This window comes from Molossus molossus, unplaced genomic scaffold, assembly GCF_014108415.1.
Source record: "Molossus molossus isolate mMolMol1 unplaced genomic scaffold, mMolMol1.p scaffold_m16_p_26, whole genome shotgun sequence".
Taxonomy (NCBI): domain Eukaryota; kingdom Metazoa; phylum Chordata; class Mammalia; order Chiroptera; family Molossidae; genus Molossus; species Molossus molossus.
Genome location: NW_023425362.1, coordinates 210,491 through 343,939, shown reverse-complemented (window position 1 = coordinate 343,939; position 133,449 = coordinate 210,491). Strand labels below are relative to the sequence as shown.

The following is a 133,449-nucleotide window of genomic DNA, read 5'->3' as shown; positions in this document are numbered from 1 at the left end:
CCCAGTGCGGAGGTTATCTGGCCCAGTTTGAGCATCCCAAAGATGTGAGGCATAAGTTCCAGCTCCATTTTAAAATCTTTTTTTTTTCTTTATTGATTTTTTAGAGAGAGAGGAAGGAAGAGGGAGAGAGAGAGAAACATCGATGAGAGAGAACATTGACTGGCCGCCTCCTGCATGCCCCCCACTGGGGATTGGGCCTACAACCTAGGCATGTGCCCTGAACGGGAATCGAACAGGCGACCTCTTGGTGCAGGGTTGACACTCAACCACTGAGCCACACTAGCTGGGCTCCAGCTCCATTTTATTTGCTTTTTATCCTCACCCGAGGACATTTTTGCATTTATCAGATAGAGCAGGAGGGAGAGAGGGGGGAAGAGAGAGAAACATTGATGTGAGAGAGGCACATCAACTGGTTGCCACCCACACAACCCAACTGGGGCCAGGGACACACTGCAACCAAGGTATATGCCCTTAGCAGGAACCGAACCTGGGACTCTCTGGTCCGTGGGCCAACGCTCTAACTGCTGAGCCACACGACCAGGACTCCAGCTCCATTTTATTTATTTATTTATTTTTTATCCTCACCCGAGGTCATTTTTCCATTTTTTGTTCAGATAGAGCGGGAGGGAGAGAGAGAGAGAAACATCGACGTGAAGGGACACATCGAGTGGCTGCCACCCGCACGACCAACCAGGGCCGGGGACAAACTGCAACCGAGGTACATGCCCTTAGCGGGAACCGAACCCGGGTCTCTCTGTACCGCAGGCCGACGCTCCAACCGCTGAGCCAAACCGGCCAGGGCTCCAGCTCCATTTTAAAGTGGCTTTGTCTGGCCTGGCCGGTGTGGCTCAGTGGATTGAGTGCCCTCCCATGGACTGAGAGGTCCCCTTTCAATTCCTGGTCAGGGCACATGCCTGGGCTGCAGGTTCGATCCCCCACAGGGGCCATGCAGGAGGCAGCGATCGATGTTTCTCCCTCACATCGATGTTTCTATTGCTCCCTCCCTTTCTCTCTGAAAAATCAATAAAGCCCTGGTCAGTTTGGCTCAGTGGTTAGAGCGTCAGCCTGCGGTCCAGAGAGACCCGGGTTCAGTTCCCACTAAGGGCATGTACCTCAGCTGCAGTTTGTCCCTGGCCCTAGTTGGGTTGTACAGGTGGCAACCACTTGATGTGCCCCTTTCACGTCGATGTTTCTCTCTCTCTCTCTCTCCCCCTCTCTCTCCCTCCCATTCTATCTGAACAACAACAAAAAAATCAATAAAAACATATTTAAAAAAATAAAGTGTTGCCCTGGCTGGTTTGGCTCAGCAGTAGAACGCCAGCCCGCAGACCAATGTGTCGCAGGTTCAATTCCGGCCAAGGGCACGTACCTTGGTTGCAGTTTGTCCCCGGCCCTAATCGGGTCATGCAGGAGGCAACCAGTCGATGTGTCTCTCTCCCATCAATGTTTCTCTCTCTCTCTCTTTCTCTTTTTTTTTTTTTTTTTATCCTCACCCGAGGATATTTTTCCATTTTTTGTACAGATAGAGTGGGAGGGAGAGAGAGGAAGGGAGAGAGAGAGAGAGAAACATCGACGTGAAGGGACACATCGAGTGGCTGCCACCCGCACGACCAACCAGGGCCGGGGACAAATTGCAGCCGAGGTACATGCCCTTAGCGGGAACCGAACCCGGGCCTCTCCCGACCGCAGGCCGACGCTCTAACCGCTGAGCCAAACTGGCCAGGGCCCTTTCTCTTTCTTTCTCTCCTTCTCTCTCCCTCTCACTCTGTCTGAAGATAAATGCAAAAATGTCCTTGGGTGAGGATAAAAATAAATAAATAAAGTGGCTTCGTCCGTATTATTGTTTTCACTCCTCACTCTCTCTTCTTTTTTTTTTTTTTATCCTCACCTGAGGAAATTTTTCCATTTTTTTTTTGTTCAGATAGAGTGAGAGGGAGAGAGAGAGAGACATTGACGTGAAAGGGACACATCGAGTGGTTGTCATCCCCACAACCCAACCAGGGCCGGGGACAAACTGCAACCGAGGTACACGCCCTTAGCGGGAACCGAACCTGGGTCTCTCTGGACCACAAGCCGACGCTCTAACCGCTGAGCCAAACCGGCCAGGGCCTCACTCCCTCTTCTTATCACATTTCTGTCATCCAACTCCCAGCCATGCCCGCCCAGTGTGGCTCAGTGGTTGAGCGCTGACCGTGCACCAAGAGGTCGTTGGTTTGATTCCCAATCAGGGCACATGGCCGGCTTGTGGGCCTGATCCCCGGTAGGGGGCATGCAGGAGGCGGCCAATCGATGTTCTCTCTTATCCATATTTCTGTCTCTCTCCCCTCTTCCTTCCTCTCTCTCTCAAGTTAAAAACAAAAACAAAAACAAAAAAACAAATCTCACCCATTTGCTGCTTCTCCTCGTCTAGGCCACCACCTGGAAACATTACGGAATAAATCATGCCCTCCTACCCTTTGCGGGGCTGACGTGCTAGTGGGAAGGAACAGAAGGAAACAAACCTCAAAGGTAAAAGAAGCCAGTAACACCACAGGTGGGAAGTTCGAGGTGCTATGGGACATGACAGTGCCCCCAGATAGCTTCAGCTTGGACAGGAGGAGCCCCGGGTAGTCAGAGTAGCCTCCCACAGGCCTCTTGCCTTGTGAAGCCCGATGTGGGCGCTCCGACCCACACACCCACCAGCCCGTGAGGTGTGGCCTCTGTCCAGCATGAGACAAGGACGCGTTTGGCTCTGTGTCTGCCTCTTCGTTGGAGAACGTCAGTGCAGGTATGTTTGTGAGCTCAGACCCTGCTGTGTCTGCAGCACCCAGACCCGGCCCCTACATGACCAGGGCTGTTTGAATTCATCTCTGTCCAGACTCCCAAAGGAGCCTCACCCTGAGAGCCAGGCAACGACCCACCTTGAGCAAAGCCCAGCCGGGCTCCCCTCAGCCCTCTGCTCCCTGTGGCCGCACCCAGTACTAGTACAGTCCCCACCTCTGAGGCCTCATCACCCTGCCCGGCTGGGAGCAGGAATCCTGTCGAGTCAGTTTAGCAAGAACCACCCCACCGGTGACTCGTGATGTCTCCTCTCGGCAGCCTCCCTCCCTGACCGCCCCCGCCGAGGAGAGACGGTTCCATGACGGGACTGCCGCCCAACCGTGAACGGGACCCAGGCCAGAGCGGGGGTTTGCTACGGCAACCCTGCAGACACCAATCCCAGCTGGAGTTTGTTCTGACCTAAGTTGGCACCCTTCCCCGACCCCCTGCTGTGTGCGGTCCCTGGAACAGGCCCTGTCCTGACCTGGTCAAGCGTGCAAAGTGATTTCTGTACCTGGGAGCATTCCTGCACTAGTACCTGTGACCACCCCGCCCCTACCCTGCCAAGCTGTGCAGGGACCCGTTGGGTCTTGCAGCCGCCCACGGCATGCCTCCTATGTGCGTTTCCCTTCATAAACTCTATTAATTACCAGACTTGAGCGGCAGCCTCTTCATTGGGTAGATTTCCAGTGCAGGGGCTTTCCCCATATCTGCTGTAAGAACACCCTGCCCCCCACTATGCTCCTGCCCCTCACTATGCTCCTGGCTGTATTCTGGTGGAGCCCAACCTTGCCCCTGCTACAACCATGTTTGGTCAAGTCTTTCTTCCCATTGTAACACGTGTCAGAGTATGTTTTCCTGAAACAGGGCCCTGCCCAGAATCCCAGGTGCCTGAGGTGATGGGGGTAGCGTCCGGGTTCCGCCCCCTGGCCGGAGGGCCCTGTGGTGGGCATGGCTGTGTTTGAAGCCTGTGGGACACAGTGGCAGGACCTCCCAAGCAGGCCAGCTGTCCGGGAGGGAGTCTCAGCTCAGGGGGAAGGGGCTGGGCTGCTCCTGTGCTGACACATCACTTCTTGGAGGCCGGGAGCAGGGTGGATGGTCACTCATTACCAGGGGCCCAGGTCAAGGGGCTGGGTGGTGTCTGGTCACTTATTTAACCTGTGGGCACATATAAGGGCACACGGCCTGGTGGGCTCCTGCCCACCTGCCCGCTCTGCTCCCTCTTAGGATGAAGGTGGCTGTGGTGAGTCCCCCAGGCCCTGTGCAGACCGGCCCCACTGACCACTCACCAGTGGCCCCTTCCCAGCCTGCTCTTCCTCTTGGGACCACCGGGCTCCCAGTGCACCCAGGTCCTGGGACGGCGATGGGAGTAGGGTCTGTGCCCCACACAGCATCCTCCTGGGAGCAGGCCCCCGGATGACGTCCTCTGCAGACTAGGCCTGGCCAGGGCTGCTGGCCGGTGCGGGACCGGAGACGCGTGTGCTGTGGAGGGCTGTGCTCTGGGGCAGCCACGGGCCTCGGCCACTGTCTCCAGGTTTAGCCAGGCTCATGTCCTTGGTGGGGTCCCTGCTTCCTGACAGAGCTGGCATCATGGTGAAATGTTTCCCTCCTCACCCAACCAGGGCCCAGACCCTTCCCTGGTCTATAGGCCTGAGGTGGACCCAGAGGCAGCCAAGGACAAGGGCAGCTTCCGGAACTACACCGTGAGGACCCTGCCCCACCCTGGAGGAACGGGGTCCTGGACCCCTAACCTCCCTCCTTCCGAAGCCCCACCCCAGCCCTACCTCCCAAGCCTGACCCCCTTGGCCCCCCCAAACCCCTTCTGGCCCCGTTCCAACCCAGGATTGTGCCCTCCTGCCCACCCCACCCAGCCCAGCCCTTCCCTGGGGAGGGCAACATTATCCTGGGCACAGGTGCAGGTCAGGCCCCTGGGGAAGCCCCGTTCCTCCTGTGGGGCCAGCCCTGGGAGAGGGGAGGCAGTGGACCCCGGGTGTGAAGCCCAGGGGTTGGCAGCTGCCTGGCTGACCCTCTGCAGTCCGGCCCGCTCCTGGACCGTGTCTTCACCACCTACAAGCTCATGCACACGCACCAGACGGTGGGCTTCGTCAGGAGGAAGGTACCTGGCTGCCTCTTGTGCCACACTCAGGGTGGGGCTGCCCCCCCGAGTGCGGAGTGGACGGAAGTGGACTGGCCCTGGTCCACCCCGTGGCCCTGCTGACTCCGCCCTCCTGGCACAGCACGCCCAGTTCCAGAGCTTCTCCTACAAGAAAATGACTGTCTTGGAGGCTGTGGACATGCTGGACGAGCTGGTAGACGAGTCGGACCCCGATGTGGACTTCCCCAACTCCTTCCATGCCTTCCAGACGGCTGAGGGCATTCGGAAGGCCCATCCTGACAAGGGTGCGCCCCTCCTGGGCTCTGGGGGGGGAGGCCTCGCTGCCTCCAGGGCTGGTGGGGGGCAGACGGGCTGCCCTTTCCCAGTAGACCCTGCCCTGCCTGCTGCTCCCCTACGCTGGCCCCAGCACCCTGCCAGCCGGTCCTGTTCTTCTCCCTCCAGACTGGTTCCACCTCGTAGGGCTCCTGCACGACCTGGGGAAGGTCTTGGCTCTAGCGGGGGAGCCCCAGGTGAGGGCAGGGACGGAGGGGGCATGGCGGGGGTGGGGCCGGGACAGCCTCCGCTCTGGGCTTGGGGCACCCACTTGGTGGGCAAGCCGGTCATGCCCACTCATGGCTGCCTGTCCGTCCCCAGTGGGCGGTTGTTGGAGACACCTTCCCGGTGGGCTGCCGCCCCCAGGCCTCTGTGGTGTTCTGTGACTCCACCTTCCAGGACAACCCTGACCTCCAGGATCCTCGATACAGGTGCCCCTCCACCGCTGCCGGTCCTCCCCATCCCCAAGGTGCTTCTGAGCCCCTCACCCTCCATCTCTCTCTGCAGCACAGAGTTCGGCATGTACCAGCCACACTGTGGGCTTGAGAATGTCCTCATGTCCTGGGGCCATGATGGTGAGGCTGGTTAGAGGTGGCAGGGATGCTCGGCCCACGGTGGGGACCAACCCCTGGGTGCCTGGTGGTGACCCCCTCTCTCCCACAGAGTACATGTACCAGATGATGAAGTTCAACAACTTCTCCCTGCCCCCAGAGGTAGGTGTGTGTGTGGGGGGGTGCACGCTGAGAGCCCCCCCCCAACCCGCCCACTCTGGGTGTGGCCTCTTCCTGTCCTCAGGCCTTTTACATGATCCGGTTTCACTCCTTCTACCCTTGGCACACCGGCGGCGACTACCGGCAGCTGTGCAGTGAGCAGGACCTGGCCATGCTGCCCTGGGTGCGGGAATTCAAGTACAGCCCTCCCCATGGGGTTGGGAGGGTGGGGAGAGGGGCTGGGGCTTCCCATGAGTCACTGTCCCCCCCTTGCTGCAGCAAGTTTGACCTGTACACCAAGTGTCCCGACCTGCCGGACGTGGACAAGCTGCGACCCTACTACCAGGGGCTCATTGACAAGTATTGTCCTGGGGTCCTGAGCTGGTGACTGGCCTGCCCACCCTGCTCGGCCTGGCTGGGTGCCCCAGGGGGACAGCCACTGTCAGGCACAGTGACAACCCACCCCAGCCTCTCTGGGGACTCCCAACACCCACCTGCCATCTGTGCTCCCCACCCTCATGTCCTGTTGCTTGTTGGCAATAAACCTTGAAGCAGCCGGAGTCTGAGCCTCACTGAGCCGTGTGAGTTATGGCTGCAGGGCCGTCTGTGTGCAGGGAGGCAAGCCCATGTCCCCTTGGACATGTGCCTGTTGCCATAAACATCTTGCTTGTCCTCCCCGCTCCCACGTCGGAACCTGGGGTCACCCTAGTCACCCCCCCTTTCTCAAAACAGTCGCCAAGTCCTCTGGGCTCAGTCTCCTTCAGAACAAAACAAAACACCTCAGAGATAAACAACACACTACAGAAGCACAGAAGGAGTGCACAGGGTAACTGCTATGACGATGCCCACGAATACGCCCCAGGGCCCTCCCTGCCCCCCAGGTGCAGCCCCACCTTGACCCGGTCACTTCTCCTTTCATGTGGTTTCATCCCCTGTGTGCCCCTGAGACCACAGCTTAGCTGGCTTCCCCTCTGCCTCTGGCCGTTTGTTTCTCTGAAGAAAGTGGCTCATTTGTTCAGGGAATTTTCTTCTGTCAGGACTTGCTGACTGCAGACCCGTGGTAACTATTGCTACTTCGTTGATATTTCCTGCTAATTGGTAAATAGATCTGGAGGCCTGATCAGATTCCGTTGTGGCTTGTTGGGGGGCAAGAGCACTTTAGAGGTGGTGGCGTGTTCCTCAGTTTCACTAAGAACGCCCTTAACCCCTAAGAGGGCTGGACCCACCGGTTTGGCTGCATCTCGCCCACACTCTTCAGAGGACCCTGCGGAAGCTCCTCCTCCTGCTAATTGGTTACTGTTTCTGTAGGAAAAGCAAGTACACGCCGGTCTCTTAACTTACCAGTTTGCAACATCCTCCAAGAGACAAAGTTGTCTGTTTTTGTGTTAAGAACGTTTAGATTTCGGTAGGTTTATGCTTCAGTTCATTGAATCGTTGTCCCTACTGGAGCTCAGCCCCGTCCTCACCAGTCCTGTGACAGGACCTCAGCAGCCTCTGGGGATGTCTTGCTGTCCGTCTGCTGTGACGTGACACCTAGACCGTTCGTCTCCTGTGCCTGACATGACACGTTATCCCAAACTCGTTGGCTTGAAACAACACGTTTATTCTCCGAGATCAGGGTGTCGGCAGGGCCTGCTCTCCCAGAGGCCCTTGCTTTTTCCAGCTTCAGGTGGGTGACGCATCACCTGGCCCTCTGCCTCTCCCGCTCTTTTTTCCATTTAATTTTTAAAACACGTGTTTTTATTGATTTTTTTTTTTTTTTAGAGAAAGAGGAAGGGAGAGATATAAACATCGACGTGAGAGAGAAACATCCATCACCTGCCTCCTGCACGCCCCCTAATGGGGATTGAGCCTGCAACCGGGCATGTGCCCTGACTGGGAATCGAACTGGGACCTCTCAACCTGTGGGACCAGCTTAATCCACTGAGCCACACTGGACAGTTATTCTTTTTATTCTTTATTGATTTTAGACAGGAAGGGAGAGAGAGACAGAAACATCAATGAGGGAGAACATTGACTGGCTGCCTCCTGCATGCCCCCCACTGGGGATTTGGCCCACAACCGGGCCATGTGCCCTGACCGGAAATCGAACGGCGACCTCTTGGTGCATGGGTTGACGCTCAATCACTGAGCCACAGCAACTGGGCCAGGCAGTTCTTCTTGTTCTTTTTTTTGTATCCTCACCTGAGGACACTTTTGCATTTATTTTCAGATAGAGCAGGAGGGAGGGGGGAGAGAGAGAGAGAAACATCGATGTGAGAGAGACACATCAACTGGTTGCCACCCACATGACCCCTACCAGGGCCGGGGACAAATTGCAACTGAGGTACATGCCCTTAGCGAGAACCAAACCCCGGTCTCTCTGGTCTGCAGGCCAATGCTCCAACCGCTGAGCCGAACCGGCCAGAGCAGTTATTATTATTCTTACGTCTCCATCCTTAAGTATGGGTCTTTTTAATCTTTTGGGTGACAAAATGAGAAGACTGCTTCTGCCGAATACTGAACACAACAGTTGCCTCAAGGAAAAGCTCAGCTGGTGTTTCCAGCTCAACCAGTGAGTTTTACTTGGAAGGACCATAGACAAACTACAGTCATTCAGTCTTAGATATTTCACAGGCATTGTTTTGTGTGTGTGTGTTTTTAATTTTATTTATTTTATTGTTTTTCGAGGGAGAAAGGAAGAGCGAGAGAAATACTGATGTGTTGTTTCACTTATTCATGCATTCATTGGTTGATTCTTTTATTTATTTATTTATTTATTTATCCTCACCCGAGGATATTTTTCCATTTTTTGTACAGATAGAGTGGGAGGGAGAGAGAGGAAGGGAGAGAAAGAGAGAAACATCGACGTGAAAGGGACACATGGAGTGGCTGCCACCCGCACGACCAACCAGGGCCGGGGACAAACTGCAACCGAAGTACGTGCCCTTAGCGGGAACCGAACCCGGGTCTCTCCGGACCGCAGGCCGACGCTCTAACCGCTGAGCCAAACTGGCCAGGGCTATTGGTTGATTCTTATATGTGCCCTGACCGGGGATCAAAACAGCAACCTTGCCATATCGGGACTATGCTTTAACCAACTGAGCTACGCAGCCAGGGCCAGCGGGCATTTTCTTAAACATGAATGAAGGGACACTCACTCCCAGGGAAACAGTGACAGCATTTGTTGCCAATGATAAAATTGAGCTTTTCAGCACATACTGGGATTTGGGGAAAACTGTGTGTAGTGTAAGCCCTGATCGTTGGCTTTGGTAAGGCAAAGGCCTGACTTAAACTGATTGCAGAGGCCTCTGCTTCAAAGAGGCACGGCTTCAGATGTGAGGGTGATCTGACGGCGACACTGGTCACCCCATTGATGGCCAGGTTGACTCGGCCGATCTGGCTGGCTAGGCCAGTGTCCCCTCCTCCCTCACTGATCCATGTGCGTCCCTCCCGAAGCTGCACTCTCGGTCGAAGAGAATGGCCGTCCCCCGGAGGAGAGAACCGGTCTTCAGCCAACGGTGTACGAGTAGCTGCCCTCCCCTGCTAGAACCTCCAGACAAGCTCTCAGGAGGCATGACCTCAAAGGAGCCACTTGGAATACACAGGGTGCCAACCACAGGGCCAGATAAAAGGCAAGGCCAACTCCCCCCAACCCAGGCTGCTTTGTTTTAAGAGATATTGGTTGAGCCCTGGCCGGTTTGGCTCAGCGGTTAGAGCGTCAGCCCGCAGACCAATGAGTCTTGGGTTCGATTCTGGTCAAGGTCATGTACCTCAGCTGTGGTTCGTCCCCAGTCCTAGTCGGAGGCCCTGGTCGGAGTCGTGCGGGAGGCAATCAGTCAGTGATGTGTCTCTCTCACGTCGCTGTTTCTCTGTCTCTCTCCCTTCCGGTCTGTCTGAAGATAAATGAAAAAAATGTCCTCAGGCGAGGATTAAAAAAAATAAAATAAAGAGATATTGATTGATTTCGATAACTGACCATTTTAGCTACTTGTCTTTTTTAGTTCTTCTTTCACTCCAAATACTCCTCTTACGCTTTACGTTCAACTAAGAGTGAGCCCACGAAATCCTAGGACCCACCTCGACACCAATAAAAGCAGCACCCGGCCCCATGTGCTCTCTCTCTCCTTTCTATGAGCCTCCTGACACACCTTGCACACTGCAGGGCCTGTAAGTAATACACTTAAAAAAATTTTTTTTTCTTTATTGATTTTAAGATAGAGGAAGGGAGAAGGAGAGAGAGATAGAAACATCGATGTGAGAGAACATCGATTGGCTGCCTCCTGCATGCCCCCCACAGGAGATCGGGCCCACAACCTGGGCATGTGCCCTGACCAGGAATCAAACCGGTGACCTCTTAGTGCAGGGTCGATGCTCAACCACAGAGCCACACCGGCCAGGCTGTAATAAACCTTTTTTTTTTTTTTTCAAAGTTTCCTGATGGTTATTGATGAAGGGCACCTTGCTCTCATGACAAACACAAGGATCTGTCCAGTGGTAACTTGGGTTTAATTTTTTTTTTTTTATCCTCACCCGAGGACATTTTTTGATATTTTGTTCAGATAGAGTAGGAGGGAGAGAGAGAGAGAGAAACATCGACGTGAAAGGGACACATCGAATGGTTGCCACCCACACGACCCAACCAGGGCCGGGGACAAACTGCAACCGAGGTACATGCCCTTAGCGGGAACCGAACTCGGTCTCTCCGGACCGAAAGCCGACACTCTAACCGCTGAGCCAAACTGGCCAGGGCGGTAACTTGGGTTTAAGAAGAGGAGATAGCCCTGGTGGGTTTGGCTCAGCGGTTAGAGCATCAGCCTGCGGTCCAGAGAGACCCGGGTTCGGTTCCCACTAAGGGCGCGTACCTTGGTTGCAGTTTGTCCCCGGCCCTAGATGGGTTGTGCGGGTGGCAACCACTTGATGTGTCTTCACGCCGATGTTTCTCTCTCTCTCTCTTCCTCTCTCTCCCTCCCACTCTATCTGAACAAAAAATGGAAAAATGTCCTCAGGTGAGGATAAAAAAAATAAAAAGAGTGGATTCTTTAAAAAAAAAAAAGAGGAGATATCTGTGGGAAATTCACCTGGGCCCAGGTGAGTGGGCCCAGCTGAGTGCCCCCAGCTATTTCTAGCTGATAGAGTTACTATGGATGGACTGAGATCAGTAGGTGTGTCCACTACTGTGAACTTGACAGCTTACTCATAGTTAAAGGTTTTTCTGATGGGATCGATAGTGATATTAATGAATGTGATTGTTTTGAGATTTTGCAATGCGATGTGTCAACATTTGGATGATCTGCATAATCCCATGAACTAATATTTTCCAAAGAATGCTCCAAAATCATGCAAGCCGCACCAACGGATTTTCATGGGACAGAGAACAAAAATTTCATTGGTATAGTTTCAAATCCCAAATTGCAATGAACCCCTATGAAACTACTCCTTAGAGCAGCGGTTCTCAACCGGAGGGTTGAACGACCCCTTTCACAGGGGTCGCCTAAGACCATCAGAAAACACATACTTCCGATGGTCTTAGGAACCAAGACATGGCTCCTCTATCCGTCCCAGGCGGGTCCACCCACATGCAGAGACTCCCACATACAACAGGAGGAACTGGATTAAAGGGTCGCAGCATTAGGAAGGTTGAGAACCACTACCTTAGAGTCTTTTTTTTTTTGTCCACACCTGAGGACAGTTTTGCATTTATCTTCAGATAGAGCAGGAAGGAGAGAGTGGGGAAGAGAGAGAAACATCGATGTGAGAGAGACACATCGACTGGTTGCCACCCACATGACCCCTACCAAGGCTGGGGACAAACTGCAACCGAGGTACATGCCCCTAGCGGGAACCGAACCCGGGTCTCTTGGGCCGACGCTCTAACCGTTGTGCCAAACTGGCCAGGGCCACTGCCTTAGAGTCTTGATGTGGTATGAGAATATGTGCAATGATCTGAAAAGGCTTCTAAAATACTCCTCCTGCCCTGGCAGGTGCATCGGCCCCAGGACCAAAGGGTCTTGGGTTTGATTCCTAGTCAAGGGCACGTATCTGGGTTGCAGGTTCAATCCCTGGCCCCAGTTGGGGTCATGCAGAAGGCAACCAATTGATATGTCTCTCTTACATCGATGTTTATTTCTCTCCCTCCCTCCCTCCCTTCTACTCTATCTAAAAGTCAATGGAGCCTGTCATGGGTGGCTCAGTGGTTGAGTGTTGATGCATGCACCAAGAGGTCGCCGGTTCTATTCCTGGTCAGGGCATATGCCCAGATTGTGGGCCTGATCCCCAGTGGGGGGCATGCAGAAGGTGGTCAACTGATGTTCTCTCATCAATGTTTTTTTCTCTCTCTCTCTCCTTCTCCCTTCCTCTCTCTCTCAAATCAATAAAGAAAAAAAAATTTAAAATTTATTAAAAATTAGTGGAAAAATATCCTCAAGTGAAGATTAACTAAAAACAAACAAACAAAAACAAACAAACAAAAAAAAACTCTTCCCTTTTCCAACTACAAATTGATGTGAAGTCAGATATTCTTCCTATATTTCAAACAAGAAGATACTGGAACAGATTGGCCAGAAGCAAATCTTAGAAGTCAGGTGTTAAGATGATTTTGCAAAAACATAAAACTGTGCCACTCTTCTCTCTTAATATTTTTGGGAATATAGTTAATTTTCATTTTAGAAATTGTTATGATTAGGGAGGGGGTGTCAATGGGGGAAAAGGAGAAACATCTGTAACAAATAAATAAATAATAAATAATTTATTAATAAATTAATAAAATTATTTGTATTAAAAAAAATATCCGGGGGAACACTATGTAAAATGTATGATTGTAACCACTAAGGTCTACATCTGAAACCGATACAAAGTGAAACTGAAAGAAAATTAATAAAAATAAATACAAAAAAATATAAAATTTGTTATTATTGGAACATGTTATGGATTTATTTTTACATTTAAATCCATAAGTAGCCCTCGCCAGTTTGGCTCAGCAGTTAGAGCATTGGCCTGCGGTCCAGAGAGACCCGGGTTCGGTTCCTGCTAAGGGCATGTACCTCGGTTGCAGTTTGTTCCCGGCCCTGGTTGGTCGTGCGGGTGGCAGCCACTCGATGTGTCCCTTTCACATCGATGTTTCTCTCTCTCTCTCTCGTTCTCGCTCTTCCTCTCTCTCACCCACTATGTCTGAACAAAAAAATGGAAAAATGTCCTTGGGTGAGGATAAAAAAATAATAATAATAATAAATAAATCAATAAGTAAATAGTTAAAGAATTTCTCAGTTTAATTTCCAGGGCAATAAATATTGATAGATATAACCCTCATAAGCAAAAGCTCTTTGGAGTCCTTTCAAAATTGAAAAACAAATGTTTTTATTGATTTTAGAGAGAAAGGAAGGAAGAGGGAGAGAGAGAAACATCCATCAGCTGCCTCCTGCACGCCCCCTACTGGGGATCAAGCTTGCAACCCGGGCGTATGCCCTGATGGGGAATCGAACCAGGGTCTTCTCTGTGCACCGGCCGACTCCCAGCCAACTGAGCCACACCAGCCAGGGTGAGTCCTCCATAATTCTGAAGACTGTAAAGGTGTCCTAGACCAGAGGACTGGGTCCATGGGTGCCAGTCAACTGCTTTCTGCAGGACCCTGACCCTTGGTCCATGGGCTCCATGAGGGCAGAGGAGGAGAGCATGTATGAGTTGTCATCCAGCTCAAGGGCCACCAGCGTGGCCACTTCAGAGCCCACGGTGTGCAAGGGGAGCAGTCAGCCACCACGGGTGATGGGGCTTTGTCATTCGCATTCCCCTTGTGTATACCTGGGCTGGCTATCCTGTCCTGTGCTTCCTCCAGCATGTCATTCATTGACTTTATAACTGTCCACTGCCCAGGTAGCCCGCACAACCCTGCCTCTGCCCAACGTCCTCCTGCACAGTGACTCCCAAATCAACGCCCCGATCGATGAATGATGGCGTGGCCAGGTGAAGACTCAATCGTGGTGCAGCTTGTAGACACAGGGTGCAGACGATGCCTGTGTTGAGCCCGCCGCACAGTATCAGGGGCTGCTGGGTGAGTGGGTCTCACTCCTGCCCCCAGCAGCCCCTGATGAAACCGTTGCCGCCCGTTCCTGCGCCGCTGGGGACGCTGCTTTGTGGAATGTTAAGTCCCAGGAGGCAATGCTTTCTCCCAGACACACAGCAGCACTTTGCTTGAACTGGACGTGGCCAGCCACGTGGCTGTTCGGAGCGCCTCTGCCGCTGGCTGAGCAGGCAAAGGAGGGGTGTGACCAGCACTGGCCGGCATGCACCAGGAAGGGGCTGCTGGTACGTGACCGAGAGAGGCTGATGGGATGTGCAGAACAGGCTCTGGGAGGCCGCCGGACGCCCCGGCAACTGCCAAGTCCAGTGGCCAGAGTCAGTGGAAGAGGAAAGCACCCTATACCGACAGGCCCACCGGCTCGGACACCTCCCGAAAGTGTGTGTGGAGGGTTTCCAACCTGTGGTGGTTGCAGAAACAAGCACGGCCTCTCTTTTCTCCTTGCTGTCCTTCAAACACCAATCAACTTTTGGTTTCTTTCCTAGTGGCTAATTCCACTGTTCAACGTGTGAAATACAGAACTTTGAGATGGACTGTGCTGAGCGCAAAGGGGTGGGTGTGGAGCTGGACCTGGAGGTGATGTGGTGCAGACACAGACCAGGCTGGGGTGCTTCCTAACTTTGGTGTGAGAGCTTTTGTGTGGGGTGTGGAATGACCACCCTGCATCAGTGGATTTTCTAGAGGAGCGGGGAGGGCGAAGGAGGGTAAGTCAGAAAGATGGGGTCGTTGGCCAAGTTCTGTGGTTTCTGCGGCTGCCGAAGAAGTGGTGGGGGAAGAGGTGGTGGGTACCTACTGCTGGGCTGGCGATGTTGCCTCTGTCTGCTCCGTGGCGGGAAGCGCCTTCCCCACAGGACATCAATGCAAGACTGAATAAGAAAAACAATTGCTTCCTCCTAAGCCATGGCATATCAGTTATATAGAAATACCACTTTGGGAAAGTCTTCAGGAAAGCCTCGATGAGCTCATACAGTCTCAACAGATCACTCCCCAACTTGCCCTTCCAATTCTACTTCAATTTGACAAGGCTATAAATACAGCATTGGCTCAGAGGGTCAGGAACAGAGTCAATTTCAGGCCTATGTAAGTTTGGCTACCTTCCCTGAAGAATTACTGAGATTTCAAATGCCTGAAATATTATCTGCAGGTTTGAAGGGCTCTCTAAATACGCACAGATTCTGCAATAATGTGTGGACTTTTGTATTGAATGATGTTGAATTCAGAGAGTTGACAGAACTTATTAAAGTGGATAAAGTGAAAATTGTAGCCTGTGATGGTAAAAATACTGGCTCCGATACTACAGAATGAATAGAAAAATGGCTTTTTTATGCCATCCCCTGTTATTATTCATCACTTTTTAAAGAGAAGCATAGAAGAGACTTTATTCTAGCATTGCAGAAGCGACCACACCATGCTATACTATCAGAGAATCCAGTATAAGAAGCTTGTAACTACATTACCTTTATTCTAAAGCATGAAGAAACAGAACTTTTTATTAAAGACAAATCAAATGTTGCCTTCCTCTTAACATTCTTTTATAAACTCATTTTAAAACTATTTAAAAAAAATCAGAAAGATGGGCCCAGGCAGTGTGGCTCAGTGGTTGAGCATCTGATCCCGTTTGGGGCATGCAGGAGGCGGCCATACGATGTTCTCGCTCTTTATGTATGTTTCTTTATTATCATTATCATCATTATTTCTAATCTTCACCAGAGAATTCTATTTATCTTCAGAGAGTGGGAAGGAGAGAGAGGGAGAGAAAGGGAGAGAGAGAAACATCGATGTGAGAGGACACATCGACTGGTTGCCTCCGCATGACCCAGACCCGGGCCAGGGACAAACCGGTCCCGTGCCCTTGGCCAGAATCAAACCAGTGACTCATTGGTCCTCGGGCCAACACTCTACCGCTGAGCCAAACCGGCCGGGGCTCATTGATGTCTCTATCTCTCTCCCCCTCTTCCTTCCTCTCTCTCTAAAATCAATAAAGAAAAAAAATTTTAATTAAAAAAATCGGAAGATGGATTCATCGGGGTCCTGGGCACCCCAAGGGGTGTGCACACTTTCGATGCACAGGGTGATGCCCAACTGAGCCACACCGGCCAGGGCTCAGGGCACTTTGGAAGCCACCGGAAAGCTCAGGTCGCAGGTCCACTTGAGTCACGGAGCTCCATCCCTCTGGGTTGGTCAGGGGGTCAGTGACACGGTGAGGATCTGGGCACATCTGTGAGAGCTGCACTGGGTTCTGTGGGTGAGCACGAGGGGTAGATGCCGAGGAATAGCGACCTGATTGACAACCCAACTCAACATGGAAACCTGGATGGTGCCCTCTCCTGCCCTGACCCAGGGCCCTGGCTCCTCTTCCTCTCCCCGCTCACACCCGTCCTGCTCCTCCAGCGGCCTCTCAGGTCTTCCCTCTGCTCAGTACTTCCCTGACCTGCCCCTGTGGTGCCCGTCCACTGCCCCATCTCCTTCACTCCTGGCCCAAGCAACGTCCAGCGCTCGATCCTCCGGTTCTTCCTGAGATGAGGAGGCTGGAGCAGCAGAGAAGGGGCCGTGAGTTCTCTGGCCCCCAGAAGGTTCCAGGCCCTACATTCTGTGACTGGCCTCGAAGCCTTGATGTGTGGACCTGACAGGTCGGCCAGGCTATGCTGGACTGAGGCTCAGGACCCCAGGAGGTGCTAGGCCAGGTCCTTGTGTACATTTTATAGAGGGGAATGTTGAGGATGGGAGAGCAAAGACACCCAAGAAACCAGGTCAGCGACAGCCAGACAGCACCTAGGCTGTGTCCACCACCAGAGGCACTGACCTCAGGCCTCCCCAGTGGGAAGGAAACATCAGCGCATGTCAAGCACAAAGAAACCTTTATTGGCTTGTGAACCGGAATGATGGCATGGGCTGGCACGGAGAGGCCGTGTCAGGGCTGTCTCCTCTTGTGCCGCAGCTGGGGTCGGGCATCAGACTAGGGCCCCTACAGACTTGGACCCCGCCCCCCCAGTCCTGATTACAATGTCCTGGGAAGGGCTCTGAGTTCGTCACAACCCACCTCCTAGGCCATTGCCCAGGCCAGAGGGTGCTCTGGGGAGGGACATGGTTGGCACGGGGCACAAGTGGGCCCTCAGGGGAGGGCAGCAGTCCAACCTACACCTGCCCAGACAGTGGCTAAGGCACTGTGGCTGGTCCACGTCCTGCTCCAGAAGGCCAGCGATGTGGCGGGGACCCTGACCCTCTGGACATGTGGCGGACAGAATGTGGCTACTTTTTCCGCCGAGGGGTCTGGGAGCCGCTGTTGCAGTTGTTGGGGGCTGGAGCAGCCTGGTCAGCGGCAGCTCCCGGGTCTTTCTTGAGTGCTGGCTTGTGCTTCTCCTCCCTGGGGGGAGAGTAGGACCGGGAGGGGCGAGGCCCCAGCAGGGACTGCATGACCCTAATGGCCCCTACCGCGAGGATGAGTCCCCAGAGCAGGGTAGGGGCCTCCAGCGGAGACAGCTGTTCCCGTAGCCAGTGGAGGGCCTGGGTGAGGGTGTTGCTGGAGCTGCGGGCCCGGGGAGGGCTCTTGTTCTGCAAGGGCAGGATTGAGGGGGGTCAACAGGGGCCATCCTTCTGGGTGGGGGTCACCCCCTACCTCCCCCAGCCTGGCTAACGCCTTCCTACCTGGAGGTCAAACTGCTTGAGCAGCCTATCCAACACTGGGTCCCCCAGGGACACTGGTGGGAAAAACTCCTCTACCCATTGGCGTCGCCACCACTGACTGCAACAGGACAGGGTGCTCAGGAGGCATGGCGCCCCCAGCCCCCAACCCCCGGAGTGCCCAGCCTTGCCCCCAGCCCCCAGAGTGCCCAGCCTTACCCCTGCTCCCCAGGCTGTGAGAACCAGTACTTATAGCGCTGGGCCCGCACGTAGGTGGGTGGCTGCTTGTGGAAGGGATACCTGGCCACGTCGTTCTGGATGAGGCGGATCACTGTAGGGGAGGGGGCTCAGCTGGCTGCTCCCTCAGCTCCACCCATAAGCCTCCTCAGCAAACCGGACCCCCTGCCCCCCGCCTCACCCGGCTCCTTGCCCTGCAGCAGGCAGAGCACCAGGCTCGTGAACCATGGGCTGTGCGTGTGTGGGCCCAGAGCTGCGAACCACATCTGCCAATCAAGGCGCGGCTGGTGCGGTGCCACGAGGGGGGGCGGTCGGCTCACGTTCCCAGGCTTGTACATGAACTCGATCTCCTGTGTGCCAAGCCCGGTGGGTTGTGAGGGCAGCTGGACCCGGACTGCCCCCAACCCCATCCCTGTGGGTTCCCCACCCGTGAAGCACTCACTGTCCAGTGGTGCCCGTCGTAGCTGCCCTCCAGCACCACCTCAGGCCTCCCACCCAGACCGGTCATCCTCCGGAAGAGGCCATAGGAGTTGGCCAGGTGTAGGTGCTCCACGGCTCCAAACAGGTGGTGGGCCCCAGTCCAGAGGCGCCCATGGGTGGAGGGCTCCATGTAGGAGTACGGCACCTAGAGGCAGGTGGGCAGAGGTCAGCCCTGCTCCTCCAGCCCCCTCCCAACCCCCTCTTCTGGTCTCCGGTGAAGCGCTACCCACCAGGCTGACCAGGAACATGGCCACGGTGGCAGTGCCAAAGACAGACAGCTGAACTGCAGTATACAGCTTCCGGAGCCAGCCTCGCACCTGGGTCCACCTGGGGGTCAGGGCCACCTGCAGTCAGCCCTGCTCTGCAGAGCTCCGCAGCCCACCACCCACCCCTGCACACACCTCCAGAAGGCGGCCAGCACTTCCCAGGCGAGGGAGGCACCCCCTAGCCACATGGTGGGCAGAGTCACCATCTTCAGCCACTGGGAGAACTGGTGGAAGGTGAAGGCTGTGGAAGGAAGGGGTGTGAGAAGGGGTGGTCCAGTCCAGTCGCTGCTCTCTGGCACCCAGATGGCACTCACTGGTTCTGGAGTGGACAGCATACTGCTCCCAGTCGACCTCCAGGCCAAAGTAGTGCACGGTGCCGTAGGCCAGCAGCCCATAGACGGTCAGTTCTAGCAACAGGGCCAGTAGGGCCAGCAGGGCCTTGGGCCAGGCTGCAGGGCAAGACAGTCACGGTCAGCTGGCAACAGGGCTGGAGAGTAGGCAGCCAGGGGTTGGGGAGCTAGAGCAGAGGCCAGTGGGGGATCCTGGGGGAAGGCAGCGCCTGGCAGCAGCCCTGGTGAGGACAGCTGGCTGTTGGGACTGGTGACACTCACAGGCAGGTGTCTTTTTGCGGCGGCTGTTGCTAGACTCAGCAGCCAGGTGCTTGTCATCCAGAAGGGCAGTGGTGAGCACCAGGGTGAGCAGGTTGAAGAAGTTATAGTTACCAGTGATGATAATCAGGACTTGCAGCAAGACCTGGGGGACGGTCTGAGCTCAGAGCTCTGGACAGCGGCCCCCTGCCTGGGCCCTTCAGAGCCTGCACCCCATGCCTATGTCTCCTGCAAGCATCCTGCCTTCTCTCCTGTTCCCTTTACTCACACTGACCATGGCTCCCCAACGACACCTGGAGAAAACCCAAGCTCTGCACACCTCACGCCTCTGCTAACCTGAGCATGACATCCTCCATGGAGGCCTTGCCTCACAGACACACTTCAGTGGAGCTAACCAGGCCTTCAGCCCAGGAGACCTCCTGACTGCTGACAGCAGCTACCCTGTCCCTAACAGGACCCACCGAGTAGTGCTGCCTGGGTGGTGAAGGCCACGTCCCCCCCATTTCCTGATGGCTGATGCCCCACTCACCTGGGCGTAGAAGGCAGCCAGGCGTAGGCGGCGAACAGGGGCGAAGAACAGAGGGGGCACCGCGATCTCGATGAGGAAGGTGGCCACCACACTGAGCTTGTGCAGCCAGACGGGCAGGTGGTGGGCAAACCAGGAGGCAGGTGTGGGCAGGCACTGCGTCTCATAGTGGTAGGTGAGGGCTGCAGGTGATGGTGGGTGGTCAGGGCTGGGCGGAGCCCCCAAGACTGCCCCATGTGCAGGCTGGGACCCTCACCAGTGAGCCCCCACCACACGGGGCAACGGCTGGTCAGCTTGACCACACCCGAGGCGAACATGAGGCGAAACAGCAGCCAGCGCACGAGCCAGAAGGGGAGGCCTTCATGGGGTGAGGCCCCTGCCAGCCCGCCCTGGGGTTGCTGCTTATGGTGGGGGGGCTGCCTCAGGGGGGCCACCAGCACAGCCAGGAAGCCAGTCTCCAGCAGCAGGGAATCCCTATGGGGAGAAGGAAGAGCACAAAGGGCCCCCTCCCCATCAAGGCTGCTCCCTTCAGAGAGCCCTTCCTGGAGAGGCAAACATCCTCCGCCCCACCCCCCAGCCTCCTGAAGCCTTACCCCCCAAAGTCACTCACCACTGGAAATAAAGAAACACCTGGCCCACCTGCAGGGAGAAGGGCTGTCAGGGAGCAGGGGGTGTATGTGTGGGGAGGCAGGCAAGGCAGAGACAGGATGGGGTGGAGGGGGGCTGGGGCTGAAGTGAGTTGGTGACAAAGTTCCTAGTGGTGGCCAGGGGCAGCAGGCAGCCCCCACTTGCCTGGCAGACCGACAGGTAGGCGGCCCAGAGCAGCAGGTAGACGAGGGGGTGGCGCAGCTGGCGCAGCAACAGGGCGCCCAGGGACAGCAGGGTGCCCAGCAGGCTCAGCAGCTCCAGGCCCTGTGCTGTGTCCAGTCCCAGTCGTGGCGCCTCCCACAGCAGCGTCGGGGTCTCCCACAGCTGCTGCCAGGGCCCCTTGCCTTGGGGCCGCAGGGTCCTTCGTGCAGGGAGGATGCCCTCGGTGCCATATAAGCCTGTGGGAGGGGACGTCGGGGCCAGGTCCTGGACACTGTCCTGAGGGGCCACACTCCCCCCACGGTCAGGGCCTGCACCTCTGCCTCCCAACCTAGGTCGGCACGTGCAGGCTCTAACCCAACACGTCAGAAGCTGTGGCCCCCCCTGCCCCAGGCCAGGCCCCACAGGCCCACTCCCCAGGCCGAGCCCAGTGCCCCCCTCCAGGGGGCAGCCCTCTGTCCTACCTGCCCCGGGTCTGCGCCCACCTACCTCTGGGCTGTCCCCCGCCCCGGGTCAGAACCTGAACCCTACGGGAAACGGACCACTGCAAGCCCTCCTATCCCCAAACCCTGCAGCCCGCAGGGCACGAACCGCAGCCCCTGCCCCACACATCAAGGCCTGGACCTCACGTCCGCCCCCAGACAGCGGCGTGTCGGGTGGGGAGACGAGAGGGCGCGGGGCGCGGGTTGGGGGTGTCCCTCACCCGGGATCTGTGTGTAGAGGGAAGCGAAGGCGAACAAGAAGACGGCGGCCACACCCTGGAGGAAGAGCTGCCGCGGGAGCCGGGAACCCGCCATGTCCGCTACGCGGTCGGCTGGACCAGAGCCCGCGGGTCCGCCCGGCCCGCCCCCGGCCCCGCCCCCGGCCCCGCCCCACCGCGCCGGCGGCAACTGCGAGCCCCGCCCTCTCTGGCCCCGCCCCCAGGCAGCACGCGCCCCGCCCCCACGCCGCACCGCCTCCAGCGCGTCCTGCGGCCCTTCCGGCGCGCGTCGGCCGCGCAGCGCCCGAGTCCGCCTTGGCCGCGTACGTCATAGGTGTGCGCGCGGCACCGCGTGCTACGTACTTTCCTGGGCGGGAACAGCAAAATGGCGCCACAGCTAGTGGCGGGCTGAGGACACTGGCCCCCCTCGAAGCCGGCCCCGCGGTGCCCGGGCCGCCCCGGCCACTCCCGGACATGGAGGACGTGGAGGCGCGCTTCGCCCACCTCCTGCAGCCCATCCGCGACCTCACCAAGAACTGGGAGGTGGACGTGGCGGCCCAGCTGGGCGAATATCTGGAGGAGGTGAGGGCGGCCCGGGGCAGTGGCGCTGGGCGGGCGGGCGGGCGGGGCGCGGGCCGGGGGCTGGTGGGCGGCCCCGCCACCTCGGGGTCGGGACGTCGGCGCTCTGTCCGCGCTCGTTCCTTTTCCCAGCTCCGTCACTGCCTCCCGGGGTCGTCCTGGGTTAAATGAGCCTGGAGCTGTCATTACAGGTCGCTCGCTACCCATCAGCGAGCTCTGACACCGAGTTAGCAGGTGGTGACCAGCATTTTATCTAATGCAACAGAAAAGAATGTGTGTGCATATTTGGTGTTTGAGATACCTGGATGGAGGGGTTGCTCTCTTTTTTTAAAGTGTGTTTTTAAGTCTAGTGGGCACACAGCCTTGTACTGGCTTAAGGTGTACCACGGTGCATTTTGGCGTTGCACTTTCCCTCTTCAGTCTTGGGCTGCTCTTGTCTCTATCATTGACCTCCGGCCTGTCAAACCCAGGGGACACTGGAAGTGTCATCTCGTTTAGCTCAGCAGCACTTACTGGGTTGAACATGCCCTCCTTTTTGAAACAGGTTTTGGTGTTCTGATTTTCATCTGATTTCACTGCCTGCTTTTTTTTTTTTATAGTATGTTTTATGGAGTTTTTTAGAGAGGAAGTGAGAGGGAGAGAGAGAGAAACATTGATGAGACACATCCATCGCCTGCCTCCTGTACGCCGCCCCCCCCCCACTGGGGATTGAGCCTGTAGCCTGGGCATGTGCCCGGACCTGGAACCCAGCGAGGACCTCTCAGTCCACTGAGCCACCGACTGGGCCCCTTTTTTTTGTTGCTAATCCTCATCCGAGGATATTTTTCCATTGATTATTAGAGAGAGTGGAAGGGAGAGAGAATTAGAGAAACGTCAATGTGAGAGGTGCATCGATTGTTTGCCTCCCAGGTATGTTCCCTTGACCGGGATTGAGCCTGAGACTCTGGTTCATGGGCTGGTGCTCTAACCACTTAGCATACCCACCGGGCCATCATTGCCTACTTTTTCTTTGCTATCCAACCTCTCAGTGTCTAGCTGCTCAGGTGGGTCCTGGGCCATCTCCTTGCATGTTTCCCCTTAACATTCTTATTTATTTTTGTGATTTCAAATGTCACCTTTATGGGAACAGCTCCCAGGTTTATATCTCCATCTGAGATATTTCCTCGGGATCTAGTCTGTGTACCCAGGTGCTCACTTGACATTCCACTTAAGTGTCACAAGACATCTCAGATGTAGTGTATTTAAAGCAGAGCTCTTTATTTTCCTGCGGAAATCCCAGTCTTCTTGACCTTGGTAAATGGTACCACTGTTCAACCTAAGGTGAAAGCTAAGAGCTGTTCTAGTAAACCCCACACTCCACATCCAGTCCACCCATGAATTCTGTCAGTTATACCACCAGTATTTCATTTGAATTTATCTCTTCTACTTTTTCTGTGGTCCGGGCCACCATCTGGCTCAGATTCATGTAAAACCGTCTTCCTTCTTGGGCTCCCTACCACTATGTTTGGCTGCATCCAGTTCATGTTCCATCCAGCAGCAAGTGTGACTCTTACAAATTTAAATCAGGCTGAACCACTGCCTTGCTTAACACCTCTCAGTGGCTTTCCATTGCTCTCAGATAAAATTCCAGCGTCGTCCTCTGAATCTGGTCCTGCTTATTCTGTTAGCCTTCACGTGGGCTCTTTACCTGTTCTTTTGAGCCAGTCATCCTATAAGACCCAAGTTTGTTTTTGGCTGAGGGTATTTATATTTTCTGTTTCTACTGGAACATATTCACCCAGTTGTTGTTTTGACTAATTCTTACCCTTTATGTCTCGGTTTAAATGTGAGATGATTGTCCCATCTAAAATAGTTCTCTTTGTCATAGTGTGTTTGGTACTGTAGAATGTTTATCACAGGGTATTAAGTTCTTTTTTAAAAAATTTTATTTCTTCATTGATTTTAGAGAGAGATGAATGGAGAGGGAGAAAGAAACATTGATGAGAGAGAACATCGATTGGCCGCCTCCTACATGCCTTCCACTGGGGATCAGGCCCACTACCTGGGCATGTGCCCTGACCCAGGAATTGAACTGGTGACCTCTTGGTGCATGGGTTGATGCTCAGCCACTGAGCCACACCAGCCAGGCAAGCTTTTAACTTCTTTATGATCTATTTCCACCCTTGAATATAAATTCAAGGGCAGGGACCATGTTTATGCTGTCTTCCTTTTGCTTAATAGAATGTCCAGCACTCAGTAGGTGTAGAGCAGATGTTAAATGAACACTTGATGATATGACGGACCTCTGCTTGGATACATACTCTGCTGAGAAAATGCAGAGAACTGTGGTGGATGGGTCTACTGTGGACTGAGGTTTCAAGCAGGTACTTGGGGATGCCTGATGAATCTACGTCCTGCTTCACATCTCTGCCCTTTCAAACCTTCTCTGCCCCCTCCTCAAGTCCTGACTCTGCTTTTGTCCTTCTTCTCTTCATTTTCCACACAGCTACCAGAATATTCTTTTTTTTTCAAGAACAGATTGTCCCTGGCCCATTTGGCTCAGCAGTTAGAGCAGCAGCCCATGGACCCAAGAGTTTGATTCCGGTCAAGAGCATGTACATTGGTTGCGATTCCATCCCCGGCCCTGGTTGGGCTTGTGTGGGAAGCAACCAATGGATGTGTCTCTTTCACATCGATGTTTTTCTCTCTCTCCCCCTCCTTCCCTCCCACTTTATCTGAAAATCAATGGAAACATATCCTTGGGTGAGGATTAAAAAAAAAGAATATCTTATGTTGCTGTTTATTTATTCATTGTTGTTGAGTGTTTACTGTGTGCTAAGGACCTATGGAACCTCGAGAAAGTAGTGGTAAACAAACAGTAGTCCCTGCTGTACTCTTTAAAAGAAATTTTTTTTTCTTTATTGATTTTTAGAGAGAGAGAGGAAGGGAGAGGGAGACAGAGATAGAAACATCAATTGGCTGCCCCTGCATGTCCCCCACTGGGGATCGGGGCCACAACCTGGGCATGTGCCCTGACCAGGAATCGAACTGGCGACCTCTTGGTGCATGGGTGGACGCTCCAGCCGGGCCCTGCTTCACTCTAATGGGAGATGATCCTGTGAACACAGGAGTCGTAATAAAGATCACACATTCAGTACTTGCTTATGCCAAGCCCAGTTTTGTGCGCTTTATACATATAAACTCGTTTAATTCTCACCAGAGCCCTACTAGGGGAGGTGTTAGTTCCCCAGAGAGGATAAGTGACATGCACAAAGTCCTAGCTAGTAGGTGGCCCAGTAGAGCCCACCCTCCTCACCACTGAGTGTGTCTTTGTGCAGTCACAGACTGAGGAGAGGTTTGAAGGCAAGATCGAGGGTTCCATGAGGGGTGTGACTGGGGGACCTCACTTTGTTTGAGATGAGGAGTTGCTTAGTCACCGTGAGCTGAAGAATGACCCAGGTACAGAGAACAGGGTTCACGGTTCTGAGGCGGGAAAGTGCTCGGTTCAGTGGAGGACTGGGAGGTGGGCCATGTGACCACTGCAGTGAGCAGGGGAGGGTGGGCTGCTGCAGAGGGAAGCTGGTCAGCGTGGAGGGCTCTGTTCAGCATTTTCCTAAGAGTGGCAGAAAGCCAGTGGGATTGAGTACAGTGATGTAGACAAGTGCTGGCTGATAGGAGACAGTAGACTGGAGGGAAGTGAAGGGCTGGAAGAACGGCAGTTACCTCGAACAGTAACAGATAGGTCAGTGTAGAGCAGGGAGCTGGGTGTGGGGTGATTGGGGGAGGTGAGAGAAGGGGGAAGGAGCTGAGACCCTGGGTTTCTGGGCAGGTGGTTTAGGAGGGGATCTCTAGAGGTTAGTGTGGACCTGTTTCAAGGTGAATTTTGGGTAAGCTATCCAAACGGTATTTGAAGAAGGCAGGTGGACATACAGGTCTGGGCATAGATGGGAGGTCTAACCTGGGAGCATGCATTTGGGAGTCCTTAGAAGGAGAATGGGGTGTGAGGTCCTGGGAGTGGGTGACCAGCCGAGGCTAGAGTGTAATGAAGAGAAGGGCCACCTCTGCAGCTCAGGGTCCGGGTGGCCCTGCTGCCCTCTCTTCATGTTCCTGTTTCCTCTCCCTCTCCCACTGACCTGACCAACTAACTCCTTCTGTCCTTCAGGAATTAATAGAAGTCGCCCCTTGGTGGAGTCCTCTCAGACTCCCCCTTCTTGGTGCCACTGCAGGGCCTAATGTCTTGCCTCACTCCCTACATTCCATATGCGTGGCCATGTTTGCGTGAAACCCATTTTCCTAAATAGCTGAACCCTGCCAGCAAGCTGCCCTTGTGTGGTGGTCGCTTTTCCTGAAAAGTCCCCCCTTCATCAGGGAAGGTGGACCGCAGAAGACATCCATCCGTCTTTCAGGCTTAGCTCTGAGGTCACCACTTTGTTCATCAGACATTCATGGGGCCCCAGCATCAGGCACTGAGCTAAAGGCTGGAATTACCGTGATGCTGCTCACGGGAGGAGACTCACATGTGACCAGAGCACCCTAACTGAGTGGCGAGAAGCCTGCAGGAGCCAGTCGATGTGCTTTCTCATCGATGTTTCTCTGTCTTCCTCTCCCTTCCTCCCTTCCTCAAAATCAATAAAGAAAAAAAAGAAGCCTGAGGGAGACTGCAGAAAAATTCACACTGTCCAGGCAGTGGTGGGTGTTCCCAGCAAAGAGCTTGACAAATGTGTAAGGGCTTCGAAGTGCTGCTGGCTGAGGACTGCAGGAGGGGCCAGGCTGCAGGGAAGGTCCTGGGCGCAGTATGGAGATGAAAGTCTGGGGACGATGGAGATACCTAGTGGGCAGCTACAAATGCATCTGGCCTCTTAGGAGAGGGCATTGCTCTGCATGGGTTTGGGCTTGTCGGCACCCACTAACACTTATGGGGTGACAAGCTGGGGTTCAGGGATCACAGAGGAAGGAGGTGTCCTCACTTGAAAGTGTTTCCTGCTCAAAGGATCGAGACCCCAGCATTTCCTGTCTGTCTTCCCCACCCCTGAGGTCCTGCTTCCTCTCATGGTGTGGGTCTTCCTGCAGTCTGCCCGTCAGCCCTGACTCGGATGGGTGCAGCCTGGAGTGCCTTCACGGGGGCTGGTGTGCAGTGCTGGCTGTTGTGGTTGGCACACTCTTGGGGTCTCCCTCTTCCAAATACCAGGTTCAGAGGTTACAGGAAGTGGGGGAAAGCACAAAGACCCTCCCAAAACAACGGACAACAAGTGAACCCCAAGCAGAGCCAGAGCTGTCAATCTGAGGGGCTGCTCATGGTGATGGGCATCCCCGGCTAGAGGTGGGGTGGTGGCGGGTGGCCCCGGGAGAAGTGTGCACACACTTGGCTTCCCACTGACCCGTTTCGTGTGTTGCAGCTGGACCAGATCTGCATTTCTTTTGACGAAGGCAAAACTACAATGAACTTCGTGGAGGCAGCGCTGCTGATCCAGGGCTCCGCCTGTGTCTACAGTAAGAAGGTGGGCGCCCCAGCTGCTGGGCTTGCTGTTTCAGTGTCTAGCAGGACCAAGGTCCTCTTTGCTGCTGGGGCAGGAGGCAGGTCTTGCCAGCCCCTCCTGTCTCCTTCCCAATCCCTTGCCACCTTTTTTTTTTTTTGAGAGAGAGGAAGGGAGAGGGAGAGATAGAAACATCAATTGGCTGCCTCCTGCATGCCCCCACTGGGGATTTGGCCCACAACTTGGGCATGTGCCCTGACCGGGAATTGAACTGGTGACCTCTTGGTGCAGGGTCGATGCTCAACCACTGAGCCACACCGGCCAGGCTTCCTTCCCACCTTTTAACACTGAACAGAAAGCTTGGATTTAACATTGCAGGACCTGCCCTGGCCAGTTTGGCTCAGCGGTTAGAGCGTCAGCCTGCGGTCCAAAGACACTGGGGTTCGGTTCCCGCTAAGGGCATGTACCTTGGCTACAGTTTGTCCCTGGCCCTGGTTGGGTCGTGTGGGTGGTGGCCACTCGATGTGTCCCTTTCACGTCGATGTTTGTCTCTGTTCCTCCCACTCTATCTGAATAAAAAATGGACATGTCCTCGAGTGAGGATAAAAAAAAAATTTAAAAAAACAAACTGGCCCTGGCTGGTTTGGCTCAGCGGTTAGAGCGTCGGCCTGCGGTCCTGAGAGACCCGGGTTCGGTTCCCACTAAGGGCATGTACCTCGGTTGCGGTTTGTCCCCGGCCCTGGTCGGTTGTGCGGGTGGCAGCCACTAGATGTGTTCCTTTCACATCGATGTTTCTCTCTCTCTCTGTTCCTCTCTCTCCCACTCTACCTGAACAAAAAATGGAAAAATGTCCTCGGGTGAGGATAAAAACAAACAAACTGCAGGACCTGCTTCTAAACATCTGACAATGTACAGGAGAGCCCCATGCGACAAAGAACTGTCCAGCCCATGACAGTGTCTGGTCTCCAAGTTGAGAGCCTGTTGCATAATGACAGGAAAAGCAAAAGGGAGGGAGCACCTTGGGGAAACCAGTGTTCAGGGAGTGCTGACAGAAGGAGAAGTCAGAGACCGGTGATCGAGAAAGTGTCCTTGCAGAGAAGTCAGAGCAGTGGAGAATTGCCAGGGGAAGAGAAATGACCAAACACGTTGCGTCCGGTGAGTTACAACTATACACGAAAGTTTTCGAGTGTCTACTGGGTCTGCAGTTAGGAGGTGCCAGGGATTTAGTGAGAGGAGGCCTGACTACTGGCCGACGAGAAGTATGGAGGCATGGGACAGTGCTCAAGGGCAGCGTGGGCTCCTCTTTAAGACTTTACAGAAAAGGCCCTGGCCAGTTTGGCTCAGCGATTAGAGCGTCGGCCTGCGGTCTGGAGAGACCCGGGTTCGGTTCCCGCTAAGGGCACGTACTTCGGTTGCAGTTTGTCCCCGGCCCTGGTTGGTCGTGCGGGTGGCAGCCACTCGATGTGTCCCTTCATGTGGATGTTTCTGTCTGTCTCTCCCTTCCTCTCTCTCCCTCCCACTCTATCTGTACAAAAAATGGAAAAATATCCTCAGGTGAGGATAAAAAAAAAAAAAAAAAGACTTTACAGAAAAGCCCTGGCCGGTTTGGCTCAGCGGTTGGAGCGTTGGCCTGCGGACCAGAGAGTCCCGGGTTCAGTTCCCACTAGGGGATGTATCCACCCCCCAAAAAAAAAGACTTTTACAGAAAAGAAGAGGAAAAAGACAGCAGTAATAAAAGCTGCGGTTCTCAACTCAGGCTACAGTCCAAACATTTACCAGTGGCTGGACTTAACGCAGACTGATTACATTGGAACTGGGGGTTGGGGGTGGAACGGGCATCAGGATTTCTTTTTTTTATCCTCACCCAAGGACATTTTCCCATTTTTTGTTCAGATAGAGTGGGAGGGAGAGAGGAAGAGAGAGAGAGAAACATCGACGTGAAAGGGACACATCGAGTGGCTGCCTCCCACACGACCAACGAGGGCCGGGGACAAACCGCAACCGAGATACGCACCCTTAGCGGGAACTGAACCCGGGTCTCTCTGGACCGCAGGTCGACGCTCTGACCGCTGCGCCAAACCGGCCAGGGTGCATCAGGATTTCTTAACACATCTTTAGTGACAGTGGAGATTGGAAACCATGGAGCTCAACTATAAATAGGCAGCTGGGGAAGGGGTGGGAGGAAAGGGGACGGAGCAGAGAGGAAAACGGTGAGCAGACTCCCGGCAGAAAGGAGGGCTGGGTCAGGGGTGGGTCAGGGCTGGGCTGTATCTCATCCTGGAGACTGGAGGGAGACGTAAAGACTGAGGGAGACTTGGGCACCGGGATTTGGGGAGTTGATGCCCAAGACCTCAATTTCTGTAACAATATAAGTTGGCTACTGAGAGTCAGTTACTGGATAGAAAATTTCACAAAATTTGGCAAAAGTTGAATATTTGCTGAGGAGAATGCAAAATAAAACATGAATGGAAAGCACTGAGGGTCTAATGGAGATTCAATGCACCTGCTGTCTCAGGGACACCAGCGGCCCCTGGCTGTCCCTCCTGCAGCAGGCTGAGCAACCCCTTGAGGGGGAGGAAAGGGGACCACGGCACTGATCCAAGTTGGCCATTTCGGGGGTGGGAGGTGGGAGTTGGAAGAGCTGTGAGGAGCTCAGTGCCAGGGTCCAAAGCAGACAGAAGGGACAGGAGCCTGCTCGCCCTTCAGCTGGCCCAGGATGCTGTGGCCGAGCCTCTGGGCACCGCAGGGTGTTGAGGCCGTCTAAGGCTCCACCGATTCTTCTCTCAGACACTCCAGTCAAACCGAGTTCTTATATCCTGTGTTTATCCTAAGAAGGAACGTCTGCCCCCGACTTTGAAAGCACAAGTACAGGTGAACTGGTAGGTAGATGGGTAGATCTGTGATGGGCAGGAACGGCAGGATGTTGACTGGAGTCCAGTCTGGGGTGTGGGCTGCAGGCTCTAGGTCCTTGCCCAGGGGGCCTCCTGAGGGCTGCGAGGTCTGAGTCTGTGGTCAGGTGGGGGCTGCTGAGCCCCGATTAAAGCTGGGGACAGTGAAACAAGGAAGGGCTCAGGGCAGAAGCAGCAGCGGGAGAGCCCGAGCCAGGGCTGCTTTGGCTCCTAGGAAATAAGTCGCTGATGGAAGGGAGCAGGCAGGGCTGCTGGCAGCGCACGGGAGAGCCGGGGAAGGGGCGGCCCTGGAGACAGGGTCGGGGTGAGCCCAGGTCGAGCTGCTGCTGCCCACTGCACCCCTGGGTGCAAGTCTCGTGGGGTTCCTCAGTTTAGGAGCCGAAAGCCGGCTTGCCCAGGGGGAAGGAGAGGGGAAGGGAAAGGCTGCTGCATGCTCCCGGGAGGGCGAGCGCCCGAGTTCAGTTCTCCTGTGGAACGAGAGTAGCAGTGGCATCTGATCTGGACACTGAGACGAAGCGTGAAGCACGGCTGCGTGTGTGCAGCGAACACTTAGAAAAGTGAACGTTTGTTATCCCTTGTAAATGGGGTCCACACGGAGGTCGCCGTGTCTCTTGCTCACCACTGTGCAGTGCATGAAAGAAAAGGCAGGCGGCAGAGAGGGCTGTGTGTGCCCTCAGGTGCTTCGCCCAGAGGAAGTGGCCCAGAGGTAGCAGGTGCACATACCCTGCTGGTGGGTGTTTTGTGGTGAGCGTCTCCAAATCCCACCCTCACCCTAAGGGCAGGGCCCCGTGGGCTGTGGCTGGAGTGGTGCCAGGTGCTAGAGACTCGGCTCCTGGAGGTGGCACAGTGGCAGTGGATGAGGCCAGCAGAGGGGAAGGAGCCAGCGTGCAGGCACCTGTGCCGGGGCCACGGGCCACGGACAGCACAGCCTTGAGGGCCACGCCGCTGCCATGTCAGGGTAGGCAGAGGGCTCAGCTGTTAGAGTGATTCTCTTCAACCGGAGACGTGCTTTCGGTGGCCACGTTGGCAGGACTTGTGCTGTGGGTTTTGGAGGAGACCGTGGGGTTCTCTGTGCATGGATGTCTGGGTTGGAAGGCTCTGGGGAGGGCCCTGGACATGCAGGTGGGCTCTTTTCTGCGTCCTCATCTCCTGCTTCCGGCCTCCAGGTTGAATACCTGTACTCGCTGGTCTACCAGGCCCTCGACTTCATCTCTGGCAAGAGGTGAGTCCGGGAGGTGCGAGCTGGGAGGTGGAGGCCTGCGTGTGCCCAGCCGTCAGCTCAGGAAGCCCCTGCAGCCTCCGGACGCCCGTGCATTGATTCTCTCAGGCAGGCCAGGCAGCTCTCGGCGCAGGAAGATGGGGCCATCAGGGACGCCAGCTCCAGGGCCTCCCGGCAGGTGGAGGATGAGGTGAGGTCTCCTGGGCACATGGCTGCTGCCTGCTGTGTGCTCTCTGGGCCCTGCTACTGAGCCATTGTCTCCTCACAGTTCCTGTCGCTGGATGACCTGCCCGACACCCGTGCTAATGTGGACCTGAGGAGTGAGCAGTGCCCCAGTGTGAGTGCCCCTCCTCCACGGTGGGGCTGAGTGCCGCTGATAGGGGTGTTGGACAGTGTGGTCATCCCAGAGGGTTCCCCACCCACAGCCCACAGCTCACCCACTCTCGGCCCCTGTGCAGGAGGTTGTCATCGTGCCCCTTCTGCCAATGGCCCTGGTAGCCCTGGATGAGATGGAGAAGAACAACAACCCCCTGTACAGGTTCGGGCCCGGGCCTGGTGCGGGGATGGGGGGCTGTCAGGGAGGGTCTCTGCAGCAGCTGTGTTTTTGCCCGCACAGCTGTCAGGGGGAGGTCCTGGCCAGTCGGAAGGATTTTAGGATGAATACGTGCACCCCTCACCCCAGAGGAGCCTTCATGTTGGAGCCGGTGGGCTTGTCCCCCATGGAGACACTGCTGCCAAGGAGGGGTGAGGGCTCGGGAGTGGGGCCTGGTGGTAAGGAAGGGTCACAGGGCTGGGCTCCTCGTTGGGTACCCTGCGGCCACCAGCTCTGGTCTCTGGAGCTCCTCCCTCCCTCGTCTCCTGCTCCACAGAGCTGCCTACCGGAGCTGGTCCCACTGCCCGTCTCCTGTCGTTGCCCACAGCTAGCTCAGTCCAGGGTGCCTGAGTCCTGTTCCAGGGCTCTGCTCTCCCTCCCAGACCTGGCTCCTCTGGTCCCTTGGGAGGGGGGTCTGGGGAAGGGGTGGGGCTGACCCATCTCACCCCATCTCTCCTAGAGGCTGAGAGGGCTGAGGAGCAGCCAATGGAAGTGTCTGTGATCAGGAGTCCGGTCCCTGTGCCCAGCATCTCCCAGGAGCCAGGTGAGAAGAGAGGGCATCCTGGTGGACCTGCAGGTGGGGTGGGGACGGGACAGGGCTCTGCGCTCAGCTGACCCAGCCTGCCGTCCCTCTGTGCCTGTGCTGGGAGGCAGGGGAGTAGTGCGACCTTGGAGCTGGCCCCGTGCGCCAGGCCTGCCTCGCCCCACCCGCCCACTGCCGTCTGCTCATTCGCGCCCAGGCCTCCCCTCTGCAGACACAGAGGGCAGCATTTTTTTTTTTTTAATCCTCACCCGAGGACATTTTTGCATTTTTTGTTCAGACAGAGCGGGAGGGAGAGAGAGGAAGAGAGAGAGAGAGAAACATCGATGTGAAGGGACACATCAAGTGGTTGCCACCCACATGACCAACAAGGGCCGGGGACAAACTGCAACCGAGGTACGTGCCCTTAGCGGGAACCGAACCCGGGCCTCTCTGTACCGCAGGTCGACGCTCCAACCGCTGAGCAAATCCGGCCAGGGCCAGAGGGCAGCATTTAAAGAGGAAAGTAGCCCTGGCCAGTTTGGCTCGGCTGTTAGAGCGTCGACCCGCAGACCAGAGTTGTGGGCTCTGTTCCGGTCCAGGATGTGCCCCTCAGTTGTCATTCTGGCCTGGGCCTGGTCGGGTTGTGTGGGCGGCAACCAGTGCATGTGTCTCTCTTGCTGGATGTTTCTCTCCCCCACCCCTCCCCACTCTGACTGAAGATAAATGGAAAAATACCCTAGGGTGAGGATTTTTTTTAAAAAAGGAAAGTAGCTAAGACGCGAGGTGAACTGAACAGCAGCGTGAGGAGGGTGTGGAGCCAGCGCTGCGCTCTCTGGTCTAATGACAGGCCAGATGGGATGGCTCAGGTCCACGGGTAGCCCCCTGCCGTGTGATCTCTGGTCTCCTCAGGGCTGACAGGTCTCTTGCTCCTCGGCCCAGGCACCTCTCCAGAAGGCCCGAGGCCCGGACACGGGGGTGAAGATGAGGATGATGCAGAGGGAGCAGCAGAGCTCCCTGAGGCCGAAGCCCCCGAGGTCCCACTGGAGCCCCAGGAGCCCAGGAGCCCGCAGCAGGTGGGACCCACACTGAGGCCTGCAAAGCTTGAGCAGACCACCAGGCAAGCCCTGGGTTTGCGGCAGTCACACGGACACGGGAGGCGGTCCCGTGCTCGGCGCTGTCCCACCCTGGTCCTGCACAGGGCAGTGGGTGCCCCACACATAGTCCTCCTGGGCAGCCAGGTCCATGTCCTCTCCCAGCACAGCAGCTGCTGCTCCTCCGAGGGGTGGGCTGGTGTCAGGTGCCCGTGTGGCACCCAGGGTGGCATCTGGTCTCTGGGGCTCTCTTCTGAAGCCAGGCTGGCAGGAGGGTGCACCTTGGAGACCTTCACTGCCTCCCTCCACCCCAGGGTGGGCTCTGTGCTCCAGCCCTAGAGCTAAGGAATCTCTTTTTCTATCACAAGGCAAGCCACACACAGGAAAGGGTTAGTATTTATTAATTTTGGCAGGTAGCTACATGGATATTGATCATATTATTCTGTTCTTTTTTTTCCTTTTTCCCCATGCCCACTAGTTTACTGGTTTGTGTGTTCTCCCAAGTTTTTCCTGGTGGCTTTACTTTTTAGTCCTTGAACTATTTGAAATTCCTGCCCCCAAAGAGGGTCCCTACAGAGTATTTGCTCCCAGAGCGGAGGAAGGGCATCCCTGAGGCCGTTTCTTTGCAGAGCACTGCCCAGCCCAGGAGGTTTGACCTGCGGGAGAGGCCAGAGGCCCTGGAGCCTGTGTCCCAGCTGAAGGTGAGGTAGTGGGCTCAGACCCCTGACCCCACTGGCAGGGAGGGTCTGGCTGAGGCTCCACCCCCCACTTCTTTGCTCCTGCCTGCCTGAGGTCTTTCCACCCTTGGGTCCTGGATCGAGTGTGACCAGCCCTTTCCTGGCTGTCACTGCAGTGCTGGCTTCAGGGGGAGTGTATGTCCCCCCTCGGCCTGAGTTTGCTTGTACTCTGCTCAGGAGACCCCAGACCCCTGGCAGAGCCTGGACCCCTTCAACTCCCTGGACTCTAAGCCCTTCAAGAAAGGTAATTGGGTGGAAGGACCACCACACCTGGTGCCTGGCGGGGTTTGCAGGGGTACAGGTGGTGGGTTGTGGCCTGTACCGAGGGAGCTGGGCAGGGCTGTGCTCCCTCGTGTGATGGCTCCTCGGGGTGTGGGCGCTGCGGTCTGCCCAGGGCCTGCAGATGTGCTCCGAGACAGTCCATTCCCCAGGTAGGCCCTACTCCGTTCCTGCCTGCGTGGAGGAGGCTCCAGGACAGAAGCGCAAGAGGAAGGGTGCCACCAAGCTGCAGGACTTCCACCAGTGGTGCCTGGCCACCTGTGAGTGGGGTGTGGGGCTGGGCCAGGCCAGGCCAGGAGGGGACTTGGCCTGGCTCCTGACCACCCAGTTGTCTTGCAGACGCTGACCACGCTGACGGCAGGAGGCCCCGGAGAAAGGGCCCATCATTTGCAGGTGAAGGCCGTGCGCCCTTCTGAGGGATAATGGCGCCGTGCTCTGCCTGCCTCCCCTCTGCTTGGGGATGCCAAAGCCCTGGGTGGACTGGGGTGGGCTAGGCAGCACGCAAGCGCCCTCATGAGGCTCTTGTACGTAGACATGGAGGTCCTGTACTGGACACATGTGAAGGAGCAACTGGAGACCCTGCGGAAACTGCAGAGGAGGGAGGCAAGTACCGGCCACTGTGGACCCCATGCAGCCCTGGTGGTGGGAGACAGCATGGCCTCACAGCCTGTCTGCACAGGTAGCTAAGCGCTGGCTGCCGAGGGCCGAGGAGGGGCTGTGGCCCGTGGAGGAGGACCGCCTGGAGGACTCCCTGCAGGAACTGGGGGCGGCAGGTGGGTGCCTGCCAGGGCAGGGAGGGGACAGGGGACAGCCGGGACAGGCTGCCCACCGACTTGCCTCCTGCTGGGGCCACCCCGTCTCCCAGCAGATGACTTTCTCGAGCCTGAAGAGTATGCAGAGCCTGACGGGGCCAAGCTTGGGGAAGCTGCAGACCTGGGTAGGTGTAGGAGTGAACTGCTGGCCAGGGTTGTCCTGAGGGTCCCCTTGGGGACAGGGGAGGGAGGAGAGGGTGTGGCCCACACCTCACAGCTGCTCCCCTTTTCCAGAAGCAGAGGCCATGCCCGCATCCTTGAGCTATGAGGAGCTGGTCCGAAGGAATGTGGTAGGCCCTGGTTGGAGTGGGTGGGGAGCTGGGTGCATGGGCACCTGATGGAAGGCGGTAGCCCCTGGTTCTCCCCTAGGAGCTCTTCATCACCACCTCTCAGAAGTTTGTCCAGGAGACAGAGCTGAGCCAGCGTGTCAGGGACTGGGAGGACAGCATCCAGCCTCTGCTCCAGGAGCAGGTGAGGGGCTGGGCAGGCTTCTGCTTGGGGACTGGAGCCTCCCTGCTGCCTGCAGGGTTCGCCTCAGGACCTTGCCCTTCCCCCTCGCAGGAGCAGCACATGCCCTTTGACATCCACATTTATGGGGACCAGATGGTCTCAAGGTTCAGCCAGCTCAACCAGTGGTGTCCCTTCGCGACGCTGGTGGCTGGCCAGCCTGCCTTTGAGGTGTGCCGTGCCATGCTGGCCTCCCTGCAACTGGTGAGTGGCTCTGGGAGCCTGGGAGGGAAGCAGTCCCTGGGCTCTGCTGACACTCTGTCCTTACAGGCCAATGACCACACTGTGGAGATCACCCAGCAGCCGGGGCTGGAGGCGGCCGTGGACACCATGTCCCTAAGACTGCTCACGCACCAGCGGGCGCACAAGCGCTTCCAGACCTATGCTGCCCCCTCCATGGCTCAGCCCTGAGTGGGGAGCCCTGTCCCCTGTGGCTATTGGGCACACAGCTGCTCACTCCCACCTACTTCCTGGCTGGCCCAGCCTAATAAAGTGGTTTCCATCCAACCTATTCCTTGAGAAGGTTCCTGCTCTGTGTAGAGATCGCTGCCCACCTCCAGCACCCCAGCTGCACTCAGGCGCTAGGCCCTTTCCTGCTGTGGCCTCCAAGGCAGCTGGTACAGCTCATGCACACACAGCTCCACCACGCCCTTTAATGGCCCGACTCAGTGCAGGACACTGCGGAAGGCGGCCATGTGGTGCCGCACGCTGTCTGCAATCTGCTCGGCTGACCTGGCCCGGCCGTAATAGTCTGTGAAGAGGCCGTCAGGGTTGAGCAGGTAGATGGCAATGGAGTGGTCCACAATGTAATCCTGATCCTCGTCCTTGGGGCCAGCGCTGTAGTACACCCGGTAGCTGTGGCTAACCTGGGCAACCTGCTCCGCGGAGCCAGTCAGGCCCAGCAGCCGTGGGTGGAAGTCCCGCACATAGCGGGCCATGGCTGCAACATCGTCCCGCTCCGGGTCCACAGTGATGAAGATGGGCTGCACGGGGGGCAGGCCAGGCTCAGCCTCCAGTTGCTGTACCACCTGCACCAGCTTCTCCAGCTCATCAGGGCAGATGTCCGGACAGTGAGTGAAGCCAAAGTACATCAGCACCCACTGGCCCCGGAAGTCAGCTTTGCAGCGAGCTCGGCCGCAGTGGTCCAGCAGGCTAAAGTCACCCTGGCCCACGGAGGCCTGGCGCAGGGCCTCTGTCCGCCTTTGCTGCTGCTGCTGCTCCTTCTCAGCCCTCATGGCCAGCCAGACCCCACCCAACCCAGCCCCAAACAAGGCTGTGACCAGCAGCCTAGTTCGCAGCCCAGGGCCCTGGGGCTGGCCCTGCCTGCCCGTCGCTTCGGGGCCCTGCTTTGACGAGAGCCAGGACTTCACGTGGAGGGCCGGGGGCTTGAGCTGAGAGGGCCCATGCCGAGCCTGAGGCATCTGAGCCAGCAGCAGCATGGGCCTGATGCTCCTGGAAAGAGAGCAGAGGTTTCAGGAGCCAGAAGGTCCTTGGCCTCCTGGATCCTCTTTCATCACTAGAGACTGGCCACCAACTGAAGGACCAACCCCACACTTAGGCTCACAGCTGTCCCCAGCTGGTCACCCAGTGCCCCGCTGAGCTCAGAACCACTTCACCTCTGAAACCTTAAACTCCAGCTTAGGTGTCATCGAAAAGTCCACACCTCTCACTCCTGTCCTTTAGCCGCGTGTCATCCCACCTGCTCTCACCCCGCCCCGGCCCGCAGCTCCAGGCAGCCCAGCACTCACCTGTGTGTTAGCATCTGAGCCGACTGGATTCCTGCGCACGTGGATCTGCAAGAAGCGCCCACTTGAGAACGGAGGCTGGGGAGCCTGGCTTCGACCCTCCAAGACGGGCTCCTCCCCTTTTGCAGCCCAGCAGCCTTCGCTTCAGAGCCCTCCTTCCGCACCCAGAGCAGAAACCGTGTCACCCACACCAGACTCCCCCAGAGTGCGGCTGTGATTACCCACCAGTACTTGCCGCGCCGTCCCTGGGCGCTCCCATTGCGAGCCTCCCTTCCCGCGCGCACCCGCCGGCGACACCGGCTTCCGCCGGCAACAAATCCCCCTTCACACTCGGGTCTCCGACCACTCGGGGCTCACGGCGCACGCCCCGCCGTTTCCTCGGTGACCGCGCCTTTCTGCAGGGGCTTCTGGAGCCTCGCTAGGTGGTCTGAGGACCCCTCACCTCTTCGGCTGCGGCTGAGGGCCCCCCGAGGACGCCCGAGCGCCCGGCCGCCACCCCTCGTCACGATCTCTGGGCTGGGGGACCTTGGCCACGTCCCTAGCCTCTCTGTACCGCTTCCCCCTTTACAAAGTGGCTCGAAGCGGGCACGAGATGTGCCCGGCAAGCGCAGGCACCTGCGGGTGCTTCCTGGGCCCGTCCGGGAGCGCACCCCCTCCAGGGCGCTCCCCGCAACGCGCCGCCGTCTGCCCAGCGGCGACCACGAAGCTGGACTCCGCCGCAGGCCACGTCCCGAGCACAACCCAGGAGCCCGCCCGTCCCTCCGTCCCCTGCACCCGCGGTCTTCTCAGGCTCCCCGGGGGCTGCACTTCGGGCGGCCCGGCATCGGGGACCACGGCCCCGAGCTCGCAGACGGCCGGTAGCCGGGTTCTGCCGTGTGGCGGCGCTCGGGGCCACTGCGCACGCGTCAACGGCGCCGCGCACGCGCAGCCGGGTCGCTGTCGATAGTGCGCGCGGAAGGAGGTGGGGGGGGCCACCAAAGAGGGTCACGTGCCGGACGGGCCGGGAAGAGCCCCGCCCCTTGTCGCGAGGGCCACGCCTCCCGCGGAGTTGTCCGCTCGCCGGCCCTTCCTGCCCGCCCCCCTCTCCCCTCCCCACGGCGCGGCAGGCACGGACACGGCTTTACGGCTCTCGGGCTTTATTGCTGCGCAGTGGTTGGCGGCAAGATGAGCTCCGCAAAGGGCGAGGGGGCGGTGAAAGGTTCACGGTCCGAGAGCACGAGCGCCTCCTGCAGGGCACTGCGCTGCGGGTCGCTGAGCGCAGGCGCATCCAGGTGCACGCGGAGCCACGGCGTCCCTGCGGGTCGCGGGACAGGAGGTTAGCGGGCGGGGCGGGAGGTTGGCGGGCGGGGCGGGCGATCAGCGGGCGGGGCGGGAGGTTGGCGGGCGGGGCGGGAGGTTGGCGGGCGGGGCGGGCGATCAGGGGGCGGGGCGGGAGGTTGGCGGGCGGGGCGGGAGGTTGGAGGGCGAGGCGGGCGGGGCGGGCGGCCAGCGGGCGGGGCGGGCGGCCAGCGGGCGGGGCGGCCAGCGGGCGGGGCGATCACTGGGGACGTGGCGGCCCGCGGGGGCGTGGAGGGACGGGAATCCGCGCTCACCGCGGCACAGCCTTTGGCCCACGCTGACCAGCAGCTCGGCGCCCACACCCAGTTGGAGTGGCTCCCCGGCGCGGCTGCGCCCGGCCCCGAGCTCGTGCAGTACGCGCGCCAGCGGCAGCGCCCGGACGAGTTCCACGGTGCCTGCGGGGAGACGTGCCAGGTGGGGCGGTGGCTGGTGGGCAGGGCCAGGGCCTTAGGAAGGGGAGGGCCCTAAGCGGGGGTGGAGCGCGGGTCTGGGAAGCTCACCGTCGGTGGGCGCGAGCAGTTCCTCTTGTTTCTGGGCGCGGGGCAGCAGCTGCCGGCGCTGCGCGGGAGTCCCGGAGCACAGGGCTCGGGCCAGGCCCGCGTCCACACCCTGCATCGCGAGCATGCGCTCGAAGCGGTCCCGGGCCGAGCCGTCGTCCAGCGCTGCAGCCACCCGGGCTGCTCCCTCTGCCTGGGCTTCCGCCAGTCCGTTGAGCCAGAGCAGGACGCCCCCTGCGGGCGGGGGACCCGGGCTTAGGTGTAGTGGAGGTGGTTCTTGAGCTTCAACCCCCGCACCTCTTACCCGTCTGCTCACCAAGCCTAGTGACCAGGTCCCGCAGGTCCGGTGGCCCCGCGCCGTCCAAGCAAAGCAGGGCCTCCTCCACTTCCAGGGAGTTGCCCACGTTGCGGCCCAAGGGGTTGTCCATAGCAGTCAGAGCCGCGGCAACCCGAAGCCCCAGGCCTGCCCCTACAGCAACCTGCGGAGACACGTTCAGTGTGGCTTCTGCCCTGCGCCCGCGGGGCCTCATCCTTGTGATAATACTCCAGCTGGTGCTGCACCTTGGGTTGCCAGTTGCCCGGGAGTGAGGGGGTCACAGAAGGCTTTGGGTAGTGATAGTCGGGGAGACCTGAAGCAGGCAAGGTCGGGGTCTGGGAGACCTTGTACCTGGCCTGGGGCAGAGAGCCATGGAGGGTTCTCGAGACCTGAAGCCAGGCCAGCCTTGTCTGGGTAAGGTCACTGAGTAGGGCAGCGAAGGAGGAACTGGCATAGGGGAAGCCAGGTCCTGGCTGAGGCCATGTGACACAGGGCTGCTGAGTGGATGTGGACGGAGAGGCACACAGGGAGCAGACTGCTGAGTTCTGAAGGGGAGATGGGTCCACAGGAGGAGACCTCCCCAGCAGAGAGGCCAGAACCACCTAGGGCACCCCTGTGGAGAGGCCACACGGCTTCATGGGCACAGCTGCTCACCAGCGTTCTTGCCAGCTCCCGGGCCTCTGTCTGCCTAGGGAAGACGGCGGCCCCTCCGAATTTCACATCGATCACCAGAGCAGACAGGCTCTCCACCACCTTCTTACTGAGGATGGAGGCTGTGAGGGAGGCAGAGGGGCTGGAGGTAAAGGAGAGCCTGGAGCTTCCTGAGAGGCGCAGGGCGTTCTGACTCGGGTCAGTCATGAGGAGTCGGGGACCCTAAACATTGAGGGCCAAGTCCCTTATGATGGGAGTCACAGGGCCTGGGCAAGTCCCTCTCTTGAGTGAGTGGTCAGGCATCCTGTGAGGCTAACCCTGAGGTTGGGAGAGGTCCCACAGTCTCCTTATGAGAGGACCCCTTACTGTTCCATTAGGGGTCAGGGATTTTTTTTTATCCTCACCCAAGGACATTTTTCCATTTTTTGTTCAGATAGAGTGGGAGGGAGAGAGAGGAAGAAAGGGAGAGAGAGAGAAAAACATCAATGTGAAAGGGACACATCGAGTGGTTGCCACCCGCCCGACCCAACCAGAGCCGGGGCCAAACTGCAGCCAAGGTACGTGCCCTTAGTGGGAACTGAACCCGGGTCTCTCTGGACCGCAGGCCAACGCTCTAACTGCTGAGCCAAACCGGCCAGGGCGGGATCAGGGGTTTTTAGCATGCAGAAGGTGAACCTCGGAGTGTGGGGTCAGGTCACCTGTGATGAGTGGCAGGCTGTCCACAGTAGCTGTCACATCTCTGGCTGCATACAGGATTCCATCTGCAGGAACCAGCTTCTTACTCTGACCCACGATGCAGCAGCCCACTTTCTCCAGCAGACCTTGCATCTGGGGAAATCGCTTACATAGGACTCCCAGGCACTGTGAGTGACCTCTGATTTATGGTCCCATTACTAATCCTGATCAAAATCTCACGGCAACTTTGACGAATGTTCAAACCATGACCAGTGACTTATAAACATTCTGATGAGTCCTCCTAAATGACTGGCCCAACTCATCAGTGATATTAATCAATGTCCTGTGGACCATTAATGATTTTAACCAACTCCCTCTTCATGACTCCAAAGTTCCATTGGTAACCTTGACCAAAGTCCAATGATCATCAATGATACATCAATAACTTTGATTAATATTTTCATTAGCGACCCTAATTAACAACCCATCAGTGATTCTTCAGTGATTCTGGTTAATGTGTCCATCAATAACCCGATCAGTGACCAATCAGTGGCTCACACGTACCTGTTCTGGGCTCTGAATGACGGTGTATCCAGGAATAGACTCTAGTTTATCCAGGGTGCCCCCTGTGTGGCCCAAACCACGTCCACTGATCATGGGTACCTGCAAGGCAGGGATGGTGAGTGCACCTGCAGTCATCCACTCCACTTCTTCCCTCACCTTCTCTGGTTAGAACTTCAGCTGGAGTTAAGTATTTACTAAGAAGCTGTAGTGGGTGTCCCGCTGGTGGAGAGGGAATGGATAAGAAATTGTCCTGGTTTGGAATGGAGGGGCTCTGGGGGAGGAGGCTGGTATCTATCCTTGACACACATCTAGGAGGAGTGCCCAGCGTTTCCCTTGAGAGTCCTTCCTGGGATGCTGAAGGGGAGGGGGGCGCTTGGTAACTTGGTCCTGTTATGGGGCTGATAGGGAAGGGACCCAAGTCCTGTTCTAGGGGGACAAGAAGCTTGGGTCCTGACTTTGGGGGCTGTGTGTGGACCAAGTTTGAGGTTGGGAGCTGCCAGCCTGTGAGGTCAGAGTTTCTGGCCTGGAGGGAGGGCATCTTCTCACCTTGCAGCCACAGGCAGCCAGGGCAGGTGCCAGGGCCAGGCTGACCTTGTCACCCACTCCCCCTGTGGAATGTTTGTCCACCAGCTGCTGATGCCAGGCCTCTGGCCACTCCAGCTGCTGTCCAGAGTTGGCTAGGGCTTGGGTCAGTGCCACAGTCTCCTCCAGATCCATGCCACGCAGTCGGATGGCCATGAGCATGGCCCCTAAGCATGGGGTAAAGTGGTGTAGGCAGCATGAGGGGGCATTCCTACAGTGATGGGTTATCCTGGGGCCAGTGACAGTGGTTGGGTGCTATGGTGTGCTCAGGGCAGGAAGTCTGTGGGTTGGAATTGGGAGCACCCAACCTTCCCTTCACACCTATTTGTGCACCCTGTGCGCTCCCGTCCACCACAGCGCGAACAAAACTCTTAATGTCCCCTTCACTCAGGCGGCCTCCGTCTCTCTTCACGCGGATCAACTCCGGGAGCTGCTTGGGCTCTGGCGATGGGTCAGAAGGGCTTTGGGGCCCTCTGCTGGAGATGTCGGTCCCTGGGGTGGGTGCTGGGGATCCTGAGATCGCTGGGGTTGCCATTGCTCCAGGCCTGTGGGGTTCAAGACACACCTGGAACCTGCCAACACCCTGTGTCCCTCTGTGTGGCCAGCGGCACTTGTCCCCACCTTTCCCGTTTCTCCTGTCCACCCCCATCCCGTGCCTGTGTTGCCCATGTGCGTGTCTCTGTGTCTAGCTCCCACTTCTCGGGTTCATAATCGGACCCCAACCCTTACCTTTCTTTGCCTTTCCTGCTTCGGATTTCAGCCTGCTTCCGCCTTGCTTGCCACAAGTTCAGAAGTGCCCGATCTGAGAGGGCAGATCACTTGGGGACAGGGAGGGGCAGACCTGGGCTGGTCGCCAAGGACAGTGGGTGGGTGGGGCTTCAGTCGGGACTAGGGGAGGCGGGAAAAGGGTTTCTTATAAAAAAATATTTATTTTTTACTTATTTAATCATCACCAGAGAATGTTTGTTTATTTATTTTGTTAATCTTCATTCGAGGATACTTTTTCCATTGATGTTTAGAGAGTGTGGAAGTGAGGGAGGGGGAGAGAGAGAGAGAAAAGTTTTTGTGGAAAACATTGAATCAGTTGCCTAGATGTCCCAACCCAAAAGTGAATCTGAAACCAATTATTTTGTTTTCTGGTGTACAGGAAGGGAGGAAGCTCTAACCAACTGAGTCACCCCGCCAGTGCTAAAATTTTTTTTTAATTTATTGATTTTTAGAGAAAGGGAGAGAGAGAAACATAGATTTGTTTTCATCGTTTGATTCTTGTATGTGCCCTGACCAGGGATTGGGAGGACTCTAACCACTCAGCTACCCCTCCCCACCCCGGAGAGGTGTTTTTTTTCTTTGTTCACTTTTTGTTCTGGTCGATGACGAAGGCCCCTGGGGCGACATTTCCCGGACTTGTGGGGCGCTCCCAGTTAGGCTCCGCCTTCATGGGCGCTCCCCTCCCCGCCCCCAAGTCCACACCAAGCACAGAGAGGCGGACACGCAGCTACTTCCTGAAACTTTAAGCAAACGTTTGTGGGGCCGGGCCCGCCGGCCCATCAGTCATCCATGTAGGTCGCGGTCGGGGCCAGATAGTCTGAGTGCCGGATGCCGAAGCTCCAGCCTTTTGGCTTCTGGTGCTGTGGACCCAGGAGACGTCGCTGACCTCGCAGAACCAGCGGAGCTACTCCGCGCGGAGACCCTGGCCCCCGGCACCCGACCCTCATTCCCCTGCCTCGAACCCTTGTCCCTGGATCCCAGATCACCTGGTCCACACTGTAGGCAGCGGGCCCGGGATTCAAGCTGCGGTCTTGGTGGAGCAAAGTCCGTGGCAGCATTGTGAACTGGGGAGCCCGCGACTTGTATATGCCAGGGTTCACCACGTGGTAGGCGCAGGGACCCGGGGTCTGCGGGAGGGCAGAGGGGGCTCTGGGTTTGGCCTCCATTCCCTGTTGTCCACTGACCCTCGTCCTTGGCTTCTTGACCCTCTCTGGTCCGCCCAGTTGACCCCTCGATACCCTGTGCTCGCAGCCCCTCCCCCACCTTGCTGAGGTCCTCTAAGAAGCTGCCCACTGTGCTGCGGCCGGTGATGGAGTAAGTTGGGGCCGAGACTTTACCAATGACGCGCGGGCCCAGGAGCGAGGGCACGGTGTAGGCCCCGGGGCCTGGAAAGCAGGCAGCAAGGAGCGGGATCTGAGGGTGAGTCTTTGTAGACCGGCCCGGGTCTCCCCGCCTCTGCGAGTGCCAGGTGGTCCCAGCGCCCCAAGAGCGGCTCCGGGCCAGGGTGCGGAGCTGGAACGGAACTTCGTGGTCTCACCTGGTATGTGCTGCTCGGTGTGCATGCCCCAATTTCGAGGGGCGATGGTGTGCCGAGGCGCACTGGGGTATGCTGCGTTCCCCGCTCGTTCTGGGGAGTACCTTCCTGTAGGGCGGACCGGGGGTGTGGGTGGAACCCCGCTGGAATTCTGGGATTATGGGGAAACTGAACTATGGTTTGTCAAAACCCGGTGGGGCTTAGAGTTCTTTGGAGGTCTGATATGGGGACATCGAATTTGTAGTGTTAGGGTACCCAAGGTTGGGCTCGGGCCTCGGGAGGTTTTCGGGTGGGCCTCCCTGGAGGCGGCTGGGCACTGGGGAGGCCAGGGTCCCGGGGGTCCTGACCAGGTCCGGGAGTGAGGCTGGGCGCCATAAGGCGCGGGCGGCCGTAGATGGAGTAGGCGGGGGTGCTGTCAGAGCCGCGCGCGGTCATGCGAGCTGGCACCAGGTAACCAGGTCCGGGGCTGCAGTCAGTCTGCTGCTTAGGGAGGCGCAGGCCGAAGGTGAAGGCAGGCGCGCGGGGCCGCGACGGGTCGTGCAGGATATAGCCTGCGGGCATCCCAGCATCATCCCAGGCCGGCAGTTTTCTCCCCAGGCACGGACCCCCTGTCCCCCAGGACAGACCTCCCGCTCTCTAGCCCGGGATAGTAGCTCCCCCCTCCCGGCATAGACTTCTCTAGCCCCTTCCTCCCCACTCGCACAGTAATGCGCCCTGCTGGTACCCGTGTTGGAGGGCAGCTTGTACTTGGGCCCCGGGCCTCTGTAGAACGCAGCGATGGGGCCGCGGGGCCGGTGCGGCCGCCAAGGACCCACCCAGATGTCGGAGCCCATGGCGTGGTGGTGCGCTTCCAGCCTGCTGAACCTGTGGATGGAAAGTGGCGGCCCCGGCCCCTCCTCCCCAGGCTTGCAGGGGATGCACTTCTCCACCCCTCCAGCCCAGCCCAGCCCACCGACTCCGGGGGCGGGTCCTGCCCGTATCCCAGGAGCCAGGAAAACAAATGAGTTTTCCCAGCTCTGCAAGGGGCTGCGCAGGGCAGGGGTCGATCTTTGAGGCCACTTCCCATCCCCTACTCCCAAACTGAGGGAGTTAAATAAGGGGGTGTGTGCCGGCTCCAAGTCTGGACTCAACACTGTGGGAAGGGAATCCCCCGGGTTCTGGGATATTTGGGGGGCATGGGGGTGAAGATACCGCCTCAGGGGAGCAGCGTTAGGGACCCGGTGCCCAGAGTGGGGGTCCGAAGTTGATGCACTAACCTGCTCCTGTGACTCCCAGCTGGGAAGGCAAGCGTTTTCCTTCCCGCCCGGCCCAGCTCCCAGACCCCATTGTGTCCGGGTCCTGCCTCCTGGCAACCGGACTGCCCGCCCCTGGCCCCGCCCCCTGCCCCTGGTACCGCCTCCCGGCTCCCACCCCGCTCCGCTCTGGCTCTCTGGAGCGCGGCGATGGCAGGCGCCCTGCAGACAGACTGGGCCGCAGACCAGAATGCCGGCCTCTCGCTTCCCCAGGCTTCCATACACTCATCCTAGAAATGGACAGATCTGTGGGCGAGAACAGGTACGAGAACAAAAACTTGAATAATACATATGGTACAGGCTCAGTCTATTGCTATGTGTAGAGAGAGAACTTTGCATCTATTTAAGTCCATGGAATATTTGCCGAAATTAATCATGTACTAGGCCACTCATTCACACACACACGCACACCCATACACGTTGAATAAAGAGATATTAGGACACATGATTTGATCGTAATCCAAAACAATTCTAAGCAAACAATAAAGTGTTTAAAAAAAAAACTTAAATAGTTAGAAATTAGCAAATTCTCTTATAAAAGAAACTCTGGATCAAAGAGCAACTCAAATATGGTTTTCAAATTATATATAAAACGGCAAAGGCAGATACTTTCATGTCCTGCTCTACAGGACATAGCTAAAGCTGTGTTTAGAAGAACACACAAAGCCTTAAGTGATTTCATTATTAATGAAGAAAAATTTTTTTAGTTTTATTTTTTTTATCCTCACCCGAGGATATTTTTCCATTTTTTTGTACAGATAGAGTGGGAGGGAGAGAGAGGAAGGGAGAGAGAGAGACAGAAACATCGACGTGAAGGGACACATCGAGTGGCTGCCACCCGCACGACCAACCAGGGCCGGGGACAAACTGCAACCGAAGTACGTGCCCTTGGCGGGAACCGGCATCTGAGATGAGCCATGGGACCAGAGTGCCTGTAACAAGGGAGAAACAGCACGAGTTCTCTCAATTCTGCGATGACCATCTAGAGTTTTTATTTGGGTTTCAATTTAAAATGGTGAAACACAGGACTTCTGGTCAAGATGGCAGGTAGGTAAATGCAGTATCGCATCCTCCCACAACCACATCAAAGTTACAACTAAACTACAGAAAAACCATCACTCAAAACCGCCTGAAATCTAGCTGAATGGAAGTCCTACAACTACGGAATTAAAGAAGCAGTAGCCACATCGAGCCCTGGCCGGTTTGGCTCAGCGGTTAGAGCGTTGGCCTGCAGTCCAGAGAGTCCCAGGTTCGGTTCCCGCTAAGGGCATGTAACTCGGTTGCAGTTTGTCCCTGGCCCTGGTTGGGTCGTGTGGGTGACAGCCACTTGATGTGTCCCTTTCACGTCGATGTTTCTCTTTCTCTCTCCCTCCCACTCTATCTGAACAAAAAACGAACAAATGTCCTCGGGTGAGGATAAAAAAAAAAAAGAAGCAACCACATCACGATTGGTAGGAGGGGTGGAGGCCGACGGGCTGGTCCCATACCCACGAGTGGCGGATAAATCAGGAGGACAGCCCTGGCCGGTTTGGCTCAGCGGTTAGAGCGTTGGCCTGCGGTCCTGAGAGACCCGGGTTCGGTTCCCGCTAGGGGCACGTACCTCGGTTGCAGTTTGTCCCCGGCCCTGGTCGGTTGTGCGGGTGGCAGCCACTCGATGTGTCCCTTTCACATCGATGTTTCTCTCTCTCTCTCTCTGTTCCTCTCTCTCCCTCCCACTCTACCTGAACAAAAAATGGAAAAATGTCCTCCGGTGAGGATAAAAAAAAAAAAAAAAAAAAAATTAAATCAGGAGGACACCTCGGCTGGGAAGGTCCTCCCTGAGGACTGAGGGGGGGGTCCCCGTTTCACACCAGGCGCCCCGCTCAGGGTTCCAGTGCCAGGAAGAGAATCCCCATCACTTCTGGCTGGAAAAACCAGCAGGAACTGAGGCTCAGGGAGGCTGAGGCAGCTGGAGCCCCAGGCAGCTCCTTAAAGGGCCCGCGCACGGACTTATCGGACTCAGTCCCTCTAAGCTCAGAGGGGAAGCAGCTCGAGGGGTGCCACAGACATACAGGGAAGAACTGAGCTGTTTGGCACTGGAGCGAGGGCTGGAGAGGGGGCTTTCTCCGGGACAAACATGCTGTCGGAGGCCTTTGTTCCTTTGGTGAGCCCTTCCCCGGGGCAGCAGACAGCCCCCATATCTGGGACCCCAGCAACCTGGCTCACACTGGTAGCCCCGCCCTGGTGATTCCCTGAGGCCCTGCCCCACCCAACTTTCAGGCCCACCCAAGCTGTTGCCAGTTGTTTAACTATAGGATTGGCCTGTCTTGGATCCTGCTTCAGGTTTTCCTAAATTCTTTCAAACAAGCAGCATCTGGCCACAGAGAGGCAGCCAAAATGAGGAGGCAAAGAAACAGGTCCCAAATGAAAGAACAGAACAAAAACCCAGGGAAAGAACTAAGTGAAATGGAGATAAGCAACCTAACAAATGCTGAGTTCAAAATGCTGCTTATTAAGGATATCCAAAAATATGAGTATAGTGTAAGGAGCCTCTGGGACAACTTCAAGCATGCCAACATTTGCATCTTGGGGGTGCCAGAAGGAGAAGAGAGAGAACAAGAAATCAAAAACCTATTTGAAACAATAATGGCAGAAAAACTTCCCTAACTTGGTGAAGGAAAGAGACATACAAGTCCAGGAAGCACAGAGCGTCCCAAACAAGATGAACCCCAAGAGGCCCACACCAAGACACATCATCAAAATGCAAAAGGTTCAAGACAAAGAGAGAATCTTAAAAGCAGTTAGTTACCTACAAGGGAGTTCCCATTAGACTGTCAGCTGATTTCTCAAAAGAAACTTTGCAGCCCGAAAGGGAGTGGCAAGAAATACTCAGAGTGATGAAAAGCAAGAACCTACAACTAACATTACTGTATCCTACAAAGCTGTCATTTAGAATCGATGGCCATATAAAGAGTTCCCCAGACAAGAAAAAGGAGTTCATCACCACCAAACCGTTATTATATGAAATGATGAAGGGTCTTTTTGATGAAAAAGATAAAATATATGAACAAACAAAATGGCAGTGAATACATATCTATTGACAACTGAATCTACAAACAAAGTGAACAGGCAAAACAGAAACATTCTCATAGATACAGAGAACATTTTGTCGGTTGCCAGATGGGAGGGAGTTGGGGGAATGGGTGAAAACGGTGAAGGGATTAAAAAGTACAGATTGGTTGCTAGAATGACAAACCTCAAAGGGAAGGGGGTTGGGGGGTGGGAAGAAATAAACCAAAGAACTTATATGCATAACCAATGGACACAGTCAACAGTGTGGGAAAAGGCGGGAGGGGGGCGGGAGTGGGGAGGAGGGGGTCAATGGGGGAAAAATGAGGAACATCTGTAATACATTCAACAATAAAGGTAAGAAAAACAAAACAAAAAATAAAACAGTGAAACAGCAAGGCGTAAAATTTTTGTTTGGTGCAACTTTATTTCATGTATGAAATATTTTACTGAATTTGATTATTTTTTATTTTTTTAAATCCTCACCTGAGGATATTTTTTTATTTATCATCAGAGTGGGAGAGAGGGAGAGAAACATCGGTGTGGGAGAGACCCCGGGACTCTGGTCTGCGGGCCGATGCTCCGACTGCTGAGTCAAACTGGCCAGGGCTGAATTTGATTGTTTTAGAATCACTTGTGCAGGTGGGGTGGCCTCCCCGTCTGAGCAGAGTGGTGTTGGAGTGTGCAGGGATTCAGAGAGCACGCAGGTGCCCAGTATGAGGAAAAGATGAAAACCAGCAGCTACACCAGAACCAGACCCCATGATGGGACAAAAGAGGAAACATTTGGAGCAATGAGTCTCTTTTACTCACACACTCTAGTGAAGATTAAACTTTCCATAGAACCTGGATGCTGAGGGCGAGGAAAAACTGTGAACTTCTCGTGAGGATGGGAGGAAGGGTGAGGGAAGGAGGGAGTGGAGTGTTCCAGAGGTTTGTCTTGGGAGAGACGTCACACATCTCGGTTATGACCAGTGGTAGAGCCGTAAGTGTCAACTCGCAGCGGTTCTCAACCGTGGGTCACAACTCCTTTGGGGGTTGAATGACCCTTTCACAGGGGTTGCCTAAGACATAACAGTAGCAAAATTACAGTCATGAAGTAGCAACAAAAATAATGTCGTGGTTGGGGGTCCCCACAACACGAGGAGCTGTATGGAAGGGTCGCGGCGTCAGGGAGGTTGAGAAGCACGAGACCTGGGAAAGGAAAGCCAGCAGCAGAACAGAAGAGGTCGGGAGAGTTTTTCCAAATTAAAAATCCAGAAAACAGAATGGCAACAATAAACAAAACCCCCAGACCCACCCCCTAAATGGAGGTTGGGGAAGAGGAAAATTAGAAACAAAGTACAATTTAAAGGTGTGTCTTAGGACAGTGCAGGAAGGGAAGGAAGAAAGGGTTGCTCACGGGTCACATACGATCGCCTTTCTGTGACCTGTCTGTGGAGATCTGTGTTTTTCAAGTTATTTGAAATAGGTGTAAAGAAGACGATTTTGTCCCTGTGTGGTATGCTTCTCAACTGATACATTTGAAAGGTCACATGTTAATCATATGAATGCTGGAAAAGGGGCGATTTGCCCTAATTTCTCATGCTCAGTGATTCATATGTAGGTTTTGAAATATACACGCATTTATTTATTTATTTTTTTAAACTTCTGTTGGGAAATGAATTATTACTTTTTGTTCTCTCTCTCTCTCTCTCTTTTTTTATCCTCTCCTGAGGGCATTTTTCCATTTTGTTCAGGTAGAGTAGGAGGGAGAGAGAGGAAGAGAGAGAGACAGACATCGATTTGTTCCTCCACTTATTGATGCATTCATTGGTTGCTTCTTGTATGTGCCTGACTGGTGATTGAACCTACAACCTTGGCGTATAGGATGATGCTCTAACCATCTGAGCTGCTGGGCCAGGGCCATGGGGAAGGCCTTTGATTGCATTAATTATTCCTCCTTCTTCCCCTGGATGACAGTATTGAGAAATGATTAATTTATTTGGCCCCTAGGAGGCTGATCCCATGAGAAGTCAGCATGCTTAGCACCGGGCTTCCCACCCCTGCTCACTGGGGTCACACCCCAAGCAGCAGTGCACAGGGGTTTCAGTCTCAGCTTTGCTCTCCTGGGAACCAGACTTAGTCAACTTATTTTTCCATCTTTATTTAATTATAAGGGCATTTAAAGCTATGGTCATGAGTTTTCCCTAAATAAAGTTTTATTTATATCTGTAGTTAAAAAAAAAAGATATAGCACCAACCGGGCTGTATCTGTTTTTTTTTTCCTCACCCGAGGACATTTTTCCATTTTTTTGTTCAGGTAGAGTGGGAGGGAGAGAGAGGAAGAGAGAAACAGAGAGAAACATCGACATGAAAGGTACTCATCGAGCCTTGGCCGGTTTGACTCAGCGGTTGGAGCATTGGCCTGTGGACCAGAGAGTCCCGGGTTCGGTTCCCGCTAGGGGCATGTACCAAAAAAAAAAAAAAAAAGGACACATCGAGTGGCTGCCTCCCGCACGACCCAGCTGGGGCCGGGGACGAACTGCAACCGAGGTACGTGCCCCTAGTGGGAACCGAACCCGGGTCTTTGGACCGCAAGCCAGTGCTCTAACCGCTGAGCCAAACTGACCAGGGCTATCTGTAGTTTTTGATACGTGACATTCTTATTGTTATTAATTTAAAAATAGCTTGGCTATTAATAATGAAACTGCTATGGCCCTGACCGGTTTGGCTCAGTGGTTGGAGTGTCGGCCTCATGGACCAATGAGTCTCAGCTTCGATTCAGGTCAAGGGCTCATACCTCGGTTTTGGTTCATCCCTGGCCCTGGTCGGGTCGTGCAGGAGGCAACCAGTCGATGTGTCTCTCTCACATTGATGTTTCTCTCTCCTTCCCTCCCTCCTGCTCTATCTGATGATAAATAGAAAAATATCCTCAGGTGAGGATTGAAAAAAGAAAAGAGAGAAGAAAGAAATTGCTGTGCACACCTGTGCAGACATTTCACCTCTCTGGGACCAATGCCTAGGGCTCTGCTGCTGGGTGGATGGTACTGTTTGTTTTTAAGAAACTGTCCAACTTTTTAGAGTGGTTGAAGCATTTTACATTCCTACCGCGTGAGACTTACTTTTTAAAATCACATGATGCTGCTGAGAGTCATCCTCCCTGTTGATGTAGCTTTAATTAATTTATTGTTACTGTTTACGGCAGAAAAGATCAGCCAGTGTGATGGAATGCCGTGGGATGTCACAAATGAATTACAGATGTACCCTGAGCTATTACAGGATATATGTTTTTCACAGGGATAAATTATAATCCAGTTTTTAAATAGCTACTTAAAATTTCACATTGGCTCAGATTACATACATTTATTTGAATACGGTCTCTGTGACCCCTCTGTACCCTTGAGACGTTATTTTGAAGGACGGTATGCATAGCACCTATCACCAGAGGGCGCTGTATATGCTGCACCCCCAAACCCCCACCTTGATGACACAGTTTGTCTAGTTTTAAGGTTTATTATTGGTGAAAATTTTTGTTAATATATGGCAAGGAAGACATATGGTTTTTCTTTCAATTTACCTTGTTTTTATTTTTCACAAAATTTAAAACAAACACATATTGTGCGTATGACTTCTACCTTCCACATTGTCATCGGTGTCACCGGAGGCACCCTCCTCCTCTCACTCTGGTCCCAAATACTTCTAAGTAAAACACTTGATTTTGTCTGTCTTCTCAACTGTTACTCATTTTTTTAATTAAATTTTTTTTTTTTTTTTTTTGCCCTGGCCAGTTTGGCTCAGCGGTTAGAGCATCGGTCCACGGACCAGAGAGTCCTGGGTTTGGTTCCCACTAAGGGCATGTACCTAGGTTGCAGTTTGTTCCCGGTCCCAGTTGGGGTCATGTGGGTGGCAACCAGTCGATGTGTCTCTCTCACATTGATGTTTCTCTCTCTTTTCCTCCCTCCTGCTCTATCTGAAGATAAATGCAAAAATGTCCTCAGTTGAGCATTAAAAAAAAAAGTCTTTTTGTTGATTTTAGAGAGAGAGGAAGGGAGAGGGAGATAGAAATATCGATGCGAGAGAACATTGGCTGGCTGCCTCCTGCATGCCCCCCACTGGGGATCGGGCCCACAACCTGGGCATGTGCCCTGACCCAGAATGGAACCGGCGACCTCCTGGTGCGTGGGTTGATGCTCAACCACTGAGCCACACCAGCTGGGCTCAACTGTTATTTCTTGATTTGCTTATTTATTAGGTATTGGTTGTTGATACTAACGACTAGGCTAGTGATTTTTAATTTCTAAATTGTTGACATGTGAGTCTAGATGTTCCTTCCTGCTTTAGGTGACTTAGCTAAGAACCCACTCTGTGGAGAGACAGCGAGGCCTTCACTGAGGTCGATATCCTGTTGCCAGGACCCTCCTATGCACACCTTAGCTCTCAGCGCACCCATTCCTGAGGGCTGTTCCCGGGCCTGGAAATTCTTTGACACATTTCTTGTTACTTGGAAAAACTAGGTATGCCCAGTCCCTTCTGGGAAAACCTATAAATGTATATGTGATGAGTGCTCCTGGTCACCGGCACGACCAACCAGGGCTGGGGACAAACTGCAACCGACGTACGCGCCCTTAGCGGGAACCGAACCTGGGTCTCTCTGGCCCACAGGCCCACGCTCTAACTGCTGAGCCAAACTGGCAAGGGCCATTTTTATTGATTTTTTAAGAGAGGAGGGGAGATAGAAACATTGATATGAGAAAGAAACATTGATCGGCTGCCTCCTGCACGCCCCCTACTGGGGATCGAGCTGATTGGTTGCCTGGATCCAACCTGCAACCCAGGTACCTGCCCTTGACCTAAAATTGAACCCATGACCTTTCAGTACACAGGCTGACACTCTAACCATTGAGCCACACTGGCCAGGGCTACTTCCTGTTTCTATGAATTTGACTATTCTAGGTACCTCATTTAAGTGAAATCACACAGTGTTGGTCCTTCTGTGACTGTCTTATTGCACTTGGTATAATGTGTTCAAGGTGAATAGATGTGTCATGTGTCAGAATTTCCTTTCTTTTTATGACTGATCCAATGTATGTATATAAACACACTTTGTTTATCCATCTGTTGATGGACATTTCGGCTTCTTCCTGTTGGCTATTGTGAACAGAGCTATGAGCATGTGTGTACATATACATGTTCGAGTACCTGTTTTTAATTCTTTTAGATATACGCTTTCAATTGCATATATAGTTCTATATTTAGCTTTATGAAGACCTGCCAAATTATTTTCCACAGTAGCTGAACCATTTTATATTCCCACCAGCAATATGTGAGAGTTCAAGTTTCTCCACAGTCTCACCCACACTTTTACTCACTCTTCTTAATTTACAGCTGTCTTTGTGGATGTGAAGTGGTACCTTGTTGTGGTTTAGATTTGCATTTCCCTAACGACTAATGATGTTAAGTGTCTTTTCATACGCTTACCAATTATTTATATATTTTCTTTTGAGAAATGCCTATTCAAGTCCTTTGCCCTTTAAAAAATATGAGTTATGTGTTTTTGTTGTTGAGTTGTAAAAGTTCTTTATAGTCTGGCTGGTGTGGATCAGTGGTTGAGCATCGACCCATGCACCAAGAGGTTGCCGGTTCAATTCCTGGTCAGGGGACATGCCTAGGTTGTGGGCCTGATCTCCAGTGGGGGGCATGCAGGAGGCAGCCAATCAATGGTCTCTCTCATCGATGTTTCTTTCTCTCTCTCCCTCTCACTTTCTGGGGTTCGGTTCCCACTAAGGGCATGTACCTTGGCTACAGTTTGTCCCTGGCCCCGGTTGGGTCATGTGGGTGGTGGCCACTCGAAGTGTCCCTTTCACGTCGATGTTTGTCTCTCTTCCTCCCACTCTATCTGAATAAAAAATGGAAACATGTCCTCGAGTTAGGATAAAAAAAAAATTAAAAAAAAACAAACTGCAGGGCCTGCTTCTAAACATCTGACAATGTACAGGAGAGCCCCATGCGACAAAGAACTGTCCAGCCCATGACAGTGTCTGGTCTCCAAGTTGAGAGCCTGTTGCATAATCAGAGGAAAAGCAGAAGGGAGGGAGCACCTTGGGGAAACCAGTGTTCAGGGAGTGCTGACAGAAGGAGAAGTCAGAGACCGGTGATCGAGAAAGTGTCCTTGCAGAGAAGTCACAGCAGTGGAGAATTGCCAGGGGAAGAGAAATGACCAAACACGTTGCGTCCGGTGAGTTAGACCTATACACGAAAGTTTTTCGAGTGTCTACTGGGTCTGCAGTTAGGAGGTGCCAGGGATTTAGTGAGAGGAGGCCTGATTACTGGCCGACGAGAAGTATGGAGGCATGAGACAGTGCTCAAGGGCAGCGTGGGCTCCTCTTTAAGACTTTACAGAAAAGCCCTGGCCGGTTTGGCTCAGCGGTTGGAGCGTTGGCCTGCGGACCAGAGAGTCCCGGGTTCAGTTCCCACTAGGGGATGTACCCCCCCCCCCCAAAAAAAGACTTTTACAGAAAAGAAGAGGAAAAAGATGGCAGTAATAAAAGCTGTGGTTTCAACTCAGGCTACAGTCCAAACATTTACCAGTGGCTGGACTTAACGCAGACTGATTACATTGGAACTGGGGGGTGGGGGTGGAATAGGCATCAGGATTTCTTTTTTTTATCCTCACCCAAGGACATTTTCCCATTTTTTGTTCAGATAGAGTGGGAGGGAGAGAGGAAGAGAGACAGAGAAACATCGACGTGAAAGGGACACATCAAGTGGCTGCCTCCCACACGACCAACCAGGGCTGGGGACAAACCGCAACCGAGATACGCACCCTTAGCGGGAACTGAACCCGGGTCTCTGGACCGCAGGTCGACGCTCTGACCCCTGCGCCAAACCGGCCAGGGCTGTGGCTGGAGTGGTGCCAGGTGCTAGAGACTCGGGCTCCTGGAGGTGGCACAGTGGCAGTGGATGAGGCCAGCAGAGGGGAAGGAGCCAGCGTGCAGGCAACTGTGCCGGGGCCACGGGCCACGGGCAGCACAGCCTTGAGGGCCACGCCGCTGCCACGTCAGTGTAGGCAGAGGGCTCAGCTGTTAGAGTGATTCTCTTCAACGGAGACGTGCTTTCGGTGGCCACGTTGGCAGGACTTGTGCTGTGGGTTTTGGAGGAGACCGTGGGGTTCTCTGTGCATGGATGTCTGGGTTGGAAGGCTCTGGGGAGGGCCCTGGACATGCAGGTGGGCTCTTTTCTGCGTCCTCATCTCCTGCTTCCGGCCTCCAGGTTGAATACCTGTACTCGCTGGTCTACCAGGCCCTCGACTTCATCTCTGGCAAGAGGTGAGTCCGGGAGGTGCGAGCTGGGAGGTGGAGGCCTGCGTGTGCCCAGCGGTCAGCTCAGGAAGCCCCTGCAGCCTCCGGACGCCCGTGCATTGATTCTCTCAGGCAGGCCAGGCAGCTCTCGGCACAGGAAGATGGGGCCATCAGGGACGCCAGCTCCAGGGCCTCCCGGCAGGTGGAGGATGAGGTGAGGTCTCCTGGGCACATGGCTGCTGCCTGCTGTGTGCTCTCTGGGCCCTGCTGCTGAGCCACTGTCTCCTCACAGTTCCTGTCGCTGGATGACCTGCCCGACACCCGTGCTAATGTGGACCTGAGGAGTGAGCAGTGCCCCAGTGTGAGTGCCCCTCCTCCACGGTGGGGCTGAGTGCCGCTGATAGGGGTGTTGGACAGTGTGGTCATCCCAGAGGGTTCCCCACCCACAGCCCACAGCTCACCCACTCTCGGCCCCTGTGCAGGAGGTTGTCATCGTACCCCTTCTGCCAATGGCCCTGGTAGCCCTGGATGAGATGGAGAAGAACAACAACCCCCTGTACAGGTTCGGGCCCGGGCCTGGTGCGGGGATGGGGGGCTGTCAGGGAGGGTCTCTGCAGCAGCTGTGTTTTTGCCCGCACAGCTGTCAGGGGGAGGTCCTGGCCAGTTGGAAGGATTTTAGGATGAATACGTGCACCCCTCACCCCAGAGGAGCCTTCATGTTGGAGCCGGTGGGCTTGTCCCCCATGGAGACACTGCTGCCAAGGAGGGGTGAGGGCTCGGGAGTGGGGCCTGGTGGTAAGGAAGGGTCACAGGGCTGGGCTCCTCGTTGGGTACCCTGCGGCCACCAGCTCTGGTCTCTGGAGCTCCTCCCTCCCTCGTCTCCTGCTCCACAGAGCTGCCTACCGCAGCTGGTCCCACTGCCTGTCTCCTGTCGTTGCCCACAGCTAGCTCAGTCCAGGGTGCCTGAGTCCTGTTCCAGGGCTCTGCTCTCCCTCCCAGACCTGGCTCCTCTGGGCCCTTGGGAGGGGGGTCTGGGGAAGGGGTGGGGCTGACCCATCTCACCCCATCTCTCCTAGAGGCTGAGAGGGCTGAGGAGCAGCCAATGGAAGTCTCTGTGATCAGGAGTCCGGTCCCTGTGCCCAGCATCTCCCAGGAGCCAGGTGAGAAGAGAGGGCATCCTGGTGGACCTGCAGGTGGGGTGGGGACGGGACAGGGCTCTGCGCTCAGCTGACCCAGCCTGCCGTCCCTCTGTGCCTGTGCTGGGAGGCAGGGGAGCAGTGCGACCTTGGAGCTGCCCCGTGCGCCAGGCCTGCCTCGGCCCACCCGCCCACTGCCCTTTGCTCATTCGCGCCCAGGCCTCCCCTCTGCAGACACAGAGGGCAGCATTTAAAGAGGAAAGTAGCCCTGGCCAGTTTGGCTCGGCTGTTAGAGCGTTGACCCGCAGACCAGAGTTGTGGGCTCTGTTCCGGTCAAGGACGTGCCCCTCAGTTGTCATTCTGGCCTGGGCCTCGTCGGGTTGTGTGGGAGGCAACCAGTGCATGTGTCTCTCTTGCTGGATGTTTCTCTCCCCCACCCCTCCCCACTGTGACTGAAGATAAATGAGAAAATGTCCTCAAGTGAGGATAAAAAATAAAATAAAATAAAAATAAAAAAGGAAAGTAGCTAAGACGCGAAGTGAACTGAACAGCAGCGTGAGGAGGGTGTAGAGCTGCGCTCTCTGGTCTAATGACAGGCCAGATGGGATGGCTCAGGTCCACGGGCAGCCCCCTGCCGTGTGATCTCTGGTCTCCTCAGGGCTGACAGGTCTCTTGCTCCTCGGCCCAGGCACCTCTCCAGAAGGCCCGAGACCCGGACACGGGGGTGAGGATGAGGATGATGCAGAGGGAGCAGCAGAGCTCCCTGAGGCCGAGGCCCCCGAGGTCCCACTGGAGCCCCAGGAGCCCAGGAGCCCAGGAGCCCGCAGCAGGTTGTACCCACACTGAGGCCTGCAAAGCTTGAGCCGACCACCAGGCAAGCCCTGGGTTTGCGGCAGTCACTCGGACACGGGACCGTGCTCGGCGCTGTCCCACCCTGGTCCTGCACAGGGCAGTGGGTGCCCCACACCTAGTCCTCCTGGGCAGCCATGTCCACGTCCTCTCCCAGCACAGCAGCTGCTGCTCCTCCGAGGGGTGGGCTGCTGTCAGGTGCCCGTGTGGCACCCAGGGTGGCAGCTGGTCTCTGGGGCTCTCTTCTGAGGCCAGGCTGGCAGGAGGGTGCACCTTGGAGACCTTCGCTGCCTCCCTCCACCCCAGGGTGGGCTCTGTGCTCCAGCCCTAGAGCTAAGGAATCTCTTTTTCTATCACAAGGCAAGCCACACACAGGAAAGGGTTAGTATTTATTAATTTTGGCAGGTAGCTACATGGATATTGATCATATTATTCTGTTCTTTTTTTTCCTTTTTCCCCATGACCACTAGTTTACTGGTTTGTGTGTTCTCTCAAGTTTTTCCTGGTGGTTTTACTGTTTAGTCCTTGAACTATTTGAAATTCCTGCCCCCAAAGAGGGTCCCTACAGAGTATTTGCTCCCAGAGCAGAGGAAGGGCATCCCTGAGGCCGTTTCTTTGCAGAGCACTGCCCAGCCCAGGAGGTTTGACCTGCGGGAGAGGCCAGAGGCCCTGGAGCCTGTGACCCAGCTGAAGGTGAGGTAGTGGGCTCAGACCCCTGACTCCACTGGCAGGGAGGGTCTGGCTGAGGCTCCACCCCCCACTTCTTTGCTCCTGCCTGCCTGAGGTCTTTCCACCCTTGGGTCCTGGATCGAGTGTGACCAGCCCTTTCCTGGCTGTCACTGCAGTGCTGGCTTCAGGGGGAGTGTATGTCCCCCCTCGGCCTGAGTTTGCTTGTACTCTGCTTAGGAGACCCCAGACCCCTGGCAGAGCTTGGACCCCTTCAACTCCCTGGACTCTAAGCCCTTCAAGAAAGGTAACTGGGTGGAAGGACCACCACACCTGGTGCCTGGCTGGGTCTGCAGGGGTACAGGTGGTGGGTTGTGGCCTGTACCCAGAGGGAGCTGGGCAGGGCTGTGCTCCCTCGTGTGATGGCTCCTCGGGGTGTGGGCGCTGCGGTCTGCCCAGGGCCTGCAGATGTGCTCCGAGACAGTCCATTCCCCAGGTAGGCCCTACTCCGTTCCTGCCTGCGTGGAGGAGGCTCCAGGACAGAAGCGCAAGAGGAAGGGCGCCACCAAGCTGCAGGACTTCCACCAGTGGTGCCTGGCCACCTGTGAGTGGGGTGTGGGGCTGGGCCAGGCCAGGCCAGGAGGAGACTTGGCCTGGCTCCTGACCACCCAGCTCTCTTGCAGATGCTGACCATGCTGACGGCAGGAGGCCCCGGAGAAAGGGCCCATCATTTGCAGGTGAGGCTGGGGCCGTGGGCCCTTCTGAGGGATAATGGCGCCGTGCTCTGCCTGCCTCCCCTCTGCTTGGGGATGCCCAAAGCCCTGGGTGGGCTAGGCAGCACACAAGCGCCCTCACGAGGCTTTTGTACGTAGACATGGAGGTCCTGTACTGGACACATGTGAAGGAGCAACTGGAGACCCTGGGGAAACTGCAGAGGAGGGAGGCAAGTACCGGCCACTGTGGACCCCATGCAGCCCTGGTGGTGGGAGACAGCATGGCCTCACAGCCTGTCTGCACAGGTAGCTAAGCGCTGGCTGCCGAGGGCCGAGGAGGGGCTGTGGCCCGTGGAGGAGGACCGCCTGGAGGACTCCCTGCAGGAACTGGGGGCGGCAGGTGGGTGCCTGCCAGGGCAGGGAGGGGACAGGGGACAGCCGGGACAGGCTGCCCACCGACTTGCCTCCTGGTGGGGCCACCCCGTCTCCCAGCAGATGACTTCCTCGAGCCTGAAGAGTATGCAGAGCCTGATGGGGCCAAGCTTGGGGAAGCTGCAGACCTGGGTAGGTGTAGGAGTGAACTGCTGGCCAGGGTTGTCCTGAGGGTCCCCTTGGGGACAGGGGAGGGAGGAGAGGGTGTGGCCCACACCTCACAGCTGCTCCCCTTTTCCAGAAGCAGAGGCCATACCAGCGTCCTTGAGCTATGAGGAGCTGGTCCGAAGGAATGTGGTAGGCCCTGGTTGGAGTGGGTGGGGAGCTGGGTATATGGGCACCTGATGGAAGGCGGTAGCCCCTGGTTCTCCCCTAGGAGCTCTTCATCACCACCTCTCAGAAGTTTGTCCAGGAGACAGAGCTGAGCCAGCGGGTCAGGGACTGGGAGGACAGCATCCAGCCTCTGCTCCAGGAGCAGGTGAGGGGCTGGGCAGGCTTCTGCTTGGGGACTGGAGCCTCCCTGCTGCCTGCAGGGTTCGCCTCAGGACCTTGCCCTTCCCCCTCGCAGGAGCAGCACATGCCCTTTGACATCCACATTTATGGGGACCAGATGGTCTCAAGGTTCAGCCAGCTCAACCAGTGGTGTCCCTTCGCGACGCTGGTGGCTGGCCAGCCTGCCTTTGAGGTGTGCCGTGCCATGCTGGCCTCCCTGCAACTGGTGAGTGGCTCTGGGAGCCTGGGAGGGAAGCAGTCCCTGGGCTCTGCTGACACTCTGTCCTTACAGGCCAATGACCACACTGTGGAGATCACCCAGCAGCCGGGGCTGGAGGCGGCCGTGGACACCATGTCCCTAAGACTGCTCACGCACCAGCAGGCGCACAAGCGCTTCCAGACCTATGCTGCCCCCTCCATGGCTCAGCCCTGAGTGGGGAGCCCTGTCCCCTGTGGCTACTGGGCACACAGCTGCTCACTCCCACCTACTTCCTGGCTGGCCCAGCCTAATAAAGTGGTTTCCATCCAACCTATTCCTTGAGAAGGTTCCTGCTCTGTGCAGAGATCGCTGCCCACCTCCAGCACCCCAGCTGCACTCAGGCGCTAGGCCCTTTCCTGCTGTGGCTTCCAAGGCAGCCGGTACAGTTCACGCACACACAGCTCCACCACGCCCTTTAATGGCCCGACCCATGCAGGACACTGCGGAAGGCGGCCATGTGGTGCCGCACGCTGTCTGCAATCTGCTCGGCTGACCTGGCCCGGCCGTAATAGTCTGTGAAGAGGCCGTCAGGGTTGAGCAGGTAGATGGCAATGGAGTGGTCCACAATGTAATCCTGATCCTCGTCCTTAGGGCCAGCGCTGTAGTACACCCGGTAGCTGTGGCTAACCTGGGCAACCTGCTCCGCGGAGCCAGTCAGGCCCAGCAGCCGTGGGTGGAAGTCCCGCACATAGCGGGCCATGGCTGCAACATCGTCCCGCTCCGGGTCCACAGTGATGAAGATGGGCTGCACGGGGGGCAGGCCAGGCTCAGCCTCCAGTTGCTGTACCACCTGCACCAGCTTCTCCAGCTCATCAGGGCAGATGTCCGGACAGTGAGTGAAGCCAAAGTACATCAGCACCCACTGGCCCCGGAAGTCAGCTTTGCAGCGAGCTCGGCCGCAGTGGTCCAGCAGGCTAAAGTCACCCTGGCCCACGGAGGCCTGGCGCAGGGCCTCTGTCCGCCTTTGCTGCTGCTGCTGCTCCTTCTCAGCCCTCATGGCCAGCCAGACCCCACCCAACCCAGCCCCAAACAAGGCTGTGACCAGCAGCCTAGTTCGCAGCCCAGGGCCCTGGGGCTGGCCCTGCCTGCCCGTCTCTTCGGGGCCCTGCTTTGACGAGAGCCAGGACTTCACGTGGAGGGCCGGGGGCTTGAGCTGAGAGGGCCCATGCCGAGCCTGAGGCATCTGAGCCAGCAGCAGCATGGGCCTGATGCTCCTGGAAAGAGAGCAGAGGTTTCAGGAGCCAGAAGGTCCTTGGCCTCCTGGATCCTCTTTCATCACTAGAGACTGGCCACCAACTGAAGGACCAACCCCACACTTAGGCTCACAGCTGTCCCCAGCTGGTCACCCAGTGCCCCGCTGAGCTCAGAACCACTTCACCTCTGAAACCTTAAACTCCAGCTTAGTGTCATCGAAAAGTCCACACCTCTCACTCCTGTCCTTTAGCCGCGCCTCATCCCACCTGCTCTCACCCCGCCCCGGCCCGCAGCTCCAGGCAGCCCAGCACTCACCTGTGTGTTAGCATCTGAGCCGACTGGATTCCTGCGCACGGGGATGTGCAAGAAGCGCCCACTTGAGAACGGAGGCTGGGGAGCCTGGCTTCGACCCTCCAAGACGGGCTCCTCCCGTTTTGCAGCCCAGCAGCCTTCGCTTCAGAGCCCTCCTTCCGCACCCAGAGCAGAAACCGTGTCACCCACACCAGACTCCCCCAGAGTGCGGCTGTGATTACCCACCAGTACTTGCCGCGCCGTCCCTCGGCGCTCCCATTGCGAGCCTCCCTTCCCGCGCGCACCCGCCGGCGACACCGGCTTCCGCCGGCAACAAATCCCCCTTCACACTCGGGTCTCCGACCACTCGGGGCTCACGGCGCACGCCCCGCCGTTTCCTCGGTGACCGCGCCTTTCTGCAGGGGCTTCTGGAGCCTCGCTAGGTGGTCTGAGGACCCCTCACCTGTTCGGCTGCGGCTGAGGGCCCCCCGAGGGCGCCCGAGCGCCCGGCCGCCACCCCTGTCACGATCTCTGGGCTGGGTGACCTTGGCCACGTCCCTAGACTCTCTGCACCGCTTCCCCCTTTACAAAGTGGCTCGAAGCGGGCACGAGATGTGCCCGGCAAGCGCAGGCACCTGCGGGTGCTTCCTGGGCCCGTCCGGGAGCGCACCCCCTCCAGGGCGCTCCCCGCAACGAGCCGCCGTCGGCCCAGCGGCGACCACGAAGCTGGACTCCGCCGCAGGCCACGTCCCGAGCACAACCCAGGAGCCCGCCCGCCCCTCCGTCCCCTGCACCCGCGGTCTTCTCAGGCTCCCCGGGGGCTGCACTTCGGGCGGCCCGGCGTCGGGGACCACGGCCCCGAGCTCGCAGACGGCCGGTAGCCGGGTTCTGCCGTGTGGCGGCGCTCGGGGCCACTGCGCACGCGTGAACGGCGCCGCGCACGCGCAGCCGGGTCGCTGTCGATAGTGCGCGCGGAAGGAGGTGGGGGGGCCACCAAAGAGGGTCACGTGCCGGACGGGCCGGGAAGAGCCCCGCCCCTTGTCGCGAGGGCCACGCCTCCCGCGGAGTTGTCCGCTCGCCGGCCCTTCCTGCCCGCCCCCCTCCCCACGGCGCGGCAGGCACGGACACGGCTTTACGGCTCTCGGGCTTTATTGCTGCGCAGTGGTTGGCGGCAAGATGAGCTCCGCAAAGGGCGAGGGGGCGGTGAAAGGTTCACGGTCCGAGAGCACGAGCGCCTCCTGCAGGGCACTGCGCTGCGGGTCGCTGAGCGCAGGCGCATCCAGGTGCACGCGGAGCCACGGCGTCCCTGCGGGTCGCGGGACAGGAGGTTAGCGGGCGGGGCGGGAGGTTGGCGGGCGGGGCGGCCGGCGGGCGGGGCGGGCGGGACGGGCGATCAGCGGGCGGGGCGGCCAGCGGGCGGGGCGGTCACTGGGGACGTGGCGGCCCGCGGGGGCGTGGAGGGACGGGAATCCGCGCTCACCGCGGCACAGCCTTTGGCCCACGCTGACCAGCAGCTCGGCGCCCACACCCAGTTGGAGTGGCTCCCCGGCGCGGCTGCGCCCGGCCCCGAGCTCGTGCAGTACGCGCGCCAGCGGCAGCGCCCGGACGAGTTCCACGGTGCCTGCGGGGAGACGTGCCAGGTGGGGCGGTGGCTGGTGGGCAGGGCCAGGGCCTTAGGAAGGGGAGGGCCCTAAGCGGGGGGTGGAGCGCGGGTCTGCGGAAGCTCACCGTCGGTGGGCGCGAGCAGTTCCTCTTGTTTCTGGGCGCGGGGCAGCAGCTGCCGGCGCTGCGCGGGAGTCCCGGAGCACAGGGCTCGGGCCAGGCCCGCGTCCACACCCTGCATCGCGAGCATGCGCTCGAAGCGGTCCCGGGCCGAGCCGTCGTCCAGCGCTGCAGCCACCCGGGCTGCTCCCTCTGCCTGGGCTTCCGCCAGTCCGTTGAGCCAGAGCAGGACGCCCCCTGCGGGCGGGGGACCCGGGCTTAGGTGTAGTGGAGGTGGTTCTTGAGCTTCAACCCCCGCACCTCTTACCCGTCTGCTCACCAAGCCTAGTGACCAGGTCCCGCAGGTCCGGTGGCCCCGCGCCGTCCAAGCAAAGCAGGGCCTCCTCCACTTCCAGGGAGTTGCCCACGTTGCGGCCCAAGGGGTTGTCCATAGCAGTCAGAGCCGCTGCAACCCGAAGCCCCAGGCCTGCCCCTACAGCAACCTGCGGAGACACGTTCAGTGTGGCTTCTGCCCTGCGCCCGCGGGGCCTCATCCTTGTGATAATACTCCAGCTGGTGCTGCACCTTGGGTTGCCAGTTGCCCAGGAGTGAGGGGGTCACAGAAGGCTTTGGGTAGTGATAGTCGGGGAGACCTGAAGCAGGCAAGGTCGGGGTCTGGGAGACCTTGTACCTGGCCTGGGGCAGAGAGCCATGGAGGGTTCTCGAGACCTGAAGCCAGGCCGGCCTTGTTTGGGTAAGGTCACTGAGTAGGGCAGCGAAGGAGGAACTGGCATAGGGGAAGCCAGGTCCTGGCTGAGGCCATGTGACACAGGGCTGCTGAGTGGATGTGGACGGAGAGGCACACAGGGAGCAGACTGCTGAGTTCTGAAGGGGAGATGGGTCCACAGGAGGAGACCTCCCCAGCAGAGAGGCCAGAACCACCTAGGGCACCCCTGTGGAGAGGCCACACGGCTTCATGGGCACAGCTGCTCACCAGCGTTCTTGCCAGCTCCCGGGCCTCTGTCTGCCTAGGGAAGACGGCGGCCCCTCCGAATTTCACATCGATCACCAGAGCAGACAGGCTCTCCACCACCTTCTTACTGAGGATGGAGGCTGTGAGGGAGGCAGAGGGGCTGGAGGTAAAGGAGAGCCTGGAGCTTCCTGAGAGGCGCAGGGCGTTCTGACTCGGGTCAGTCATGAGGAGTCGGGGACCCTAAACATTGAGGGCCAAGTCCCTTATGATGGGAGTCACAGGGCCTGGGCAAGTCCCTCTCTTGAGTGAGTGGTCAGGCATCCTGTGATGCTAACCCTGAGGTTGGGAGAGGTCCCACAGTCTCCTTATGAGAGGACCCCTTACTGTTCCATTAGGGGTCAGGGATTTTTTTTTATCCTCACCCAAGGACATTTTTCCATTTTTTGTTCAGATAGAGTGGGAGGGAGAGAGAGGAAGAAAGGGAGAGAGAGAGAAAAACATCAATGTGAAAGGGACACATCGAGTGGTTGCCACCCGCCCGACCCAACCAGAGCCGGGGCCAAACTGCAGCCAAGGTACGTGCCCTTAGTGGGAACTGAACCCGGGTCTCTCTGGACCGCAGGCCAACGCTCTAACTGCTGAGCCAAACCGGCCAGGGCGGGATCAGGGGTTTTTAGCATGCAGAAGGTGAACCTCGGAGTGTGGGGTCAGGTCACCTGTGATGAGTGGCAGGCTGTCCACAGTAGCTGTCACATCTCTGGCTGCATACAGGATTCCATCTGCAGGAACCAGCTTCTTACTCTGACCCACGATGCAGCAGCCCACTTTCTCCAGCAGACCTTGCATCTGGGGAAATCGCTCACATAGGACTCCCAGGCACTGTGAGTGACCTCTGATTTATGGTCCCATTACTAATCCTGATCAAAATCTCACGGCAACTTTGACGAATGTTCAAAACCATGACCAGTGACTTATAAACATTCTGATGAGTCCTCCTAAATGACTGGCCCAACTCATCAGTGATATTAATCAATGTCCTGTGGACCATTAATGATTTTAACCAACTCCCTCTTCATGACTCCAAAGTTCCATTGGTAACCTTGACCAAAGTCCAATGATCATCAATGATACATCAATAACTTTGATTAATATTTTCATTAGTGACCCTAATTAACAACCCATCAGTGATTCTTCAGTGATTCTGGTTAATGTGTCCATCAATAACCCGATCAGTGACCAATCAGTGGCTCACACGTACCTGTTCTGGGCTCTGAATGACGGTGTATCCAGGAATAGACTCTAGTTTATCCAGGGTGCCCCCTGTGTGGCCCAAACCACGTCCACTGATCATGGGTACCTGCAAGGCAGGGATGGTGAGTGCACCTGCAGTCATCCACTCCACTTCTTCCCTCACCTTCTCTGGTTAGAACTTCAGCTGGAGTTAAGTATTTACTAAGAAGCTGTAGTGGGTGTCCCGCTGGTGGAGAGGGAATGGATAAGAAATTGTCCTGGTTTGGAATGGAGGGGCTCTGGGGGAGGAGGCTGGTATCTATCCTTGACACACATCTAGGAGGAGTGCCCAGCGTTTCCCTTGAGAGTCCTTCCTGGGATGCTGAAGGGGAAGGGGGCGCTTGGTAACTTGGTCCTGTTATGGGGCTGATAGGGAAGGGACCCAAGTCCTGTTCTAGGGGGACAAGAAGCTTGGGTCCTGACTTTGGGGGCTGTGTGTGGACCAAGTTTGAGGTTGGGAGCTGCCAGCCTGTGAGGTCAGAGTTTCTGGCCTGGAGGGAGGGCATCTTCTCACCTTGCAGCCACAGGCAGCCAGGGCAGGTGCCAGGGCCAGGCTGACCTTGTCACCCACTCCCCCTGTGGAATGTTTGTCCACCAGCTGCTGATGCCAGGCCTCTGGCCACTCCAGCTGCTGTCCAGAGTTGGCTAGGGCTTGGGTCAGTGCCACAGTCTCCTCCAGATCCATGCCACGCAGTCGGATGGCCATGAGCATGGCCCCTAAGCATGGGGTAAAGTGGTGTAGGCAGCATGAGGGGGCATTCCTACAGTGATGGGTTATCCTGGGGCCAGTGACAGTGGTCGGGTGCTATGGTGTGCTCAGGGCAGGAAGTCTGTGGGTTGGAATTGGGAGCACCCAACCTTCCCTTCACACCTATTTGTGCACCCTGTGCGCTCCCGTCCACCACAGCGCGAACAAAACTCTTAATGTCCCCTTCACTCAGGCGGCCTCCGTCTCTCTTCACGCGGATCAACTCCGGGAGCTGCTTGGGCTCTGGCGATGGGTCAGAAGGGCTTTGGGGCCCTCTGCTGGAGATGTCGGTCCCTGGGGTGGGTGCTGGGGATCCTGAGATCGCTGGGGTCGCCATTGCTCCAGGCCTGTGAGGTTCAAGACACACCTGGAACCTGCCAACACCCTGTGTCCCTCTGTGTGGCCAGCGGCACTTGTCCCCACCTTTCCCGTTTCTCCTGTCCACCCTCCATCCCGTGTCTGTGTTGCCCATGTGCGTGTGTCTGTGTCTAGCTCCCACTTCTCGGGTTCATAATCGGACCCCAACCCTTACCTTTCTTTGCCTTTCCTGCTTCGGATTTCAGCCTGCTTCTGCCTTGCTTGCCACAAGTTCAGAAGTGCCTGATCTGAGAGGGCAGATCACTTGGGGACAGGGAGGGGCAGACTTGGGCTGGTCACCAAGGACAGTGGGTGGGCGGGGCTTCAGTCGGGACTAGGGGAGGCGGGAAAAGGGTTTCTTATAAAAAATATATATTTTTTACTTATTTAATCCTCACCAGAGAATGTTTATTTATTTTGTTAATCTTCATTCGAGGATACTTTTTCCATTGATGTTTAGAGAGTGTGGAAGTGAGGGAGGGGGAGAGAGAGAGAGAGAGAGAGAGAGAAGTTTTTGTGAAAAACATTGAATCAGTTGCCTAGATGCCCCAACCCAAAAGTGAATCTGAAACCAATTATTTTGTTTTCTGGTGTACAGGAAGGGAGGAAGCTCCAACCAAGTGAGTCACCCCGCCATTGCTAAAATTTTTTTTTAATTTATTGATTTTTAGAGAAAGGGAGAGAGAGAAACATAGATTTGTTTTCATCGTTTGATTCTTGTATGTGCCCTGACCAGGGATTGGGAGGATTCTAACCACTCAGCTACCCCTCCCCACCCCGGAGAGGTGTTTTTTTTCTTTGTTCTCTTTTTTTGTTCTGGTCGATGACGAAGGCCCCTGGGGCGACATTTCCCGGACTTGTGGGGCGCTCCCAGTTAGGCTCCGCCTTCATGGGCCCACCCCTCCTGGCCCCCAAGTCCAGGCCAAGCACAGAGAGGCGGACATGCAGCTAGTCCCCGAAACTTTTTTATTTTTATTTTTATTTTTATCCTCACCCGAGGACATTTTTCCATTTTTTGTTCAGGTAGAGTGGGAGGGAGAGAGAGGGAGAGAGAAACAGAGAGAAACTTCGACATGAAAGGTACTCATTGAGCCTTGGCCGGTTTCACTCAGCGGTTGGAGCATTGGCCTGCGGACCAGAGAGTCCCGGGTTCGGTTCCCGCTAGGGCCATGTACCCCCCCAAAAAAAGGACACATCGAGTGGCTGCCTCCTGAACGACCCAGCTGGGGCCGGGGACGAACTGCAACCGAGGTACGTGCCCCTAGTGGGAACCGAACCCGGGTCTCTGGACCGCAAGCCAGTGCTCTAACCGCTGAGCCAAACTGACCAGGGCTATCTGTAGTTTTTGATACATGACATTCTTATTGTTATTAATTTAAAAATAGCTTGGCTATTAATAATGAAACTGCTATGGCCCTGACTGGTTTGGGTCAGTGGTTGGAGTGTCGGCCTCATGGACCAATGAGTCTCAGCTTCGATTCAGGTCAAGGGCTCATACCTCGGTTTTGGTTCATCCCTGGCCCTGGTCGGGTCGTGCAGGAGGCAACCAGTCGATGTGTCTCTCTCACATTGATGTTTCTCTCTCCTTCCCTCCCTCCTGCTCTATCTGATGATAAATAGAAAAATATCCTCAGGTGAGGATTGAAAAAAGAAGAGAGAAGAAAGAAATTGCTGTGCACACCTGTGCAGACATTTCACCTCTCTGGGACCAATGCCCAGGGCTCTGCTGCTGGGTGGATGGTACTGTTTGTTTTTAAGAAACTGTCCAACTTTTTAGAGTGGTTGAAGCATTTTACATTCCTACCGAGTGAGACTTACTTTTTAAAATCACATGATGCTGCTGAGAGTCATCTTCCCTGTTGATGTAGCTTTAATTAATTTATTGTTACTGTTTACGGCAGAAAAGATCAGCCAGTGTGATGGAATGCCGTGGGATGTCACAAATGAATTACAGATGTACCCTGAGCTATTACAGGATATACGTTTTTCACAGGGATAAATAATAATCCAGTTTTTAAATAGCCACTTAAAATTTCACATTGGCTCAGATTACATACATTTATTTGAATACGGTCTCTGTGACCCCTCTGTACCCTTGAGACGTTATTTTGAAGGACGGTATGCATAGCACCTATCACCAGAGGGCGCTGTATATGCTGCACCCCCCAAACCCTCACCTTGATGACACAGTTTGTCTAGTTTTAAGGTTTATTATTGGTGAAAATTTTTGTTAATATATGGCAAGGAAGAGATGTGGTTTTTCTTTCAATTTACCTTGTTTTTATTTTTCACAAAATTTAAAACAAATACATATTGTGCGTATGACTTCTACCTTCCACATTGTCATCGGTGTCACCGGAGGCACCCTCCTCCTCTCACTCTGGTCCCAAATACTTCTAAGTAAAACACTTGATTTTGTCTGTCTTCTTAACTGTTATTCATTTTTTTTATTAATTATTTTTTTTTTTTTGCCCTGGCCCGTTTGGCTCAGCGGTTAGAGCATCGGTCCACGGACCAGAGAGTCCTGGGTTTGGTTCCCACTAAGGGCATGTACCTAGGTTGCAGTTTGTCCCCGGTCCCAGTTGGGGTCATGTGGGTGGCAACCAGTCAATGTGTCTCTCTCACATTGATGTTTCTTTCTCTTTTCCTCCCTCCTGCTCTATCTGAAGATAAATGCAAAAATGTCCTCAGTTGAGCATTAAAAAAAAAAGTCTTCTTGTTGATTTTAGAGAGAGAGGAAGGGAGAGGGAGATAGAAATATCGATGAGAGAGAACATTGGCTGGCTGCCTCCTGCACGCCCCCTACTGGGGATCGAGCTGATTGGTTGCCTGGATCCAACCTGCAACCCAGGTACCTGCCCTTGACCTAGAGTTGAACCCATGACCTTTCAGTACACAGGCTGACATTCTAACCATTGAGCCACACTGGCCAGGGCTACTTCCTGTTTCTATGAATTTGACTATTCTAGGTACCTCATTTAAGTGAAATCACACAGTGTTGGTCCTTCTGTGACTGTCTTATTGCACTTGGTATAATGTGTTCAAGGTGAATAGATGTGTCATGTGTCAGAATTTCCTTTCTTTTTATGACTGATCCAATGTATGAATATAAACACACTTTGTTTATCCATCTGTTGATGGACATTTAGGCTGTTTCTTCCTGTTGGCTATTGTGAACAGAGCTATGAGCATGTGTGTACATATACATGTTCGAGTACCTGTTTCTAATTCTTTTAGATATACGCTTTAAATTGCATATATAGTTCTATATTTAGCTTTATGAAGACCTGCCAAATTATTTTCCACAGTAGCTGAACCATTTTATATTCCCACCAGCAATATGTGAGAGTTCAAGTTTCTCCACAGTCTCACCAACACTTTTACTCACTCTTCTTAATTTACAGCTGTCTTTGTGGATGTGAAGTGGTACCTTGTTGTGGTTTAGATTTGCATTTCCCTAATGACTAATGATGTTAAGTGTCTTTTCATATACTTACCAATTATTTATATATTTTCTTTTGAGAAATGCCTATTCAAGTCCTTTGCCCATGAAAAAATATGAGTTATGTGTTTTTGTTGTTGAGTTGTAAAAGTTCTTTATAGTCTGGCTGGTGTGGATCAGTGGTTGAGCATCGACCCATGCACCAAGAGGTTGCCGGTTCAATTCCTGGTCAGGGGACATGCCTAGGTTGTGGGCCTGATCTCCAGTGGGGGGCATGCAGGAGGCAGCCAATCGATGGTCTCTCTCATCAATGTTTCTTTCTCTCTCTCCCTCTCACTTTCTCTCTCTCTGAAATCAATAAAGGAAAAAAAAAGTTTTTTATACATTCTGGATACTAGACCCTTATCAGATATATAATTTGAATACATTTTCTCCCATTCTGCAAGTTGTCACTTTTTATTTTTTTATCCTCACCCGAGGACATTTTTCCATTTTTTGCTCAGAAAGAGTGGAAGAGAGGGAGAGAGAAACATCGACGTGAAAGGGACACATCGAGTGGTTGCCACCCACGCAACCCAACCAGGGCCAGGGACAAACTGCAACCGAGATACGTGCCCTTAGTGGAACTGAACCCGGGTCTCTGGACTGCAGGCCGACGCTCCAACTGCTGAGCCAAACCGGCCAGGGCAAGTTGTCACTTTAAAAAATAATATCCTGCCCTGGCCGGTTTGGCTCAGTGGTTAGAGTGTCGTCCTGCGGTCCAGAGAGACCCGGGTTCGGTTCCCGCTAAGGGCATGTACCTCGGTTGCAGTTTGTCCCCGGCCCTGGTTGGTTGTGCGGGTGGCAGCCACTCGATGTGTCCCTTTCACATCGATGTTTCTCTCTCTCTTCCTCTCTCCCCCTCCCACTCTACCTGAACAAAAAATAGAAAATGTCCTCAGGTGAGGATAAAAATAATAATAATAATAATAAAAAATTAATAATAATATCCTTTGATGCACAACATTTTGTTGAAACTGAATTCATCTATATATTTTTTTGTTTCTCATTTTTATGGGTGTCATATCTAAGAATCCATTGCCAAATCCACGATCATGAAGATTTATTTTTTCCTGTGTTTTCTTCTAAGAGTTTTATGGTTTAAGCTCTTATATTTAGAATGTTGATCCATTGGAGTTAATTTTTATATATAGTGTGAGGTAAGGATCCAGCTTCATTCTTTTGCATTTATATTCAGGTATCCCATCACCTTTACTGAAAAGACTATTATTCTCCACTGGGAAAGTATTCTCCATCTGTCACCCTTGTCAAAGAAGACACATGGGTTTTATTTTATTGTATTCATCTATATGTCTACCTTATGCCAGTACCACACTGCTTTGAATACTGTAGCTTTGTAGTAAGTTCTGAAATTAGGAAGTGTGTCTTCCAACTTTGTCCCTTTTCAGGATTGTTTTGGTTATTCAGGGACTCTTTCAATTCCATATAAATTTGAGGATGGCTTTGCCATTTCTGCAAAAATGGCCATTGGAATTTTGATAGAGGTTGCATTGAGTCTGTAGATCACGGTGGGCAGTACTGACATCTTAATAATATTGTCTTCCAATCTGTGAACACAGGAAGTCTTTCTATTTATTTAGGTCTTTAATTTCTTTCAGCAATGTTTTGTAGTTTTCATAAAAGTATTTTGCTTCTTTGGTTATATTTATTCCCAAGTATTAAATTCTTTTAAATAGTATTGTAAATGGAATTGCTTTCTTTCTTTCCTTTTAAATATGTTTTTATTGACTTTAGAGAAAGTAAGGGAGAGGGAGAGAGATAGAAACATCAATGAGAGAGAAGCATCAACACCAATCGGCTGCCTCCTGCATGCCCCCTAGGGGAGATCAAGCCTGCAACCCTGGCATGTGCCTTGACTGGGAATTGAACCGGAACCTCTCAGTCCATGGGATGGTGCTCAATCCACTGAGTCACACCAGCTGGGCTGGAATTGCTTTCTTAATTTTTTTTTTCAGATTTTTTGTTGCTGGTGTATAGTAATGCAACTGATTTTTGTGTGTTGATCTTTTATTTTGCAATTTTGCTGAATTTGTTTATTAGCCCAAGTTGCTTTCTTATTGATTTTTTTGGGGGGGGATTTTCTAGGTATAAGATCATGTCATTTGTGAATTGAGATAGTTTTACCTCTTCCTTTCAAGTCTGGATGCCTTTTTTATTCCCTTTTCTTCACTGCTAGCTCTGACTAGAATGTCTGCACTGTGTTGAATAGCAGCCTTATACTTTAGTACATTAGTGTAGTCTAAAAGTTAATTTATTCTAATCAATGTACTACATTCTTACATTGAACCCTCCTTGCATTCCTGCTATAAATTCCATTTAGTCATGATGTCTAACACTTTTAATATGCTATTAGATTCAATTTGCTACTGTTTTGTTGAGGATTTTTGCATCTACAAGGGATACTGGTCTGTAACTTTTTTTTCTTGTGATGTATTTATCTGGCTTTGATATCAGGATAATGCTGGCCTTAGAGGATAAATTAGGAAGTGTTCTTGCCTCTTCAGTTTTGGAGAAGAGTTTCAGAGGATTGATGTTAATTCTTTATTTTATTTTATTTTATTTTATTTATTTTTTTATTATTTTTTTTAATCCTCACCCGAGGACATTTTTCCATCCTTTGTACAGACAGAGTGGGAGGGAGAGAGAGGAAGGGAGAGAGAGAGAAACATCGACGTGAAGGGACACATCGAGTGGCTGTCACCCGCACGACCAACCAGGGCCGGGGACAAACCGCAACCGAAGTACATGCCCTTAGCGGGAACTGAACCCGGGTCTCTCAGGACCTCAGGACCTCAGGCCGACGCTCCAACCGCTGAGCCAAACTGGCCAGGGTGATGTTAATTCTTTAAATGTTTGGTAGAATTCACCAGAGAAACTATCTGGTCCTGGGCTTTTCTTTGTTGGAAAGTTTTTGATTACTGATTCAATCTCTTTACTTGTTATAGGTCTGTTGAGATTTTCTATTTCTTGAGTCTATTTTGGTAGTTTGTGTATGTCTAGGAACTTTTCCATTTCATCTAGGTTATCTAATTCACTGGGATATAATTGTTCATAGTATTCTCTTATAATACTTTTCTTTCTGTAATGTTGGTAGTAATGTTCCCACTTTCATATCTGATTTTAGTAATTTGTGTCTTTTTCCTTTTTTCTTGGTCAGTCTTGCTAAAAGTTTGTCAGTTTTGTTGGTTTCATTGATTCTATTGTTTTTCTTTTAATTCTACATAATAAGACACTCACAAGATCCTATTATTGAGATATAAAGTCAATGTTCATTTAAATTTTTTAGCTTACCACTTTATGTTGTTGTTGCTTTTCTTTCCTTCTGGCATTCTTACTTCTTTGATCTGGTCTGATTTTCTTTATGCCTGAAATACAGAGATAGTTTAGAATTTTCTTTAGTGTAGATGTTCAGTGTTTGCCTGAAAATGTTTTTATTTTGCCTTCATTCTCCCCCCCACCCCCCTTTATTGATTTTAGCCGTAGAGGAAGTGAGAGGGAGAGAGAGAGATAGAAACATCAGTGAGAGAGAACATCAATTGGCTGCCTCCTGCATGCCCCCCACTGGGGATCAGGCCCACAACCTGGGCGTGTACCCTGACTGGGAATCGAACCGGTGACCTCTTGGTGCATGGGTTGATGCTCAACCACTGAGCCACACCAGCTGGGCTTTAAGATTTAAAAAAAATTTTTTTCCCTTTATTGATTTGAGAGAGAGAAGAAATGAGAGGGAGAGAAAGAAGCCTTCATTCTTTTTTAAAATATGCTTTTTTAGAGAGAGAAAGGGAGAAAGAGAGAGAAACATGTATGTGAGAGAGAAACATTGATCAGCTGCCTCCTGCATGCCCCCTACTGGGGATTGAGCCCGCAACCCGGGCATGTGCCCTGACTGGGAATTGAACCAGGAACTCTCAGTCCATGGGACAATGTTCAGTCCACTGAGCCACAAAGGCCAGGCATAAGCCTTAATTGTTATTCTAGATTTATTTTACATATACAAAAATACATATATACTTTTAACACAAATAGGATTATATAATAATGTCATATTCTTTGTTGTATATCATTTCTGATTATATAAAACTTGTTGCTTTTTAAAAATTCCAGTAACATTGAAGCCCTACATTTGATGGGGTTTGCTGCTCTCCACCATCATATGTATACTAGCTGTCCATTGTATTTATCTTGGTATTATGTCTTCATTTCACTATGCTTTTCCTCCACTGAATGTTTTGGAAAGGGCACAGTCGTGGCTGGGGCACTGTCTCACTTTGGTTAGGCTCTAGGACCAGGTCGTGGTGGGTCTTGTGGGCGCTACAGGGGCCAGCTCATGTGGCTGTGCCTCCCCTCCTGGCCCTGGCATCGGGCTGGTGGTCGTCGCTGGCAGGCAGGAGACTGTCTCCACTCTTGCTCTGCTTGTGTTGTCTCTGAGGAAACAGGATCTTCGAGGACATGAGCACAACTCCCTCTTCATTCCTTGTACAGACCGAGACAGCAGGCAGTGAGAACAGGAGCTCTTAGGAAACCGCTATAGGTCAGACCTTCCAGGCACCTATTTTCTTTTCTTTCTTTTTTTTGTTTTGTTTTGTTAATCCTCACCTGAGAACATTTTATCATTGAGTTTTAGACAGAGTGTAAGAGAGGGAGGGAGAGAGAAACATCGATGTGGACACATCGACTGGTTGCCTCCTGCGCGGCAACCCAGGCACGTGCCCTTGACCGGGAATCAGACCCTTGACCCTTTGGTTCATGGGCTGGCGCTCTAACCACTGAGCAAACTGGCCAGGGCCAGGCCCCCATTTTCTTGACTTTTATTTTTACCTCAGTGGTGATTTATGATGCTCATGCTGCCACAGCACAGCTGGAACGACTGGCTCGCCGTCTGTCGGTGACCTTGTTTCTGAAGTTCTGTCAGCTGGCCGAGTGCTCTCTGGGAAGTCAGGGAGGTGCCAGGTCCTCACCTTCCCGATGGCTTCTCCACGCAGGGCAAAGTTTTGCCCTCGACCTGGCTTTGACAAGAGAGGTGTTTTCTTTCCACAGAGGTGGGGACTAGATCCTTCCTTGGCCACCTCTGTGTCTCTAGGACCCATCATTGTTCTCGTCACCTTGTGAGGTTGGTTGGGACGATTTCTGGTGCTCAGTTCCTCCTCGCCACGGTGTCCGAAGGTATCATTTTGTGGATACTTCTCCTGTTCTCTGAAGCAACCTGCAGCTCAGACTGAAGACAGGGGCCTTCAGAAGCTGGGTAGAGATGCCTGATGGGGTACAGTGTGGCCTACAGGGGGTGCATGTGGGTATGTCATCTTCAACCTCTCAAGGTCTTCTGATCCCAAACTGAACCAAGAGGCAGAGTCTGGGAACAGGACAGAGAATGAAGGCAGTGTCCAGAAAGCCTGCCCCCAACTTGAGGTCCACCTTAAGGCGTGGGCCCACCTTCCACCTTCCTGCTGTCATCTAATATGCTCGGGGGAGCTACAAGGCTACCTGATGGTGAGATACCTGAGGCCGGCAGAGGCCAGGCTGGGTGCCAGGGACGCTCCTTGGCCATGTCCTTGCTGCCTGCGTCAGGGAGAAGTCTTGTGTCCCAGAAGAAGGAACAAATACATGTTGTGGGGGGCTCTGCTTTGTACCAGGGATTTGTCTCTTTTTCATGTTTGGGCCCCCCCTGGCACTGGCCCAAGACTTACGCCTGAGATCAGCTGAAGTGAGATGCAGCTGGAGGAAGCAAAGCTCTTCCCCTGAGGAACCAGGCCCAGCGGAAGCCTCTACGTGCTGGCCTGTGAGGGGCCGGAGCCCCAGTGTGGACGGTGGGAGTGGAGTGATGAGTCTGGGCTGAGGGGAAGCTGAGGATTGAGATGGGACACCCAGGAGTCAGGCTGACCGAGCACCCAGGGCCCGACGGAGTTTTCTGAAGGATCCAGGGGCTGGACTCAGGGCTCCCCAGGGGTATGGCGAGGGCAGCATCTGGGCATGAAGACACTCCAGGGGTTGTCCAGGAGGTCCTGGAAGGGCCAGGTGGGCTGTAATAAGCCAGGCTAATAAAGAGGGAAATACAACTTTTGGATTTTATGTCATTCATTTTTTTCTTTTGAAAACATAGATAATTTTTGAAAACTCAATTCCATCTCTGCTGACCTCACAGTCCAGAGGCTGGTGGGGGAGAGGGTGCGGGACCTCCTCCTGAGCACCCTGATGTCTCCTGGAGAGAGCAGTGCAAGCCCCTCTGCACACCTGTGAAGTGTGGTGCTTGGAGGTCACACCTCTCAGCAGCCCTTCTCTGTGCTGAACAGCACTTGGTGTCCAGGACCCATACCTCCCTGGACTCCCTCCTTAGTCTGAGACCAGCCTGCGGGCTTGGCACCAGGGCTGTGGCCCTCCCCCCCCTCCCCCCCTCTCCCCGCTGGACCACAGTGGAACCATCTTCTCGAGTTTCTGGTAATTTTATCAGGGCTGCATCGTGTTGCTAAAGCTACAGATAACATCTCCCTATGGGTAACTTTTTCCTGCCAGAGCCCCTGAGGCTGGGCCCAGGCTCAGAGGAGGGACACGGGGGTGTGGGATGAGTTTGGGGGTGTGAGGGTCTGTTAGGTTGACTGGGGTGCCGGAACAGTGTTGAGACGCACTGCCATTTGCACTGCAGCCTATGGAACAGGGGCTGGAGCTGGGTGGAGGGCCTTTCCAGGCCCCCCAGCTCCTGGAGCTCTGCGGGCTGTCTCCTGAGCTCTCCAGCTAGGCCTGACTGACACCCCCTAAGCCTGGTTGCAGGCACAGAGAGCCACCGCCTCCCAGGCCAGGCAGAGCGACGGGCCCCGGCACAGGTCCACCTTAACTGGGCAGCCCTCTGGGCGGGGCGCTCTGCTGATGCCATCTTCCATCTTCGAAGAAGGCAGCCCGGCCTGAGTGCAGGACAGGCTTGCTGGAGACGCACACAGCTTCAGCCTGCGGCCCTGGCTCCTCGCGCTGGGCGCTGGGTCTGCCCAGCACCATGGTCCAGGGTGCCTCAGGGCCTGATGGCTCCAGCTGGGGCTGGGACTGGGACGGGGACGATGACTGGGACAGCGCTGCGCTCACCCTGCTGGCACTGGCCGTGGTGGCCGCCACAGCACTGGCCTTACACTGGTTTGGCTCGGGGCAGGACCAGGAAGCAACAGGACCAGCATCCACAGGCCCCCAAGCCCAGCCTTCTAAGGCAGGAGGAGCTGGGCCAGCCCTGCCCCCAAAGTCCAAGGTCAGTGGTGGCGACGAAGGACATAGCTCAGGGCGGGGGAAGCCAGACCCCCCAGGACTTGGCCAGGGGGGTCCAGCTGCAGCAGGCGCCCAGGATCACCAGCCCCTGGGAAGTGGAGATCTGACTGCCACAGCCGCACCTCCACTCAAGACACCTGGCGAGGTGGCCAGTGGAAGAGCCCTGGGACAGCAGCATGGCAATCCTACCCCAGAAATCTCCCGGGGTAAAGGGAAGGAGCATCTCAGGCCAGGGGCGGCCCTCCCGGGTACGAGCACAGCAGGAGGAATACCTGCCCCTCTCCTGATACACTTTACTCCTCGGAGCTTGGACAGAGAAGCAGAGGTGCAGATGGAAGCAGGAGGCATCCGAGCCAAGGCACCAGCTCACCAGGCCCTGGGCCACACAGTGGAACAGGACACCGGCTCCTGGAAACAAGGGGTGAGGTCACCTGGCTCATTGGGGAGAGGTCTGGGCAGCCAGCGGTGGCAGATGGATGACAGCTCAGGAGCTAGAACCTGCCGCCCCACACAGTTGGACCCCCTACACCTGGGCACTGTGGTGAGTGTGTGGGACGCTGTGGATGCAGCCAGCAGCTTCTCTGCAGGTGTCCAGAGGTCCTTTGACCCCCAGGAGTTGCCCCCACCAGACTCCGTGCAGACTGGGCACCTGACAGATGGCTCAGAGAGGGTGTACAGGAAAAGCAGCCCTCAGCCAGATCCAGTTTTAGCTCTTAACTCAGGGGCCAAAGCTGGTGAGAGTAGGGAGGTTGGGCCCTGTGCTCCCAAGAAGCCTCAGGGGTCTCCAGCCTCTGTGGAAGGCTGGCCCTGGGCAAGAAGGGAGGCCCTCATCACCAGGAGCTTCAACCAGACCCCAGGCTCCATGGGCCCATGGCCAGAGGGGCAGCAGTGGGGACGCCCACTCTTGTCCCAAGGGCAGGGGATCACAGTGTCCTGCATTGTGGGGAAGACTGGGGCTACTGGCTCTGGAGACCATGCTTTCTTCAGCACAGAGCCAGGCAAGACAGAAAAGCAAGGGGCCCACGGTGTCAGAAAAGGGAGAAGATCTCGGCGAGGCAAGGGGGAGCCAAGCAGTGGGCAGGCAGCTGGCGATCTGGACACAGGGAGACCAGCTTCAGACAGCCTCAGTTGTGCACCCTCCCCCACAACCCCCCAACACATGCCTAAGCTTCTCTCATCTTCAGATTCCCCGACCACCAAAGCACAGCCCCATGAAGGCCTCTTACCCGCAGCTCCAACTCTTCCCACCTCCTCTCCTTCACACTCTTTGCCACTCAGAGTTGACCAGGGTCCTGCTAAAGATGAAAATCTCACTGCAGTGCCAGCCCCAGCCCCAGCCCCAGCCCCAGCCCCAGCCCCAGCCCCAGCCCCAGCTGCAGCCCCAGCCCCAGCTGCAGCCCCAGCCCCAGCCCCAGTCCCAGCTGCAGCCCCAGCCCCAGCCCCAGTCCCAGCTGCAGCCACAGCCACAGCCATGCTTGCTCCAGCCCCAGCCCCTGCTCCAGCCCCAGCTGCATCCCCAACCCCTGCTCCAGCCCCAGCTGCATCCCCAACCCCTGCTCCAGCCCCAGCTGCATCCCCAGCCCCTGCTCCAGCCCCAGCCGCAGCCCCAGCTCCTGCTCCAGCCCCAGCCCCTGCTCCAGCCCCAGCTGCAGCCCCAGCCCCTGCTCCAGCCCCAGCTGCAGCCCCAGCCCCTACAACACCCCCAGCCCCAGCTGCATCCCCAGCCCCTGCTCCAGCCCCAGCTGCAGCCCCAGATCCTGCTCCAGCCCCAGCCCCTGCTCCAGCCCCAGCTGCAGCCCCAGCCCTTGCTCCAGCCCCAGCTGCAGCCCCAGCCTCTGCTCCAGCCCCAGCCGCAGCCCCAGCCCCTGCTCCAGCCCCAGCCCCAGCCCCTGCTCCAGCCCCAGCTGCAGTCCCAGCCCCTGCTCCAGCCCCAGCTGCAGCCCCAGCCCCTGCTCCAGCCCCAGCTGCAGCCCCAGCCCCTGCTCCAGCCCCAGCTGCAGTCCCAGCCCCTGCTCCAGCCCCAGCTGCATCCTCAGCCCAAGCTGCAGCCCCAGCTGCATCCCCAGGCTCAGCCTCTGCTCCAGCTGCAGCCCAACCAGAAGCCCCAACTCCAGCTGCAGCCCCAGCCCCAACTCCAGCTGCAGCCCCAGCCCCAGCTGCAGCCCCAACCCCAGCTGCAGCCCCAGCCCCAGCTGCAGCCCCAACCCCAGCCCCAGCCCCAGCCGCAGTTTCAGCCCCAGCCGTATCCCCAACCTCAGCAGCAGCTTCAGCCCCACCACCAGCAGCAACTTCAGCCCCAACACTTGCCCCAGCCCTTGCCTCTGCCCCAGCCCCAGCCCCAGCCCCAGCCCCAGCCCCAGCCCCAGCCCCAGCTGCAGCCCCTACCCCTGCCCCCACTGGTAAGTTGAAGCCTGCATATCAGGAGCCTAGAGTGGCTCTCTGCAAGGGCAACCAGGAGGGACGAATCTCAACCAGCTGGGGAAATCTTATTTCCATGGTTCTTAGGAGTCACCCCTTCCCCAGGCAAGAGAGGCCCCAAGGGACAGCCCTCAGGGCAGCTATGGAGAGCCCTAAAGAGCCCCACACTTCCCCAGCCTCAGAGAACAGGGAGTCTGGTTCTTTCCCTGAAGGAGCCATCCCTAGTCTCAAAGATAGGCATGGCTCCCCAGCTGGAATGGTCACAGGGGGCCTGGTTGAGGCTGAATGTCAGCCACAGCAGAGAAGCTCTGAGACTAACGAGGCTGCAGTTCCCAGGGCCCCCTCTCAGCTGTCTGAGCAGAGGAATCCTGGCCCTGCACCTTCCCCTGCGGCCAGGCGGGACCCACAACCTGTCCCCAGGCCACGGAAACGCAGCATGTGTGAAATAGCAGAGAGCTCTGAGCAGAAAGTCAGCCAGGCAGCTCCTGGAGAGGCTCTAGGGGAGAGGCCCAGCCCTGTAGGCAGCAAGGAGGTTGTCACAGAGAAGCAGAAAGAGGCCCGCAAACTCATGGTGTTTCTGCAGAAACCTGGGAGCTGGGGGGTGGTGGAGGGGCCCCGGAAGCCCAGCTTCCCTGCTAGGGAGCCGGCCTTGGCAGCTACTCTGCAGCGGCGGCTGGACCTGGGCAGCTGCCTGGATGTACTGGCCTTTGCCCAGCAGCACGGGCATCAGAGCCTGGCCCAGCAGACCTATGCCTTAATGAGCGACAATCTGCTGCACGTGCTGGGGGACCCAACTCTCTACCGGCAGCTGAGTGGGGCTGACCGAGAGCGCATCCTGAGTCTTCGGACTGGCAGGGGCCAGGCTGTGCTGGGGGTCCTCGTGCTGCCCAACCTCTACCAGGTGAGCCGCTCAGGGCTCACAAGGGGCCCTCCAGTGGAGGAGGCTCCTGCCACTGGCCCTGCACCCCTGCCTCCTCCATCACACCTGCATGTGTTCAACCCACAAGAGAACACATGGCGGCTCCTGACCCAGGTGCCAGAGGAGGCCCCGCTTCGGGGCTGTGGTCTCTGCACCATGCACAACTACCTGTTCCTGGCCGGGGGTATCCGTGGCTCTGGCGCCAAGGCCGTCTGTTCCAACGAGGTCTTCTGCTACAACCCTCTGACCAACATCTGGAGCCAGGTGCGGCCTATGCAGCAGGCCCGTGCCCAGCTCAAACTGGTGGCCCTGGATGGACTGCTCTACGCTATCGGGGGCGAGTGCCTATACAGCATGGAGCGCTATGACCCACGCACAGACACCTGGACCTCACGCGCGCCCCTCCCCGCAGGCACCTTCCCTGTGGCTCATGAGGCTGTGGCCTGCCGTGGGGACATCTATGTCACTGGGGGCCACCTCTTCTACCGCTTGCTCAGGTACAGCCCGGTGAAGGATGCATGGGACGAGTGCCCCTACAGTGCCAGCCACCGGCGCTCCAGCGACATGGTGGCGCTAGGGGGCTTCCTGTACCGCTTTGACCTGCTGCGTGGTGTGGGTGCCGCCGTGATGCGCTACAACACCATAACGGGCTCCTGGAGTCGAGCTGCCCCCCTGCCCCTGCCGGACCCCGTCCCGCTGCGCTGCACCGTGCTAGGCAACACCATCTACTGCCTCAATCATCAGGTCACTGCTACCTTCACGGTCTCTGAGGGGACTGCCCAGTTCCAGGCCAAGGAGCTGCCGCCTTTTCCCCTGGGGAGTAAAGGGGTCCTCTGTCCGTTCATCCTGACTCTGCCCCCGGCCGACCCACTACAGACATCCCTCTGAGCTGCCGCACTGGCACTGCAGCTGCTATTCTCTGGGCAGACTCTGGGCCAGGCTGTGAGCGGGTGGGGCACCGGGAGGTGGCTGCTCGTCTCTCTGGGACAACTTTCCTTGTCTGTTATAATAAGCCTCATGTTTCCCCCTGCCCTCCTTCTCCTCCAGTGAGAGAGCCCAGGCTCCCTGCACTTGTTACCCAGAGTCCCTACACCCAACTTAAGCCTCCTGCCTACATGATTGGGTTCTTGAACCCTCCTCCACGCAGAGGCCAGGTTCCCGTCATAGCACCAACCACACTGCCTGAAAATAATCTGCAGGGACATGGGTCCCCAAGAACCTGGACTTGGCTGGCTGAGGAGTCTGCAACTGTTGAGCCCAGGAAGGAGATAGCTTCCCTGGGGCTCGAAGTAGGTGAGGGGCCCACAGAGGCTGGGGAGAGGAAACCAGGAAAACAGCCTCTCTGGGATTTTCTGCCTGTCCTGAGGCCTTGGGGAGCCTATCCTCAGAAAGACTCTTACCTCTCACCTCTCTGTTGTCTGGTTGGTCCTCAAGGGCCCAGAACCCTTATCTGTGACACTGCTCTGCTGTCTGTAGCCCACAACCCAGCCTAGACCTGGTCAGGACCACTGGGGCTCATGCCCCTCAGCAGCCTTGTGGGGTCTCTCCCACCTGCTCAGCCCCTCCACTTTCCGCCCCTCTTCCCACCAACCTTCTTCTTAAATGAGACCTGGGCTACGCCCAACTCTGCCCCTTATTAGCTGTGTGGACCTGGGCGAGACATATGACTTTGTTTTCTCACCTGTGAAGTGGGGATAATGGACATGTCACTCAGAATTGTGAGAACATAGGTCATATATATGAGCACCTGGCACAGTCCACTTGGGAACCCTCCACAGGAAGGTAAATAAATCTGAATACTGCTGCCTACCCACTCTCTGTCCTGGTTTGTCCTTGGCTGGCCCTTTTTGCTTTTTAGTCTATGCTTGGCGCTACATATGCTTAATTCACTGGCAGCATCTGCATCTTACACTTCCCATGTCTTGTTCACAAGTTTCCTATGCAGCTAGGGGCACAGAAAAGAGTCCTCAGGATGTGCTTGAAAATAAGTTTATTGAGAAGCAGGTGCTCTGCACGCAGCTGTATGTCTGGGGCGCTGGCTGTTTTGCTGCCAGTCAGAGAAGGCTCCCCGCTGTGGCTCTGCACACTGGCAGACCCAGTGTGGAGGCATGGGGTGGGGGTGGGAGGCCTACTGCGTGCGCTTGGTCTCACTGAGTAGCTCTTGCCAGTTCTTTTCCATCTCTTCCTTGCAGTTGAGGAAGGCGTCCTCCAGCCGGCGCATGGACTCTGCCAGTGTGGGGTTGGTGCGTATCACCACCATGTCGTAGGCCATCCATGTGGCCTGCACTGCAACAACCAGACAGGCCCTGGTCAGGCCACATGGTGGGGCTCTGGCTCTGGGACACCCTGGGGACCACACCTAGCTGAGTCACCCAACTATTCTAAAGAGAGAAAGCTGGTCAGCTACTTGTTACAGGGCTCACAAAACTCCCTATTAAAACTACTCCCACCCAGCTGGTGTGGCTCAGTGGTTGAGCGTCAATCCATGCACCAAGAGGTCGCTGGTCTGATTTCTAGTCAGGACACGGGCACAGGTTGTGGCCCGATACCCAGTAGGGGGCATGCACGAGGCGACCAATCAGTGTCCTCTCTCATTGATGTTTCTCTCTCTCTCTCTCCCTGAAATCAATACAGAAAAAACAGCCCTTGCCGGTTTTGCTCAGTGGTTGGAGTGTCGGCCTGCAGACCAGAGAGTCCCGGCTTCAGTTCCCCCTGGGGGCACGTACAAAAACAAAAACAAAACAAACAAAAACAAAAAATGACTCCCTACACAGAGCAGTAATGAAACTCCCCTAATCTCACACAAGTTTTAACTTCTGGATGTATCAGCCCATGACACTAAAAGGCTGGAGGCCAGTCTGATATAAAATGCTAGAAAAAATTAGAGCAATCACAGGTCCTTACTTACTGCACAGTTCACAACTAGTGGTTGCACGGTGGCCCTCAAGGAGTCATAACACCCTCCAAGCTCATAGGCTCTAGTAGCTGATCATGCCCACTCCTCCACTGCCCTACACCTCATGTTTCCTCAGCTCAGTGACCTGGGATGCCTGTCCACCTCCACCTGGGCACCTCTGTGCTTTCACTGAAGGCCAGTCCAGAGGTCCTCCTTTGGGAGGCTTTGCTGCACTGCATGTTAGGTGTCCTCTGGCGCTCACCACTGCACTGACTGACTTCTTTGCTCTTTCCCTTTGAGGGCAACTTGAGGGCAGCATCCCCTGGGCCTATGGGTGGACACATACTGCTTGTCAGAAACCCCACCTCCACAGCTTCTCTCTGCAGCACCCACCCCACTGGTGTGGCACTACCCTCTAGAACTACAAAGCACAAGGGTCCTAGCCCTTCTGCATGACAGGGAGTTGTTAGAAGAGGTATGTGCAGTATTTCAACAGATAGAGGGCATATGACTGTACAGCAAATGCAGGAATTCTTGAATTTTTGGAAGCATGGGAGTCACTTGGGACACCTGTTAAGATGTAGACTGCTAGCCCCTCCTACAACTCAAAGATTCCTGTCCAGTGGGTGGGGAATGGTGCCCAAGAACCTGCATCTGTGTAATTTTGGTGTGGGGGGTTGGGATACAGCTGCTGGCCACACCTTTAGACCAGCTGGACAGCGGTGGAGAAAAGACTGAGAGTCAGATTTTTCTTCCAGCTCCCCACTTGCTGGCTGTGTGATGTGCAACAAGTACTTGAACTTGCTCACCTTAGCCATCTCATCCGTAAGCACAGAGTCCCAATCTCATGGCTCCCCATGAAGATGAAATGAATGATAGCAAGCTACCTAGCACATATTAGATGTTTAAGAAAGAGAAAACTCTTATTATAAAATAAATGATTGAGGTATTTAGGGCAGGTAAGAAATTAAAATTCAGGGGAAAAACAGCTCACAGAAATGAATCTCATATAATCGTATATAGCAGCTGGAATTCCAGCTCTGAGTTTCATATAAGGCCAAAGCAGAAGAGAAAACATACTCAATTACAAGACCCAGTGACCATAAACTAAAACAAACCCATTGTTTAAGACACTTTTATCCTGAGGAAAAAACTGTCCTGTAGGTGTATATTTTGAGAAGTGTAATGTAGTTGAAAATGCCCTTGATGACTTCCTACCTTACACACAAGAAGATTCACCTGTGTCTATAGTTGTACTCACAGATAAAAGGAAGCTGGTGGCAGCACTAAAGCACAGTTCAGAAATGGCAATTCAACAAGACATGACAGTGAGTGCACAGCCCTCTTCTGATTTGATCCAAGGAAAAATATTTAAAATACATAGAACAAGAAGGACTCAATCACATCCTCCAGCAATATATGTCTCTTGAGTTTTTCATTCACTCAGTATGTATTGAGCACCTCCTTTGTGCTAGCATTTTACTAAGGCAGCCCTGTGATACAGTGGTCAACAGGATAGACACACCCTGCTCTCAGGCAGTGTCTGTTCTCATTGCAGTGGGAGGAGACAGATGAACATATGAGACAGTTCCAAATTGTGAAAGGTGCTGTGGAGGAAATAAGCAGTATGTGTTGTGACAGAGAAATAGGGTAGGCGGAGTCATATTATAGACCAGGTGGTAAAGGCAGGCCTCTTCCATGGATTTTTGCAGCAGCAAGGCCAAGGTCATAATCTGGAGGGGCCTGGATAGCAGGTATTCTGAGAGGCTAATCAGACTCCCTATACACTTTGATAACCCACTGGATAAAGCCAAAGTCCTCAAATGAAAATTAAGAAAAAAATGGTCAAGATGTATGCTGTGGACCCTGAGGACTAAGAAGGGCTCCTGGTGGCCACCTGGGCTCAAAAAAATGCAGAGCCTAGAAGCCATTTCTGCACAGAGGCCTCTCACACCCAGGAGAAGCCTCTGCACTGAACTACCTGCCTCTGCGCTGAACTGTCTGCCTGCACTGTGTTCCTGCCATCTGAGCCAGCCCTTCTAAAGGATTCCCTGGAGCCTGGTTGGTGTGGCTCAGTTGGTTGAGCATTGTCCCATGCAGCAAGAAGTTACTAGCTCCATTCCCGCTCAGGGCACCTGTTGGTCTTGTGGGCTAGATCCCTAGTAGGGGGCGTGCAGGAGGTAGCCAATCAATGTTTCTTTCTTTTTTTTGTTTTATCCTCACCCGAGGACATTTTTCCATTTTTTGCTCAGGTAGAGTGGGAGGGAGAGAGAGGAACATCGATGTGAAAGGGACACATCGAGTGGCTGCCACCCGCACAACCGACCAGGGCCGGGGACAAACTGCAACCGAGGTATGCGCCCTTAGCGGGAACCGAACCCGGGTCTCTCCGCAGGCCGACGCTCTAACCGCTGAGCCAAACCGGCCAGGGCCAATCCATGTTTCTATCTCTCCCTCTCCCTTTCTCTAAAATATCAGTAAAAACATATTTAAATACATAAATAAATAAGTTCCTGGAGTCCCATTTCAAGCAATAGGACTGCGGCTTTCCCCATCTAATCAGAGCTGTGAAGCTCTGACCAATTGGAGCAGCTCTATTCTGACCAATCAGGGACCAGGGACAGGGACTTCTGTCTAGGTAAGTCATCTCCCTCTGGCTTGGAGAGCCACTTTCCACTGTAGCCTGCCCCTGAAAAACAACCTCACACAGTGAAGCTGCCTACCTCGAGAGGGACCTGGCCCAGGGGCAGCCTCATAGCCCTGCTGTTTTTATAGCCATGCTGTATTACCATGGAGCTGTTTGCACCAAAATGAAGTTTCCTTCTTCACCACACCTCAAATTGGGGATTCCTGTTGGCATTTGAATTGGCGCCAATGACCATCAGTGGACAGAACCTAGATGCAGAATTTAGTAAAGGATAAGGATAGTGTCCCAGAAATTTGTTTAGGAGGGAGGAGAACTAACTAGTGATGTAGTAAGTGGATTTGCTTTGAGAGCCTGGAAAGTAGAAGTGGAAGACAGGGATCACAGAATGAGACAAGAAGGCGAGCTGACCAGGGGACAGGATGATGATGAACCTGGAGGCCACAGGTTGACTCGCATCGTTGGCAAGACAGCCAAGCAACATTTAAGAAGGTAAATGGTGAAATTCTACCTCCCCAAATCTCAGGTCCCAGGTGGTCTTACAGATGAGTTCTACCAAACTTTGATAGAACAATTAGTGCTTATCTAATACAAGTGATTCCAGAAATTAGGAAAAGAGGGAAGATCGATAATCTCACCATATGGGCTGGTGTAACATTTTTAGAAAAGCATTTTATAGAAGCATTCCTTTCATATAATAGACAATTTGAAAATAGAGATAAGCAAAAATAAAAACATAATTTTTTCTAAGCTGGTTTATTCTAAAACCAAAGACAATATGAGAAAAATTATAGGTGTACCTCACCTGAATATAGATGTGAAATCCTAAATATAACACAAGCTAACCAAATCTAACAGTGTGTTAAGATAATAATATGCTATGATTAAGCAGTCTGTGAAAGAGCTTCAAGGATGCTTGAATATCAGAAAATCAATCACTATAATTAACCACATTAAAAAAAGAGGGGTCTCATAGGAATATTTCACTTAATGCATAAAAATGTAGTTAATAAAGTTTAAAACCTATTTGTGATTTTAAACAATCAAAACTCTAACAAATTAGGAAAAGAAGGACACGTCTTTAACTTACTAAAGGTAATATACCAAAAACTTACAGGAAACATTATATATAATGGAGAAACTGAGAATACATTCCCTATAACACTGGGTGTCAAACAAGGATGCCTCTAATAATGTTACTGGTATTGAAGATTCTGGTAAATGGAATAGATAAAAAGAAAAAAGTGGTGTAAGGATTAGGAGGTAAGAGATACGACTACCAGTATTTATAAATTATAACAATGTAGCCCTGGCCACTTTGGCTCAGTGGTTGGAGCGTCGGCCTGTGGTCCAGAAAGACGTGGGTTTGGTTCCCGCTAAGGGTGTGCACCTCGGTTGCAGTTTGTCCCCGGCCCTGGTTGGGTCGTGCGGGTGGCAACTACTCGATGTGTCCCTTTCACATCGATGTTTCTCTCTCTCTCTCTCTCTCTCTCTCTCTCTCTCTCTCTCTCTCTCCCTCCCTCCCTCCCTCCCTCCCTCCCTCCCTCTATCTGAACATAAAATGGAACATAAAATGTCCTCGGGTGAGGATAAAAAAAAAATGTATATGAAAGAATAAGGACCTAATAACTAAGTCAATCTTACAAAATAAAAGTTAAAAGGGGGAATATGCCCTATTAGGTATCAAGATAAATCCCAATTTTAAAAATAGTGTGCTACAGACAAATAGACCAATGGAAGAAAACAGTAAGCTCAGAGATAGACCGAAGTATACTGTATGGAAATTTAGTACATGATGAATGAAATAACTCCAAAAATCAAAGAAAAAAAAGACAGTGTACTCAAGATATAAATATGAAAGGTAAAATAACGTTTATAGATAAAAATTTAGTAGTGGTAGGGACTTCTTAAAAACCACAAACCATAAAGCAAAATTGGATGAATTTATTTTTATAAAAATTTTTTAAAATCCTCACCCAAGGATATTTTTCTACTTATTTCAGACAGAGTGGGAAGGGGAGAGAGAGAGAGGGAGGGGGGGAGGGAGAGGAGAGAGAGAGAGAGATAGAGAGATAGAGAGATAGAGATAGATAGATAGAGAGAGAGAGAGAGAGAGAAACATTGATGTGAGAGAGACACATGGATTGGTTGCCTCCTGCATGACCCTGACCAGGGCCAGGGACTGAACCGCAACTGAGGCACATGCCCCTGACCGGAACTGAACCCTCGACTCTTCAGTCCATGGACCAAACTAACTGCTGAGCTAAACCCGTCAGGGCATCACCATTCTACTTTTGCATAGGCAGACTTGGAATAATGTTCACCAATGTAAACAACAGTTAATTTTGGGTGACTGGATTTTTTCCCTCCTTTTTTATTGAATTTATTGGGGCGACACTGGTTAACAAAATTATACAGGTTTCAGGTGCACAATTCCACAACACATAATCTGTACACTGTATTGTGTGTTCACCACCCAAGTCAAATCTCTGTCCATCACCATTTATTCCCCCCTATACCCTCTCCCACTGGGTAATTGGATTTTGTTGTTTTTAAACTTTTTTGGTAATTTTCTATTTTGATTGAATTTTAATTTGATTGAATTTTATTTTTTTTTATTTTTTATTTTATTTATTTTTTTCCCATTTTTTTGTTCAGGTAGAGTGGGAGGGAGAGAGAGGAACAGAGAGAGAGAGAGAAACACCGATGTGAAAGGAACACATCGAGCGGCCGCCACCTGCACAACTGACCAGGGCCCGGGACAAACTGCAACCGAGGTACATGCCCTTAGCGGGAACCGAACCCGGGTCTCTCAGGACCGCAGGTCGACGCTCTAACTGCTGAGCCAAACCGGCCAGGGCTAATTTGATTGAATTTTAAAAACAATGAACATGCAGCATTTCTTGAAAAAAAAATTTAATGATTATCAACTTAAAACTTATTTATTAAATTTATTAAATATAAATATAAAATGCTAATAATCACACTTGAAAATTCCAATTTATATAGTATGCTAATAAATTATAAAATGGATGATTTGAGAGGAAATATGAAATACCCAAATTGACATTATCTTAAAGCAATAAGCAAAGAAGAAATTGAAAGTTATCAGAAACAATTTCCAATAGTTTAGCCATTAACATCTTTGAAATATTCAATAACAGATGTTTCCAAATATTATACATATGATTTCAGAATATAGAAAAAGATAAAAAACTAGAGGTTGAGTAGATCTGGAATTGCCACAGTTTAATCAAATACCTCTGAACAAATATGTAAACTCTAGTTTCCTCATCTATAAAATAGAGATAATACTAGTGCCTATCCCCCATAAGTTTGTAATAAAGATTAAATGAGAAAATGTGTGTAACGCATATAATAGAGGCCAACACATGGGTAAACAATAAATATAACAAACTATTATTATTTTTATGATTAGGTAACTAGAATGCTAATAAAAACTCAAGAATCTATAGCATTCCTGTATACTAGTATTGATTATTTAGCAAATAAAATTAAAAAAACAACAGAAGTGAGTTTGCTTCCCCACAGAAATAAATGTGTTGAAAGATCTGGAGAATGCTTGTGTTGGCAGCATATATACTAAAACTGGAACAGTGCAGAAAAGATGAACATGAACTATGCTCCAGTATGACATGCAAATTCACAAAGCATTCTATATATATATATATTTTTTTTAATCCTCACCCGAGGACATTTCTGCATTTATCTTCAGATAGACTGGGAGGGAGAGAGGGAGGAAGAAAGAAACATCAATGTGAGAGAGACATATTGAATGGTCACCACACACATGACCCCAATGGGGACCGGGGACAAACTTCAACCGAGGTACATGCCCTTAGTGGGAACCGAGCCCAAGACTCTCTGGTCTGCGAGACAATGCTCCAACCACTGAGCCAAACTGGCTAGGGTAAGCATTCCATATTTTTATGTAATGAGTAGCATGATGGCTATAGTTAACAATACTGCACTGTGTATTTAAAAGTTACTAAGAGAGTAAATCTTAAAAGTTCTCATCACATCTGGGCTGTTGTGGCTCAGTGGTAGAGCGTTGACCCATGCACCAAGAGGTTGCTGGTTCGATTCCTGGTCGGTCGTGGTATGAGGGGCATGCAGGAGGTGGCCAATGATGTTTCTCTCTCTCTCCCTTCTTCTCTCTAAAATCAATAAAGAAAAATAAAATTTTTTTTTTAAGTTCTCATCACAAAGGAAAAAAAAAACTTGTAGCTATGTGCGGTAATGGCTATTAATGAAACTTATTGTGGTAATCATTTTGTAACATATACATATATCAAGTCATTACCCTGTACAACCTAAACTTATACAGTATTATATATTAATTATATCTCAATAAAACTAGAAAAAATAAAATTGAAAGCAAAAAATGTCTAGAGAAAAGTATTGTAAAACCCTTTTGAGACATATTAAAGAACATATGAATAACTGAAGAGACATATTTCTGCATGAGAACACTTAATGTTAAAAAGTCATTCTTTTTATATTAATGTACAGGTTTAACACAATTACAAATAAAATAGTAAATTAATCTATCATTCATCTGGAAGAATAAATATATGAGAACAGGTAAAATAGAATAATGGAGAATTTACTGATTGATGATAATGAATAAGCCATAAAACCTGACATATTATGATACAGGTTAGCTATTTCTGCTCTGCTATATATAAGAACTTCATGAATAATAAAGAAATAATTTCTGAACTAATAGAATAGGATGAAATAAACTTAAAAAAAAAACCAAATTAGAATATCTTTTTTTGTTGTTAATCCTCACTCAAGAATATTTTTCCATTGATTTTTAGATAGAATGCAAGGAAGGAAGGAAGGGGGGAGAGAAAGAGAGAGAGAGAGAGAGAGAGAGAGAGAGGTGTGAGAGATGTGTGTGTGAGAGAGAGATTGATGTGAGAGAGAAGTTAGAATCTCTTTGTACCTGAGAAATTTTATATTCTTAAGGCTAACTCCCGTAAGGCATACTACAGCTAAACATGTACTAGGAAAATTGTCCTAGGCCTTACTTTGACTTAAGTTCAAGAGAATGGAAAGAAAATTTTAAGCCTTGGAGTTAAGAGGATTTTGCCTTTTAATATTGCTTGAAATGTATATCTTATATTTATTTGCCGGTTGGTAGTTTTCATACTTGTTGATAGTTACTTTCTTGGTTATTTTCCTGGCCCTGTGTGGTTACTGGAATAACTGGACAAAAACTTTCCCAGGGACAACATAGGCCAAGTGGGCCTCACTTAAAATTTAACCTAAAGAATCAGGGTCAGAGATTATATCATTTGGGTACAAAATGATGCTACTTTTGCTAACAACATTTGTCCTAACTTGTCCTAAGGACACTGTGAGGAAATAGATGTGCTGTTACCCTTCAGGTAGAAAAATATATTAATGTTCCCACTTATTGGATTAGAGCCCAGGAACATAGAGTTTGCTTAGGAAATTACAAAAGGCAAACAATACAAAAAAAAATAAAAAATACAAGACATTTTTTTTTTTGTACAGATAGAGTGGGAGGGAGAGAGAGGGAGAGAGAGAGAGAGAAACATCGACGTGAAAGGGACACATCGAGTGGCTGCCACCCGCACAACCAACCAGGACCGGGGACAAACTGCAACCGAAGTACGTGCCCTTAGCGGGAACCGAACCCGGGTCTCTCCGGACCACAGGCCGACGCTCTAACCGCTGAGCCAAACCGGCCAGGGCAAAATACAAGACATTTTAATATTATTTAATTTGTTGTTGCTTATATGTTAAAATATACTTTTACCAGCTGATAAAGTATTAAAGAAGTTTTGTTTTTTTAAAAAATTTTTTCCTTTATTGATTTTAGAGAGAGAGGAAGTGAAAGGGAGAGAGAAATAAAAACATCAATGAGCGAGAACATCCATTGGCCGCTTCCTGTATGCCCCTCAAGGGGATCTGGCCCACAACCTGGGCATGTGTCCTGACTGGGAATCAAACTGGTGACCTCTTAGTGCATGGACTGACGCTCAACTACTGAGCCACACTTGCCGGACTAAAGAAGTTTTTAAAAAGACTTATATTACCCTGCAAATTAGACAACTATGCAGAACATTTATATAAAAATAGAATTATAAAGAGGAAATATGAAAACTAAGGAAGAAACAGCTAAAGGGGAAATAATGGACCTTACACCAATCCATGGGATGTAATGTGAAAAGAACCAAGGGGAAGGATGTGGAATCGTGCACAAGAAAACCTCATTCGTGCCAAGTAGATGCAGGCTAAACTTGCTTTATTCCTGTGAAAAAGGAAGTGCACTAGCTTCTGAGAAGTGCAGCTGCTTAAAGACAATAGTTGTATGTATCAGACAACTTTAAGTTTACTTAGAAAGCTTAAAAAAACAAATTTTAAAAATTGGCAAAGCTGAGCCTTTTATGTAACTTGTTTCACTAAACACCTGTCAGCTTTGTCTCTAAGATAAGAGAACATTTTTAGTAACACTATTACTTAGTAATCTTACTTTCACATTATTAATTTACTTAACTATTACCTTAATTATTATTGGAATATTTTCCAAAAAGGGAGTCTCTAGTGGAGCTAAATAAAAATACAGTACATGTGCTTGGCTAAGGTGGCTCAGTTGGTTGAGCATTGTCCCATGCATCAAGAGGTCATCAGTTAGATTCTTGGTCAGGGCACATACCCAGGTTGCAGGCTTGATCCTGCAGGGTGTGCAGGGGGAAGCCAATTTATGTATCTCTCTCATTGATGTTTCTATCTCTCTCTCCCTCTCCCTTCCCCTCTTTCTAAAAAAAAAATCAATAAAAATATTTTTTGAGCCCTGGCCAGTTTGGCTCAGCGGTTAGAGCATCGGCCTGCGGACCAGAGAGTCCTGGGTTCCATTCCCACTAAGGGCACGTACTTCCGTTGCAGTTTATCCCTGCCCCCCAGTTGGGGTCATGTGGGTGGCAACCAGTCGATGTGTCTCTCTCTCTTCCCCCCTTCTCCCGCCTGGTCTATCTGAAGATAAATGCAAAAATGTCCTCGGGTGAGGATAAAAAAAAATATGTGTGTATGTGTGTGTGTGTGTATAGAAATAGCCCTGGTCGTTTGCTCAATGGTTAGAGCGTCAGACCTTGGAAAGAAGGACCATAGTTTGATTCCTGGTCAAGGGCACATGCTTGGGTTTCAGGTTCGATCACTGGCCCCTTGCGGGAGGCAGCCGATCTATGTATCTCCTTCACATTGATGTTTCTCTCTTTCTCTCCTTTCCTGCCTCCCTCCTTTCCTTCTTTCCACTCTCTCTAAAAATCAGTGGAAAGATATCCTCGGGTGAGGATTAACAACAACAAAAAGAAAAAAAAAGAAAAAGAAATGCAGTACATGTCCTGGTTCTTTTGGCATACCAGATGATTTAGAATTAGATTTAATAAAGTAGAGAAAACTAGGAGAATATATGAATAAATATTTTTCTGATCTCTGATTAGGGAAAATTTTTCTAGGCATCAAAGCAATGGGAGTAAATCCGAAAGAAAAATATTGATAGATTTTTCTCTATACCGCAGGCTGACGCTCCAACCGCTGAGCCAAACCGGCCAGGGCAATATTGAGAGATTTTTAACATTAGACTTCTATTTACCAAAGCTTCATATATAAAATTAAAAGAAAAATAGCAAATTGGGGAAAATATTTACTACTATATTGAACAAAGACTTTATAGTCTTAATACATAAAGAGTTCTTACAAATCAATAAGAGATTCTATCACAGATATCTCTGTTCCTTTCTTCTCAGTGCTAAGCCTGCATTAAGTCTAGCTCCTTTGTAGCCTTTAGTTTAGCAAAAGCTTCCTAATGGATCTCCCTGCCTCCAGACTTCCCTCTCCAAACCAACCTTCACACTGTTACCAGAGGTATCTTTCTAAAATACAAGTGTTTTCCTTGAAATCCCAAATGGCTCCCTCTCTCCTAGACAAGAAAGGTAAACTCCTTAGCTTGGTACTGAAGATGCTTCCAACCTTTCAGCCTCTTCTTTGTTTGGCCTACTGCCTTGTAAACTCCATGCGCTACTCTGGCTCCTTAACTACCCCGGGCTTTCGCTCATGGCCATGTGGCCTTGACTACCTATTCTGCTGGACTGCCCTTCTTCTCTACTGCCGCACTCCTACTCGCCTGCCCAATCTCTACTCCTGCCATAATGCTCTGTTTAAAGCCTCTCTTGCCTCTCCAGGCCATCAGCCTTGACTTTTTCTCTTGGTGTCCTTGGTGTATGCCATTAGCATTTGCCAGATTATGATTTTAATATAAAATTTAAATGTTTTAATTTTAATTTATATATTTAAATTATAATTAGTCATCTTGATGTCTGTTTCTGGCTTCCACCCACTTCTCTAATGAAGGAGCATCTCTTCAACTTTATATTCCTGGACTAGCACATGGTAAATGCTCAGCAAATGCTGTTAAATAAGAGAATATTTAATTAGACTGAAGGAATTACATAGCTTACAGTAGAAAATGAATTCTAGAACTTTTTTAAAAGGTAGTTTTAAAAACTGTAAGAGCCCTGGCCATTTTTGCTCAGTGGTTAGAGCATTGACCCTCGGACCAGAGACGTGGATTCGATTCCGGTCAATGACACATACCTCATTGCGGTTTGGTTCCCAGCCCTGGTCGGGGTTGTGCGGAAGGAAACCAATCAATGTGTCTCTGTCACATCAATGTTTCTCTCTCTCTTTCTCTTCCTCCCACTTTGTCTGAAGATAAATGGAAAAATATCCTTGGGTGAGGATTAAAAAAAAATTGTAAGAAATTTTCAAGTACACAGGCCAAAATATTGTAGACATTTCTCAGTAGTAATTTTCTGTAGTCTGTTGTAATAAATGGAAGTTATTTTCAAACTAATGTCTTTTTTATTATTATTTTTTTCTTTTTTTTTTAAATTTTTTTTATCATCCTCACCTGAGGACATTTTTCCATTTTTTGTTCAGAGTGGGAGGGAGAGAGAGGGGGAGAGAGAGGGGGAGAGAGAGAGAGAGAGAGAGAGAGAGAGAGAGAGAGAGAGAGAGAAACATCGACATGAAAGGAACACATCGAGTGGCTGCCACCCGCATGACCAACCAGGGCTGGGGACAAACTGCAACCGAGGTATGTGCCCTTAGCGGGAACCGAACCCGGGTCTCTCTGGACCATAGGCCGATGCTCTAACCGCTGAACCAAACCAGCCAGGGCCTAATGTCTTTTTTAAAAAATATTTTTTCTTTATCAATTTTAGAGAGAGGGGGAGGGAGAGGGAGAGAGAGATAGAAACATCGATGAGAAAAAGCATCAATTGACCACCTCCTGCATGCTCCCCACTGGGGATTGGATCCACAACCTGGGCATGTGCCCTGATCGGGAATCAAGCCGGCAACCTCTTGGTGCATGGGTCGACACTCAACTAGTAAGCCACACCGGCCGGCCAGGCAAACTAATAATGTCTTTAAAAATAGTTTGTTTTCATTTGAGTAGAGTATATATGCTTTCTAAAATTTGTTTTACATTATGATTTTCTCTAGCAAAACTTAGGCTCAAAATGGTAAGAATTACATATATTCTGAATTGGTAAAGAACAAGTTAAAGAAATTATAATGGTATTACTACCACTTCTGGCTACCACTTAGTGGAAACATGTTGAATAAAATAATAGACTAATATTCTTTTATAAGAGTGGAGACATTTAGCATAATTGCCAATGATACATCAGATAAGGGGTTTATTTCCAAAATACATAGAGTGCTCATACAACTCAACAAAAGGAAGACAACCCAATTAAAATATGGGCAGAGGAGCTAAATAGACACCTCTCCAAACAGGACATACAAATGGCCAAGAGACATATGAGGAAATGTTCAACAGCACTTATCATCAGAGAGATGCAAATTAAAACAACAATGAAGTGTCACCTCACACCTGTCAGAATGGCCGCCATCAACAAATCATCAAACAACAAGCGTTGGTGAGGGTGTGGAGAAAAGGGGACTCTAGCACACTGCTGGTGGGAATGCAGACTGGTGTAGCCACTATGGAAAACAATATGGTGTTACCTCAGAAAATTAAAAATTGAATTGCCATTTGACCCAGTGATCCCACTTCTAGGAATATACCTTAAGAAGCCTGGAACACCAATCAGAAAAAAATATATGTACCCCCATGTTCATAGCAGCACTATTTACAATAGCTAAGATCTGGAAACAGCCCAAGTGTCCATCAGTAGACGAATGGATAAAAAAGCAGTGGTACATATACACAATGGAGTACTATGCAGCTGTATGAAAGAAAGATCTCTTATCCTTTGAGACAACATGGAGGTACCTGTAGAGTATTATCCTAAGCAAAACAAGCCAAGCAGAGAAAGACAATATCACATGATCTCACTTATTTGTGGAATATAATGAACATAACAGTCTGAGGAACAGGGTAGACCCAAAGACGTGGAAGTAGGATACAGACTGACAACCCTTAGAAGAAGGGTGTGGGGAGAGGGAAAAGATAAACCACAGAACTTATATGCATATATGCATAACCAATGTGTCCCTATCGCGTCAATGTTTCTCTCTCTCTCCCTCCCACTCTATCTGAACAAAAGATGGAAAAGTGTCCTCAGGTGAGGATAAAAAAAAAAAAAGAACAGAAAAAAAAAATGGAGACATTTGTTAAACTTCATTGCTGCTTTATTCCACTAAGCTGTACCTCCCATTAGTACCTTACCAATCTTAGCACTATTACTCTGAACTCCTTTTTTTTTTTTTTATCCTCACCCGAGGACATTTTTCCATTTTTTGTTCAGGTAGAGTGGGAGAGAGAGAGAGGAACAGAGAGAAAGAAACATCGATGTGAAGGGACACATCGAGTGGTTGCCACCCGCACAACCGACCAGGGCCGGGGACAAACTGCAACCGAGGTATGTGCCCTTAGCGGGAACCGAACCCGGGTCTCTCAGGACCGCAGGCCGACGCTCTAACCGCTGAGCCAAACCGGCCAGGGCTGAACTCCTTTTATTTAAATGACTCACGGAAAGAATGCTCAACTCTGTTCACAGATGTTACGTTAATATCATTTGTCATTTGCTGAGTACTTGTTCCCAGTTATTATTTCTGCCCTCAAGATGGTAACAGTCCAGTTGCAGGAATAAGATGCAAACACACATAAAATAACTAGAAAATAATTCAAGGCAATATTCAGTGGCAAGTGTCAAATTCTGTGGTACAATAGTTACATGGCATAGAAGTTGAGAGGTGGTCAGGGAAGGACTTGCTAAGAAGGCACTTGATTTGATCTTGGAAGTATAGGGAGGATTTGAGCTATTGAAAAGAAGGGGGAAGGCACTCTGCCTGGGAAAACAGCTTACCTGAGATTTTCTCCATCTCTTCCAATATCTTTTCCAAGTCTTTATTCAGGTCCGACAGCATTTTCAGCATGTTGTCACAGTTTCTTTCCCCAGGGTCAGTATCAGCCATCTAGGCAGTGCACAAAAGATGCAGCAAGACGGGCTGACATTTCAATTCCAGCTCTTCTACCCACACCTGGGATAGCCCACCAGGAAACCTGAGGTCATCTTTAATTCCCCCTCTTACCTTCCTGACCCAAGGGGGGAGGGTGGGTCACTGAAACTTACAAACTTTATTTGTTCCTGGAAAAAATATTTAGTTATCTGTGAGTCAGGAAGGCCCAGTGCTTGGGAGCAACCAGTGAACTGAACCCTGCTCTTGTGGAGCTCACAGCCCAGCTCAGCTCTTTCAAGTCTCTCCTGTCAGTCTCTTCCTCCCTATCTCCAAGGTTGCTGCTTCCATTGAGGTCCATTTTGTTATCCACCTTTGGTTATAGATTTACTGAGCATCTACTATGTGCCAGACTTTGGCTCTGTGAATACAGCAGTGTATCTGTGGATCCAGACAGAACCTATGCTTAAAAGATTCATAAAGGTAACTTCAGTTTGTGGTCATTGTTACAAAGAAAATAAAACAGGGTGGTGTGATAAAGAGGATCTTTCATTGGGAGGGGTGCTTTAGCTTGTAAAGTTATAGAAGGCCCTTCTAATACAGTGACATGAATTAACACTTGAATAACAAAAGGAAGTTGGCATGTTAAGATCTAGAAGATGAGTTCTAGATGGAGGAAATGAAAGGCTCAAGAAAAGGTGGAAGTGGCCCTGGTGTTATTTTATTTTTTATTTTATAGAGAGAGTGGATGGGGGAGACAGAAAGAATCAATTTTTTTTTTTTAATACTCACCTGAGGATACTTTTACATTTTATCTTCAGACAGAGTGGGAGGGAGAGAGAGACATCGATGCGAGAGAGACACATTGATTGGCTGCCACTGCACAACCCCAATCAGGGTGGGGACAAAATGCAACAGAGATACATGTCCCTGGCTGGAATCAAACCCGGGACTCCTTGGTCCGCAGGCCAATGCTCTAACCGCTGAGCCAAACAGGCCAGAGTGAGAATCACTTTATTCCACTTATTTATTACGCATTCATTGGTTGGTTGATTCTTTCTTTTTTTTTTTATCCTCACCCGAGGACATTTTTCCATTTTTTGTTCAGGTAGAGTGGAAGGGAGAGAGAGGAACAGAGAGAGAGAGAGAAACATCGATGTGAAAGGAACACATCGAGTGGCTGCCACCCACACGACCAACCAGGGCCGGGGACAAACTGCAACCGAGGTACGCGCCCTTAACGGGAACTGAACCCGAGTCTCTCCAGACCGCAGGCCGACGCTCTAACTGCTGAGCCAAACCGGCCAGGGCCATTGGTTGATTCTTGTATGTGCCCTGACTAGGGATCAAACCCACAACCTTGGAGTATTGGGACAATGCTCCAACCAACTGGGCTACCCAGCCAGGGCAGCTTTGGTATGTTATAAGGAATGGGAAGAAACTGTAGAATGGAGCTGAGGAGTGGTATAAGATGAGACCAGCTAAGTAGGCAAGAATTTTGGTTTTATTTTGAATGTGAAGAAAAAGCCACTAGAGGTTGAGAGCAGGGGATTATGTGATTATGTTTTTTTTAAAAAATTATCTTTATTGTTAAATATATTACAGATGTCCCTCCTTTTTCCCCTGTTGACCCCCTCCTCCCCACTCCCTCCCCTCTCCTGCCTTCCCCACACTGCTGTGTCTATTGGTTACGCATATAAGTTCTTTGGTTTATGTTTTAAGGTAAGAACTTCAGCTGCTTTTTGGAAAATGGTCTGTTGCAGAAGGTCGAGAGGAGGCAAGAGTGGGAAAACTGGCCCTGGCCAGTGTGTGGCTCAGCTGGTTGAGCGTCATCCTATGCACCCAGAGGTCACTGGTTTGATTCCCATCAGATCAAGGCACATGCTGGGATTGCAGGCTGGATCCCCAGTAGGGTGCATGAAGGAGGCAGCCAATCAATGGTTCTTTCTCTTCGGTGTTTATCTCTCTCTCTCTCTCTCTAAAATAAATAAAAACACATTAAAAAAAAAAAAGACTGGGAAGACCAGTTAGTCAGGAGAGTACTAGGGTGGTCTACTAACAGTGTTTTGAACCAGGGTGGTAATAATATCAATGATAAAAAACGGAAGGTTTTGGCCTATATTTTGGAGGATGAGCCAAGAGAATTTTGTAGAGGATTTCATGTGTCTAGGTTTACAGGGGCAAGTGGTGGGAAGAGAGAAATCAAGATGAGTCCTAACTTTGGTGAGAACAACTTGATGGATGGTGTTGTTATTAACTGAAATGGCGAAGACTAAGAGAGGAGCAGATTAGAAGGGAAACCAAGCATTCTACTTTGAACATGTTAAATGAGATGTTTATTAGAAGTCCAAGTAGTCCAAGGGGAGGTTCAAATAGGCAGTTGAAAATACCAGCCAAGTTCAAGAAAAAGGCTAAAGCTGAAAATAAAAAATTTGAAACTAATGATACAGGCTTTCTACACCGTTTGCTTAGAATATTGTCACAGACTCCGAATTGGTCTTCCTGCTTGTAGCTTCATCTTGTCCAATCCATTTTCTAGTTCACCTCCAGAGTGACCTAGCATGCAAATCTGACTCTGTCACTCTGTTTGAAACTTCAATAGCTCCCTCTTTCAGGATAAAATTCATTTTTTATTACAGATATAAGATCCTTCACAATCTATCTCCTGTTTCCATTCCCATCCAGTTCTGAGTTGTGACCAAATAATTAAAGAAAGCCTTGAGATATCCAGAATTTAATGAGACATTATTTAAAATCTATAAGAGTTGTGTGTTTCCAAGAGATGTGACGTAAAAAAGATCCATGGAAATAACACAAAACTCTGTAAAGGTAAAAAATAACTTTTTTTTTTTTTTTTTTTTACAAAAGAGCTAAAGAAATGCAAAATTGAATAAAATAACTCTACCATGCAAGTGATTACAAAAATCTGTGAAGGCAAAGAAGTTGGTAATGACACAATTCATATCTGTATGGGCTACTTGCTCAATTCATTAAGTTATAAAGTTCCAACTATATTCTTTGGATAATATATATCCATATATTAACATGTTTATTGAGCACTATTTACATTCTGAAGACATAGCAGTGAACAATACAGATTAAAATCCTCAGTGTCATGGAAGTTATAATCTAATGGGGAGAGGAGAAAATAAACAAGATTAATAAGCAAAATAAATATAAGGAAGGGGTAATGTACTAAGGAAAACAAGTCAACCAGAGATGGAGGATGGGAGAGAGTATATGTAGGATATTGGCTACAATTTAAATAAATGGGCAGGGAAGGCCTTGAAGTGATTTTGACTAGATACCTGGAGGAAATGAGAGAAGGAGCCATATATCTGGGGAAAGCACGTTCCAGGCAGGGAAAACAGCACAAACCAAGGCCCTGAGCTAGAAGCCTGCTGGATGAACTGGAGGGAGAGCAATAAGGGCAATGCAGTTAAAGAGAATGAAATGGAGAGTACTAGCAAATGATGAGGACAAAGCATGGGGGGGTGGAATTATGGTCGGCCTCGTAGGCCACTGCAAAGACTTTGGCTTTTTCTTAGAGTGAAATGGGAACCTGGAGGGTGATAATCTGATTTATATTTTAGTAATGCACTAGGCTGAGATAGCTTGCATGGACATGGGTGGAGGAAGGGAGACTAGTTAGGAGGCCGTTGAAATAATACGTGAAAGATAATAACAGTTTAGATCAGCATAGGAGTGATGAAAGTCGTATGAAGGAGGATGATGCAGCATAGATTTTGAGGGCAGGGCTGACAAGATCTGCTGATGAATAAATCTGGAATCAGGGATGACACTAAGGTTTTTGACTGGGCAACCAGAAATGGAGGTTCCATTAATTGAGATGGGGGAAGACTGAAAGAAGCTGATTTACATGGGAAAGAAAAACTCAGTTTTAAATTTATCAAAGTTTAAGATGCCTATAAGGCATCCAAGTGAGAATATTAAGTAGGCAGCTGGACACATGAACTCAGGGGAGAAGGTAGGCTAGAGAGAGAAATTTGGGAGTTATCAACATATAGATGATAATGGGTGAGATCAAGGGAGAGAATACAAACGGAGAAGAGGCCCAACATCAAAATGGGGAAGATATGAAGAAACCAGCCAAAGAGACGAAGGAGAGGGGTCAGAGAGGTGGAAGGAGAACCAGGAGAGTCATGTTCTGGAAGTCAAGTCCAGACTTCCAGAAAGTCCCTGGACCCCAGCCAATGTCCTCTGATCACTTATGAAAGCTCAGCAAGCTGAGAAGGCAACTCTAAAAAGCACAAGAAAAGGGAACTCCAAGAATTGTATGAGATAATACAGGTGCTTCCTTAATGGATGATTAATTTACAATGCTAGGGAGGTAGGGAATTAAGAGAAAATGTTTAAGAGCATAAAGAACTAGAATTACTGTGAGTGTCTGGTATTTTATGCATTTCTACATTTAAGAGAATTTGGTATATTAGAGTAACAGGTCAACTTTGTCATTCTAGTTTAAAATGTGAAATTGACTATGGTTGACATTTTAAGTTAAAATCGTTTATAAAGAGTTCTGGGATATTTAAGAGAATTGAGGGTAACCATATTTATAAGCTTGACTTACGATATTTATAAGAATTATTTAAGAAAGTGGGAAAGCTTGTTATTAAGACAATCAATGTACCTAAAGAAATGGAATATATTAAGTTTATAATTAAATGAATTAAAGTTTGTAAATGAAATAAAAACATTAAGATACTACTAAAATTTGCTAGACCTACAAGATTACAAGTTTAGAATAAGATAATTTTATTTAGAATAATCGTAAATAGAATAATCTTATTTAGAATAAAATTTATAAACTAAACTTAAATGCTCAAGGGAGACTGGTTTTTTTTTTTTTTTTTATCCTCACACGAGGACATTTTTCCATATTTTGTTCAGATAGAGTGGGAGGGAGGGAGGGAGAGAGAGAGAGAGAGAGAGAGAGAGAGAGAGAGAGAGAAACACAGATGTGAAAGGGACACATCAAATGGTCGCCACCTGCATGACCCAATCAGGGCCGGGGACAAACTGCAACTGAGGTACATGCCCTTAGTGGCAACTGAACCCGGGTCTCTATGGACCGCAGGCTGATGCTCCAACCGTTGGGCCAAACTGGCCAGGGCAAGACTGGGTTTTTAAATTAGCAACTATAATAAATAAATATTAATTTGGGAGGGGGGGTTCGTGCCCCTAGCGGGAACCGAACCCAGGACTCTCTGGTCTGCAGGCTGACGCTGAGCCAAACTGGCCAGGGCTGTAGTAAATAAATATTCATTTTTAAAACTAAAGTAAACATTCAAAGAGTTTTTTTCTCTACCTAAATAGTGACTTTAAAGGCAATGAAGCTCATAAATATCAGTATCTAGCCATGTCCTCATATATACCCTAAGCTTCAGTCATATCCAATATTTAATTTGGTAAATTTGGGTGTCTATTATATGCCAAGCAGTCCTACAGAAACTGGGGATTAAAGAACAAATACGTGGCCCTGGCTGGGTGGATCAGCTGGTTGGAGCATGATCCTGTACAACAAAAGGTTGTGGGTTCGATTCCCAGTCAGGGCACATACCTAGGTTGCAGACTTGATCCCTGGTGGGGGCACATATGGGAGGCAACCAATCAATGTTTCTCTTTCATATTGATGTCTCTCTCTCTCTCTCTCTCTCTCTCAAATCAATAAAAACACATCCTTGGGTGAGGGTTAAAAAAAAATAAGTGCACAGTACCTGCCATCAAGGAAATCAGTCTGGTAACAAGAAACTTGTAAAACAAGATTCTGTGAAGAGCAATTGCCACTCATCAAATGTCCTTGCTCGGTTTTAAACCAAAGCCTTCTCATATAAAATGGCCCTTACAGCCGTATCTTTGAGAACTCTGAAAACACCACATTCTCTCTTGCCTCCATGCCTTTACATGTAACATTATTCTACAGCCTGGAATGCCTATCCCTCACTCTCGTTTTTTAAGACTCACTCAAGGGTCACTTCTAGAAGTCTTTCCTTACATTTCCCACCAGACAAGTCTGAAGGTTGCTCTGCACCTTTTATGTTCCCATAGTTTCTACATCTACTTCTAGCCAAACACTGTTCCGGGCATTTAAATCTTTATAAGAACCCTATAAGGTAAGTACTATTATCACTAGCAACTGGAGAAAGGTTCTGTGTATCCAGGGTCTGCCATTCACTGGCTGTGAGACCGTGGAAAGTTAACCAATCTCTTAAAGTCTCAGCTTCCTCTTCTGCAAAACCCAGCTGTCTGATTCTCCAGATGGAGCTCCCCAGTGCTACATCTCCTCACAACTACCCCAAACACAGTGACTCTCTGGATGAATAAAGCAAAGGAGAAAGCATAGGGGTGAAGGGTTGGGATGGGGAAAGATTGGGTTCAATTTGGGGTATCCAGGCAGAACTATTCAGCAGTTAAAATACAGAATTAACATCCTGGAGAGAGGCTAAACTGAAAATAAAGATTTGATGGTGGTTTAAATTATAGGAAGAGATGAAATCATTTACAGTAAATGGATAAAAGGAGAAGAGAAAGTGAACTAGGAAGAAGCCCTTAAAAACATCATCATGTGCCCTGGCCAGTGTAGCTCAGGTGGTTAGTGTTGCCCCGTGCACTGAGGGGTCTTGGGTTTGATTCCCAGTCAGGGCACATATGGGAGGCGACCGATCGATGTTTCTCTGTCTCTCTCTTTCCCTTCCTCTCTCTCTAGAATAAATGAAAACATCCTTGGGTGAGGATTAAAAAAAAACCCAACACATCAGCACGTAAGAGTAGAAGGAAACAACTCCTGGGAATATATCTGAAGAAACCCAAAACATTAATTCAAAAGAGTATATGCACCCCTATGTTCACTGCAGCATTATTTACAATAGCCAAGATTTGGAAGCAGCCTAAGTTCTCATCAATGGATGAGTGGATCAAAAGTTGTGATACAGCCCTGGCCAATCTGGCTTAGCAGTTAGAGCATTGGTCTGCAGTCCAGAGAGACCCGGGTTTGGTTTCCGCTAAGGGTGCGAACCTCAGTTGCAGTTTGTCCCCGGCCCTGGTTGGTTGTGTGGGTGGCAACCACTCTATGTGTCCCTTTCACGTCGATGTTTCTCTCTCTCTCTTTCTCTTCCTCTCTCTCCCTCCCACTCTATCTGAACAAAAAAAAAAAAAGGGAAAATGTCCTCGGTTGAGGATTAAAAAAAAAGTTGTGATACATTTACACAGTGTAATTCTACCTGGCCATAAAAAAAGAATGAAATCTTACCATTTGTGACAGCATGGATGAACCTACAGGGTATTATGCTAAGTGAAATAAGTCAGACAGAGACAGACAAATACCATATTATTTCACTTATATGTGGAATCTAAAGAGCAAAATAAATGAACACACAAAATAAAAATAGACTCATAGATACTGAGAACAGACTGATGGTTGTGAGGGGAGAAGGTTTTGGAGGACTGGGAGAAAAAGGCGAAGGGGTTAATAAATACAAATTGATACTCACAAAATAGTTATGGGGATGTAAAGTACAGCATAGAAAATATTGTCAATAATATTGTAATTACTATGTATGATGCCAGGTGGGAACTTGAAATACTGGGGTACCACTTTGTAAAGTATATGATTGTCTAATCGCTATGTTGTACATCTGAAACTAATACAAAATAATATTGAATATAAACTGTAATTGAAAAAAAGAGTGGGAGGGAACAAAGCCATAAAAGGCACTAATAAGCAATAAGATATGCAAGAAACTGGGGAGTGTATACTTGGAAAGAGAGGAGTGCTGATTATTTAATCAACAAATATTGATTGTCAGGCACTGTGTGAGGTGCTACGAGTATATCAGCAAACAAAACAGACAATAATCCCTGTCTTTGTGAAGTGTATATTTTAGTCAAGGGAGATAGGCAATAAACACATCAATATATAAAATGTCAGGTGGTAATAAGTGCTTCAGAGGAAATAAAGCAGGGTAAGGGAAGCTGAAGAGTAAGAGTAATGGAGTGGTAAGAACCACTCTATATATGATGAAGTATGGAAATCCTCTCTGAGAAGGTAAATTCTGAAATAGACTTGAAAATGAGCATGTGAGCCCTATGGAAATCTAGGGGAAGAGTTCTGTGTACAGGGAACAGAAAAAACAACAACCTTGAGGGTAAATGTGCTTGGGTGTGGTTGAGGAAGAGCAAGAAGGCTAGCAGTGCTAGAGTGGAGTGAAGGAGAACAGGATGTTAGATAAGGCAGAGAGGCTGGAAAGAAAATTGCAGTTAATGTGAGACTTTGGATTTTATTGAAAGGAGAAGATATTAGAGGAATTTGCAGGGGTGACATGGCTTGAATGATAACTTATTTTCATTATTTTTAAAAATATGCTTTTATTGATTTTTTTTTTAGAGAGAGAGAAAGGGAGAGATAGAAACATCAATGTGAGAGATACATTGATCAGTTGCCTCCTGCATGCCCCCTGCTAGGGATCCAGCCCCCAACCAGGGCACATGACCTGACTGGGAATCAAACCGGGCCTCTCAGTCCATGGGAGGATGCTCAGTCCACTGAGCAACACCGGCTGGGCTAGAATGATAATGTAAAAGGATCACTCTGGCTGCAATGTTGAGAATAGAGTGGGTGGAGGGGTGGAACAGAGAGCAGGCTGCTGCAAAACTCTAGGAAAGGATGATGGGGCTTGGACCAGACTGTTAGAAATAGAAGTAATAATTGACGGTTCCAGATATGTTGTAAAAAGGGAGCCAATAGTCTTTGCTGACATCCAAATGGAAATATGAATGTGGGGTGTGGTGAAAAGCCTGGCAGAACATCCCTATTTGGGAGTCACTGCGGTATGGGGACTAGTTGAGATCACCTAGGAAGGAAGGGTAGATGGAATAGACGGCTGAGCGCTCCATGTTTAGGATTTGGGAAGATGAAGAGAAACCAGCAAAAGAGGATGAAAAGAAGCAGCCAGTGTGGTAGAAGAGTTTGATGCCTTGGAAGCCAAGTGAAGAAAGTAAACAGAATGGTCAGTTGTGTCTTTATCAAGCACATACACTGGATTTGACAATGTGGAAGTCACTGGTCATCTTGACAGGACCTATTTTCATGGAGTATCAGGCACAAAAGCCTGACTAAAATGTGCTTAAAGAGAAGGAAAGAGGAGAAGAAGAAACTTGTGAGCTTTGGTTCAAAAAGAAGCTGAGAGCCGTGGCCAATTTGGCTCAGTGGTTAGAGCGTCAGCCTGGGGTCCAGAGAGACCCGGGTTCGGTTCCCACTAAGTGCATGTACCTCGGTTGCAGTTTGTCCCCGGCCCTGGTTGGTTGTGCGGGTGGCAACCACTTGATGTGTCCCTTTCACGTCGATGTTTCTCTCTCTCTCCCTTCCACTCTATCTAAACAAAACAATGGAAAAATGTCCTCAGATGAGGATTAAAAAAAAGCTGAGAAATGAGCCAATAGGTGGGAATATACAGTCGTCCCTCGTCACTTTGTGTTTCGACTTTCGTGGCTTCACTTTATTGCAGTTTTTTATATAGTATTTGAAAAAATACTATATAGAGTATATAGAGTGAAGCTGCGAAAGTCCAAGTGCAATGTGGCAAGGGACGACTGTATAGTAAATAGAATCCTACTTTGTGGAAATTCATTTATCGTGGTAGAGTCTGGAACTGATTAACTGCAATAAATGAGGGCCGACTGTAATGTGCAGCCACAGGTGTCTTTTAAGTTGGAGATGTTATAGCAGTGTCAAATGTCACAAAAGGGCCCAGTGACTTCAAGACGTTTGATTTGGGTGTCACTGGTCATCTCAGTGAGACCTGTTTCAGAGACCAGTAAAAGTAGCAAGAAGATTTCCATGAATAATTGATGGTAATTAGACTAAACAGATAGGGCATGCAGATTTAGGAAAAACAGGAGATAGAAGGCGATGAAATGAAGGGATTTTGTATTTGAAAATACAAAGGCAGAGACTTGCCTGTGCGAAAAAGGCTAGTTGAACAGTAGAGGCTGAAGAATCAGGAGAAAGGGTAAGTGATAGTGCAGGGACTGGTCAGGGAAGGTAAGAAGGTAGAGGTGGAACAGGGTCAGTGAGGTCGGAGGTCTAGATTCAGGCCTGAGGTCTCCGGCTTGCCCATGAACGGCAATGAAAAGGTTTTCTTTTAAGAATGGACATTTTGGCCCTGGTCAGTTTGGCTTAGTGGTTAGATTGTTGGCCTGCGGACCAGAGTTGCGGGTTCGAGTCTGGTCAAGGGCATGTACCTTGGTTGTGGTTCGCCCCCGACCCTGGTTGGGGTTGTGGAAAGACAACCAGTGGATGTGTCCCTCTCACACTGATGTCCCCCCCCCCCCCATCTAAAGATAAATGTTAAAATATCCTCGGGTTAGGATTAAAAAAAAAAAGAATGGACAATTTGGGTTTGAGGAGAACAACACATTTGGCAAAGCTGTGTGTCTCCCTAGGGGCATCTAAACAGGTGGAGAAGCCACAGGGCGGCCACGCCCTCAGGACCTAGGGCCGTGCAGAGACAGTGGAGCAAGTGTCCTAGGAGTTAGCAAGGTGTGGTGGACAGACCAGGTGAGGGCGCAGTACGAGTGAGACTGCGCGCAGGCGGAGGGGCACGCTGAGGGACAGCGGGCGGGAGGACGGAGGCGGTGCCTGTGGACCCATCTGAGCAAGGGCCGGCTGAGGTGCAGGGCGGGCCGGCTGAGGTGCAGGGCGGGCCGACTGGGGTCGGGCCTTGCGGCTCCAAGGGCACAATGGAAGGGCAAGTGGCTCAGGGCTCCCTGCTAGGGGTGCAGACGCAGGACCTGGGTGTGCAGGGTTAGGGGACTGGGGTTAGAGTGAGGAGACGGGATGAAGGGTGAGGAGACGAGGTGAAGGGTGAGGAGATGGGGTGAAGGGTGAGGAGACGGGGTGAAGGGTGAGGAGATGGGGTGAAGGGTGAGGAGACGGGGTGAAGGGTGAGGAGATGGGGTGAAGGGTGAGGAGACGGGGTGAAGGGTGAGGAGACGGGGTGAAGGGTGAGGAGATGGGGTGAAGGGTGAGGAGACGGGGTGAAGGGTGAGGAGACGAGGTGAAGGGTGAGGAGACGAGGTGAGGGGTGAGGTGAGGAGATGGGGTGAGGGGTGAGGAGACAGAGTGAAGGGGTGAGGAGAGAGGGTGAGGGGTGAGGTGAGGAGATGGGGTGAGGGGTGAGGAGATGGGGTGAAGGGTGAGGAGACGGGGTGAGGGGTGAGGTGAGGAGATGGGGTGAGGGGTGAGGAGACGGGGTGAAGGGTGAGGAGACGTGGTGAGGGGTGAGGGGTGAGAAGACAGAGTGAAGGGGTGAGGAGAGGGGTGAGGTGAGGAGATGGGGTGAGGGGTGAGGAGATGGGGTGAAGGGGTGAGGAGACGGGGTGAGGGGTGAGGGGTGAGAAGACAGAGTGAAGGGGTGAGGAGAGAGGGTGAGGGGTGAGGAGACGGGGTGAGGGGTGAGGGGTGAGAAGACAGAGTGAAGGGGTGAGGAGAGAGGGTGAGGGGTGAGGTGAGGAGACGGGGTGAGGGGTGAGGAGACGGGGTGAGGGTGAGGAGACGGGGTGAGGGGTGAGGAGATGGGGTGAGGGGTGAGGGGAGAGGAGATGGGGTGAGGGGTGAGGTGAGGAGACGGGGTGAGGGGTGAGGAGACGGGGTGAGGGGTGAGGGGAGAGGAGACGGGGTGAAGGGTGAGGAGACGGGGTGAAGGGTGAGGAGACGGGGTGAGGGGTGAGGAGAGGGGGTGAGGGGTGAGGAGAGGGGTTGCGGGGTGAGGAGAGGGGGTGAGGGGTGAGGTGAGGAGACGGGGTGAAGGGTGAGGAGACGGGGTGAGGGGAGAGGAGACGGGGTGAGGGGTGAGGAGACGGGGGTGAGGGGTGAGGAGACGGGGTGAAGGGTGAGGAGACGGGGTGGGGGGTGAGGAGAGGGGGTGAGGGGTGAGGAGAGGGGTTGCGGGGTGAGGAGAGGGGGTGAGGGGTGAGGTGAGGAGACGGGGTGAAGGGTGAGGAGACGGGGTGAGGGGTGAGGAGACGGGGTGAGGGGTGAGGAGACGGGGTGAGGGGAGAGGAGACGGGGTGAAGGGTGAGGAGACGGGGTGAAGGGTGAGGAGACGGGGTGGGGGGTGAGGAGAGGGGGTGAGGGGTGAGGAGAGGGGTTGCGGGGTGAGGAGAGGGGGTGAGGGGTGAGGTGAGGAGACGGGGTGAAGGGGGAGGAGACGGGTGAGAGGGAGGGGTAGGGGAGAGGAGAGGGTTGAGGAGAGGGGGACGGGGTGAAGGGTGAGGAGACGGGGTGAAGGGTGAGGAGACGGGGTGGGGGGTGAGGAGAGGGGGTGAGGGGTGAGGAGAGGGGTTGCGGGGTGAGGAGAGGGGGTGAAGGGTGAGGAGACGGGGTGAGGGGTGAGGAGAGGGGGTGAGGGTGGGTGAGGTGGGGAGGAGGGGTGAGGGGGAGGAGAGGGGTGAGGGGGGAGGAGAGGGGGTGAGGGGTGAGGTGAGGAGACGGGGTGAAGGGTGAGGAGACGGGGTGAGGGGTGAGGAGAGGGGGTGAGGGGTGAGGTGAGGAGACGGGGTGAGGGGTGAGGAGATGGGGTGAGGGGAGAGGAGACGGGGTGAGGGGAGAGGAGACGGGGTGAAGGGTGAGGAGACGGGGTGAAGGGTGAGGAGAGGGGGTGAGGGTGAGGAGAGGGGGTGAGGGGGTGGGTGAGGAGACGGGGGCGGGAGAGGAGGAGGGGGGTAGGGTGAGGGACGGGGAGAAGGGGGTGGAGTGGAGGTGAGGGAGAGGGGGTGATGGGGTGAGGTGAAGGAGAGGGGTGAGGTGGGGAGGACGGGGTGAGGGAGGAGGGGGGAGGAGGAGGAGACGGGGTGAGGGTGAGGAGAGGGGGTGAGGTGAGGAGAGGGGGTGAGGGGTGAGGGGAGGGAGGGGTGAAGGGTGAGGAGACGGGGTGAGGTGAGGAGAGGGGGTGAGGGTGAGGAGATGGGGTGAGGGGAGAGGAGACGGGGTGAGGGGTGAGGAGACAGGGGAGAAGACGGGGTGAAGGCGTGAGGAGAGGGTGTGATGGGTGAGGAGACGGGGTGAGGTGAGGAGACGGGATGAGGGGTGAGGAGACGGGGTGAGGTGAGGAGACGGGGTGAAGGGGAAGCGTCTGGCGTGAGGCCGGGGCCCAGCGGGGTCTGGGCGCGGCGCGGGCACAGGGCGCTCCGGGAGTGCTCACCTCCGGCTCTGCCAGGGCTGCGTCTAGGTCGGCTCCTCCGCCCTCGCCCCACGCCCCGCCGGGCCTGAGGAGGCTCCTCGGGAAGACGCCCCGCCCCTTTCCGTTACCCGGCCGCCCCTGGGGCTGGCCTCTTGTCCTCATTGGCTGGCACTCTGGAGAGGAAGAGGCGGGGCTGCCAGCACGTGGCTGCGCCTGCCCGGCGTCCCAAGGTGCGGCCTCGAGGTCTCATTGGCTGATCTCCAGAGAGGAAGAGGCGGGGCCTCCGAGGCTCAACTGGGCCTCGGTGGAGCTGGGGCTGGGGGTGAGTGAGGGTCCCGGGGAGAGGAGCGGGCACTCGGTGTCCCGATAGTGTGCCCGTCCTCTCGGCTCTGAGGGCAAGGCCGTGCGCACAGGGCCCTGTTTGCGTGACCACTGTGTCGCCAGTGTCCAGGACAGCGCCTGGCACAGCAGGTGCGAATACACATTTGTTGAATGGATAGCTGGACGCCTGAATATTTAGTCTTCACAGCTCCCCCACGTTGCCATCACTGTAGCATCTGCCTTCGCGGGGAGGAAGCGGAGGCTCAGGGAGATGAGGCCGGCAGGGGCCCAGGTACATGCCGCTGGGAAGTGCAGGCATTGCTTCCAGCCCAGGTCTGCCCGGGCCGCCGGCCTCCAGGCGGTAGGAGCGCAGTTCCCCCGCAGGGACAGGAGAGCTGCTCAGCCCTGAAAGGGGCTGCACATAAGCTGTGGTTGGGGGAGGCTAGAGAAACCACTGGGGCCTCTATAAGCCAGTCCAGGGAGCTCAGCCTTTATTTAGACGGAGATGGGCACCTCAGCAGGGTGGTCAGCAGAGCAGTGACATGGCGAAGCGGCCTCTCTGGCTGCCGCAGGGAGGGTAGAGATGGAGTCCGTTGTTGTTGTTTGGATGAGTAATGATGGAGATGTGGACAGGGGAGGTGGTGGTCATGATGGAGGGAAGTAAAGCCATTTAGAAGGTACACTTGACAGGGCTTGTAACATGGCAAGTGAGGGAGAAAAAAAGAATTGGTTAGTGGTTGGAGGGTGATGCCACTGGGTGAGAGGGGGAGCGGAGGGAGAGAAGCCAGCATGGAAGGTCGTTAACTCGTAAACACCTTGTGTTTGAAATTCCTGACAACTCTAGGACCCTCTGCCTTTTCTCTCAGGGATTCCAATCCTTAGCAGACTGATTGCAGAGCAGGAAGAACAGCTGGGGTTGAGCCAGGCTGTTCTGGGCACAGAATGAGTCTTTGCCTGTCTACTGAGGGGGCTGCTGCCTGCGCACACACCCTCCGCAAACTGCCATGTTCCTGCCTCATCCAAACGTGGTCCCTGGCTGTCCCTTTCCACCTGTGAGCCACCCTGCATACTTCCATTCACTCTGCCATTTGCTTAGACTGCCTAGAAGAACAAGAATCAGGAATAACTCTAATGGGTAATGAAGGCCGCTTCAGGGAATAGTAGTGTACCAGGCTGAGGAAGGGCACAGGATTCCAGGTAGAAGGAAAGGGCAAGGGTGTGGATGAGCCTGCCAACTTTAGAAAACGGAGAGTGTGGTTGAGGCTCAGGTTTCTTGAGGAGTGGCAGAGGAGACCCAGAGATCAGTTGGGCTGGAATGTGAGGGTCCTGGAGTATCCTGCCCAGCAGATGGAGGTGCACTGTCTCAAACACCCTGTGAGCTCAAGCCCAGAAGGATGGGCTCTCAGGGAGCCCAGAGATGTCAGTCTGGTCTGCCCATGCCCTTGTGCTTCTGAAACCAGTAAACTGTCCACCAGATGTTTCCTTTATATCCTGGGCACACATCTAGACTACATTTCCCAGCCTCCCTTGCAACGTGAGTCCTGGTCAGTGGGATGCTGGTCAGATGGAAATGCTCTGAGTCACCATCAGGCCAGGTCTATAAAAGCCTCCTATGAGTGATCCTCTCTCTTCCCCTGTGTACCTGCTGGATGTTGATGCCCAAAGCAACTTGGGAGTTACCTGAGGAAGTCAGGGCTCTGTCAGCATATGTCTGAATAACATCTGGAGTAGAGTCTGTCTCAGCCAACTGAGCAGGAATTAACCTTCTATTGAGATTTCAGGGTTTATCTGGTATGACTGCTAGCCTTAACTAGTGCCGATTTGCACACCCATGGTGCACAAGGAGGTTGCTTGGGTCTGGTGGGTGGTCACCAGAGGTTTATACCCTGGTTGTGCATGATGGTTTTAACCAAGAGCAGATTAGATAACTTTGGTTGAATTTCAAATTCATTAAAAGCTAGCTGATAAAACTGCTCGCTGCTCTCCCAGGATAGGCAAGCTGATGTGCCCAGAAGCCCACCAAAATGGACACTTCCCCAGGGTAGGTTACACAGGCACCCTGAAAAGCAGAGGTCTGTGAAGATACTCTTGGAAGCCCAAGAAAGCTCTAATATGGAATGTAACATTTTGTGAGCATAGGTGTACTTTCATAAGCCTCTCATGGAGACTCGAGATTAGGAGCCTCTGCCCTGGGGTCCTTCCATGTGCCCTCAGGGTTTTAACTACCTTCAAAGCTGTTATCAGGATCTAGATCATCTTAGCTTTTAATTTATATTTTTAAGAATCTATGAATATTTCTTATAGGCACGTTAAACTCAACATTTAAAAATCTAATTTAACCACCCAATTACCCAAAATAGAAAATGTGAATTATCTTTGATGCCTCCCTATCAGGTTTGTCAGTCCTATCTTTGACATTCTTAGCTTCCTGGTTCTCAGTTCCTCAGTACAAGTTCTGTCATTTCTCCCACCTCTGCCGCCACCATGAGCAGTATCCTGACAGGTTTTGCTTCTTATCCTTACCGCACCCTACTTTGTTCTAATATCCCCCCAGTTAGCCAGAGAGATTCCATTAAGCTTTAGGACAGATTATGTCACCTCTGCTCAAACCCCAGCAGTTTCCTCCATCATTCAGAGAAGCCAGAGTCCAACTTACGAGCCCCTTGCTGTCCCTCTCCACCCATCCCCTCCTGTTCCTTCTCTCCCCAATTCCACGCCAGCTACAGGCCTCTAGTACTGTCCCTGCATCGCAGCAGACACCACCCACCTGGGAGCTCTGGCTCCTACTGTCCCCTCAGCCAGGAATCTCTGCCCTCAGGTACCTACATGGCCTGTGCCCTCATTTCCCCGCCTTTGCCACCCTGTCTGAAATTGCACCTCCCCTCCCACATTGTTCCCTCCTTACTTACTGTTCTCCTTAGCACTTATTACTCTCTGACTTGCTATGTAACTTATTCTTGGTGATTGCCTGTCTCCTTACTAGACTCTAAACCCCACAGGGAGGGATACTTTCTGCCAGTTTTGCTCACTGCTGTAGGTCAGTGCCCAGCAACACTGTGGTCCTCAGCACCTGCTAAATGGATTATTCCAAAAGCCCTCTAGTTTCCCTGCCAGCCACTCCACCCGATTCATGCCTGCCTCGCCTAGCAGTGAATTCCAGGTGGGTAGGTGGTGCCCTGTTCGCCACTGAATACCCAGCGCAGAGCCAAGTAGGTGGCAGGTGTTCCACAGACACTGGTTCATCAGAGAAGACCCAGGACTGCACCTAGATCACTAGGTTTTTAGCACTGGCAGAGTGCTGAGATCTGGATCCACTCAAGCATGCAGCAACAGGAAGGGAGTGCCTACTTGCACGTCCTAATTTTTTTTATTTTTATTGATTTTTTTAGAGAGAAAGGAAGGGGAAGAGAGAGACAGAAACATGGATTTGCTGTTCCACTTAGCTATGCACTCTGGTTGCTTGTTGTATGTGTACTGACTAGGGATCGAACCCGTAACCTTGGCATATTGGGACAACGTTCTAACCACCTGAGCTACTAGGCCAGGGCTACTTGCACTTGCCATAAAATTATGTTTTACTTGCTTTTACTGTTATTTTAATAGAGAAACTGACCTGGCGGAAGCTGCATGTGTTGCTGCAGACTCTCCTCTGTGCCCTTCATGGACATGACCTCCCAACACCAGATCTCAGGCCTGGCTGCAGCACCGAGGGGAGACTGAGCCCCACAGGGCTGTGCTCAAGTGCAGAGGGGCGCCTAGAGCATGCCTATGCCCAGAGGAAGCAGGTGGCCCCACTCCTCAGCAGACAAACAGAAGTGACTCCAGGGAACAGGTTAATGTTCTGAAGCAAGAATTTATTCCAAGTGCACACAGTGGGTGTGGACAGTGACCTCAGCAGAGACACACATTTCAAAGCAGGTCACAGCCCCTCAGTCTCCCAGCCCCAGCCCCTCCCTTGCCACTTCTCGGGCCTGAGGTGGGGCAGGGGGAGGGCCTCCTAGTTCCCAAACAAAATACAGGAACCTAAGGGTTAAGAGAGAATTACACAGCCTTATTTTTATTAGTATCTAGCAAAAAAAAACCTCAAAAAGTCCCTCCCTGCTCCAACCCCACCTCCACCAGGTGGGCCCTCGGGGAGCAGCATCTTCCTGGGGAGCACCTGCTGCCAGAGCTGTCCTTGGAGCACGGCCACCCCTTGTGCCTGCGAGTGGACCACAGGCCCCTCCACACGGGGGGACAGAAGGGCAGCTGGCCTTTCTCCAGCCCTCAGCTGTTAGCCTTGGAAACTTGGAAAAGATCAGCGATGTCCAGCAGAGCTTGACGGATGTGGTTCCCAAAGCGCTGAGCATTCTGTGGGAACCAAGAGCTCAGGCCAAGCTCCAGGCGAGCCCCTGTCCCTCTGTCCTCGCAAACAAAGACTCTTCCCCAGCCAGACAGGGCCCACCCCAGGAGGGCGCCCCATGCTCAGGTCTGAGCAGGAGCAGGAGAGACTCACCGTCTCTGAGCTTGAGAACTTGCTGGAGACGTGGAAGAAGATAGTGTTCTCTCCTGCGATCATGTAGGAAACCCCATAGCCATCATCCGCCACCTGAGGGCAGCATGAGGGGTGGAGAAAAGGTAAGCCGAATCTTGAAGGTCTGAAGTGGGGCTGACGCTGCCCTGGGAATGCTCTGGGAAACCCCATAAGATTCCCAGGAAGGGGCCTCACCCCTAGACAATGCATTTTTCCTGAGGTCAGGACCACACCCAGGAAACTGTGTGAGAACCAAAGAGCCCCTGCCCATCCAGGACCTCAGGCTTTTCTCAGGAGGCTCCAGATCACCGCCTTAATCCAGGGGTGTCCCTGGAACCCTGACAAACTAGCCCAGGTGAGTGTCTCAGTGGGAGACCTGCATACTGCAGAGGGGAAGCTGGCCCTGGGCACAGCCATGCTCCAGCAGGGAGTGCTGGCACAGGTGGGGTCCCAAGCACCTGTTTGCATGCAGGGCAGGTCCACAGCTGTGCTCCTGCCTCTGGTTCATTGAAACCCCCAGGCCCCATCCTACCCACCCATCCCCCTTCGAGGGCACTTACCGGGCCAAAGCCACCACCAGCGCCCAGGTGATTGGGGTACTTGTTTGGGTCAAACATTTGGATCTGGAATTGAGCGGTCTGGCTGGTGGAGAGGCGCCAGGGTTCTGAGAGCACCTGCAACAGGGAGGCTGCAGCAGTCAGACTCTATGTGCTCAGTGCACACCTGCTGACAGGTGGTGCCTGAGCACCTGCATGAGCCAGGCATTGTCCTGGCCAAGGACACAGAAAGAACACAGTGCAGGACCTTCCTAACAGCTGCCCCAGGTCCCCCTTATGTTCTCACCATCACAACATCTGCACAAAACCCTCGATCATGTCGGGGGCTGGCCGGTCAGCCAGCCCCTCTGGCCTCCTCTTCTCCACCCTGTTCTTCCATTGGCCCCACCCCTCCTCTCCTGCTGTCTGGGTACTAGAGGGCCCCTCCACGGGAATATGCTGCCAGTCTGATTCCCACAGCCTTCTTCACTTTTCCCAGGCGTGCTGTCACCACCTGACGTGTCACACATTTGTCTGTCCGTCCTCCTTGCAAGAACTCCAACTCCATGTTCAGTGCCAGGACGATAGGCCTTGGCAGAGTATGGAGTGGGAAGCCTGCCCCAGCCCTCTGGGACAACTTCAGGGGAGCCGGTCAGAGAGAAATAGGCTGAGCAGAGGACACACCCATCAACAGCACTGACCTCAGCCAGGAAAGGAGAGCTGACCCCCAGGTACTTGGAGACCACATACAGGCAGAAGAGGTGCCGGTCGATGCCAGCCCCCGTCATGGCCAGGCGGTACATATTCTGGTGCTTCTCAGAGGCTTTTCGGAAGAGATTCTGGAGCTCTGCTTTCTGGGGGGCAGGAGTGAAGCAGTAAGCAGTAGCTCAGACCCTCAAGGCAACATGAGGCAGAGGGGTCACCTCACTGTGGGACAATGGTGAGGCTCACCGTGTGGGACCCCTGCACCATGGCCTGGACAAAGGCCGTGGATTCGCTGGTGCAGGAACGTACGGTCTCGGTCCGGCCCTCCCGGAACAGTCTAGTCATCGAAGCTTCGTAGGTCAGGCAGAACTTGCCCCTGTCCTGGGGAACACGGAGGGGTGAGCCTGCAGGTGGGCCCTGGTGCTGCCCTGCACACTGGCCAGCCCGGCAGGGCTCCTACCCGGAAGTGAGCCAGCTGCAGGGCGATCTGCACGAAGGCATCAGGGCTGGTCCGGCACTTCTTGATGAGGCCTTTGCCAAAGGGGAAGAACTGGAAGCAGTACAACTCCACATCGTCTGCCAGCGCCTTGGCCACCTGGTAGGAGCTCTCAATGACCGCCTGGCACTGTGGAGACATGGGCAGTGTCAGGGGCTCTGCTGGGCGGTCTCGGGGCCCTTGACACGTTCAGGGGAGGGAGGCACTGACATGTGTCCCATGGACACAAGGCTCACACTTCACAGCTTCTCCAACCACCACCTGGTCCCAGGTATCTGTCAACCCTATGGCCAGTCTGGACCCGAGAAGCTCCTGCTACCCACCCTGTGAGCGGGGCTGGCCAGGGAAGGAGGGAGCAGAACACCCAGGTACTTGTCCCTGCCCCTCTCAGCCTGCGCACCCGCTCAGGAATGTCCCACTGCAGCCGCTGAGGAGGTGGCAGCATGAGGTTCGGCTTGCCCAGGCAGTGCCCCGTCTCCGTGTAGCCCAGGTGGAAGGTGTCAGTGCCCAGAGCAAACTGCCAGGAGAAGCTCAGGCTGAGAGACCGTCCTTGTTCCCCACCCTGTTCCCCACAGCCTGCCCTCCAGGACCCTCTCTGGGTCTGTTATACCTCCCAGAGGTGGCCTATGATTGGGGCGTCTGCCCAGGAGTGTTCTGTGTTGAGGCCCAACTGGCCATTCTTGAAGGCGACCAGGGTGAAGGACTTGTCGAACCACCTGCGGGAGCAGGAGACGCAGTGACGGGGAGCAGGAGACGCAGTGACGACCGAGTGGAGGAGTGCGTGCCTGCATCGGGGGGGCTGTACCTGTTGTAGCAGTTGCCGTGCAGCAGGGCCTTGCCGTAGAGGCTGAGGCTGGCCTCGTTTTCGGGGTCGTAGCAGTGAGACTCTTCATCCAAGGCCACAAAGAAAGCAGCGCGCTCAATGGCATCGAGAGCAGCCTTGTTCTTGCCGGAGCTGAAGAAGGTCTGGCGGGCCTGTGCCCACTCCACTCTGGGGTGGGAGAGCAGCAGGAGAGCAGGCCACTCAGGCGGAGGACAAGGGCACCGCCCTGGACCTCGCAGGGCCTGGAGCTGGCCTCGGGGGCTGCCAGGCTGTCCTGGAGGGGTCCCTGCCCTCTATGAATCCCCTAGCCGCCACGCAGTTAGGGGTCATGGCACCCAGCCACTGCCAGTGCCCCTCACTACCATGGGGCCCAGTGTGGACAGAGGACGCTGAGCCTGGCACGCCCCTTCTTTGGTCATGCCTCTGGCTCCAAGTCCTGGGATGGCATGCAGGGCCAAGCCCCTCTCCTCAGAGGCCCCTGCCCACAGGGATACCTTCCGCCTGCAGTGAGGGCTGCCAGCCTTTCCTCCCCAGGCTGGGGTGGGGAGGGGTCGTCCAGGATCCTCTGGAACTGCAGCTCCAGGTCCCGAGGCTTGAGCAGGGTGGAGCCCTCATACACCCACAGCTTGAAGAAGCGGCCCTTGTGGTAGACGGCCACGTGCCTGCTCTCCGGGAGGTGCTGCAGCACGTCTGTGACAGAGGCCAGCGTATGGGCAGAGGCAGGACAGTGGAGGGCAGGGAGCACCTCCCTTCCTGAAGCCGCCCTGGACTGGGCCACCAACCACAGGCTCGCTTGCTGGCCCATGTGGCCCCTGCTTAGCCAGGCCTCTCTGCCTGGGCCTCCTTCCCAGGGGCAGAACTGCCTGCGTGAAGCCAGGGCCTGTGCTGGCTGCTTCCATAACTCTTGTCTATGCCAACAACAGTCCTAGGAGGCACTTCATAGAAGAGGAAACCAAAGCTCGAGGAAACGATGCAAACTCCCAGTGTCAGGAACACAGGCTGCTGCTCCTGTCCCTGCCAGACCCCGGCAAACCTGCCCTCCTCTGTGGGCAGCGGTATTCCTCACTGGGGACGCCTGCCCCGCACCTGAGCCCTGCAGCGGGGACTCAGGGTCCCAGCACTACTGTCATGCCTGTGAATAGCAGGTGTCTAGTATTGGTCAGAAACTGGCTTTTTTTTTTTTTAAATCCTCACCCGAGGACATTTTTTTTGTCCAGATAGAGTGGGAGGGAGAGAGAGAGAGCGAGAAACATCAATGTGAAAGGGACACATCAAGTGGCTGCCACCCGCACAACCAACCAGGGCCGGGGACAAAATGCAACCGAGGTACGTGCCCTTAGCGGGAACCAAACCCGGGTCTCTCTGGACCACAGGCCAACGCTCTAACCGCTGAGCCAAACCGGCCAGGGCAGAAACTGGCTATCTTTGACAGTTACACACCCGAGACAGCGAGGACGCGTGGTAATGAACAGGTAGTAAGCACCTAGCTGTGGCGGGCCCACAGCCAGGAGCGAAGGGGCTCTGTACCGACGGCCTCACCACAGACGCTGTGGCCGTACCTGTCTCCTTGCCCGGGATCCGAGTGGTGTTGAACATCCTCTCCATCTGGTAGGAGCACATGGGCACGATGCCCAGTGCCATTACCTGGGAGGGAGGTCCAGCATGGCTAAGATGGGGCCTCTTCTCCCTTCAGCCCTCAACCCCAACACAACTCACAGGCTTGATGTCCTCACGGTCCAGTTTACGGCGGTACGTGATCATGGCGTGAACGATGTTTCCCAAACGGGCGGCCTGCACATCTGTGTTCCTGATGAACACAAAGTCCTACGAAAGAGAGCTGAGGCTGCAGGGCAGCTGTGACAGCTGTGGGTGTCACCTGGTCTCCCTGCCCATAGCCTGAGGGGTCTTGGCCCTTTTCCTCAGTATGTCCTGAACTCAGGTGAACTGCCGAAGAGGAAATGCCCAACTGACCACGTCACTCCTCGACCCTAGCTCTGACCTGAGCTGCTTTTCCATAACCTATTTGCTCATATCTTGTTTATTTTGCTTTGATAAAAGGGTACCCACCACTAAAAAAAAAAAGCTTAAAACCCCAGGTACAAATGAGTCGTCTGTGAGATTCTGGGAGGACGGGTGTGGGGCGGAATGTGCTCTGCAGCGAGAGCACTGAGGTGCACTGTGAGGGCCCTGGCTGTGCACAGGCCAGTGCTGGGGCAAGAGGGCCAGTCACATGATGCAAGGCCAACAGTGCCTCCTGAGTGCTAAGAGAAGCAGCTCTGGACCCACAGTGACACAAAGGCAGGCCTAAGGAAACTCCCTGGGAATGGCATGAGGAGGCCACTAAGGGAACCAATGAAGGAAGTGGAGGAGCCTGGACTGGGCAGTGAAGTGAGCCCAAGGGACCCTGAGAGCAACAGTGTCAGGCTGGGGGGCTGCTGGATTCTCTGGACCCTCTGTATCCCCATCACTCCTAAGCTGCTTCCTGACTGTTCTCCCAGAACCTCCCCCATCATCCCTTTCCTTCAGGCCTCACTTCAGAATCCCCCCTGCCCGTGGAAAGTTCCACCAGGGCTCAGGCCATCTTCAGGTCCTTTGCCCTGAGACCCAGAGCTGGGGACCGAGCTGAGCACACAGGACCACGCGGCCCTACCTCTTACCATGGCATAGTAGTTGCTGTTCACCATGAGTGGGGTCCTGCCTCGAAGGTAGATGTACTCTTCCCACCAGTCACTCACCTGTGGGTGGGTGGGAGGTTAGGGCTGGGCCGGGGGGGTAGGGTGTGGGTAGCCAGGACATGCAGGGGGTAAGGGTAAGCCCAGGAAGGGGACTCACATAGTTAGTTGCCCACCACGACTTGAACACCAGGTACTTCTGCAGCCTGGGGGCAAGCTTGTCCTGGAATTCCTTGGCCAGTGTCTCCATGCGGTGATACTTCTGGTCATCCAACAAGGGTCGGACAGATTCCAGGTACTGTCCAGCCAGGTCACCATCAATGTGGGGGCCAGACAGCATTGGCTCCCTCTGTCCCAATCCTGTCTGACCCCAGCCCCACCACTCTCAAAACCCCCATGAAGGGGACAGTCCATGGTTGGACAAGTCCTGACTCCAGCCTACCCTGCCCACCAGGATACCCTAACCCAGGCCCTCACCCGCTGAATTGTGGCCGGCACGCTGGGCACAGGAAGCTTGGGCAGGGATGTCTGGAAGCTGTAGAGCATGGGCCGCCCGCTGGACAGAAGGCGGACACAGGTCTGAGGGTGCAGAGCAGAGTGTTGGGCTGGGAACCAGAGACCAGAATGGGAACAAAGCAGCAAACACCTGAGGAGCTGGGCCCCAAGCTCTCAAAGCCAGGACAAACCCATGTGCCGGGCACCAGTGGCCCCTGCTGTCCCTTCCAGCTCAGTACCCCACATGAGGCCTCCAGGGTCTCAAACCAGATGCCTAAAGCCCTCCACCAGCTTCTGCTCACAGCCCAGACTTTGGTGAGGCGGCTGGTCCGGCCATGCATCTCAAACATCCAACCATGGTAGGAAAGCAGCAGCTTCAGGGTTTGGCGGAAGAAGAAGATGCCTGTCATCCAGACCCCCGTGGAGAAAATGGCCATGCTCACAACTGCCCGAGTCTGTGGGGTTTGGTAGGGGCCATACCTGTCAGAGAAGGGAAAAGAGCTGCAGGGGGTCCACTGGAGGCCAGACTCAGGGCAATTCTAACTCTGCAGTCTCCATGGCTGTGAACCATCCTGGGAGGCACTAAAGGAAAGGAACCTCCCTGGGCACATGCACTTATGGACCTGGGACTGAAATGATGGTGGCCAGGGGGAGGGCTGCTACTACGGCCTCTAATGGTTATTGTCTTGTGTCTGCCCAGCTCAGGAACCCGGGCTTTGGAGCGCCCCCCCCCCCACCTCTTGTGGCCCCATTCCTCACCCCTCAGGGAGGTGTCTCTGGATATAACAGACCAGCCCTTTGGAGATGTCCACATTGCAGTAGGAAGAACCCACTGTGGTCATGACGACGGCCAGCCAGCTGGTAGGGCTGCCAGGATACACACCCCTAAGGATGCCATTCTGTGGGGCAGAAACAGGCATGCTTACCAGCAGCAAGCAAGCACCTGTGAGGTCCTGGTCTGCACCTGGAAGGTTTTCTCATTTGATAACCTGCTGTGTTCTTACTCCTTCATGTCTGGCCTTCCTCTCCTCCACACCCCCCACACCTGTAGCACCCAATTACTCAGTGCCCACTGCCACTTTTTGCACACCTGTCTCCCTCCACACCTTGAGCACACCTCTGGTTTCTGCACTGCTAGGGCCCTGTTACCCAGCAGAATTGCCAGCCAAGGTTGGGGTGGAGGACCTTGACATGAAGCAGCAGCTGATAGCTGGCCTCTGCCTCTAGAAGTCTCCATTCCTCACCTGCTGGCAGGAAGAGGCCAGGAGAACCACCTGTGCCCACCTTGATGCGAATCAGGCGTTTCTTCCAGGAGTTGATCCCCGACAGGTAGATATGCTTCAGGGCCTCCCTACTGAGCCGGAAGTCGACCCCATCTGGGGTCACGGTGAACTGGAAGGCCACAGCCTGGTGTGCTTCCGCCATCCTGGGGTTTGGCTGGCACCTGGGAGGGGGCAGAAAGGCGCTCAGGCGGGCTCAAGCCTGCCCCGCCCCCACCGTACTTGCGTACTAGCGACCACCCACCCCGCACCCCAGGCCTGCCCACCGCCCAGCCTCCAGGCCCGCCAACAGTGGCAAACCCTCGCGCCTGCTTTCAGGACAGGCTCCGCTGCAATGCTGCAGGGATCAGGGAAAGGGTCAAGGCCTTGAAAACTTCAGGATCCTGTAGGACAGTGAAGGGCGGCCTCAGGGTGCCCCAGGAAGCGCTGTCGTCTGGAGCACGGCGGGATCCCGGTGCCCCCAGTCCCGGCGTCCTCGCCCCCCCGCACTGAGCTCTCAGCCGGGCTGGTGACCCTGCGTTGTCCCCCACTCCACTCACTGCTCAGGTTCACTCCTGTCTGCGTGTGGGGCCAGTCACTCTGGCCCGTGTCCCCGTGTCCTTCACGCCGGCCACCCCCGCCCCGCCCTGACCGGGAACCTGACACCCTCTCCCAAATTTGGGTTGAGAAAACAGACACGGGGCGGCAACCAGAATCCCCTCCCTTCCAAGGCGGAAATCAGGAGGGAGGGCCAGGTTTCCAGGAGGTGAAGATTGCTCAAAGGTCTGGGGACCTGGGGTGTGTGTGTTGGGGGGGGGAATGGGGGGAGCAAAGGGTCTCACGTGAGGATGGTGGCATTAGAGCTAAAAATAGTCGAATGTAGGGAAAAGGTCTTGTGTGTCAGCCGCTGCCTTGTCCCTTGACTTCCAGTGCGCAGGGCTGGGCAGCCCCACCCAGGGCGCTCTTTGCACTCCCATTACTCCCAGTCCCCTACCAGCTCTTCTAAGTATTTACTTCTAAGCTGCACCCTGGACCTGGGACAGGGAATCAGGAAGGAGCCTCCCACTGGCAGAATGGACCCTTCACCACTTCCTTTTTTTTTTTTTTTTTTTGTTTCCTCACCTGAGGACATTTTTTCCCATTTTTTGTTCAGATAGAGTGGGAGGGAGGGGGAGAGTGAGAGAGAAACATCGACGTGCAAACGACACATCGAGTGGCTGCCACCCGCACGACCAACCAGGGCCGAGGACAAACTGCAACTGAGGTACGCGCCCTCAGCGGGAACCAAACCCGGGTCTCTCTGGACCACAGGCCGGGGCTCTAACCGCTGAGCCAAACGGGCTAGGGCGACCCTTCACCACTTTCAAGCCCACAGCACTGAACAGCCAGGCTCAGAGTAGTGGTTGCTTTGTCAATTTGTGTGCATTCTTGGTTGACACTTTTGGCTGAACTGAGCAGAGTGGAGAGGGTGTGAAGGGAAAAGCTTGTTTATTGTTTCAAGGTACACAGCCCAAGGGTTCCAGCCCTGGGCACCTGCTCAAACTGGGGGAGAGGTCACCAGCCTCCACAAACTCTCACAGGGGGTTCAACCCAGTCCCCAGGGCTTCCTGTTCTTTGCCCCTTCCCCCAAAGTCCTGCCCTTGAGGCTCTGGGAACATCCAAGGAGCTGGGGGATGGAGAGTCAGGATGGGGGGTGGAGGCTGGTCAGCTGCCCCTTCTGCTGGAAGTACAACTGGAACCGAGACTGGGCATACTCCTGGGGAGGAGACCACCCCAAATACTGGTGAGCAGGCCTGGGAGGAGTACCCACAGCCCCCTCTGCCCACAGCCCCCCCATGGCTGCCCAGGGTTCCTGGGGGACCAGAGGCCCCTGCTGCTGCCCCCCTCCCCACCTAACTTGCCACCTGGGTTACTCACCAGGTAACCAAATTCTATGGTGGACATGGATGCCTGGAGGATGGACCACAGGCCCCAAAAGAAATGGGATGCCAGAGCAAACCTGAGGGAGGTGGGGAAAGCAGGGTTTTCAGCGTGTATCTGGGTGCCTGAGTCACAGAGCTCTCTTTTCCCCATTGTCCTGACCCTTGCCCTGTCCCAACTCCTCCCATCAGCCTTGCTCCCCCACCCTCACTTGCCACTGGCACCTGTCTGCCCCCTGCTCTACCCCGCCCTAGCCACCTTTCCTCACCAATTAACCTCCACCAGCAAATCTTCTTCCAGGTTCCTCTGTTCCTCTGGGGAGACAATCTCACCTTTCTTTACCTCTGCCAGGTAATGGCGAATAAAATGGAGCTGAGATCAACAGACCAGAGTCAGGAAAAGAGGAGACTGGAACACTTCCCAGTTAACACCCTTTCTCACCACTCCATCCAGGCTTCATCTTCCTCTTCTTCACTCACAGGTCAGGTCCTACTCCCTAGCCTCCAGCCCCACATACCTGCTGTTCCCGGGTGGGGTAGTCTGCAGGCTGTGCTTTGTAGAAAGGCCACTCCTCATGAGTATAATCATAAACCCACTCACAAAAATGGTTCCCAATGTCAAAGCCCCTGGGGGAATAAGGTGGACACTCAGTCCCCAAATCCCGTGGGCAGCTGGGAGGCAGAGATGTTTTCTAGGGCACTGTGGAAACAGACCCATAGGATGCCATGGGTCTCACCTGTAGTTGTAACTGCTGTACTCAAAGTCGACTAACATGAGGCTGTCGGCATTTTCAGGCTCTGAGAGCAACAAGATGTTCCCTGGGGGAATGTGGTAGGGTTCTGGTCACTCCAGGGCCCTCTGGCCCCTTCACCTTAGGCTGGAAGACTCCAGATGACTTCTCCTACCTTCTTGGATATCGTTGTGGCAGAAGACTACTGGTGATGGGGTAGAGTCTAGCAACTTCCTGCAGGGGACAGGAGCATGTGTCTGAGCAGGAGTGATTAGAGGAGGGTCAGAGCCACCCTCGTGGGCCCTCAGCAAACCCTGGGAAGGACAACATACGTTCCTGGCAACACCTCCTGAGCTCTTCTGCCCCCTCCCCACCCTGCCCTGCCTGTTCTCACCTGAGGTTGCCCATCTCATCCTTCAGGCTGTACATCTCCAGCAGGTTCATCTCGGGGAGGCCAGTGGGGGGCAAGTCCAGGATCTGCTTTAAGTACCTGAAGTCCAAATAGGATACACTCGCTCCACTATCACTCTCCACCGCTCTCTTCTCTACTCTATGCCAGTCTCTCCTAGCTGTTTTTCTGTCACTGTATAGCTTGTCTGGCAAATGTTTGGAAGCCTGTTCTGGGAGAGACCATGCCAGACCCCGGGGCACCTGGTCCACTCAACTGGCCAGCTAGAGTCATGGACACATTGTCACAGCCCAGAGTAGTAGCTGCCAGCATGAAAGTTCAGCCCAGGTGTGCAGGGGCCCTGTGGAGGCCCCTGACTCACCGCTCCATGGTCCCAAACAACCAGCGGGGCTCCTTAGTGAAGGGCATCTCCATGCCATGGAACCGGGCCATCTTCGTGGCAATGGCTGCTGACAACACAGGCTCTCGAAGGTCTCGCGTTTTCAGTGGGCGACTCTGCACCCAAGAATCTCTCAGGGTGGTGAGGGGGCTGGGGCAAGAATGGGGAGGGATGGGACCAGGGGGGTGGAGATGGGATCAGTGTCTCTGGGTCAGGGACGTGAGGGGAGACACTGGGAAGGGGACGGGGCTGGGGAAGGAGGTGCTCGTACTGGAATGTACTGCTCCAGCCGGCCCTCTGGAAAGACTCCGTAGAGCTGGGGTCCCAGGGACCGCTCCGCAAGGATGGCGAACATCACACTTTCAAGGACCAAGGAGTCCACGCCCTGAAGGAAGATGGACAGCAAGGGGCAGGAGTCGCGCGGCCAGCAGCAAAGCGTGGACGCACGGAGGGTCTGCGTTCTGCCCCCAGCACAGCTGGGCCTCGTTCTGTTGCCCGGAGGCCCCAGAGCGCAGGCGTTAGCGGATAATGGCAAGTTCCCTGGGCCCCTGGGCGTCGGCGTCTCTACCTCGCGGGACAGTACCACCTGCCAGGCTTCGCTGTCGCCCTCACTCCGTCCTCACCTGCAGAATGGCCCCGTACAGCCGCAGCAGCACCTCCCGGGGCTCCTCGCCAACGCTGGGCAGGTGGTCCGGCAGCGCGCAGCGGAAGAGCAGGTTGCTGAGGCCCCCGCTGCGGACCACACCGGGGTCTCAGCCCACCGCCGGCTCCCCGCCCGGCCCGTCCGTCCCCGCCCTGCCCCGAACGCACGGGGCTGCAGAACCGCGGGGCGTCGTCGGGGCCCGAGGCTGCTCCCGGCCCCCGGCCCCGTCCCGCACATAGCATAGGCTGACCCCTGACCTCCCACCTAACGGGGTCAACTTTCAGCTCCTCGGGCCGCACTTGGCGCCAGGCCCCGCCCAGGTACTCCCGGCACCACAGGTAGGCTCGGCGCTCGGCGTCACGCGACTGCGCCGAACCGCGCCGCAGTTTCGGGGCCGCGTCCGGGCACTGGGACTGCCGCAGGCTGTCCTTGGCCGGGCAGCCACCGACAGTCCCGCCTCCAGCCACAGCAGCGCCCTCGGCCGCCATTGCGCGGGTTCGGCCGGACCCAGCACCCGGCGCGCTCAGCCCCCTTCGGGCGGGCTCAGCCGCGCTCGGCTCTGTTTCCGGACCTCCTGCGCCTCTCTGGTCGTACTCGGGTCTCTCCGGCTTCGTCCGGCTCTTTGCGGCGCCACTCGGCTCTCTCCGTGACCCTGGGCCGCAGCCCTTTCGGGAGCCAAATTCTGCGCGTCCCCGCCGAGCCCCGCCCCTGCTCGCTCGCTCTCTGGGCGGGGCCGCTCGAAAGACAGAAGGCGGTGGCGCCAATCAGAAGCGTCGTGAGTGGCGGGTCACGCTAGCCAATCACGTGCGCGGGGAGGTGCGTCCCCGGAGAGTGCGAACTGCCCTGTCCACCCGAGCGCGGCGGCTGGTGTGCGTAAAGGCGAGTGCGCCTGGGAAGACGGGCGTCGCCGGGGTCGGGAGCGGACGGAGCAGCGCGGACGGCGGCGGCGGCAGCGCCTCACTGCGGCAAGGAAGAGAGCCAGCGTGTGAGTGTGGCCCGTCCCGAGTGTGGGTCACCTGGGGAGGCCGAGAGTGCATGGCACATGGTAGGTGCCGAATAAACACTGGATGGGAATGAAACACTGGGGCCCTTGGGCAGTTTTAATGACGCCACGTACCTTAAATTCCCAGTCTCCGCTGAGACCCCTTGTCAGTTGAAGCGCACTTCTGAGAGGCTCTTGTGCTTGAAACTTGCGTCCCCAAACCTCACCCCATTACCCATCTTGTCTCCAGACGTAGAACCAATGACAAAATCGAACCCAGGAGGAAAAGGTCCTCTCCCTGAAGAAGACATCTAGGGCTGCATCACGTCCCGTAGGCCTCCGCTGCTGTCCGCGGCTGCAGGGGCAACTATGATGAATTGATCCACAGGGATCTGTGAAAGGCCTGTTGGACCGCGGTGTTTGGGGGAATGAAATAGATGGATAGCTATGAGTGGTTTGATTTGAATATCTAGAAAGAAATCGAGAACCGGTGATCAGAAGGTAAATGTCAGCCACTGCAGTGGGAAGTCGTAATCCCTTGCTTTGTTTAAATCTGAGCCAGCCCTGAGACCTGTAGCTCACTGGTTGAAAGGGAGGCCTGGTCCCTTCCAGGAAGGATCTTACAATGTTGCCCTAAGTTTATAAAATGTATATATATTCTTCAACCCTTCCCCAAAGGGACCTAGAGCCACTTAACAAAGTAACTGATTTACTTCGGAAAAGGGACTATCAGAGGCTGTGAGATACAAGATCTACGCTGACATTGTGCAAGGCACCTGAATCATCATGAGCCACTGGTTAGAGGAGAGGCTCTGGGAGTCAGATGAAGAACTGAATCCTGACCTAAGCCCTACAGTTACTTCTCTGGCTCCAGTATACACTTTGGGTGATTGTACCTCACTGTGGGCAGAGCCTGAACATGGATCCATGGCTTGCAGAATAAGAATCATGGTTACAAGAGCAAAGGGGAAGCCCCTGGAACTCCCCAGCCCACTCACCCCCTCCAGGATAGTAAATCAGAAACAATGCTGCATTCTGGGATTGCAGAGGTGTCACTCTCAAAGACAAAGTGGTGGTTCCAGTACATCCCCTTTAGCCACCTGGATGACCTCTGCAAAATCCAGATGGATTCAAGTAAACGATGGTGCCTACCACACAGCAGCTGTATCAGATGAGGTGTCTTTACTGGGACTGATTAATGTACCTCTGGCTTTGATCCTGCACTTATTGGTGTGGTGAACATATTCTTTTCAGTTGCCAGTAGTAAAAAGTAAATTTCCAAAAGCAGTTCGCATTTATATGAGAAGGACAGCCAAACACATTCATTGTCTTGCTTCATGACTGTTCTGACTCTCCTGCTTTCTGTCACAGTATAATCCATTAAGAAATTGATTATCCAGCCATCCCACATAACACTGATGAAATGCTAATTAGACATGGTGCAGAAGGGAGTGACAAGTGCTCTGTCCTTGGTAAGACATTGCATGCCAGAGAATGAGACAAGCCCGTAGAAGTTCTGAAGTCTTGTCAGCAGTGTTTTCAGGGGTGCAGTGTGTAGGGTAAACCAGGGCATCACCTCTAAGATAAGGACCTTACTGCATCGTGCATCTCTGTCATGAAGAAGGACGCATGACACTTGATGCAGCTCTGGGTTTTGGAGTCAGCATGTACCACACTTGGGATGACTGCGGTGACCCATTTATTGGGTGACTTGGAAGACTATCAGTTTTGAATGGGGCCCAGAGCAAAGGAGGGCTCTGTTGAAGGTCAAGATGGGAGGATGGGTACCCCTGCCACTTAGCAGAATCAATGGGCTACAGTTGGGCTTATTTGTGGTAGATAGGAACTCAGTGTGGCAGCTTTGGTGGGATCCAACAGATTTGCAATGCACACTCCTAAGGGTCTGAAACAAGACCGCACCTGGTGCAGTGGAGAACTACTCACCAATTAAAAGCAGTTTCTGGTACACACTAGGTCTGAGCAGAGGCTGAGTGCCTGATTATGGGACATCAGATGACCATGTGATTGAATCTGCCTGACCTACGCTAGTTACTGACTGATTACCAAGCCAATAGGTTAGGCAAGCTCAGTAGCAATTCATTGCACAGTGAAAAATAATTGGGCCTAAGCTTGTCCAGAGGGCAACAGTCATTTACAGGAAGGAAAATTCAGGTCTGGTTCACAGATGGGTTCGCTTGATGTGTTGATACGAGCTGGAAATTAACTACTGCTGCCCTGAGGTCCCATTCAAAGTGGAGTGGCTCTAAAAGACAGTGATGAGGGGAAGTCCTCCTGGGCAGAGCTCCAAGCAGTACACTTGGATGTCCACTTTGTAGGGAGGGAGTGGAGTGGACAGAGTAGTGGTGGGCTAAGGAAGACATGCATATGAACTTTTAGTCATGGCAGATGTCTTTCTTACTCACTGGTCAGGGAACTGGAAAGAGCAAGAGGGAATATTGGAGACAGGGAGGACTGGAGAAGAAGATGGACCTGTACGAGTGGTCACAAGTGCGTGCATCTTTGTACTTCATGTTGATACCAAGTGCAGAGGGGACACTCAACAACATAGCAAATGGACAGATGTCCAAGCTTCTGCCCTTGGCTACCCCATGCTTGTGCAGTGGGCCCATGAATGGAGTTGCCAAGGTGCCAGAGGAGCCAGATATGGGCTCTCTTATTGAGGCTTATCTCATTATTCCTGCTGCTGAATTTATGACCTGTCAGCAGCCAAGCTCAGTGTTGAGCTCCTGATATGGTACCATCCCTAGATGACTCGGTGACCAGTGGATCACAGCAGATCCTTTCCACCCAAGAATTGACACCTCTGGATGTGGGTTTGCCTTTCCTCTCTCTAGTGTCTCAGAGTAGCATCATATTGCAGGAGCTTAGAGAGTGCACAATTTACCAACGTGGGATCATGTATAACATCACCTCAGGCCAAGACACTCATCTTACAGTGAAAGGCATGCAGTGTATGGATTGTCACGGAATCCAGTGCTTCTTTAACCTCCTGTTGTCTACAAGCCGCCAGTCAGATAGGAAGAGGGAATGATCTCTTAAAGACTGCCCTGGCTGGTTTGGCTCAGCGGTTAGAGCCTTGGCCAGCTGTCCAGAGAGACCCGGGTTCTGTTCCCGCTAAGGGCACGTGCCTCGGTTGCAGTTTGTCCCTGACCCTGGCTGGGTCATGTGGGTGGCAACCACTCGATGTGTCCCTTTCACGTCGATGTTTCTCTCTCTCTCTCCCCTTCCCACTCTGAGCAGAAGGTGGAAAAATGTCCTTGGGTGAGGATAAAAAACAAAAACAAAAACAAAAACTTAGCTAAGGTGCCAGCTCTTGGACAGTGTCCTTAGGAGCTGGGTATATACACTGAGTCAAAAAGTCCAGTGTATGGATCTCTGTCCCCGGTAGATATAATATGTGGATCCAAGAACAAAGACATGTCCAAGTAACAGGGGTTAGGATGAGCTGTCTCTCACCATCATTCCCAGTGGCTCACTTATAGAATTTGTATGTTCTGTCTCTGCAACACTGAGCTCTGCTGGAGTAGAGTCCCTGCGTCCCAGTAGAGAACACTTCCACAAGGGCACCTCCCTTGCTTCCAGGGAAGGACACCAACATTGAATCTGAGTATGTGAATTCCACCAGGTCACTGAGCTTCTCATGCTGGTGCATCAGCAGGCAAAGAAAGAGGGGATTATTGATCCTGATTATTATGAGGAGATAGGGTTGCTGCTGCTTAACGGGCAATGAGGAGTTGGTTTGGCACGAGCACGGTTCACCTGGGTCTGTCTGGTTGCTTCCATGCCAAGTGATAACAATGAAAACGTATTTTCAGCAGCCACAGCCTGCCAAGGATGAGACAACCAAGGGCTTAGATCCCTCAGGAATGAAGGTCTGAGCAACCCCACCAGGAAATCCATGTGGGCCAGCTGAGATGTTGGTGGAGGGTGAAATGAAGACCAGGTAGAGAAGAAGGGAGATGATGAGTGTGAGTTACAGACTCAGGAGCAGCCCGAGTGGTGCAGACTGTTTGTTCTGCTAAGTCTTACATTAGGGCCTTAGTAAAGGTCATGACCAGCCTTTACCTCGAAAAAACATGACAGAGTAGACCTAGTGGTGCCTGAGTTGACCTTGAGTGCAGGAGCTGGTATCTTGACTGATGCTCTCGGCTTACCTTTACTTTCAGTGGACTCAGAACTGCATCTCAGACACCTGCATCTTTGTGCTCTCTGCCCCAGGCCTTCTGTGACATCACAGGAGCCCACTGGTCTGCTACCAGCACAGCCAAGATCTCAGCAGGGGCAACCTCAGGGGCTGGGAGAGATTCTCCATGAGTAGTTGGATATTCCTAGGAGGCATTCTGTGCACTTCCCAAGAGGTCCCTGTGAAGCCAACGTGCTGTTTCCCAGAGCAGTAACACTAGGAACACACTCCTACATTTTTATTTCTCCTTTCCTGTCTCATTCTACCATCCCTCATTCTGTGTTGTGGGATTGTAACTGAAACCCTGGTTTGGCTGCCTGCCAAAACGAAAGCCAAACTTGTGAGACAGGTGCTGGTGAGAAGGAAAGAGGTTTATGCAAGTGCTGGCTACCTGAGAAGATGGGGACTCTCATCTCAACCCATCTGCCCATCTCCCCAACTCAGTGCAGGCAGAGATCTTTATAAGGAAGAGGAGGGAAAGCATAACAAAGGGATCAAGGTGAGTTAGTTGAAAAGTTCTCCATGTGCAGACCAGCACACTCCATTCCAATAAGAATCTTGAAACTGGTCAAGCAGTGGTCTGGTGTGCATCATCCTGGTTTTATATTTGAAGGTCAGCAAATCTCCCAGAGCTGGGATGGCTGAAGGTAGGAGTCTGTATCTTTTGAAGTTAGCTCCTAGAATCCTTATACAGACATGCTATTTATCTACAAGTTACATATTAGTCAGAGT

General features: G+C 53.1%; 12 protein-coding genes, 1 non-coding gene and 1 pseudogene across 26 annotated transcripts; 5 read left to right on the top strand and 9 right to left on the bottom strand.

Moving 5' to 3' along the window:
* The first annotated feature begins 4,005 nt into the window (after positions 1-4,005).
* On the top strand, positions 4,006-6,359 carry MIOX (myo-inositol oxygenase). Its single transcript, XM_036278227.1, has 10 exons — positions 4,006-4,042; positions 4,422-4,502; positions 4,835-4,915; positions 5,037-5,199; positions 5,357-5,424; positions 5,549-5,658; positions 5,735-5,802; positions 5,891-5,940; positions 6,023-6,135; positions 6,217-6,359. The coding sequence occupies exons 1-10, from the start codon at positions 4,028-4,030 to the stop codon at positions 6,323-6,325; spliced, it is 858 nt and encodes a 285-aa protein (XP_036134120.1). The 5' UTR covers positions 4,006-4,027; the 3' UTR covers positions 6,326-6,359.
* Positions 6,360-14,710: 8,351 nt separating this feature from the next.
* LOC118641166 lies at positions 14,711-15,295 on the top strand (annotated as a pseudogene).
* Positions 15,296-16,870: 1,575 nt separating this feature from the next.
* LMF2 (lipase maturation factor 2) lies at positions 16,871-21,352 on the bottom strand. Its single transcript, XM_036278209.1, has 14 exons — positions 21,239-21,352; positions 20,521-20,774; positions 20,339-20,367; positions 19,985-20,202; positions 19,732-19,910; positions 19,206-19,347; positions 18,909-19,043; positions 18,730-18,835; positions 18,559-18,655; positions 18,291-18,473; positions 18,030-18,198; positions 17,831-17,942; positions 17,636-17,732; positions 16,871-17,542 (listed from the first exon to the last, which is right to left on the bottom strand). Exons 1-14 carry the CDS (start codon positions 21,330-21,332, stop codon positions 17,240-17,242), a joined length of 2,118 nt encoding a protein of 705 aa, XP_036134102.1. The 5' UTR covers positions 21,333-21,352; the 3' UTR covers positions 16,871-17,239.
* A 263-nt stretch (positions 21,353-21,615) lies between these two features.
* Positions 21,616-61,028, top strand: NCAPH2 (non-SMC condensin II complex subunit H2). Of its 13 annotated transcripts, none has more exons than XM_036278294.1 (23): positions 21,616-21,817; positions 27,190-27,291; positions 31,343-31,398; positions 31,504-31,585; positions 31,664-31,732; positions 31,854-31,933; positions 32,012-32,166; positions 32,448-32,531; positions 33,450-33,583; positions 34,231-34,302; positions 34,516-34,582; positions 34,770-34,877; positions 34,957-35,010; positions 35,150-35,220; positions 35,297-35,390; positions 35,486-35,554; positions 59,749-59,819; positions 59,896-59,989; positions 60,085-60,153; positions 60,266-60,318; positions 60,398-60,499; positions 60,590-60,739; positions 60,806-61,028. In XM_036278294.1, the coding sequence occupies exons 1-23, from the start codon at positions 21,710-21,712 to the stop codon at positions 60,944-60,946; spliced, it is 2,085 nt and encodes a 694-aa protein (XP_036134187.1). In that variant the 5' UTR covers positions 21,616-21,709; the 3' UTR covers positions 60,947-61,028. The 13 variants fall into 13 exon arrangements, 12 of the variants coding, with proteins under 12 accessions (XP_036134187.1, XP_036134185.1, XP_036134186.1 ...); XM_036278292.1 differs by having other exon boundaries at positions 60,263-60,318; XM_036278293.1 differs by having other exon boundaries at positions 60,082-60,153.
* LOC118641198 (protein SCO2 homolog, mitochondrial-like) lies at positions 36,489-38,133 on the bottom strand. The gene is made up of 2 exons (XM_036278305.1): positions 37,685-38,133; positions 36,489-37,388 (listed from the first exon to the last, which is right to left on the bottom strand). The coding sequence occupies exons 1-2, from the start codon at positions 37,696-37,698 to the stop codon at positions 36,602-36,604; spliced, it is 801 nt and encodes a 266-aa protein (XP_036134198.1). The 5' UTR covers positions 37,699-38,133; the 3' UTR covers positions 36,489-36,601.
* Positions 38,801-43,105, bottom strand: LOC118641195 (thymidine phosphorylase-like). Its single transcript, XM_036278303.1, has 9 exons — positions 42,626-43,105; positions 42,269-42,471; positions 41,723-41,821; positions 41,182-41,311; positions 40,487-40,605; positions 39,833-39,995; positions 39,520-39,750; positions 39,274-39,414; positions 38,801-38,975 (listed from the first exon to the last, which is right to left on the bottom strand). Exons 1-9 carry the CDS (start codon positions 42,951-42,953, stop codon positions 38,818-38,820), a joined length of 1,572 nt encoding a protein of 523 aa, XP_036134196.1. The 5' UTR covers positions 42,954-43,105; the 3' UTR covers positions 38,801-38,817.
* Positions 43,852-45,439, bottom strand: ODF3B (outer dense fiber of sperm tails 3B). Its single transcript, XM_036278306.1, has 6 exons — positions 45,331-45,439; positions 44,954-45,157; positions 44,610-44,714; positions 44,336-44,457; positions 44,059-44,199; positions 43,852-43,932 (listed from the first exon to the last, which is right to left on the bottom strand). Exons 1-6 carry the CDS (start codon positions 45,437-45,439, stop codon positions 43,852-43,854), a joined length of 762 nt encoding a protein of 253 aa, XP_036134199.1.
* Positions 60,971-62,937, bottom strand: LOC118641196 (protein SCO2 homolog, mitochondrial-like). The gene is made up of 2 exons (XM_036278304.1): positions 62,282-62,937; positions 60,971-61,986 (listed from the first exon to the last, which is right to left on the bottom strand). Exons 1-2 carry the CDS (start codon positions 62,293-62,295, stop codon positions 61,188-61,190), a joined length of 813 nt encoding a protein of 270 aa, XP_036134197.1. The 5' UTR covers positions 62,296-62,937; the 3' UTR covers positions 60,971-61,187.
* A 451-nt stretch (positions 62,938-63,388) lies between these two features.
* LOC118641163 (thymidine phosphorylase-like) lies at positions 63,389-67,594 on the bottom strand. The gene is made up of 10 exons (XM_036278238.1): positions 67,502-67,594; positions 67,093-67,316; positions 66,736-66,938; positions 66,190-66,288; positions 65,648-65,777; positions 64,953-65,071; positions 64,299-64,461; positions 63,986-64,216; positions 63,738-63,878; positions 63,389-63,563 (listed from the first exon to the last, which is right to left on the bottom strand). The coding sequence occupies exons 2-10, from the start codon at positions 67,304-67,306 to the stop codon at positions 63,406-63,408; spliced, it is 1,458 nt and encodes a 485-aa protein (XP_036134131.1). The 5' UTR covers positions 67,307-67,316; positions 67,502-67,594; the 3' UTR covers positions 63,389-63,405.
* Positions 67,595-77,810: 10,216 nt separating this feature from the next.
* KLHDC7B (kelch domain containing 7B) lies at positions 77,811-82,295 on the top strand. The gene is made up of 3 exons (XM_036278165.1): positions 77,811-78,818; positions 79,554-79,835; positions 80,475-82,295. Exons 1-3 carry the CDS (start codon positions 77,811-77,813, stop codon positions 82,293-82,295), a joined length of 3,111 nt encoding a protein of 1,036 aa, XP_036134058.1.
* Positions 82,296-83,535: 1,240 nt separating this feature from the next.
* On the bottom strand, positions 83,536-98,449 carry SYCE3 (synaptonemal complex central element protein 3). Its single transcript, XM_036278307.1, has 2 exons — positions 98,341-98,449; positions 83,536-83,693 (listed from the first exon to the last, which is right to left on the bottom strand). Exons 1-2 carry the CDS (start codon positions 98,447-98,449, stop codon positions 83,536-83,538), a joined length of 267 nt encoding a protein of 88 aa, XP_036134200.1.
* LOC118641204 lies at positions 90,527-90,633 on the top strand. The gene has a single exon (XR_004961566.1). It is a non-coding gene; the product is annotated as a U6 spliceosomal RNA (small nuclear RNA).
* A 17,347-nt stretch (positions 98,450-115,796) lies between the features above and the next one.
* Positions 115,797-124,103, bottom strand: CPT1B (carnitine palmitoyltransferase 1B). Of its 2 annotated transcripts, none has more exons than XM_036278240.1 (19): positions 124,011-124,103; positions 123,476-123,635; positions 122,951-123,090; positions 122,494-122,671; positions 122,174-122,275; positions 121,857-121,994; positions 121,682-121,759; positions 120,741-120,848; positions 120,584-120,668; positions 119,519-119,714; positions 119,007-119,192; positions 118,812-118,917; positions 118,602-118,718; positions 118,166-118,330; positions 117,952-118,086; positions 117,702-117,854; positions 117,025-117,138; positions 116,447-116,539; positions 115,797-116,301 (listed from the first exon to the last, which is right to left on the bottom strand). In XM_036278240.1, the coding sequence occupies exons 2-19, from the start codon at positions 123,614-123,616 to the stop codon at positions 116,218-116,220; spliced, it is 2,319 nt and encodes a 772-aa protein (XP_036134133.1). In that variant the 5' UTR covers positions 123,617-123,635; positions 124,011-124,103; the 3' UTR covers positions 115,797-116,217. The 2 variants fall into 2 exon arrangements, with proteins under 2 accessions (XP_036134133.1, XP_036134134.1); XM_036278241.1 differs by lacking the exon at positions 124,011-124,103 and adding an exon at positions 123,772-123,995.
* An 819-nt stretch (positions 124,104-124,922) lies between these two features.
* CHKB (choline kinase beta) lies at positions 124,923-128,230 on the bottom strand. The gene is made up of 11 exons (XM_036278208.1): positions 127,796-128,230; positions 127,512-127,620; positions 127,160-127,273; positions 126,871-127,004; positions 126,495-126,590; positions 126,276-126,334; positions 126,107-126,188; positions 125,888-125,996; positions 125,639-125,742; positions 125,368-125,449; positions 124,923-125,206 (listed from the first exon to the last, which is right to left on the bottom strand). The coding sequence occupies exons 1-11, from the start codon at positions 128,017-128,019 to the stop codon at positions 125,132-125,134; spliced, it is 1,188 nt and encodes a 395-aa protein (XP_036134101.1). The 5' UTR covers positions 128,020-128,230; the 3' UTR covers positions 124,923-125,131.
* Positions 128,231-133,449: the final 5,219 nt, after the last annotated feature.

Coding starts and splice junctions, on each gene's coding strand:
- LMF2 (XM_036278209.1), bottom strand. CDS start 21,332: ATGGCGGGTTCCCGGCTCCCGCGGCAGCTCTTCCTCCAGGGTGTGGCC. Junction 18,836..18,908: donor TGCTGTCCACTCCAGAACCA/GTGAGTGCCATC, acceptor TTCCTTCCACAG/CCTTCACCTTCCACCAGTTC. Junction 17,543..17,635: donor TCAAGCAGTTTGACCTCCAG/GTAGGAAGGCGT, acceptor CTGCCCTTGCAG/AACAAGAGCCCTCCCCGGGC.
- LOC118641195 (XM_036278303.1), bottom strand. CDS start 42,953: ATGGGGGTGGACAGGAGAAACGGGAAAGGTGGGGACAAGTGCCGCTGG. Junction 41,822..42,268: donor TGGCTGCCTGTGGCTGCAAG/GTGAGAAGATGC, acceptor CCTGCCTTGCAG/GTACCCATGATCAGTGGACG. Junction 40,606..41,181: donor CAGCCTGCCACTCATCACAG/GTGACCTGACCC, acceptor CCTCCCTCACAG/CCTCCATCCTCAGTAAGAAG.
- CHKB (XM_036278208.1), bottom strand. CDS start 128,019: ATGGCGGCCGAGGGCGCTGCTGTGGCTGGAGGCGGGACTGTCGGTGGC. Junction 127,274..127,511: donor TGTACGGGGCCATTCTGCAG/GTGAGGACGGAG, acceptor ATCTTCCTTCAG/GGCGTGGACTCCTTGGTCCT. Junction 125,743..125,887: donor ACCCCACCCGGGAACAGCAG/GTATGTGGGGCT, acceptor TGTTGATCTCAG/CTCCATTTTATTCGCCATTA.
- NCAPH2 (XM_036278291.1), top strand. CDS start 21,710: ATGGAGGACGTGGAGGCGCGCTTCGCCCACCTCCTGCAGCCCATCCGC. Junction 32,167..32,447: donor CTCGGGAGTGGGGCCTGGTG/GTAAGGAAGGGT, acceptor CATCTCTCCTAG/AGGCTGAGAGGGCTGAGGAG. Junction 32,532..33,449: donor CAGCATCTCCCAGGAGCCAG/GTGAGAAGAGAG, acceptor TCCTCGGCCCAG/GCACCTCTCCAGAAGGCCCG.
- MIOX (XM_036278227.1), top strand. Junction 4,503..4,834: donor GCAGCTTCCGGAACTACACC/GTGAGGACCCTG, acceptor GACCCTCTGCAG/TCCGGCCCGCTCCTGGACCG. Junction 5,941..6,022: donor ACTTCTCCCTGCCCCCAGAG/GTAGGTGTGTGT, acceptor TCCTGTCCTCAG/GCCTTTTACATGATCCGGTT.
- KLHDC7B (XM_036278165.1), top strand. CDS start 77,811: ATGGTCCAGGGTGCCTCAGGGCCTGATGGCTCCAGCTGGGGCTGGGAC. Junction 78,819..79,553: donor AAGCTGGTGAGAGTAGGGAG/GTTGGGCCCTGT, acceptor ATGCTTGCTCCA/GCCCCAGCCCCTGCTCCAGC. Junction 79,836..80,474: donor CAGCCCCAGATCCTGCTCCA/GCCCCAGCCCCT, acceptor CCCACTGGTAAG/TTGAAGCCTGCATATCAGGA.
- LOC118641163 (XM_036278238.1), bottom strand. CDS start 67,306: ATGGCGACCCCAGCGATCTCAGGATCCCCAGCACCCACCCCAGGGACC. Junction 66,289..66,735: donor TGGCTGCCTGTGGCTGCAAG/GTGAGAAGATGC, acceptor CCTGCCTTGCAG/GTACCCATGATCAGTGGACG. Junction 63,879..63,985: donor ACTGCTCGCGCCCACCGACG/GTGAGCTTCCGC, acceptor GTCTCCCCGCAG/GCACCGTGGAACTCGTCCGG.
- CPT1B (XM_036278240.1), bottom strand. CDS start 123,616: ATGGCGGAAGCACACCAGGCTGTGGCCTTCCAGTTCACCGTGACCCCA. Junction 122,672..122,950: donor CAGAGACACCTCCCTGAGGG/GTGAGGAATGGG, acceptor CTTCTCTGACAG/GTATGGCCCCTACCAAACCC. Junction 117,855..117,951: donor TGGTGCAGGGGTCCCACACG/GTGAGCCTCACC, acceptor CCTGCCCCCCAG/AAAGCAGAGCTCCAGAATCT.
- ODF3B (XM_036278306.1), bottom strand. CDS start 45,439: ATGGGCTCCGACATCTGGGTGGGTCCTTGGCGGCCGCACCGGCCCCGC. Junction 44,715..44,953: donor CAGCCTCACTCCCGGACCTG/GTCAGGACCCCC, acceptor TCCGCCCTACAG/GAAGGTACTCCCCAGAACGA. Junction 44,200..44,335: donor TCTTAGAGGACCTCAGCAAG/GTGGGGGAGGGG, acceptor GCCCTCCCGCAG/ACCCCGGGTCCCTGCGCCTA.
- SYCE3 (XM_036278307.1), bottom strand. CDS start 98,449: ATGGCTGATACTGACCCTGGGGAAAGAAACTGTGACAACATGCTGAAA. Junction 83,694..98,340: donor AGAGATGGAGAAAATCTCAG/GTAAGCTGTTTT, acceptor TGGTTGTTGCAG/TGCAGGCCACATGGATGGCC.